This window comes from Notamacropus eugenii, chromosome 5, assembly GCF_028372415.1.
Source record: "Notamacropus eugenii isolate mMacEug1 chromosome 5, mMacEug1.pri_v2, whole genome shotgun sequence".
NCBI classification, from domain to species: Eukaryota; Metazoa; Chordata; class Mammalia; order Diprotodontia; family Macropodidae; genus Notamacropus; species Notamacropus eugenii.
In genome coordinates, this window is record NC_092876.1 from 415,066,088 (window position 1) to 415,180,869 (window position 114,782).

At 39.2% G+C, this 114,782-nt stretch overlaps 2 protein-coding genes and 1 pseudogene across 2 annotated transcripts; 2 read left to right on the forward strand and 1 right to left on the reverse strand.

The window, feature by feature from the left end:
• The first annotated feature begins 3,007 nt into the window (after positions 1-3,007).
• CSTB (cystatin B) lies at positions 3,008-8,601 on the forward strand. Its single transcript, XM_072614828.1, has 3 exons — positions 3,008-3,238; positions 7,552-7,653; positions 8,380-8,601. Exons 1-3 carry the CDS (start codon positions 3,173-3,175, stop codon positions 8,506-8,508), a joined length of 297 nt encoding a protein of 98 aa, XP_072470929.1. The 5' UTR covers positions 3,008-3,172; the 3' UTR covers positions 8,509-8,601.
• A 6,279-nt stretch (positions 8,602-14,880) lies between these two features.
• On the reverse strand, positions 14,881-91,255 carry PDXK (pyridoxal kinase). Its single transcript, XM_072614826.1, has 11 exons — positions 90,904-91,255; positions 54,200-54,254; positions 47,991-48,095; positions 41,176-41,259; positions 38,850-38,896; positions 33,800-33,885; positions 32,351-32,396; positions 26,950-27,061; positions 25,739-25,875; positions 19,639-19,705; positions 14,881-15,652 (listed from the first exon to the last, which is right to left on the reverse strand). Exons 1-11 carry the CDS (start codon positions 90,988-90,990, stop codon positions 15,540-15,542), a joined length of 939 nt encoding a protein of 312 aa, XP_072470927.1. The 5' UTR covers positions 90,991-91,255; the 3' UTR covers positions 14,881-15,539.
• Positions 84,046-85,177, forward strand: LOC140503858 (phosphatidylinositol-3,5-bisphosphate 3-phosphatase MTMR14 pseudogene; annotated as a pseudogene).
• Positions 91,256-114,782: the final 23,527 nt, after the last annotated feature.

Sequence of the window (114,782 nt, forward strand, 5' to 3'; positions counted from 1 at the left end):
AGTTTGGACTTAGAAGGTGGCAGAGTGTTAAAACCTATGTCAGCTTGACTAAGTCTTTAAAATGGAATTAAAATCAATTTTTAGTTTTACAGATTTAAGGTCCTTGATTATCCTGGCTACTTTGGAAGAACTGTAGCTTTGGGGAGAATTGTAGCTTCTCAGTGTAATTCAATGTCCCCAGAATTAAACATATGTCAGAAGTGGTCTTGATGAGGGCTGGAGAAATAGGCTGGAGTTCCCTGTGTGGGCTGTCTGGAGAAGAATTCAAGGAATTAAGCATCCCTGAGGTCAAGGTAAAGATTTATTTCACTTTTCAGCATATAAGAGTTCCTGGGGAATCTGCAACCTTAGAAGGGTACAGGTAAAGTTTATATAGGATATTCGATAGTAAAACATGTGCCAAATATGTTAAGTAGGTGATTCAGGGCAGGATTAGGGAGTAATTAAGGAGTAGTTAGTTCTTAAAGGAACATGCACTTTGTAGGTATTTTACCCACAGTTCATTGGGAAATAGCCCAAGGAGGGCTACATGGAAGTGTGGTTTTAGGCTTGAAACGTCACTGAGTCAACTAGCAGTCAGGACTGACTAAGGAATACCAGACTGCTCTCATCAATGTCTTGTTAGACAAGACAAATGTAAGAGATTATAAGTATGTCTAAGTCTAGGCTACATATGACTGGTCAGTGAATAGCAAATGTTGTTGTGACACAGTACACAGCCCATTCAGCCAATACACAACTGACTCAGACTAATAAATTCTATAGGTACAGCTGGCTACTGTAGCAGGAAGGGAGATAAAAGTTTTTGATGGGGCAGGCTGGGGAGAAACTGCCTGGGATAGTGCTTTGAGGCTAGGGAGAAATGTGATTTTTAAAGAGAAATGTGATTTTTAGAATTGGGGTCCAAGTACATGCACCCCAACACCCCATCAGTCTGACCAGTGTTCACACAACCTTGGTTCTGGCCTCCCACATCTATAAGGCAAACAGGAAATCAGGCAAATATAGTTTATTAGCACATCAAGGTATAAGTAATTGGTGTTTGGCTTATACTGATTTCAAACTTCCTACAGTTTTTATAGACTGGAGTAAATACCTTGGATATAAGGGCAAAGAAATGTTGATTGGCACACTATCACAGAGCAGCAAGGCAGAACTAGAACTGTGCTTGGAGTCAGGAAGATCTGAGTTCAAATTTGACCTCAAGACACTTTCTACCTGTGTGACTCTGGGCAAGTCACTTACCCCTAATTTGCCTCAGTTCCTCATCTGTAAAACAAGGATACACTGCAGAAGGAAATGGCTAATCATTCCAGTGTCTTTGCTAAGAAAAACTCCAGGGACAAGTTCACTGAGTCATGAGTAGTCAGTTACACATGACTGAAATACAAAAACACTATTAAGAAGAAATAGTTTTATGCCATCTCAGCTTTTCCACTTTGTACACTTGCACAATAGTATTTCCCGTCTGCCATTTCCTGTGGATGGGTTAGGCACATACCTAACGATCAAGTGAGGTTTAAACATGGATCCCCTTAGGGCTAACTTTGCACACCCGGATACAGCAGGATTATAAATGAATCATTCAACATTTAATTAGCCACCTTCTATGAGGTTCCAGATGGGACAGCTAGGTGGCACAGTAAGTAGATTGATCACTGGGTTTGGAACCAGAAGGACTCATGTTACTGAGTTCAATTAAGACTGTCTTCAGACACTTTACTAGCTGTTGTGACCTTGGGCAAGTCACTTAACCCGATCTGCCTTAGTTCCTCATCTATAAAATAAAATGGAGAAGGAAAATAGCAAACCACTCTAGTATCTCTGCCCAAAAAAATCCAAAATAGGGTCCAGGAGAGTTGGATACCACTAGAAAAAACAACACAACAACAAATGTTACAGACACTGAGGTGTAAGGGAATCACATGGTAACACATGCACTTAAATAAAATTACTTTGGAACAGAGGAGGCGGTGGTGAGAGACTTGAGGCAGGAAGACCAATTAAGAGGTTAATGGGATAATCTAGGTGAGAAGGGTTAAGGCCTGGAACTAAACGGGTAGCTCTGAGTGACAGTAAAGGGTCCAAAACAAGAAATGCTGTGAAGATACAAAGGGAAATATTTGGTTTGGTTATTTGAGGTGAAGTAGAGTCCATGAAAATAGTAGCTCAGATTAGGTGTTTAGGACATTTGGAATGGGGGAGAGTGAGGGGTGGAGTCCACCATAATGTTTTTAGGAACTTGAAAGATGGTGGAGCCACGGCACAGAGAGGGAAGCTGGTAATTCTGGGCAGCTTGGGAGAATTATCAATTCTTTATGCCTGTGACGTTATTAGTTTTCAAAGGTATTGTCACCTATGTTCCACTGCATTAATGAGGTTCCCCCAGCATGGGGGGGGGGGGCGGGATCGTGTTTGACACCTCCCCAGAACCAAGCAGCGGAGCAGGGCAGCCAGCCTGGGGCTTTGGGGGGGGCAGAGCGAGGGCTTCGTTCTTTCACTGTCCCCCCAAGAAAGCCTGACCACGGCGGGCTGCAAGGGAGGGAGACTGAGAGGAAGCAGGGGCCCCCACCACCCCAGGAGCTCCAGCGGGCGCTGGGGGGCCCCTCCGGCGCAAAGCACACGCCACGTAATTAACTTGGGAGTGGGGGGCGGGAGGGGGCGCGGGGTCCCGGAGGGATGGCGGGAGGGGGCGCGAGGTCCCGGAGGGATGGCGGGAGGGGGCGCGGGGCGGGGGGGCCCCGCCCCCCCCAGGCTCCTCACAACCTCAGTTTCCCTCGCAGCTAAGTGTACCCTCAGGGAGGCCGGAAGCGCTTCGTAAACCTGCGCGTGCCTCCGCAGGAACGTACGCCGTCCAGGGAAGCCAGCTTCCCGGTGTTTTCCAAAGGCCCCAAACTGAGCCCACACCTGAGCCAGCGGGACCACGGATTGCCTAACTCTTCCTCGTGACTGCTGGGGAGCGGGCGAGACCAACGGCAGCAGTCGGGGGGGGGGGGGGACGGGGTGGGCCGCGCCTCCGCTTCGGGGGAGCTTCCGGCCTCGCCTGCTCCGCTCCCCCTCTCCGAGGCGATGGACGCCGCGGGTCACGTGGCGGGCGGGGCTCGTGACGGCGGCAGCTCGCAGATGCTGTGGCTCCATCCCTCAGTGCGCCCCTGCCTCCGAAGCTGCGAGGATGATGTGCGGAGGAGTGACGGCCGCCCAGCCGGCCACGGCGGAAACGCAGCGGATGGCGGACGAGGTAGGAGGGGCGGCGGCGCCCCCGCGGCCGGCCCCCCGCGGCTGGGGGAGGGAGGGAGGGGCGGGGCCCTGGCTGCGCCCCCCAGGTCCGCGGCTGCGCCCCCCAGCCCCGCACCGCCGTCCGCCCCAGGAGGCCTTCGGTGGGGAAGACTCTGCCCTGGTCCCTTCTCTGTCGGAATCGGAGACCCCTCCCGTAGTAGGGGCCAGAAAGGGCTCGGCTCGGTCCTGATTAGGCGCCTACTGTGTGCGAGAAATGAAAGGTCTGCGCGGTCCGCGGCCGCAGCCAGGGCTCGGATTCCGAGCCGGAATGAGCCCGGAATGAGCGCCTTCTGCCCGGGGGTCTCCGAAAAGTCTTGGGGCGGTTGCAGCTTTAATGACTCAGGTGATCATCCGATGTGTCCCTGTTAGGATTTTTCTTGTATTTTCGAATCAAAACTTCTTTGGGAGGAGCTCTTTTCAAGACCACGACGACCAATGGCAATCCTCAATGAGAATTAGTGATCCGCAGATGATTAAAGTTTTTATAAAATTCAAAAATCCAGGGTGATGGGGTGTGTATGTGTATGCGCACGTATATATCACAGTGTATGAGATCGTCGCTGTGTTGAATTTTGATAAGAACTCAAGTTAACCTGTCAAAAGTTTTTGTAAGTTTGAGGGTGAAGTTGTTAAAACGTAAAACTGCACCAAGTTTTGGGACGTGCTGTCCTTGTGCCTTGCATGATAGGGTTTTGTTGGGGAAGAAGGAATCAATGTGAACTTATGGCATTTAGTCATGGAGTGAAAAGGGAAGCTGCTCCTCTTGTCTTTTTTTTTCCTGAACTAAAAATTTCCAAGCTGTTTTATAGGAAGTATTAGTAATGACTAGGTCTTATGATAACTACATCGTAGGGAATAACCACACAACCTCTGTAAAATAAAACAATTCAAAATCTTTTCCAGTTTTCTCACCAGTAGAGAACAGGAGAAAAAGGGTGTTTTCTTTTTTAAGATATATTTTATGGATTTGTTTGGTTTTTACATCACAGCCATTTTTACACTTCCACTCTCATGTAGCAAAGAAAAACAGTGTAACAAAAGTATGGTGACTGTACCTAATAATGTACACAAAACTCTGGTTCTGGTAGGAAAAAGCTGTGTTCTCTGGGACCTTTTTTTCTTTAGTTTTTCTATTCCTTTGAGTTCAGCTTCTTTGTAAAGATGTTTTAATTTAATTGATGCAGTCATCGTATATATTGTTCTGTTAGTTCGGCTTATTTCACTCTGCATTAGATCATATATGTCTTGCTGTGTTTCTCTGGATTCATTGTCATTTCTTATTCTGTAATTCACATACCATCATTTTTTCTGTCATACCCCAGTGGATGGGCTTCCGCTTGGTTTCTAGCTCTTTGAAAAGAATGCTGTTTGTAATATTGTCAGCTGGACTGAACCTGCCTCTCACCTGTGGGTGGCCTGAACTGAACAGAGCAGGCTAGAGACCTGAGATCCTGCAATCAAACAGACCCCACCCCTAGTAGGGGAACCCAAGGCAGTGGGGCTGAACCTTGATTTATTTACTTGTCGCTAGACAAAGGATCCAACGGTATAGTGTAGCAATACTGGTGAGCCCCAACAGCCACAATGAAGCAAGGTTGTCTGGTAACAAAGAGTGTATTTATAGCAGGGCTTCATGTCTGGGCCTGTTGGTGCATGCTCAGACTATCAGTTCTGGAAGGTAAGTACAAAGAATTGTTGGTATGCCACGCTCAAGGCACAGCTTGCTTGCTGAGCTTTAGCTTTGGAAAATAGGGTGTCTCCTAATAGTATCTTGACGATGTTTTGGCATTTATTGGAGCCAAAGGAAGTCTTCGACTTCTCTGGAATATATCCTGGGTCAGAGGGAAGTTTTGTCCCGTTTCTTGCATGATTACAAATTAGTACCCAAAACATATAAACCACTTCATATCTATGAGTGTGTCTCTCTAACCAAGACCATTAGATATTTTCTAATACACTAATTCATTGTTGGTGGAGCTTCGAGCGCATCCAACCATTCTGGAGAGCAATTTGGAACTATGCCCAAAGGGCTACAAAAATGTGCATACCCTTTGACCCAGCAATATCGCTACTAGGACTATATCCCCAAGAGATCATAAAAATGGGAAAGGGTCCCACATGTACAAAAATATTTATAGCAGCACTCTATGTAGTTGCCAAAAACTGGAAGTCAAGGGGATGTCCATCAATTGGGGAATGGCTGAATAAATTATGGTATATGAATGTAATGGAGTACTATTGTGCCATAAGAAATGATGAACAAGAAGACTTCAGAGAGGCCTGGAAGGACTTATATGACCTGATGCTGAGTGAAAGGAGCAGAACCAGGAGAACTTTATGCACAGCAACAACCACAGTGTGTGAGAGTTTTTTCTGGTAGACTTAGATTTTTGTAACAACACAAGAACTTCTTACCAAAAAAAAAAAAATCCCAATGGAGGATCTCAAGGCAAAATGCCTGCCACACTCAGAGAGAGAAATATGGAAGTCACTCACATATTGTAGCAGATCATGTTTGTGTATGTGTATGTGTTTGTGTATCATGTTCTGATTTGTTATACGATTTCTTTCATTTATCTTAGTCTGACTACATAGCATGACTATAGTGAAAATATACTCAATAGGAAAGTATATGTAGAATCTATACAGAATTGTATGCAGTCGTGGGGAGGGAGGGGGGGAGTGGGGGGTAGGTAGGGGGGATAAAATCACAATTGTATGGCAGTGATTGTTAAACATTACAAAATAAAAAAAAAATGTTAAAAATAAATAAATAAATAAATATTATGATTTTGTCTAATGCAAAAAAAAAAGATATTTTCTAATACCTGTTAGATATTGGATAATTCATAAAAATTTATGAAATAAGATAATTTCTAATTTGCATGGTGCAAGTGAAACCTTAGAGCTGTTTTGATTTGCATTTCTCTTGTATTTAGAACATAGTGTCAAACTCAAATAGAAACAGGCCACTAAAAGGTGCATGGCAAGGCAGTTGGGGTTGTGTGGGTTAAAAGACCCTTACTCAAAATTTTAAATAAATGATAAGAACAGAAAGTGATTTATTCACTTCTTGGGAGAAAGGGGCGTCCCTCCACCAGGACAGGGCTGATGGAAGGAGACAACTTACAGAGATTGGAGCACAATCTTATACCCTAACTCAGAGAATCCCACCTCCCCACTATCCCACCTCTCCATTGGCTGGGAGGCAGGCTTACAGTCTAAGCATGAAAAACTAGACAAGACCCAGGAAATATTCACCTATCCCAACACTTCCTCATTTATTACCTGATTAACTGCTGATGTGGCCATTCTACAACTAAAGTGAAAAGGAGGGGAGGGGGAGAAGGGGGAGCTGGTAGTGTTGATGTGGCAAGAGTATAACAAACAAAGGGGAAATTTGAGTAACTTCCAAGTTTCGGCTACAGTCTACTGCATGATCACAAAGAAAGAAGGGAAGGGGATGGGGTCCCAACTGACTGCCCACAGGCCCTGGATTCCTGAAACTCAGGTATCTAGGAAGAAGCCTTATGAAAAAGAAATTTTATGTAGAAAATACAATATTCCCCATGTATTTTTATTATGAAAAGTTTTCACAACGTCCTTATTTTCACTCAGGGTTAAGTGACTTGCTCACAGTCAAACAGCTAGTGTCAAGTGTCTGAGGCCAAATTTGAACTCAGGTCCTCCTGACTCCAGGGCTGGTGCCCTATTCACTGCACCACCTCTCTGCCCCCATATTGTATTTGTAAAAAATCTGTTAACTACTCCCTAATTACATTTTAGTAATTTATTATTGCCTGCTATAATACCTCTGATGTAGTGGATCAGCCTCCAAGCCTTATTTTGAAAATATTTTGTTAATATGCTTTGACCCCTTATGTATTGAGGAATGACTCTTAGTGTAATAAATGTTTTTTATCCATTTTCTATTTTTTCTGGATATCAGACCTTTATTGGTGTTAATTGTGTAAAAGCTTTTTAAATTGTATCTACTTAAAATTGTCCGTTTTCTCTTTTATGGTCTCTGTCCCTTGTTTGGTTAGGAATTCTCCCCCACTAATCGTAATTATAAAAAATTCTGTGCTGTTTTCTAGAGTTAATTGTTTTATTTTTAAGATATGTGACTATTCCACCTAAAGGTTAAGATGATTACCATAATTGGCTCCAACTCTCATCATCAAAATAATCACTATATGTTTTTATCACTTGGATTCAGGTTGTATTTCTTCTGTTCTAATTCAATTATTTTTTGGTTTATTCTTTATTCCTCAGGTAAAGGCACAGCTTGAAGAGAAAGAAAATAGGAAGTTTCCAGTCTTTAAGACTGTGGAATTTAAAAGTCAGGTGGTTGCTGGGATGAACTACTTCATTAAGGTACAAAGAATAAGTACAGTGGATCTCTAATGTGAAACTGTGTTCTTTTAGGTGTCTTCATGAATACTTTCTAGTTAATTGTGGAAAACAAACTAGTAAACTAGCTAGTAAAACTTTAAGGAGCTAGCAGAAGTGACAGTGTTTTTTGTTTCTTTAACTCAATTAAATAACTCCATAAATACTAGACACCAAAATTAGTTACAAAGCAACAAAAGCATTGATGGGTGTGGGGAGAGATAACAGAGATATAAACTAGTTCCACTCCCCTCAAAAAACCTGGGGGATGGAGAAGAATTTTGAGGCAGGGTGTGAGGCTCAATCCTTGCCTTTGAAGTAAAGAAATGAAAGAAAGAGGGGTGGGAATGATCCCTTCCCTTCAAACTTCCCCTGTCCCCCCCCCCTCCAAAAAAAAAAAAAAAAAAAAGAAAACAAAAAGATGGAAAAGATCTTGGAACTCTGTAATTATACGTTGGGTAATTTGTGATGCTGTTGTACCAGTACAGTAACTAAGCTGTATCTGTGTTGTTCAGCCAGTTCAGTTGTGTCCAATTTTTCATTACCCCATTAGGGTCCTCTTGGCAAAGATAATGGAGAATGTTTGCCATCTCCTTCATCACTTGTCTCTATACAAATCATATAAAGTGAACCCTTTCTTGATATTCAGTCTAAATAGAACAAAATATATTATTTAAGCTACAACTTATTTATTGTACTTTTGTTTCTTAGGTTCATGTTGGTGAAGAGGAATTTATACATATGCGAGTGTTCAAAAGTCTCCCTCATGAAAACAAGCCATTGGTTCTTTCCAGTTATCAAACCAACAAAGCCAAGAATGATGAATTGGTCTATTTTTAATCTACCATTCTGAATTGTGACCCTTATACGGGGACTTTACATACATCAGTTATTAAATTTGGGACAATAAAAGAAATCTGATATATGACCACAGATCATTTCATTGTTCATCAGTGATCTTTGAGTGTATTTCAAGCAGTACAGTTAGGCCTTCTCTGGGCCTCAGTTGCTATAGTTTAACCTCTCAGTTTGTAAAAGATCTATAACATTCCTTAGAAGAATGTGCTAGAGAACTAATCTGTACCTCTTGGTGGGGGTGGTCATGAAGTTCCTAGATTTAGAGATAATCTAGTCAATCCCTTTATTTTATAATTTCATACAGATAAGTAGCAGTACTAGAACTCATCTGACTCTAAATCCAATTTTAATCTAGCAGGTGGGCATTCTTTTGGCATTTATTATATCCACACCTAATTGGTTTTTTTTTTTAGTCACCCACATTGAAGGCATTTGGGGCTTATTTATGAACGACCACTTATTTTGCCATCTCTTTCCTGCTTGCTGAAATGGTGTGAAAAGACATTACTCCTTTCCTTTTACCCCACAACATGGCCTAGGCCCCTTCCCTTCTTCTGCACCATGGACTAGCAAAGTTGCGGCCGCCTAAGAGCATAAAAAGTTCTAACTGCATAGGCTCTTTGGACATGGTGAATTTCTGAAAACCATGCAAGTCACTACAGTCTGACCTGATGACCAAACTTACTTGTATATGGTCATGTATCCACAAGAATTAAGTGCTCCAGTATCTTTGTTGTATGACCCTGCTGTGTTAGAACAAAGTTGACCTCCTTTTTCAAATTGTCCAGTGACTTAAGTACCTTATTTTGTCTCAGTATTAAACCCTAAACTAAGAGTGCTGGCATAAAAGCCATATCCTGAGACACCGTTTTCCAGAGCCAAGGCCCAGCAAGCAAGCTGTGTCCCAAGTTTGGCATGACAACACTCCTTTGTGCTCACCCTCTGGTAAATGCTTATGATTATTTTATTGCTTTGACCAGCACCAGGTGTTCTACAGACACCTACTGTATCCTGGTTTTCATCATGAAGCCCTTCTGTGAATCAGATTTGTTTCGGAGCTGCTGTTACCCCTCATTGTCAGGGCTCCAGCTCACTTTTTAGCCATTGGTATAAGTATCAAAGTTTAGCCACACTAACGTGTGTCCCCCCTCTACAAGCGGGACCCTGGCATGTATGTCTTCCTTGCTTATTTCCTTCACTTTAAAATTAAGCTTGTTTGATTCCTGACTTTCTTGGCTTCAGTTACCCACAGGTTAGAGGCCTGTTTGGTCCAACTGACAGGGTTTTGGTATTATCTCATTGGGTCTACCACAGTACTGTCACATCTTATGCCCTTTGTGAACATGGACCAAGACACAAATTAAGGCTTAAAATGTCATGGAATTGCAACACTTCTACAGTACGACACCATCCCTGACAGGCTGTCATACTTTGTATATTTGAAACTTCATATGAGGTCTTACTGCCTTCCCAGGGAGCTCACTTATTAAGTCTTTCCTTATGCAAGGGAACATTTACTGTCTGTAATTTCCACCCATTGATAGAATGTAAGCTCTTCTAAGGGAAAGGGTTGTCTCACTTCAGTATTTGTCTCTCTAACATTTAGCATAAAGTAGAGGCTTAATAAATCATTGATTGATCCCAGTTATGCCTTCTAGGTTCAAACAAAATTAGGTGGTCTTCTACATGGCAGCTCTTCAAGTATGTGAAGCCCCTAGGTTGCCTGATGGATAGAAAACTAGAGTTGGAATCAGGAAGACTTAAGTCTTTCTTCTCTTACTAGCTCTGTAATTCTGGGAAAGTCACTTAACCTGCTTGTCTCATTTATAATAACAAAAGTATTTTATTTCCCACCTTCCATTGAAAATAGGAAAACAAAAGCAAAAACTTGTTAGAAATTCTTGCATTAGCTAAGCTATGTCTGATTTTATGTCTGTCTCACTCACTCACTCCATTGCTTCTATTAGGAGGTGGGTGTCTTGCTTCATCATCTCAGGAACCATGGCTGCTCTTCAAATTTTTCAAAGTTATTTATCATTTTCTATTTCTGTCATCTTTGCTAATATAATAGATATGAGGTAAAACATCAGTTGTTTTAATTTGCATTTCTCTTAACTGATTTGGAGGTTTTTTATATGGCTGTTGATGATGTAGTACTTTGAAAACCACCTGTCCATATCTTTTGACCATTTATGAACTGGATATTGGATTTTATTCTTATAAATTTGTTCATTACCTTATGTATTTTGGAAATGAGACTTCTATCAGAGAAACTTGGCTAAAAAGACTTTTCCCCAGTTAACAGTTTCCCTTTTAATTTTAGCTGGATTGGTGTATTTTTATACAAAAGCTTAATTTTATATAATTAAAATTGTATATAATCTGCCCTCCACTTATTTGGTTATGAACTTTTCCTTTATCTTCAGTCTTAATTTTCTTTCTCTTCTGAATTATGTCACCATGTCTAAAGCTTATCTTGATATGCAGTATGAAATATTGGTCTCTTTTTCTGCCATATTTTCCAGTTTCCCTAGTGGTTTCTGTCAGAGAAGCTGTTTTGGTTTTTGTTTTTTAACACAAAAGTTTGCGTCCATGACCGAGTTCCTTAAAATTCTGAGTTTCAGTGTCCTTTGCAGTCCACCAGAATCCCTAGAAGTTTTTCATGTGAAATATTGTCTAGGTTGGATATTCTTTAAATGCCTAAGTGTAGGATTTTAGTAAGATGAAATTAAAAATTATTATTCTAGCTGTGTATCAATTTAAGCATTCATTAAGCACCTACTATTGGGAATATAAAAAGGTCAAGGAGATCATATTCTAATCATGGTATATAACATTACGTTAAATGATTAAATAGAATTGGGAACCAGTTGTGGGGAGAAAACAGCCAAAAGGGACTTGAGTTGATGGCATTAGAGGAGAGAAATCCCACATCTCTCTAAAGGTACTCCCTAGAATCCTGAGGAGGAGATACAGACAGGCAGGCTCTAACAGAATGACCCAGAACTGAGACTCACGACATGAGGACTGCTCCAATTACTGGAGAAAATGTGAACAAAACATATATATTATTTCAGTTAGGATGGCTTGTACAATTCTAAATGGATAAAACTCTCATCTTACATTCTTTGTATTTGATTTAACATTTAAGTTTTCTGAGGTTAAAAAAAAAAGATATGCAGGCTGAGGTCCTATTCTGTCAAAAATCAAGAAAAAAAAAACTTCCCAATCACCAGAGCCTAGAAACTTGTACTCAGTTTCTTTAGCCAAGAGCATCAAATGACTTCATTTGAGGTGAAACTTTTTCTTGAATAATCTCATAAAACAAACCTAAACACACAAGTAAATATATATATTTATTATAATCATGTGTTATTAATTATTATTATTATTATTTTACATCAGGGCACTTCAGGAATCACAATGTAGGCTTTCCCTCTGCCTATTTCACCCAACATTAAGAGAACCTTAATTAAAACTGACATGTATCAGTGCAATTAAACCAGTACTGGTTTAGTCTGCTGAAATTGCCAACAATGTATTTAAAAATAGGCTCTACAATTTTGTTATGAGGAGTATAATAAACAATCATTTTATAAAAATCTAGGGACATAAATTTCAAATTAAAGTAGATCATTACAATCACCAGAGTAGTACCAGGTAATGAATTAAAACAAGCTAATAAAAATGGACCACAGTTTTGCATCCTTCTACAAAGCCATACTTGAGTAACATCTGAGAAATGACTGAAAAATGCAATCAATAATAGCTGACTGTTAAAAAACATTTTGAAGTTTACAATGCTCTGAGAAACACTTAGAAAGATACTCTAACATTAACAAGTAATTCTGTTCCAACCAATCTCTCATAGCTTGTAATTACTTATTAGATCTCTTTGCAAGTACAAATCTGAGGCTGTTTCTGACATTGCTAATAAATCATACCAGGGATATTTATATTTCCACTGATAGATCTTTGAATTTGAAACTATAAGTGACATCTTTCCTTATGTCAAAGGTTGACTTGGGGAGGTGTTCCACACATAAATGATGCAAAAATCATTTTATGATTTTTGTTGTACTTACGATGAAAAATAAATTTTCTTTAAAATAAGTAAGGGTAGTAAATGAAGTGATGAAGATTCATCAATAAACTTGTTTTCTTATGGAACTAAAATGATTTCTATGTAGTGACCTCATGTTAAAACACAGATCTCTGCTATCAAACCAGACTTTTAAAGTATACATATATGTATATATAGAATTAAAAAACCATGTATATGTATATGTGTATGGCACAGGGACTACTTTGGGCACAAAGTCCTTGCCCTTGAAAACTGTTTAGGGTCATGCTTCCAAGGACAAATGAATCATAAAGGGATAACATTTCACATTATTTCAGAAAACACCATAATTTCAAAGCCAGAAGAATTTACAGGAGGCTCTTAATAGTAAAATGTTTCTAGTTGTTTTGAGACAAGGTACTAAATAAGCAAAACCTAACACAATACACAATTTTACCACTTAAATGATATTTAAAACAATTTTAAAATTGGTGTTTGTCAAACCAAAATGTGCATTTTTTAAAAGTCAAAGCAGTACATACCATAATTTGAAATCACAGATCAGGAAAATATTCCCACCCCATCAAATTTTAATTTGTTCATTGCATTTTCAGTTTTGTATTTCTATATCCTCCTTTCTTCTGCCTCAAAATACATACAACCTTTATAAAAACAATGCCTTGGATTTTCTGATATATTGCTATCTTGCTTTGATTGAAATTTACATCCTAAGATTTTGTAAAGCCTCAAGGTTACTGATTTTATCTTCTGTTCTAATTTCTCTGGGAGATCTACGTCAGAATGCTGGAATCTTTTCACCTTGAAGTGACATCAAGTAAGTCTCTTCCGTAGCTCTTTAGTTCTGATTTGCCAAAACATTCTAAGTCTCAAGAAGCACTATTACCTATATATCTGTGAACTTGATGTAAAAAAACTGAACTGTCAACGTATATAGGAAGTGATATTAATGACTTCATTGGCCAAGAGGAGTTAAAGCAGAAAGAAATGTTCTACAATTGTTTATGTCTAATTCTGACATTCGCCAGCAGATTTAACCTTTAAAGAACTAATAGATTTTTTGAAATAAACATAAAATTATAAAGTAAAATATGACTAGCTTAACAGAGAGCAAAGATTACTCTGTTATTGTGAGAAAAAGGTTAATAAATTTGCATTTTTGGAAGACAAAAGATTAGAAATGTAGTTTGATAACCATTATTAGCTAGTAAGATCTGTTTTGCTAATATAACTTAACTGGTATTTTTATTTGTGGGAGGGGAGGTGATATGAAAACATTTGGTTCTCCTTTCACCAGCAGCCATATCCTGAAATATCACTCATCAAGATATACCCAAATATGGCACTGACATTAGCTAGCTTGGCTTCAAGTCTTTATTGTAGACTATACAGCTTCTCTAGAAGACAAGTGATGAGATTCAGCCAACAAATTCTACAAGGATTACTCCACAGACAAATGGAGTGGTGAGTGATTTGCAAGAAGTGGTCGCAGCTAAGCAGGGGTACAGCTTAAAAGTGTTCAGAATAAATAATTCACTATCCTATTCACTGTAACTCTAATACTACCTTCTAAACCTAGGCAAGACAATGGGATCATTCTTCTCAGGCTCTTGAGAGGAGTAGGGAGGGCAGAGCTTCCTAGGTTATGACCCTAATCAAGAAGGAAGGAGATCTACAGATGGCTTTTCTGGAGCCACCCAGTGACATCAGTACAGGGGAAGAACAAGATGCTGAAGTTCTGCTGGCTTTGAGAAGAGACCCTTTGCCTAAGGGAAGATATGAGGGTTGGCCTTAGGGCCTCCTGGTTTTGAGTTCTTTTGATAGGAATGTGGAAAGTAGAACAAAGACTTTCAACTATCTGGCAGTAGTGCTACACTGCGTAATTACAGCATGTTTGACATCATACTACGAAATGTTCATATAAGTTAACTAAGAAAAAGTTTTCCAGGAAAAGAAAACTACAAAGGAAATATTTCAATACTTTGTGTTCCTTGTTATTGCCCTGCAGTGCCCTATATTCCCCCATCTTATGTTATATTATCCCACTATGTTCTTAGATAGATGCTCATGATTAGGAAGTTCAAACACCACCAATTCTCTTTTCCTTAGGTAAAGAGGATTTGCTTTCATGTACTGACAAGGAAACACCAACAAATCTGGCATCAGCAAGGGAACTGTAATTGTGGGTCAGCGGCTACGTAACAGGCCCTGGCCTAAGAGTTGGCTGGCTTCTTTTCTTTTAGTCTCTGAAAACTATCTGCGATCACCAGAAATTTCAGAGACAGAAGATTTGCTTTTATTCCTAGGTCAAAAACAAAGGAAAGGGTAAGGGGCAGTTATTACAGAAGTACAAAATTGCCACCTCAATGCTTTGGCTTCTGTGAAGTCCAAGATAAATCACAGAAGGAAAAAAAGTAATATATTATTAGAACTGAATCAAATAAAAACTTGATATTGATATCAAATATCAAAAATTGAATGTATCCAAGGACCTTAAATTGTTCAGGTCAAGAAACAGTAGGTAGTCAACTCCACTGGCGCTGCAAATGACTAAGTGATTAATATTGTATATGCTACCTTCCTTTCCCCAAGGAGTTCCGATCTCTCAGTACTCACCCTCCAGACTAATTTCAGGAACAAATCTGGATGCTGAGGATTTTGAAAGAGACATCCTTGTGATATTGTCCAGGGCAGTATACGTACTGGATGAATTGAGGGGAGAGGCCTCTCCTTCTCTGAACAAGGGGAAAAAATCCAAACATAGCCACCACATATTTTTACAACAAAAGATCTGCTGATACTTGACGCTATTTTGTGAGGGAAAAAATATCAAGTTTAAGTCACATCTCTCAGGCAGACGTTACATTTTTCACAGGAAGGGAAACAAAGACATCAATACATTGTGCGTTATTGGGTGACGTGGTCACATTCTCTACAACACAGTGGCTTCCACTATTATCTCTGGATTCTCTATATCCTTTTTGCTTTGGACCATTTTCAGTTCCAGTTGGGCTGGACTGGGTTTGTTTCCTTTTCCAGCGTGTGCTGAAAGAATAAATCAGAATGTCAACTGAAAGAAAATGAAGGATTGAAGAAAAATAGTTTCTTATTGCTTCCATTAGGAAGGAAGGAAACCTCTGCCTTGGTGAGAAGGGGAGGGTGCCAAGATTCAGATTACTCTTATACCAAAGGCTAAGGTGGAAGAAGGGGCAACCGTTTTATGCAGATGACAGCTTCCCTTTAAAAAAGGCTAGGAAAACACTCTTGGGATTTGATTAGCAAGGGAAATCAGGATTTGAATGACTGATTTGGCTTCCTCGTTCTCCCGAGGTATAAAAAGCCCAGTCAATGTAGAAGTGGTGGCCTGGAGGTTTCAGCAGAATTTCCAGTATATTTCAGGTGAAATAATCAGATTGATTCTCTATCTTTTTCCAGCTGATCCTACTTACAGTTAATTGATTTTGTCCTGTAACTGCCTAAATCATGATTCTTTAGTTAGTTAAAAAATTCAGCTGCCCTGTAATGAGATAAGTTTAGAAATCCAGTTCTCTTGTTAATTACTGTCACTCTTGTGTGGAGGAAATCTGTTACTCTTGAAGGAGGCAGGTGGACATCAGGGAGTCTGGTCTAGTATCTTTACACCACCAAGCTATCCTTCAAGGATGTCTGGGTTGTTATCCAAAGAAGTCTAGACATAAACAATGAATATTTCTTATTCACAGGAGGGAAGAAGGGGACTGTTGCCAGCACTTATTCCCAATCTCCATCCCCCAAACTATAAAAGATAGCCATCCCCCTCATTCAAAGGTCTTAGCTTTGCTGGGAAAGCTGAGACCCTATTTATTGGTAAATTTGTACTCTATTAATAAACTGCTCATGCTCAGAACTTTGTGCATCAGCGTACCTTAATTTTAACTGTTACACAGGGATGATTTCCTGACTAAACGTTGCCCAAATGCTGTGGTGAACACGGGACCCTGGAGAGTTACATATTATTTAAATTTATTTACAAATTTGTTTTTATTGCATCTTATGATCTGTAGGTGCCTCCCCATCTTCTGATCCAGAGCCTTAATCTCTGGACTGGCCGTAAGCCATGATATTTGGCGTGGCTGGCGTGGATTGTTTGCAAAGACTACAAAGTTAAATTAATTGCCAAAGTAAGGAAGGGTGATTTGGAAAGCCAGATACAGAACCCAGGTATCTTGTGTTATTAGGGGTAGATGGGAAGCAATGTTAAAAAGGAAGCTCCCATTTATCCCATTAGTTTAGTATGATGAACGCTTAAGGAACTTGATGAGGAACATAGGAAAATGGAAGTCTCCTTGGATCTTATTAACCATTTTAGAAAAGCTAGATTACCAGTAAGGATAATGAAGAAAAATGACCCTTTAATATCCAGTCTAAGAGCAGAGGTGAATGAGCTTTTGATCTTTAAGAATCTGTCTTCCAAATGACAGAGAGGCAAGTTATTGATCTAAAACATAGGTGAAAAAGACAATTGCTACAGCTGGTGAGTCTTTTTGATTTAGAGGTGTCCTTTCAAAATATGTTAAACCCCAGCATGATTATGACTATAAGAAGAAAATACAGAGTGAATAATAAAAACTGGCAATTATGCCCTCCTTGTTCTATTTCTGTATAATACCTGGCTTGCCCTGGGGTAGGTGAGAAGATCCTGTTACTTCATCTTGCTGCCATCCAGGGCAACTGACCTCTTATGAGTAAGTTCCCCAAATTAACCTAATTAATCCTAATAAAACCTATCAATAACCACGCAGGCAGGAGCACTTTTTTCTTCAGTATTTCATATTCTCTTGGAGGCCATGCTATCCTACAATTGACATACTTAGGGCAGAACAGATCTGCCCCCTTACAGAGATATAAGTAAGAAAGTCTTGGATCTATCCCATTCCTTCTACTATTTCAAAGGGAGTGACTTTCTTAAGAGGGAAGTCCAAGGATGGAGACAGGCTTTTACCACCTTCGAACTTAGCAGTCTGAGGGGAAATGTAAGCAGCAAGGTATTGAATTATTAGAATAATGGCTAATAATTGAATAATGTGGTCTAATTAAGAGTTTTTGTCAGTTTGAGACTCGTATCATCAGCTTGAAGAGTGTGATAGGGAACCATGTCTAAACCCCTGCTCCCACAAAGGCTGGGCTAGTTTTTGTCAGTACTTTAATGCATTCCACCAATCTTGGCTACTTCAGGGGACTAAGGCCTCAGCCAGCTGATGGCATTTCCTCATGGCCTGAGTGGCATCATGATGGGTAAAAATTAAGATGAGGGGGCTTCACTCAGCTGAATCAATTTAAAATGTCCTCAATGCCTATCCTTGTTAAATAACCTTTTCTGGCCATGACTAAGTAAATCTCCCTTTAACTTGAATGCTAGTAAGTCATTTTATTCCAATATCAAATTTAAACTACTAGGGGACTGGCCAGAGTCAGGCCCAGGACAAAATAGATGGATCACTGAGGATTCATTCTGCCAAAGAAAGTCAGCTAAACCACTGCTTCTGTGTTTTGTTTTTTTTTTTAAGGTGGCTAAAATGAGAAGTTCTGTATCCTTGGCTTGACAAAAACGCATTTGCTCTACAGTAGGTCTTCGTGGGAAACAGCAAAGAGATGGGTTTGGTGGAATGGATTCCTGTCCTCACTTTAGAAGCACTTCCCTCACTATGTCCAGCCCATCTTAATGGTGTCACACTTTGGGGATAGGCCTTTTTTACCATCACCACATAAGCCTGGGAAAACCTACTTGGAAAAGTGGGAAACTGGGCAGCCCCTACAACAATGTGGGCTATAATGTATTGCTGTCCACAAAATTGGGAATGATGGCAGGAAGCGATGTGCCTCATGAGGTGAGCAGAGGCGACAATACTGCCAAGGTAGGACTCTTTGGGTGTGGCCTTTAAACAAGAGGTTGAGGAAATGATTGTCAGTCTCTGCAGGTGTGTTAGTAAAACTGCTTTACAATATCCCAGATTGTGCGAGGAAGTGTCCTTCTGAGCCACCCAAGTTTTTGAATCCTGACTTTTGGTGTGTTGAATTTTTCATTTTGGGGGATGTCAATATGGTCATTTTTGTGTTTAAGGAAAAACATATAACCCAGCTGAGATTTCTTTATGGTATACTAAATTACATGAGACTCCCAATTATTTCAACCAAGATAAGAAACTAGACAGGGATAAACATTTTTGTAACAGCCAGCTGGTGGTTGTAAATACCAGAGGACCCCTCTAGGTAATTTCACAACTTGATCTGGTGTGATTTTTCTTCTTCAGTTCTCTAGTGATAAATCTCATTTCTCTTCATTAGCATGCTATAAATTTTACAAATTTATCCTTTTAATGTAAATCTTTACTTTTCCTTTTTTGGCAGGGAAGGTCAAATGTAAATCTTAATTGTATCTTTTCTTTTCTCTGAGGTAACTTGAAACTATATAAGCCTTAGGAAAAACTTTGTCTAATATTCAAGAATTAATTTAGAATTCTAAGTCTATGCTCTAAGCATAATAAAATCTGGCTTTAAAATGTCTCTACACATTGATAAGTATGGTTGGCAACAATATCTATTAATGAATTATTTAATGTTTCCCTAACAGTCCTCTTAGGGTGAGAGCTAAGGTTCTTTTGAGGCTAGTCTGTTCTATCTGCCTGAGCTACTGTGACTTGGAAAAGAAGTTCCAAAAGTTAGGTTACTGTTATACTAAGAGACCCACCACAGGGCCTTGGGACAGCCTAGTTTCTACTGAGGGTTTCGGTGGGCAAGCCCATTAAGGGAAGGAATGCACTTGCTCAGCTAGAGTTGGATGGAAGACCTTGTGTTGGGGTCTCAGTTGTGCTGCCTCATCAGAGACAGTGTACTGAAGGCATGGGAGAAGTACTTACACAGGAACTTAGAGGACCTTCTATAATGGTTAGTGTAGATAAGGCTAAATGGAAGCCTTTGAGTTGCTTGAACTCCACAAAGACAATATTAATCACCTTTAAAGAAATGAAAATTGTTAGTCTAGAAGAGACTACCTTTAGCGCTTTCAATTGTCCTCTGAAGAACATGATGCATGGCTGACACTGTCTTTTCACATGCCACCTGTAAGAAAGGGAGTGAGAACAATTGATAACACAACTCCTTCTAGTGACCCACAGTTTATGTAATATTTAAAGATAAACATGGAAGGTTTTTGTTAATGAGAATTTAATTTTCCTTTTATAAGACACCCAGGAGTTGGCAGCTGGGTCCAACATAGCGTATAATATTACACTTCTCTCATATTGTAATTAAGGATAAAGGACAAAATTAAGGACAGTATGCCTAAAAACAAAAGAGGTCATAGGTTACTTATCCCTAAATTTTCTATAAAAAGTTTTGCTTCCTTGGGAGGAAATTAATTCCCTACAACTCCCTTTCTACACATTCCTGTCAAATGGGATCCCCTTTCAAATTCTTTGTGGGGAGATGTCAAATTTGTCTGCTACAAAGGGACAAAACCATTGGATGTAATTTCTGAAGTTTCTCTAATCCACAGAGACTGAGTGGGCAGCAAGTGCTCTAAGGGAAAGAACTCTGCCAAGCAAAACCCCTGGTGTGGCGGGCTGGATCACACTGCAGGCTCCTCTTTAACATCCTCTCTCTTCCCTGTCAGCCAGTCTCAAATTCAGCCTACTAGCACATTTTAGTAGATTTTTTTTAAAGTTTGTTTTTTTTTTTACTAAACATGAAGAAAAAATTAGTACTTCCCTATACACAGAGAACACAAAAAAGATAATTTTAAAAATATAGGCATATGAATTCCGAATACCTATCATGCAATTTTCCTTTTTAAAAAAGCTATATAAATCCAACATGCCACTTTCAAAGCTTTCCTGCTTGTCTGTTTCCCTCTAAACTTGCTTCTGTTCTCTTCTGTGCATTTTTCCTTTATCCAGAATTTCAGTTCCCAAAAAGTAACATTTTCATATTCAAATCAAAATGCAAAAAATAGAATTGTACTGAGAATCTCTGTTTTAGATTTAAAAAACCCTTTAATTTCCACATGGCTTTCACAATTGTCCTATTCATCTGTGGTTACCTTCTACTGTTTTCCGTACATTTAAGATTGTTTCAATGTCCCTCTTTTTATGGCATTACTGTTTATCCTTATCACCTTCCCCTCCCATTAAAAGCAACTGAAAAAAAAATCCTCAAAAAATAAGCATAGTCAAGGAAAACAAATCCACACAATGGCCCATTTCTTCTTTGGTGTATTTCTCCTTATGAGGAGAGTTCATCATTTCTCTGTTAGGAGGAGGGGAATGTAATGGGAATTAAAAATCTTTCCTGCCCACTGATAGGCCTCAAGTAGGGCTATTGAGGGAGGCTTGATTAGGGGAGGCTTGTTTCCTATGAAGGCCCACATCTTTTGCTGCTTGCTAATGAGGCACTGGGTCATGAGGGGTTGTGCCCTCTGGCTCTGAAAAAAGTATATATACTCTGAGGTTTTGCTTTGGGCTTAGTTTTGGAAGAAGGTTTGTGTGCCCAATGAGACTCTAGGCAGCCACTAAGCAGCCCCTCCCCCACTCTGAAAAGATGTTAGTGCTTCCCTCTCTGGTAACTATGTGTGTGAGAATGCTATAAGACCTAGGCCTGAAAAGGCCAGGATCTCCCATTTTATCCTGGGCCATCTCCAGCCATCCTGATGAATAGCAGGCCACTGGACCTAGATGGCTCAGGAGAAGAAGGCGAGGTTGGTGACCTTGAGCAGCCCTCCCTCCCTCAAATCAAAGTCAGCTGCAAGTTGGGTCATCACCTTGATGTCATGGGCCTCTTAGAGGAGAAAGGACAAATGCAACCACAACAACTATGTATGTATGTAATGGTCAGAAAACTGGAAGCTTGTCTGTTGGTTTTTATTTCTCTGCATTTTCTGTTGAATAAATAGGAGGCTTGGTTGCTTTGGAAATGTAAAAGAGAAAAAGGTGTGTCTGGAAGCATTGGGTTGAACTAATTAAAGTAATTGCTGGCCCCTCAAAAGTTGCCTTTCCTTTTATAAATGCAGGTCTAAGAACCTGTGATCGCAGGCCCCCTGTGTGTGCCGGAGTGTCGGGGTGCTTACTGTTACAGGAACATGCTCCATCACAAGTCCTCTGGAGGCATCGCTGATGCCTTTACTGACTGAAGTGCTTAAGGTTTTCAAAGTGGTTTTTCTTTACAACTGCTGTACAAAGTTTGAAGGTTACACTCACTTCCCTTTGCAACATTTATTAAGTATCTGCTCTACGTCAGGGATTGTGCCAGGGATGAGGGATGACAAAAATGAACCAGTCCCTACCTTTAAGGAACTTCTATTTTATTAGGAGAAAGATGTTCACACGTAAGGAAATACAAATACAGGAAATATGAACACACACATGTAGAAATATAATGTAATTGTGGAAAGGGGATCAGGAAAGGCATCATGACAGAGATGCCCCTTGAGAGACATTCTAAGAGGCAGAAACGAGGAGGGAATACAGAACTTTGTAAGGGAAGGAGAGTCCAATTTGACTGGAATGGGGAGTGTATGAAGGGGAATAGGTTGGAGCCAGATTGTGAAGTGATTTAAATATAAAACAGGGGAGTTTATATTTTTATAGAATTAACAACTGAACAGATAAGAGCTGAAAACTTCACTACGTGACTGTAGAGAGAAAAGAAGAGGGCCAGGATACAGCTTTGAGGAACAACCACAGTTAGAGAGGCTGATATGGATGAGGATCCATGAAAGGAAACTGAGGATAGACAAGATAGGAAGGAGACTCAAAAGGCTGTGTCACAAAAATGGAGGAAGGAGAGGAGTTAGGGTCAAATGTCAGGGACAGATTAAGAAGCAGGAGAACTGAAGAAGTCCTTGTTTTGTAATGATCCAGGGGTGGAGAACCTGTGGCCTTAGGGCCACATGGGGTCTTCTAAATCTTTAGGTGCAGCCTTCGGACTGGATCCAATTTTTTTTGGAATTTATTCATGTACAATTTATTGTAATCCAGTTTTACTGACTGCAGGTTAAGAGATCGCTGGGAACCCTGGGAAGAGTAGTTTTAAATGAGTAAGAAGGTTAGAATAAATTACAAGGATACCAGAAGTGAGAAGAGAGTTTTAAGTGGAAGAAGTGAGCACAGATAGCTTTTTCTAGGAGTCTGGCTGTGAAAGTGAAGACATGTACTTCAATAGCTTGAGGGGATGTGAATAGTAAAGAATTATTTAAATTTTAAAAGAATTTTTCAGGATGAGGGAAACCTTGGAATAGGAGGCCACACTGAACGTGGCAACAAAGATTAGAGGGAGGGGGTGGGGGATGACTGCAGGGGAAATCTGCTAAAGAGACAGGAAGGATAAGGGTGTGGAATGGAGCACCTGAGGAAAGGCAGTAAGTACTTATTCAGTGCCTATGTGTCAGGTACTGTGCTAAATGCTTTACAAATTTTATCTCATTTGACCATCTCAGCATCCTGTGAGGTAGGTGGTATTATTATCAATATCTGAAATTGAAGTGCGAGCCTTGGAACATGGGACTAGTCCCCATTAGAGCCTGGAGCAAAGGAACAGAAAATGGGAGTTGATGTCCAAGGGTTCTGAGAAACAGAATTTGAGAGAAGAGACAGCTCACAGAAATGGCATCTATTTTTTTAGTAAAGTAAGGTCATCTCTTGAAGGGGAGAGAGGGATGTGATTGTGTGAGTGCCTTGAGGAAAGAAGAGGAGTAAGTCTGAAACACAACAGAATAAAATGATTGATTTATGGTAGAGAGGACCCAGCTGAAATGAGAAAACACATGTAATTCACCTACTCAGCATAGCTACACAGCTGCCTCCAACACTGCTGAGTGTCAGGCAGGCAATATCAATCTGTCATAACCTCATCATCATCTTGTCCCTGCTCTCCTTTCATCATATTTGAGGATTGGTTAAACCTCCTGTAGAAGGTTTATGGAAAGATTTGAACAAGAACTGTACAAGATGAGAAGGCAAGGATAAGTTTTAATCTGTACTGGTGGAAGGAGTATAGCCAGCCTGAGATCACAATTAACTGACTGTCAAATTTAAGTACTGTTGATGTAAATTTCCAAGCAAATCACACAGGCATAGCTTAAAATTCTTTGTGTAGAACTAATAGTTCTGGCTGAAATTTTCATGCCATCTACTTGACTATTCTTGGCATTTTATCCTTTTTTTTTCTTTTTTCTTTTTGCAAAGGATTGCTTTCAAATAGCCTGGTTTTCTTCCACCTTTCTTTTCTTTTGAAGGAAGATTGTCAGGTAATTTCTGTGATTTTAATTTAGAACTTTGACTGGTATTCAAAGCCGCAAAAGCTGTTCTAGGTTGCCTAGGATACAGTGAGATCATATATCGTGCCTCTACTGGCTCTTCAACTAAAATTATATACTGGTTTGTTTTTGTTGTGTAGTATATTCTTTAGTTTCATCCATTCAGCTGGAGAAGGCAGGGGAGGGGAAACAAAGAACATTCAATCAATCAATGAAGAAGCATTCAAGTGCTTACTACACAATCAGTATTGTACTAATTGCTAGGGATACAAGGGTTCTAATGGGGGCAGAGAAAGGAAAAGACACAATATGTGTATTTTGTATAAATATAACATTTACAAAATAAATCCAAGAGAATTTTGTGGAGGGATAGAGGCACTTATAGCTGTGAGGATCAGGAAAGGCCTGAAGTGCCAGCTCTGGAGCTGAAGGCTTGAAGGAGACAGGGGGAAAGGTGCAAAGAGGTGCGTCAGGCATGGGGGACAATCTGTGCAGAAACTGGAGGAACAGGAAAGAAACTGGATTAAGGTAGAACAGCATGGAAAGGTAGGTGGGAGCCAGGTTGTGAAAGGTTTTAAAGGACAAACAGAAATTTGCATTTGACCCCAGAGGGAACAGGAAACCACTGAAGTCTATGGGATAGGGGAATGACATAGTAAGAATTGTCTTTAGGAGCATTAATGGTAGCAGTGTGGAGGACAGACTGAAGAGGGGAGGGACTTGAGACAGGAAAACCAATCAGGAGGTGAAAAGTGCTGATGATCTAAACTGAGATAGCAGTCCTGAGAATTAGAGAGGAAGGGGCAAACAGGAAAAGCATAATGCAGCTAAATTCAAGGCTTGGCAACTGAATGGTGCAACTGGAAGGTGAGGTGGGAGAACAGTGAGAAACTGAAAATGTCTCCAAGGTTGTGAATCTAGGTGACTGGAAGGATGTTGATGTCTTCAAAAGAAACAAGCAAATTTGTAAGAAAGGTGAGTTTGATGGGACACAAGGGAGGTGTGATGATGATCAGTTCTGTTTGGGACATTCATTTCAAACAGTGAGGTGGTGATAAAGACCTGGAGATCTGCATGGAGAAGTGCACCTATGTGAATTAATGAGGTCCCCGAGAAAGTGCAGAAAGTGTCCAGAACAGAGGCTTGTGGTGTACTCACAGTTAGGGCAGATAATACAGCAAAGGAAGCTGGGAAAGAAAGGTTAGCTAGAGAACAAGAGAAAGCAGTAAAAATTCAGAGAGGAGAGATTATACAGAAGAAGAAGCTGGTAAACAGTATAAAAAATTGCTGAGGGCAGAAAGGATAAGAACTGAGAAGAGGTCTCTGGATTTTGACAAGTTGACATCCTTGGTAATTTTGGATAGCACAGTTTCATTTAAGTGATGAAGACTAAAGCCAGAATACAAAAAGTTCAAAAATGAATGAGACATAGATAATCAAGGAATACTCCAAAGAAATGAATCTAGGTGCTAAAAGGACCATCCTGGTGGTCAAAAGAAAACACTTTCAGAGGTTGGACATAATGAGTTTGACATGCTTATGGAACATCTAGGAGGCCAAAGATGATTTGGGCCTAGAGTTCAACAGAATGGAGCTTTATATGTAGAAAAGGGAGCCAACTGCACATAACACCAGGGGCAGGGAGTGGTTGTTGATCTAGCAAAGGAGATTGAGGAGAGGCCTAGCAGAAAGAACTGGGAAAGTACAGGTCATGGAAGTCAAGAGATGAGAGCATTGTTGGTGGTGTTATGAACTGTAGTGAGTCAAGATGCATGAGAATGGAAGCAAATTTATTCCTGTCATTTCTTGACTGAAAGAAAAGACAAATTTTCTCATAAGCTCACCTTGAAATTATTTGGGTGCTTGCGTGTCCAAGCTAGGAGCATGGCAGCAAACAAGTCTCCTGTTCCCACAAAGACAGCATCCACTTTCTGAATTTCCATTTTGATTCTTTCTGTCACTTTGGTGCCATCTGGTTTTTCTGTACAAAGGGAACAATGAGACTAGGATGGTAGTACCTTTGTGAAAAAATTCTCAAATAATGAGATGTAAGGGGATAATTAAGTATAGCTCACTGCATGCATTAACAGCACCCTCATTCATCAGATTCTGAATCTATCAAATGTAGTAAAGCAAAAAGACTCAGAATGTTGGCTCCCCAGAACATGGAATGAGGATTTCCTTTAGGTAGCACTGTAACTTACATCAGGAATCAGAGATTTAGTCGCTAGAAACTCCCAGGCAGGGGAACTTCCTCTGCTAACCCATCTTTAATTTAAAGTCTTGCTCCTGCTTATTACCCACAGGTTCATCAGCAAGTTATGAACCTCACTAAAGCTTCAGTCTCCTCATCAATAAAAGGAGGGAGTTGGGTTACATGATCTCTATAGTCCTTTCTAGTTGTGGATCCTGTGATCCAACTCTATGGGAAAGAATGGTTCCCCTCACATCTGTAACTTCTCTTAGTAATTTTGGAAATTTGTTTAAATCTTTCTTGAGCTTATTTTCAGCCTACATTTCTTCTTGGAATAGTAAGTTCCATAAAATTAATATTTTCTGTATTAAATGCTCTGTACTTTTTAACCTGTCCTAAAATTCTTGGCCATTTGATGATCGCTATAGCCATACTCCTAATGACTATACAGAATAAATCATATATCCTTCCCTCAACCTGCTTTTCCTTTTCAAACTAAAGCCTGAAGTTTATAAATCAATCTTTATAAACTATATAAGTCCATTCATCTGCTTTATAATTTTTTATAATTTTCCACATTTTCAACATTCCTTCTTCAAGATACTCATAATTTTGTTGGCCTTTTCGGCCACAGTTGCATCTTATACTTTAAATAAAGGAAAGAAGGAAGCAAGCTTTGTAGAGTGCCTAGTGTATGCCGGTTCCTATGTGCTAAATACTTTACAAATTTGGGACAGCTTGTACAGTTGGGATCATGCTTTAATCATTCACTTTAGACATATCCACATTGACATTTTCTGAGAGTGAGCAAGCTAGAAGAGCTTATATTAGGTTAGAGGGTAGGTTAAAAATATGACTTACTTTTCCTCTGGCTTCCCAGAGCAATCAGGTAGTTGTTGCCTGAAGAAGCAGGTAAGTCAGAACTGGTGATAACTACAGTCTCTGGTCCCATAGAATGAAGTATATCCATTACCTACCAAAGAAGGGAGAAACAGGATCTTAGTAACAATCATTACATCTTATTATGACCAATTACATTAAATATTATTCCAGAATGGTAAATTAGAGTTCTCTACCATTTTCAACAACATCTTAACCATATTCTTTCATGTACCACAAATCAAATTTCATCATGATGACGTAAGTTCCCTTAAAACAGGAACTGTAATTTTAAATTAAAATTTTTTATTGATACCTTGTTAATTTTCAAATATATTCTTCCACCACCCAGATGGTCATTCCTTTTTTTTTTTTTTTTGTTAGAGAACAAAAGGTAATTCAGTAAAACAAACCAATCTATCAACTAGGTCCAACATTTTATGCAATGATCCATTCCCCGAGTCTCCTATCTTTTTAAAGAGGGCAAATACCTATATTCTCATCTGTTCTTCAGAGCCAAGTCTGGATGAGATTCAATCGCTTAGTTTCCATTTTTTGCTTTTCTTTCCATTTATGTTGTTGCAATCACTATATTTATTGTTTTCCTGATTCTGCCTACTTCATTTTGCATCAATCCAGATGTTTCACCATGCTTCTTTGTATCATTGTTCATACTGATACTTTCTTAGTACGGTAACATTCCTTTACATTCATGTTTGTTTAGTCATTCTCTCCAGCTGATGGCCACCTACTTTGTTTCCACTTCTATGCTTTCATAACAAAGGCTACTATAAATATTTTGGAGCATATGGATGTTTCTAACTGTCCTTGACTTTCTTAGGGGTACATGCCTCGCAGTATGAGCTTTGTACCAAAGGATATAGATATTTTAGTCACTTTCTCAGTATCACTTCAAATTTATTTTTCATTTCCCCACTCCACCCTACCTCAGATCACATATACAATCTCTGTTTGTAACAGCTCTGGACAAGGCAAGAAGGCAAGTTAAGTTATTATCCAAAGAATAATGACACATTTAGCTTCCAACAAGAGAAAAGAAAAAAAAAAACATTTGAAACTTCTAACTCAATCCTTTTTTAGGACTATCAATACTGTAGTGGGCAAAGGGAAGGGTTTTTGTTTTTCTTTAAAAGATTTCCTTTTGGTTTTTCTCATAGTTTCTCCTATTTGTTGTAATTCTTCTATGCAATATGACTAATGGGAAAATGTGTTTAATAAGAATGTTTGTGCAGAACCCATATAAGATTGCATGCTGTCTTGGGGAGGGAGGGGAGAGAAAGGGAGAAGAGGGAGAAAATTTACAACTTATGGAAGTAATTGTTGAAAACTGAAAACAAATTAAATAAAAAATGTAACATAATAAATTTACAGTTTCATATGCAAAGAAAAGATTTCCACAGGCTAGCCAATCTAATCAGGGGAGAAGGTGGACCAATGCTAAACCTCTCACTTCCTTACTAGGCTTCCAAACGTGCAACAATACTACTGAACTTTTTGGCATTATCCAAATGGTAATGAAATTGCTGATGATAAGCAGCTGTCTGCTTTCTCATCCCATCTACCTCTATCCTACACCAACAAAATTCTAATCCAGATCTGTCCTGCAACTAACATTGAGCTCTCTGGAACTCCTATTCTTTAATTAACCTTCTTTTTTCATTTTATATTATTTTTCTTATTGTACCATCCATTTTCTAGCATGCACATCTCCTTCCCAGTGACACTGCCAACTTCTCAACTGCACTGCCTGTCCAACAGAGGCACTAGGCCTGGAGTCGGGAAGACCTAAGTTCAAATACAACCTCAGACACTCTTCTAGTTGTGTGAACCCGAGCAAGTCAACTTCTATCTGCCTCAGTTTCTTTACTAGCACCTACCATACAGGGCTGTTGTAGGATCAAAGAGATGATATTTGTAAAAAGCATTTATCACGGTGCCTGGCAATAGTAGCCACTATATAAATGCTTATTCCTTTTCCCTTTCCTGTCTCCCATGACTAGAATGTCATGGGAATGTCCTCCCAATGCCTCCTCAAATCCCTAGCTTCTTTCAAAACTCAGCTGAGCTGGCTTCCATACCAGCATTAGGATTAATACAGAACATTCATTTTTTTTAAAAAATATACACTATTCTATTTCACTCCAAATGTTTCTATAATGTATGTAATTAGTTAAGACAACACTTCTGGAAAGTCATACACATCCATGGCCAAGAACTTTTTCTCCTCTTTGTAAACTTCCATCAATAAATGAAAGAATCCAGGGGGAAACATCATTTTCTACTATCTATATACAACACTTGAGATTTAATATCTAAATAACTATTGCAAGTTTGGCTTAGTAAGGTTTGTTCCAATAATTTGCCTTATACATACTATATAGGCTATTTCATATTTCTGTATTATAGGCTGCTTTTCACAGCTTGAGCCCAAAACCAATGCAAGTAAGATTTCCTTCATCTCGTCCCATGAGATTGATCGTTCTAATCTTCAGCGTATTCATTAGACTGTGGGGAAGATCATATCTCCATTTTCATGTTTTCCATTTCCTTGGATAACTGACTGGCTAATGGTAACTGAGAGGAATGGTTACCTAACTTGCTGGTTACTGATGCACAAAGGCTGTTGATTCCTGGTGACTCTGATGGCATTGCTAGAGCCTCTGTCATACCAAACCACCCCATTCCCAAACCCCTTCAGCCACTCTGATTCTTTCAAAGTACCTTAAATTGCTTTGGATCAATTTTGGATCAACTGAATTTAAAAAAAAAAAAAAAAAAAAGGAAAAGCAGACATATGTATAGCTCTTTCTGTGATGACACAGAATTGGAAATTAAGGGGACAGCTCTCAACTGGGAAACGGCTGAACAAGCTGTGATATATGATTTTGACAGAATACTACAAGAAATGCTCTAAGAAATGATAAGTAGGATGCTTTCAGCAAAACCTGGAAAGACTTGGACGAACTGGTGTGAAGTGAAGTGAGCAGAACTGGGAGAACATTGTACGCAGTAATAGCAGTACTGTATAATGATCAACAGTGAATGACTTCGCTATTCTCAACAATATGATGATCCAAAACACCTCTGAAGGACTTATGATGAAAAATGCTATTGAAAGAACTGAGAGACTGTGAATGCAGACTGAAGCATACTTTTTTAACTTGCTTTTTCTTTTCTTTCTTTTTCATCTGTGTTTTCTTCTGCAACATCATTAATATGGAAATGTTTTACATGACTGCACATGTATTATATATAAAAAATTGTTTGCCTTCTCAAAGAGGGGAGGAGAGGGAGGAAGGGAAAAAATTTGGAACTCAAAATTTTAAAAAAGAAATAATTTTTAAATATAACTGAAAAAATATAAAAAATTCCACATACACACAAAAAACAAACTCCAAGAATATCCCTTTTGATTTATATTAAAAAAACCTTTGGTTTACCAAATAATCCCCAAATTTAGAGTTTTATGTCCTTTCCCATGAAGGAAGGTACTGCCTTTAGGAATACTGGTATGAAACTAATCTCCTATCAGACAGAGCTCTCTAAGATTATTGTCATCCCTCCCTTTTTTAAAGCAATACATACATCAAACAGAAGTCCTAGAGAATCACTTAATATAAAGATAACCTGATTAGTCCTTGGTTGGAGGGAAACATTGTTAACATGTACAAAGCTATGCTAACACATCTCAGATTAGAATTCTCAATAAATTCTAGTAACCCTCCTCCTTTTCTATTCTAATAATCCTACTCCTTTTAACTTGCTGATCTACCGGAAAGGTCCAAGATTACCAGAATCTGCTTCTACAGGAACTAGTTTCACCATGAGTGAAGACTCCTTTTTACTGTTGGGATACTAGCTGCATCATATGTATTACATTAAATGTATAAATTCATGTGCTCTAACTCTTGTGCCTGCAGAGGACACCATTTGTCACATGGGGGAGATATGAGGTAGAACCCACCTTCAGAGGGATCCATGGGACCCAGGGTATTTTGTCCTTTCTGATCTCCAATGGAGCCACGAGGTTAAAGAAGACTAGGGCGCTGGTTACAATAACCAAGTACGTTACAGTAACAATTTACAGTAACAAGTAACAGTCTCTATTATCTTTCTCTTCCCGCTGTATTTCCCAGAAGCATGGCTTTAGCAGAAGGAGTACTAGACTTGGAATCAGGACTTCTGAGTGTTCAGATCCCTCAGAACAGTTGCGTGGTCATGGACAAATCACTTCACCTCTCAGTCTCAGTTTCCCCATATGCAAAACAGAGAATGTGCACTATTATTATTGTCCAGAGAGATGCTGGATGTAGGTGACATAATGGACATACAGGAAGGTTTGGAGTCAGGAAGACCTGATTTTATCTAGCTGTGTTTTATCGAGGCACTCAAGTTTCCTCATCTTAAATTGAAGAAAATACTGGTACCTACCTCACAGGATTGTTGTGAGGTTCAAACGAGATTTATGTACTGTATTGTGCTTTGCAAACGTATGTAAAAGTTAGCTACTATTATTGTTATGTTAGAAACATATTTCCAAAAAGCTTATACAAATTAAACAAACTTGCGTTCACATAAATTTCAACATGGACTCCAGTATTTTAACTGGGCACCCAGGTCTTTGGGAGCCTAAACATCCCTACAGCACAGGTCAGAATTGAACAGGTCTCCCAGCTTGCCTAGGATTTGTCCTGAGATATCTGGTAAAGCCAGCAGAGATGATAATGTGCAGTTCTGTCCTTCAAATTGTCCCACTGTAGTTAACAGAGGTTAAGATAACTGGACAGGCTGGAGGCAGTGCTGACGTTTCCTTCCACGCATCCCTATTTTTTTCAACTAACTTTGTAATTATGTTGTTCTAGTCATGTTTGACAAAGGCAGGAAGAAAAAGTGAACATTTATATCTAGTGACTTATGAAGGGGACGCTACATTAGCGTTCAACAGACTGCAGGGAGGGGGCAGAGGTGAGGACTAAAGGGTCAGAGATGGAGATCTCTAAGGGACTTAGAGGCCATGTAATTCAATTCTCTCACTTTACAGATGACAGAATTGTGTAATGAAATCTGTCTTTATCCTGGGTAACATTCTCCTAAGATCTAGGAGACCTTTTACAATGCATTATGTGAAAATAAATAATAAATTAAATATGCCACGGGCAGACTATGTCTCTATGTCATTGTTTGAAATTCATTTGTCTTGAAGAGAATTTCCTTTTCCCCACCCTCCCATTGATTAAAGACAGTCTTGAATGTAAAAGGTGCTGAAATCATTACAAGTGAGACAGGATATAACAAAGCTTAAATTATTTTGAGGTAGTATGCAGTTAAAATGAATTATAAATTCAAAGGTAGCTGTGCCTACCTCTAATGCTTCTTCCTGAGTAGAAATGTTTTTTCCAGTGAGTAACCTAAAGGATAAATTAAAAAAATAAGGGAGGAGAACAGGAAGAAGAAAAACTAATAAGGTTTATCACGTTTTTAGTTTTATAGATCAGGTGCTCAGAGACATGTTCAGGTATGCCTTAAGCCCTAATCTACAATAATGAATGTCAATCTAAAAAACACAAAGGCAATACAGTAGAATATAGAAAAGCATGACAATATAATGTTATCTGTTACATACTGTCAGGAAGGATTTACCTTCGAAAATGAAAATATTACAAGTTTTTAAACTAAAGAGTTTATATATTCTGTTCAAAAGTCTGATTAAGGTTTATATATAGAAAAGCAGAGATCATTATACTATACCAAACTACCATCCAGGTATCTTTCAGTTATCTAAATAAATAGGGAAACACTATAGTCACAATTTAGTTAATTAAAAATCTTATTCCCCCTTGTCTTTCTTATCTCAAATTAATGATGTATTGCCAAACAATTTTTAGGGGGGGGGGGAACATTTTACAGTCATGGCTTGTCACTGATAAAAAAAAAATCATCCCCTAATAGCAATGAGACTTCTCTTAGTTAAGTTAATCTTGGAGAGCTGGTACTTTCCTACTTAGTTGCCAGGGCAAGTCTAATCTGTTAGCATAGCCTTAGAAAACCCAGAGTCACCTATACCATAAAGAGGCAGGCATTAATGTATTAATATGTATGTAATTTTCTTAAAAATGAAAGTATTTTAAAAACCAATAAGCTAAAATCTCTTCTCTAATATGGGTACCCTGAAGATACACACTTTCACTGAAATCTTACAAGTCTGGTTAAGTTTCTCTAAGGTGCACTACATACATACATACACATGTCTTTTGGGGTTGACATCCATGAGTCTTCAGGTGCTTAGGTTGCTGGAGCATAGTTTTTCAGAGAGTAATCATGATTTTATGACATCCAGTTTCATCTACTACCCAAATTTCTACAAGGAGTAAGATGGCTAAAAAGAAAATATTTTTTTTTTGGCTTCCCAAAGATAATATACGTCAAGGAAGCCCTCAAAGAAAGGAAAACACCTTCTGTTTCCCTTTGCGCACACACAGGTAAAAAATTCAAACAAAATAAACTTGTGATTAAATAGTTACTATTAAAAAGTATAGTTTTGTCACCTTAGCTAAATCCTGCTGGTGAATGGCAAGTAAATTGTTTACCTTCTAGCAATGAACTAGCTCTTTCAGACACCTAGGACCCTGGCTCAATGTACCGTAGGCAGAAAATTTTCTAAAATGGTACCTCAGTGATCTGAAAGAACTCCTATTGCCAGCATCAAGCTCATCAGAGAAGATTCCTACATGATCTCAGTGCTGCCCTCAGTAAACTCATATTTACAACTGTGTACTTAACAAGAAGTCTTTAAAAAAAAAAGGTGATTTACTCAGCCTCAAACTGATTTGGAGTTATTATGTCTGCCACAGGCACGACTTTTTCTTTGTAAACTGGAAGGAGATCTGCTGGAACATACTAAAAAAAGAAAAAGAGAGAAAATTTATACATTAAACAAGAGAAATGATTAGGTATTCAGGACAGTGCTTAGCATATTTAATACAAAGCCATGTAACACATAGTATTACCCTCAAAACATTTATGTACTATCTGGATGTAAGACACACATATGGAAAGATATCAAACAAATGATGACAGTGTTTGCTAAGCGCCAAGTGAGTGGTTCAGATGATAAGGGCTAAGAGGAGAGACCCCAGTGGGCTCTGAGGGTTTTCTTCTGGACTTCATGAATAGGTAGGGTTCCAAATGTCAGACTGCAGGACGGTCATTTTAGACAAGAAAACTGCATGTTATAAGGGATAGTGAGCACATTAATCCTTTTTAAATCAGAGTTCTTGTAAGGAAATAATACAAAGAAGGGAAAAATCATAGGATGAGAAAAAATAGGAGATGTATCAAACTTTCGAGTTTTAATTATAAAATACACAGTATAGAGAAAATTTGCTTTAATTTTGGCTAGAGTGATTAAAAGGTACTCCCAGGTCTATCAGAATATTCTTTTCTTTTAGGCTAGCTGATTAATAATTCAATATGACAATTCATTAGATTTTAGATCTCATCAGACTTCTCTAAAAAAAAAAATCACACTGAAACATACAGTATGTGAGGATCTGAACTTTACAATACACTTCAGATTACCAAATAACTTTAGATGGCTATTAATTAACCAAAATTTCCTAGAGCTGGTTTACTATAAGGTTACTTTTCTGAAATATAGATACTGTAACATATTTACCACTAAGCCAATTTTTCCTAAGTAAGCTAGTTGCATACCATTTAGCAGACACTCATACTCTGAATAAAGGTAACCTCTAGACACATTAATCATAACGTGGTGACTGAACAAAATTTAAGTCCTGAATGATCATTTTATTTGGGTTAAGCCTGATACCTTTACTTATATTGATTTGTCTTAAGACTTTTTTAAACAATAAAACACAAATCAGAATAACATCTTAAAGACTGCTCCCACCTAGCCAACAGTCCCAACTACTTAGAAACTAAATAAAAATATCTTTGAAAAATGATACTTCACTATTGACTTCATATACTTTAGTTAGGTCTTTAAAATTAGAGAGATTTACTGGCTGACTTTTTTAATGATGGCATAAATGAAAGCAAGGGAATAGCAAATTAGAGCCATGAGTTTATGGAAATTAAAATGAAAAGATAAACTAGAAGACTATTAAATTAAAAAACCCAGAAGAATAGATTTATATGGAAAAAATGAGGTCTTCCAACAGAAGATCGTATGGGTGACAGAAAGACTTGCATGAATTGATGCTGAGTGAAGTGAGCAGAACCTGGAGAACACTGTACACAGTAAGAGCCACGCTGTTTGATGACCAACTGACAGACTTAGCTCTTCTGATCAGTGCAATGATCTAAGACAATTACAAAAGACTCATGATGGAAAATTCAGTCTACATTCAGAGAACGAACTATGGAGGCTAAATGCAGAGTGAAGCAAACTATTTTCACTTTTTTTGTGTTTTCTTTCTCAGGGTTTTTCCCTTTTGTTCTAACTCTTCTTTCAGAACAGGACTAATGTGGAAACATGTTTAACATGATCATACATGTAAAGCCCATATCAGATTGCATGACTTTTGGGGGGAGGGGAAGAGTGGAGAGAAGAGGGAAAATTTGGGATTCAAAATCTTATAAAGCAAATGCTTAAAACTAAAAATAATAAATATTTTTAAAAAGAACATGAGTAGGGCAAATCTGTGAATTGCTTCTAATGTCACTTTGTGGCAATTAATGTCTAAGCTAGGGAAGAAGATGGAAAATTTAATGATCCCAACTTTGTTCTCAACATTAGAGGACCACTCAAAAGAAGATGCTTCAGCCAAGCATCCAGGTACCTACCGGAGCATAAAGTTTTGAGAAATAGTATAAAGTTAAGTAGAGAAATAAATGCCTTCTCTAATAGTACAGACTCCCTAACCCTCCTAGGGACAGAGACCCAGGACCCTTTGGGGCGTTAAGGGGAAAGCAGCTAGAAACTAGCAGGCTCTGTTTTTCAGAGAGTGACTTATTTCTCACTGAGTTTAAATGGAAAGAAAAGGGGAAAATGGGTCAGAAGCCTGCTTTCCAACGCTTTTGCAAACAAAAATGGAACAAATCAAGCCAAACATATCCTCACTGTATTTGCTAACAAAATAGAAACTGAATGAAAAGCATAAGATGTTAGAAGTCATGAGACCTGGGTAACAAATCCTGGCTCTGCTAGTAGGTAACCATGGCCAAGTTATCTGACCTCTCTGGCCTCAGTTTCTTCTTTTATAACTCGATAGGCCTAGAGGGATGATTTCCAGGGTGTAAATGCCATAATCCCATGATCCTAAATCAACAAGAAGCTGTAAGGCTACGTAGTGACCTGAGTAGGAACATGGTTACTGTAGCTTTCAGTAGCAGAGCCACAAAATCATCTATTGAGCTCCTCAAGGAGATGGAAGAAGGCAGGAAAGGAGAAGCACAGGAGCAGAGGACCAAAGATTTAAGGCTAGAAGGGGCCTCAGAAATAATTTAGTGCAACTCCTTTATTTTATAGATGATGATACCGGGATCACAGACCTCTTTGCCCTGGGCAACGATCCCAGAAGACCTAAGAGACCTTTTATAATGCACTGCATAAATACAAATAATAATATAAAATACTCTCTGGGCAAAATACTTCTCTCCACATTACAGTCTGAAATTCATGTTGCTACATGTTCATATCTCTGCAGGTATCTTTTGGTAATTTGTCTTTAGGAATCTAAGGACAGCAGCTGGCCTCAACTAATTTACATATATGCATAATCATATATATTTAATATGTTAATACATTTGGATTTTACAGCTAATAACAAATCATAAAGTTTACCTTTTACCTGCCATTATACTGAATAAAACTGATAAAGTTTTCTTTCAAGAAAGATAATTAAGCATTGTATACAATCCTCTGCACTTGACTTTTGGTAAGAAAATTCTGGATGAAAGAGTATGAGCGAGGGAGAGGGAAAGAAATAGGGAGGAGGAAAAAAGGGGAAGAAGAGAGGAGACAGAACGAATAGTAACAACAAGCTAATTAAAAATAGCTTCTTCTAACACCAAACATCAAATCAGCAAAGCCTGCAGCTCTGGTTCCCACCAACTCAGGAATCTGTCCACCACCCACTTCCTTCACCCTGTTTAAAAGGTGTGAAGTATGAGCTGAGGAGAAGCAAATACAGTTTGGGGACTCCTGCTTCAGAGTGTGACATAATATTGCTTGAAGCTGAGTAAGTCTCTGGGCAATTTTAGTAAGTCAGAATATCAACAATGACACAAACAAGCAAGAAGCAGGAAGGGAATTATGAGCCACCATAAAAGCTGATGAGACTGAATAAAGCCCTGCAGAAAAAGAATAGGAAATGAGACTCCACTGGTGAGTAGGGAGAGGTGACAGACAACTTCTCTCTCAGGTTCAGAAATCACTTACAAGGTGATGGAAATTGTGAAGGAAATATAATGTAGAAATCTACGGAAACTAGAAACTTGTCTAAGAGAGAAGAGAAATGGGCCAGAGTAAGGTGAACAGAAAGGAAAAAGAAACTTGGAACAGGTCACTCAGGGCTTCCACAAGTTAGCTCAAGCAAAAAGAAGGAAAGGTAGAGTGACAATATTTTGTAGGCTGAAAGTTGGGACACATGGTCTGTTATATGTAAACTGATTTCCTTTTCTTTAAAGTGGGATTGTCCCAGGAAATCCAGGATGCATGGTTGGTGTAGGTCCAGGGAACCCTTAGGCTGTTCAGTCCACAGCAGAAAAGAAATAGGGTAATAGAAATCACACAATTAGCACAAGCCAACTGTGAGATGATCATTGGGAAATGAAGCACTACAGACAGGAGACTAGAGAGAAGAAAGAAGAAAAAAAAGACACCAAGAGACTCCATTTTTTTTTTTTTTACTTCTAGCACAATATCCTCTGCTGGGAAGAATCTGTACACACTGAATGTTTTAGTTGGCTTCACTCTATGGGTTTGGAGTTTATATAGTTGGTTTTAAGTAAGAAGAGCTGTTTCTGATGAATTCTTTGTGAGTTCAAAATCTGACCTGTTTTAAGATCAGTGGTTATATGTGACAGACATTTTACTTTGCAAATATTATACTTACCACATAATATATCCTGTATAAGTAAAATTTAAATTAAATAAAATTATTTATAAATTTGTATCTGCATTAATTTTGAGCTATAGATCTTCAGGTGACAGCTAAATAGTACAGTAGATAGACCTCCAGGCCTGGAGTCAGAAAGATCTGAGTTCAAATGTGATCTCAGACACTACTAGCTGTGTGACCCTGAGCAAGTTACTTAACTCTCTTTGCTTCGGTCTCCTCATCTGGAAAATGAGCTGGCGAAGGAATTGGCATAACACTCCAGTATCTTTGCTAAGAAAACCCCAAAAGGGGTCACAAGGAATTGGACACAACTGAAATGACTGAACAAATAGCTCCTCAAATTGCTAGTGTCAGGGCTCGTCCTTTTATACTGTTACATAATCTTACTCAGACTAGGATTGTGAGAGTTGTGTAGCAATTTATGGGAATTTCTCCAGATACTTCCAAGCTCTTATCTGCTCCTTAAGCTCAATGATTTCAAGTTCCTCAGCCATGTTTCATGGCGGAGAGTGTTTATATCCTGTTTCTGGTGTTTTCTGTTCATATGACCACGGGTCTGAAGCTCAGTTTTCTCTTCTGTAAAATGAGGATAAAACCTGCAGTAGTGCCCCTCACAGAACTGCTGTGAGTCTCCGACTCCACAACGTATTTAAGTTGGCCTCAATTAGCATGGCACATTATCATTACCAAATACTGAGCGATACACAGGTGCCCTTTCAGTTAGTTTTAGATGTGGACCAACATCACCATTCAAGTAGTCAGGGAATTACTAACCATGGAGCCTTCTCCATTCCACTTGTCACCCATCACCGGATCACACACTGCAAAAGAAAAAAAGTACTTTAGGAGCAGACCCTTTTTATGTCATGACAGAGAGAAATAGGACATATAACATATTCTTCAATGTTATAAAAAAGCCATAAAGACCCTAGGTTCAAGTACAGCCTCTGACACATACTGGATGTTCGGTGAGTACAGGCGAGTCAGTTAATGTCTCTGTGCTCCTCCAGGTAACTGCAGCAGAAAAGATGCTGACGTACATTGGCAGCAAGACTTTCTTCACCCAAGAGTGCTAATGACATCACAGGTCCAGGCCCTATTCCTACATCTTCATTTTCTTTGTAAGCAGAAATATTATTATTATGAAATAACAGTGACAATTTTAAATTTTATTAAGCCCCAGATTAATAGCTCATGAACAGCATTTAAATGTTTACAAAGAACTTTCTTCAAAACAACTTTTATGAGATAGGATTACAGATGAGGAGAAAGGGTCAGGAAAGGAAAGTGATGTTCAAGTGAGTGCTAGCTGGAGAGTTGGGTTTGAATCTGGGTGCAAAATCAGCTTTTTTTTTTTCTTTTTTCTTATAATTAACAATTATCTACACATAAAAAGCATTTCAATATAGCCCCATAAAAAGGATTGTGCAAGGTATCCCAAAAATCTAGTGCAATTTTTAAGGCTTAAACAAAATAGTGGTTTTAAGGTTTAATAACTTCAGAAGTACTACAAACTTACAAAGAAAAACATCTGAAACATTTGAAATTTTAAATATTTGTGATTCAACATAACCCCATCTTTTGCCACCCTTATTGCTCAACAGTTTTTGAACTTTGTAAAAACTTATCTCAGCTGCTGATCAGTGAATCAATGGAATGCATTTGTAATCATAGCCTTAGGATCATCCAAAGAACAATTCATATATGATGGATTTGATACAGCCCCAAGAGAAAAAAAGGCAAATGGGCATAGATCAAGAGACCAAGGCAGCCAAGTAAGAAGACCTCCTCCATTTATCCACTGGCTTAAAAGTGTCATCCAGAATGTTACGCACACAATACATAATGACAATATGCCCCATCTTATTAAGATTAAAAATGTTATTATTCAAAATTCATAAGACTAAACATAAAAAATAAATAAACTTTCAAATAATGTTTTTGTAGGTTTGTAGTATTTATATTTCTGAAATCTTTAAAGGTTAAAACTGTACCAAGACTTTTGGGACATATGGTATATGAAACTAAAATTGTTGTGTATTTTGAAAAAAGTGAAAATAAAATTTTCTAAGGTAGTAAAACTTGCCAAATTTTTGTCTCCTAAAATTATTTTTTATTTCTCCTGTGTGTTTAAAATATTTTGTTGATATTCAGTTTTTTCCTTTTAATTTTTTTGTTTCCACCACTACTCACTAACTCTCCCCACTCTCAGCCTACAAAAGAACTCTAACAAGTATTATAGAGGAAAACAAATCAACATATTAGCTATATCAATTTTCCTACCACACCTAAGATATGTCTCTCATGATGCCCTCCTTTTCTCTCCCTGCTCTCTATCTCTTTCTTTCTATTTGATTTCTATTTCTCTCTCTATTTGATTCTATCATATGAATCAAAACTCCAAGTTTTATCTGTTCTTAAGTTCTTTTGATTTTTTTGTGTTTTGGTCTTTTTCTTCTATTCCCCAGCACTTATCTTTTGGACTCTTCCCTCCTTACTAGTACTTATTAGACCCCGTGCCTGGGCTGAATATGAATAGTCCTCCACAGTTCCAGGATATAGATTTCATCAGCCAAGGTCCCTGACTTGTATAACCTCTTGGATACAACTGATTCCAGCTCATTCTAAGTCACTTTTCCCTCAGTGATGAAGCAGCCACCTGAATGGGTTTTTCTCTTGCGTTCTTTTCCTTGGCAGATTGGCAGAGTTGGGGGGAGACTGTATTGGAGTGTTTGAATAGAATTGTTGAAGCTATCTATAGCTGCCCACACAAGCTTTCCACTCAAGATTATGCTTGCCTTCCTGGGCACGTGGTGATGGTTGGGAATAGCACTGAGTATTCTAGGGATAAAATTGCTCCTATTAACAACACCATGCTCTTGGGAGCATCCAATATCTTGCATGCCCTAAGACAAGGCAGCCAGCTTGCTTTCTTCTCTATCATTCGAAAAATTTTTATCATTTTAAACACTTTGCAAACCTATACTCTTATTCTCTCAAGACCAATTTGAAAACCCCACTGAAAGAAAAGCACTGGCTTGTCATCTAACGTGGTCTCACCTGGAGTCTGGCAAGAGAAATAAGAAAAATAACTTCCTACCGTATACCAAGTTGGAGTTCTGCTGCTTCAGTTCTTGGATTATGTCGACTACCATTGCAAGGAATGATTTATCTCTTGTGTAACCTTTAGGAAGAAACACAACAAAATGCATATGAACTGGTTTGACTAAAAGACAAAGCTCCTCATGACCTTAATGGAGGACAGATGGCAGCTGCTCTGATCTTTCGGAGCTGAAGTGCTCTGTGACTACTCAATTCAGCAGACCTGAGAGGCAGCAAGAACTCATGGAGCCAACTCACTAAAAAAACAAACAAAAAAACCCCACTCTGCATCACACCTATCAGACTGGCTAACATAACAAAACAGGAAGATGATAAATGTTGGAGAAGATGTGGGAGAGCTGGAACACTAATTCATTGTTGGTGGAGCTATGAGTTGATGCAACCATTCTGATGAGCAATTTGGAACTACACCAAAAGGGCTACAAAATGTGCATAGTCTTTGACCCAGCAATATCACTTCTGGGACTGTATCCCAAAGAGATCACAGAAATGGGAAAGAGTCCCACATGTACAAAAATATTTATAGCAGCTCTCTTTGTGGTGGCTAAAACCTGGAAATCAAGGAGATGCCCATCAATTGGGGAATGGCTGAATAAATTGTGGTATATGAATGTAATGGAGTACTATTGTGCTGTAAGAAATGAAGAATAGGAAGACTTCAGAGAGACCTGGAAAGACTTATATGAACTGATGTTGAGTGAAAGGAGCAGAGCCAGGAGAACTTTATATACAGCAACAACCACAGTGTGTAAGGATTTTTTCTGGTAGACTTAGAACTTCATTGCAATGCAAGGACTTAAAAAATTCCCAGTGGTCTCTTAAGACAAAATGCCATCTACATCCAGAGAAAGAACTATGGAATTTGACTGCAGAATGGAGCAGATCATTTTCCTTTGTATTACGTTTTGGTTTGTTTTATGATTTCTCCCATTCATTTTAATTCTTCTATGCAACATGACTAAGGTGAAAATGTATTTAATAGAAATGTATGTGTAGAACCTATATAAAACTGTATGCCATCTCAGGGAGGGAAGGGGGAAGTAGAAGGGAAGGAGAGGGAGGGAGGGAAAAAAAATCTAAGTTATATGGAAGTGATTTTAGAACACTGAAAACAAATAAAATAATAATAATAAAAAAACCTACTGTGGAGGGAATGCTGAGAAGAAACAGCACCCTTGAATAGTAGATTTCTAGCATTCTGTATTAAGTATTAACAATTTTTTTTGTTAGTTTGGTTTAAAAAAACTTCTAGCCTCATTAGAAGTTAATGCATAAGCAGGAAGCCAAATTCTCAAAAGTACTTGTAAGATGACTAGAACAGTATAAGGTACTGCTTAATCCAAAGGAAAAAATTTGGATTTGACTGATTGAGAGGTCTCCATATTGAAGAAAATCTCCAGTTTCAAAACTGGAATGTCCTACATGCTAATTTTGGATGTTTAAACTACCATTAATGAAGGATGAATTCTACTAGTCAAAATAAAGCTATCTAAGGATAATCCTGCGAAGTAAGGAAACAGTGAAATCTCAGAATAAAGTCATACCAAAATATGAGAACAGCACTGAAATTTATTAGAGGTAATATCATCATACTAAGTACAAGATTCTTAGAGTACAGGGATCTGTTCATTCCCCCAAAATTTACATAGGGTGAGGATCAGGCTAGGCGAAAGGAGTCACAGATAGGAAAAGGCAAGTGAAGTACAGTATAGATTACTAGAATTAGGAGAGCTGAGCTCTGTGAGGCTGTCTGGCAGGTTCACCATACTATGTCAGATAAGCCATTTCCTATCACTGTGTCATAGATATCCCCCAGTGCGCACATAAGAGTTGTTTTAGCTTTAATAAATACTGAACGCATAGAATTTAACTTCAAACAACTAACTCATCAGCATCTGAACTTAATACAACAAACCCATTAGCATGAAAGACAGGGAGACAAGACTACAGATTCATAGAAAATCCCCCAATCTCATTTTAACTAATAGTTTAAAACTCTTTTTACCAGCCTTTAAGAAAGAAAACCAACCACTAGCACTCCTGTTAATAAAATGGATGATTTTCTTCTCTCCATTCCTTAAGTACTGAAACTCAAATGACATTCTTCACATGGATTTAATAAAGACAGCTGGTAACAAACATGGCCTGCATGAGTCTGTATACAAGCTAAAATGAGTAAGATAACGATCACACACTGCCTTGTATTATTAGTTAACTTTTCTGCAGTAGACTTGAAGCTTCTTACTAGAGCCAGAGTTGTATCCTTTCGGATCCATTATAACACCTGGCGGTGGTCTTTATGTACAATTTTTGATTATTTATGATTTAATTTAATTGAAGGTAACAATGAAATTACTCTGAAGACAGGCAGCAGAAGCAAAGGGGGAAAAGCAGGTGTAATATATAAAAGCTATTATAAGAGAAATCAGTCAATGAATAATAAGAATAAAAACTCATTTATTCCATAAGTGCTACAAGGATATTGTTGGTAAAGGGAAAAATACCATTCAGTGCTCCTGTAACTCCTGCTCAACAAGTAAAATACTCAAAACACTCCTGGGGCTTCTTACTGGTTTTAACAAGAATTTACAGATGTATTTTTTGTGAGATGGCAGTCCTTACTGGGATTATTTTTCCGAAAAATCACTCCTGTGCTTCATAATAAATGCTAATATTTTGCTGAGCCAAAAACCCATTGTTAAGTGTAGTTTTAGAGGTCATGCTATAAATATATGGCATTTTCATTGTAGTATTAAGACAATTCAAGGATCCTAGGGGAATGCAATGATACACAAAAAGCTTGGTACCAAAGAAAACCTTCAGATAATTTTTTTTAAGTACTTGAAAAAATTCTTCAATGAAACAGATTAGGTACACAAGACACTGTAGTAAATGACCATGGTAATCTAGTTTGATAAACCCAAAGACCCCAACTTTCAGGACAAGAACTCACTCAATGAGAAAAACTGGTCAGCTTACCTCTCCTAAATCTATTCTTGTATTCTCATTTAGATCTCCAATACTTCCACCTCCTCAGTACTTTCTCAAGTTCTTTTTCCCTGCTTGGATTTCAGTATCTTCTGTTTGCAATCATGATCTCTTTCTCCTCAATCCCTCAACCCCCCATGTGGTGCAGGGTTGTTGATCTCAATAATGTTCTTTTCCCTATTCTTGTGGCCAAGAATAGTAAGGAACAGTTTGCTTTCAACTGGAAAAGACCCCAGTATATCTTTACCATCCTTTCCTTAGGCAACCTGAACTCTCTAATACAACAATCCAGCAGAGAGTCCCCATTTTCTAAGGACACTGATGCCCAGTACTACAATGATGATCCAATAAGACTAGGCTAGAGAAGGTCACAATGACAAAGACTTTGGCTTGCGTGATAGTCTATATAATGGACATGGGGGTGTGAAGTCAACCCTAAGAAAATCTAGGATCCAACTCACTCTGTCAAGTTTTGAGTAATACAGTAGATAGGAAGAACTCAAACACTTCTGGACATAGTCCACAATGAACTATTGACACTCACTTTCCTACAATTCAAAAGGGAAATCCAAAAGATCCACTGGATGCTTTGAGTTATGATAAATTCACATTCCCTACTTGGGTATCTTAATAAGCCGTAATTGCCAAGCATATGCCAGCTGCCTCTTTTGAATGAGAACCTAGAACAGCTATAGCCTGGGATGACCAAAAGTGAGCCATTCAGCATTCTCTTCCCCTAGGTATTTACGACCCACCCCATGGAGACCAAGTTTTGGTGTCAAGCCTGAGCTGAGCTCAGTAGAACCCTAGCTGCTACTGAATGAATGATGCAAGATCATATAATTATCTTTCATAGAGAACTATTATAAGTTGGGCAATGCAAGATGTTCCCTCTAATAAGACACACAAGGAATAGGAGACCTCTATTGCTAAATGGAAATCATATATTCACTTACCTAGGTCTTTTAGTTGTTAGTATCCTTCACAAACAGGTTGTTGAGGCCTTCAGTTCCAACCCTGCCTCCTTGACTAGTCCAGCAGGCCCTGACCTATGAGGACTTGGCTCCCTAGGAATGATGTTTTGCCTGGTTCACCAAGTTATGTGCACTACAAGAGAGTCACAAGCTCCTAGACTTTGTTGCCCATTAAGTTGTTAATAGGATACAAGAGACAGAGGTTGTGGCAAGTCCTATCAGTGTGTAGAGCTAAGGAATTACATTTCTGGTATGTGAGAGGGCCTTGAGGGATAAGCTAGATAAGATCTTTATTTCCATGTAATGGACATGACACGGTTCTGGTAGGCTAATCAGGGGTCTGGAGGGAATGAAACTAAGCAATCAAAGGCTCTGCCATCTATGGTTAGGACCAGCAGAAGAATTATGCCAAAGAACCCTTCCATATACAGTGGCTGGCAGGGTATATCCGCAAACATCAGAGACATCATATCACTTCTGTTCTCATCAGCAATGTTGTGAGGCCAAGTTGTAATAGGGTCGCACGAGCCCTTAAGGATAATATAGCTACTTCTCTCCAACAGGACTCTTCACAACAATCAGAAAACCCACTTGTCCTATGGGATCTTCGGCCTACTTTCACATGGCAAACTGAGCCTTTCTGGAACTGCCCAATTCAGGGCAAAAAGTTTACACCTACTAAAGAAAAACTTAATCAATATGCCTTAATTATCAAGGTAAGGTGTTCTACCTCAGCAACATCTAATTGATGCCATCTTAAAAAGAAGGAGGTCTAGGAATACAGTTTTCCAACAAGCAAAAGATGATAGGCTTACAACCAAGAATAACTTATTCTACAAAGTTAACTATATCCTACAGGGGAAAAAACAACTTTTAATGGAAAAGAGGACTTTCATGTATTCTTTATGAAAAGACCAGAACTTTGAAAAATAAATACAAGAATCCAGAGAAACCTAAAAAGGTAAATTTATCTGAGCAACTGGACAGAGTGATATGTTGATGTCTCTCTAACTGTCTAGAACAGGAGAAGAAATAAGAAACAACCTTCAGAAACTTAATATCTTCAGAGTGTATTGAAGAAGGTAAATGGGAAAAACAGGCAGTGGGGGTCTGATTGCTTATAATTCGGGCTTTTAAGATGCAAAAAGAAAGGGTAAAAGGAAGACTACGTTAGTGGGGAAATCTTACTCATATGGAAGTTAAAGACTGAGAAAAAATACACACACACACACACACACACACACACACACACACACACACACATGCACACATACATACTCACATGCCCAGGGCAATAGTACTCACATGGAAGAGAAACCCCCTGATGCTGAAGGAGGATTAAAGAAGGGGAAGGGGATTATGTACGCAGCAGGGAAAAAAACTAGAATCTAAGGGGGTACTTTAGGTCACCTTCAACAACTGGGGAATAGCTGAACTGTGGTATATGAATATAACGGGATAGTCTTGTGTCATAAGCAATGGCAAATGATGATGTCAGAGAATCTTAAATAATATGAACTGACATCTAATGAAGTTAGCAGAACCAAGAGAATAATTTATACAAGAACAACTATGCCATAAAGAAAAACAACTTTGAAACACTTCACTTCGAAAGATCTCTGAGATGAAATGTGACACTCGCACCTCCTGACAGAGAGGTGACATAGGTGCATGTGTGTTCGTCCTTTGTTGCTGAAGAAGACCACGCCATCAGAGAAATGATGACATGACTTGTACTTGACTTTGTTTTGAGTGAGGGAGGGCTGTGCAGGTCACCAGCCTCACTTCTCCCCCAGAGCCATCTGAATCCAGTGACCAGATATACATCAGGATGACTGGAGATGACCCAGGATGAGGCAGTTGGGGTTAAGTGACTTGCCCAAGGTCACATAGCTATTGAGTGTCAAGTGTCTGAGGTGAGCTATGAACTCAGGTCCTCTGGATTCCTGCACTGGTGCTCTATCCACTGCACCACCTAGCTGCCCAAAGAGAGGTGATACACACAAAGTGCAGACACACATTTTTACACATGGTCATTTTGTGGATTCATTTTGCTTGACTTTACTTTTTTCCCATTTATTTTTCTTTTGGGGATGGGAGTATGGGGTGCAGAGATAATAATAATGATGCCAAAAGAAGAGGGACACTGTAGCACTTTTTAAAATGCACAAAGAAGTTGCTGCTGGTGGGTTGTGTGAGCTTGGGAGCTACAGAACGACTAAAGTCAGCTGAATAACCATACTAAGTCAGAGGCACTCCTGGGAGCAGAGGGCCACCAGGCCCTAAAAACAGGTAAACTCAACCAGGTTGGAAAAACATAGCAGATACTTCCAGCCTGGGAAAGATAGGGAGACTGAGTCTTAAAAAAAACAAAACATAACAGAAGCGAATAGTACCGAATGAAGATGATTTTGACAGCATGTGCTGAACTGAGATACTTTTTTTAATGCAAGTGATATCAAATGGAGATTCACAAATTCATAAAGAATTGTAATTTTGTTTTCTGCCGTATGTATGGAAATGTTTTTTTAGTTGTTTTATAGAGGATAGGGTTAAGCTACAGTAAGGATAAGGTTGAGGGATCTGACACAACTATAGTAAAAAGGCAAAATGGCAATGCCCAGGGGGTCCAGAAGGTGGGTAGGAAGGCAGATGGTAATGCCCAGGGGACTGTGAGCTCATCTCTTTGCCTATCAGGAAGTATGAAAACGATATAAACAGTTACAAGGTGAAAACCACCAGGTAAACTTACTTCTTCTCATAGTCACACATACTAACAGTCTATTAAGTTGGTCCTTTTGAGGGCAAGAGAAAGGTTCTATTTTCTTACCTGTGAGAACATAGTCATACTTATTTACGTTGTTCAGCTTAAGACCTTCATACAGCTCATGGAGTTCATTTGAATTTAACACCTGACCTTTCCAGTATGGATAACCTAAAAAAAAAATAATAAAAGTACTGAAGCCTTTACTTACAGTTATAGACATGACTAATATCAATATTAAAACAATATTTGTTTCCCTAAAGTGACATTCTGGTTACAAATCACCATCTTTTTATCATATTTTTAAAATTTTATTACTTTATTCTAAACTGAAATAACATACAAAACCCATAATGCACACGAGTTAAACTGTTGATTCAGATATTTTCCTGAAGAATGGTCAGTGTCTCTAAGTAAAAGCCTAAAATCACGAAACTGGTGACTTTAGCTTGGGGTTGTTCTAGGGTAATTAATTCCTTTTTAGTGTATCAGTAACCATTTTCATCTCCAAGTGAAGAAGTTTCAGATAATTTCCTCCGAGCATGTTTGGATAAGGAGAAGATGGAAACACCTAAGGGCAAAATTGGAAGGTAGTAGGGGATCTTTTTAGAAATCTCAGAGATAAGAGGAAGGAGCCATTTACAAAGCATTATTAGCTCACTGGATGCTGGAGGCTGCCAGGGAAAGTAAAAAAAAACATGCAGTACAACATTCCTTAGTTGTTGATGGCATTCTGCAAAAGTCTGCTTACCAGAATAATAATAAGAAGGAAAGTAAACTGAGCCAGTATATTCAGTATAAAAGACACCACTCTTGGCTTTTTAGTTCCATTTTATGAAGGCTGACAGGTAACTAAGGGAGCTTGATGTGACTGGTTTAAGTGAAGAGAGCTCTGAAGGTGGTGGGGGCAAGACAGGTCACAACTAGGATCCCAAAAGTCTGGGAATGAAAGGAGTCTCCAACCCAGAAGTTTATTGCATTCCAAGAGATCCGAGACAGGGAGACAGGAGAAAGAGAGAAGTCAGAAAGAGATATGATATCCTTCCCAAAGAACAAGAAAGCCCCAAGTTTATACTTTTACTGATCCCCAAAGGAAAGCGATTCCCTCCACTGAAGGAACAAAGTTTGGGTGGGCTTTCCCCTGGGGGTAGTTTCAAGAGAAGTTCAAAGGGAAACCTGATGAGACACTAGTGCAATAATTGCTCCTGAGGGTGTCACTTAATGCAGCCAGTGCTAAGACAGTCTCCTCAGTAGTAAGGACTTAATGCTATAGATTCAGCTACAGATAGGGACTGCCCTTTGTCCCTTTTTCTGTGGCTGAGATGGGGAGCTATTTCCACCAGAACACAAAAAATTCCTTTGCAGCAAGTTCCCCTTAGGGATCTTCAAGGGAGAAAGAAAAAGAAAATTATTTTCATAGATGAGATCTATTCTACTTCATCGCATTTCCTCCCACAGATCACCATGTACCCTCTTGACCAGTCAGCCTCAGGGGAATCAAATCTCATCTTCTGCGTGGAGTTCCACCATAATGATAATATCTTCAGAATTTAGCTATGCATCTCTCTGTCAGGGGAAACTATATAGGTATGGGCTGATAAAGTGGGAAAGTCTAAGAAAGACACAAAGAGAACTGCAGCTATGCCTTGGACAGATAACTGTCAGTATGAATAGGTACTCTGGGAGAGAAAGGGGGTGGAGAGGAAGCACCAAGCCCACTACCTTAGTATCAGAGGGTGAAGACACCAGGTTGATGTAAGAAAGCACCTGATGACTAGTCTAGGAGTACAGGGAAATTCAGAATTCAATCCTTCAGCCCCACCTAAACCCTACCCCATTTAGATCATTCCAAAATGGTTACAGAAGATACACCACAGATGGAAGAGATAGGCATCTTTTGTATTTGTTCAAGTTCTTTTGCAACCTCTAAGCAGATTAATGGGAGTAGGGTCACATGGAAACCCTTGAAATTGCAAGGCAGATGAAACCTGGCAGCTTACACTGGACTATAGGAACCTACAGTCTTCATTTTGCTATAGCTGATCTGACTTCATTAATGTTAAAGACCAAGCAGCCCAGGCCCAGATGAGTAGCATAAGCCTACTGATCTCAGCAATACATTTTTTCACTTTCCCTTTGTCTATGACAGAAGCTTGCTTGTGCTTGGGAATGAGTTTAGTATACTCTCACTGTCCTTTCCCATGATTACCTGAACTCTCCCTCATGTTGCCACATTATAATGGGCCTGGAAACCTGAAAGAGTCATCCCTTCCTGGGGACACTGATGTACATCCCTACACTGACAAAATTTTGACCAAGCCAGGTGAGCCATGGTGTCAGAATCCTTGGATCAGATGGAAGCCCTGATGAGGCAGAAGGAGTAAGAAATCACCTATGAAAATCCATGGTCCAGTCCACTCAATCAAGTTTGGGTGAATTCAATAAGTGGGGCAATTCTAGGATTCAGAGGATTCTAGGAACACTCTGGAATAAGCCCACAATCTTAAGAAAAAAACCCAGAGACATTCAAGTTTTGGAGAACCCTCTTTCCCCACCTGAGTAATCTAGTTTCTTTCCATTTACTGAGTCACCCATAAGTACACCTCTTAGAAATGGGGTCCATTGGAAATTTTTTAAGGCCAATGAACCCTTGAGGCAAAATGCCTTCCACATCCAGAAAAAGAACTATGGAATTGCATCACAGACAGAAACAGATCATTTTCATTTGTATTATGTTTTGTTGTTTTGTTTGATGGTCTCTCCCATTCATTTTAATTCTTCTATGCAACATGCATTTAATAGGAATGTACATGTAGAACCTATATAAGATTGTACACCATCTCAGAAGGAGGTAGGGAGGGAGAGGGGAATGGGGGGGGGAATGAGAGGAGGGAATGGAAAAAAATCTAAGATATATGGAAGTGATTGTCAAATACTGAAAACAAAATAATTCAATTAAAAAAAAAAAAAGAAAGAAATGGGGTCCAGAACATGCTACAACCATGGGAGATGTCAAAGCAGGCTATTCAGCAATCTCTCCCCTTGGGCCTTTATGGGGTCCAGGTTGCTGAAAGTCTCTGTCTAGAAAAAATACGCTGACAGGAACGTTTGGCAGGTGGTAACCAGAAAGAAACCGTTGGACTTCTAGAGATACATGTTTCCTATAGGGGAAACTCACTATTATCTCTTTTAAAATGCAGTTGTTCCCCTGTTTTTTGGCCCTAGTGGCTAATAGATAACATGGGGTCACACTCATCCTTTCTGTCTAGAGCTGCCTTTCAGCATTGGCAGGACACGGGGAGCTTCTATTGCTGAATGGAAATGCTTCAGTCAAAACCTTGCTTTGCCTGGGTCTCAGCAGATCAGTGCCTTTCAATGCATGGATCTACCACTGAGACCTGAGCTTTAGTCCTTTCAAGTGGAGGTGGACAGAGGGGGAAGGGAAGAAACCTAGAGTTTTTAGCTTTTGTTTTGCACTTTTTTCTTTGCCTTTAGTGGTGACTCCTTCAGAGAGGACAGAGAGTGGGCTGTAAATTTTTCTTCTTATTTTTCTTTTTCCCTTTAGTACTGCCTATATCTAATAAAAGTCCCCAAAGCATCTATATGTTAGAAGGTCCTCTAGAATATCCTTAAAATTTTGCCATTATGGGATGGTAAGTAATAGGACCAATATCTACCAGGATTCCCTATTACTTTCCCACATGGATAAAGCTAGTTTTTGCACAAAAAGTCAACAAAGCTGGGTCATAATTGGCCCAGGGAATGAGCCAAGGCTCAAGCTGTTCCTCTTGGACATAACTTTTCCTGGTAGCATCTGGCCATGTGATCATGGCTTCCTGGTCATCTAACATAAGAAGGCCCATCTCAATGGGGCTAGGGTCCTTCAGACTTCATGAATGCCGTGACCACTGGAGTCACTATATCCAACCCTGCTGATCAGATACATTTCTCTATGGAGAAAAGGGGCAGGGGATAAGTCTATCCAACCTAAGTTCTGGAGCATCCTCACTTTCTGTGTCAGGACTAAGTAAATTTCATTTTCTTAACTGCTCAATGACCTATGAGTACTTCATTTTGTTCCAATATTAAGCCTGAACTGACAGTGACAACTGAAAGCAGGTCTGCCCTTAATAAATGGTCAGAAATGAGGGAACCATGAGAGTCTACTGTCACAGAAAACAATGGACATTACTCCAGTTATTACTGAAATAAAAGAAGATCCATTCATCTTCTGAAGGGAGGGTCTAATTGGAAAAACATTCAGTGCTCATGGAAAGATCATTTAATGTAAGAGAGTGACAATACACCCTCACTTAATTAATATATTTAATGTTAGTACTAATCAAAATGCTGAGGGGTTTCTTCATAAAGCTGGATAAAATCGTACTGAAATTTATACGGAAAAAACAAACAGGAAAGAATGTAAAGGGGTGATGAAGGAAGTCTTGTACTATCAAGCTTTAAATCATATTGTAAACTGCATTATCATCAAAATGATCTAGCACTAACAAAAAAGAGAAAAAGCATTGTGGTACTCAACAGAAGATGTCAGAGATATAACCACGTAAAAGATTAGGGGAAGGGAGAAGAATTGAGCCTGTAACTTCAGAGATTTCCTTACAAATGAGGAAACCCCAGCTCCCTACCAGTGAAGGTGGAGTCCTGTCTACAAACTGCACATCGTCAGTATGTGCCAATCATAAGATATGATCCTTATACTTACTCCCTGGCTCTAAGGCCAGCCCTTCACTTAACAAGCCACAATGCTGCTACAAAGATTAGTGTTTCCCAGAACTACAGAAAATAAATTGAGGAAATGTGGAGTGATGATTCCAGAGGCAGAGGACCTGCTCCTAATGCTTATTCCCTCATCCTGTCTATCTAATCAATTGCCAGACATTACCATTTTTACATACACAGAAACTGTCATATGATACTTCTCTCTACTCAACCATTTCTTGTTAGGTCCTTATCACTTCTCACCTAGAATTCTACAACAGCCTTGGCACTGGATATGCCCCAAGTCTGAAATGCCTCCTTACCCATCCCTCAAAGAGTCCCTCAAGAACTACCTACAAGAAAGATGCCTTTCCAATTATTCCCTACAACTGCCCGTGCCCTCCCTCCCAAACGACCTCATCTTCAGCTGCTTTGTATATATGTTTATTTATTCAGCATGTACTGATGAATGTCTTTGTTGTCTCTCCCATTAGAAAGCTCTTTGAGAGCAGAGATTTTTAAAAATTTTTTTGTATTTATATCTCTAACGCCTACAGAGTAACCAGCACATAATAAATGCTTAAAAAAAAAAAGTTTGTTGATTTCCTAACTAATCTTTATGGTCCTTTCCATTTACAAAATGTGTTAGCTCTAGGTGAAATTCTAAAAGTCAAGGAAGGGCAAAAAGGAAAGATATGTAAAAATTATTGGACATATTATTAAACAAATCAAGTTTTCTCCTGTTATATTCTTATTCTAGATAAATAATAAACCAACTATACAAATAACAATGACCTTTATACAGGTAACTATTTTTAAGTCAATTATTATCACACTCCTTCCTAAGTCGTCCAATAAAAAGCATCACACCAGGATTTAACTACACCAGGCTGAAAAAAACCTTTTTATCCTGCCTCCATGGGCGTTCACTTATCTTTGATCTCAGGAACAGTCTGTACTTTTCTGTGTCACTTTGCTCTTGGTTCAAAGTGATGCCTAAATATGTAATTTGGACTCATAAAAATACCTGATTATGTCTTTCTCAATTTTACATATTCATCGTATTACAAATCTACAAATTACTGCCAGCTTTAGTTCATCTATAACCAAAGTTATTTGGAGAAGAAATCTCAACATGTATTGTTTCAACTTGGTACGGCCTCACCAGGAATGATGATTATGGGACCTCCCACAATCAAAATCCAAAATCTGGTCCTTTAGGAGTAATCCCTTCAAAACAATCTAAGAGTTTGTAAGTATTGGTGATTCTGATGTCAACATTGTTCCTCCTTCCATACAACAAAACATTACAATTTAAATGAAAATAAAAAGAGTGGCAATGTAGTATGATGGGCAAAAAGATGGATGCAAATTCAAGAAGACCTAATCCATGTCTGGTCTGCGACACTTTATGTCAGTGTGACTCTGGGCAAGTCACTTAACTTCTCAATGCCCCAGGTACTTGTCACTTAATAAAAGTTACTACAGATGTAGCAGAAGTGGGATATTTTTTGAAGCCTGTAATTTGAAGCCTATTTTTAAATAAAATAAATTACCTGTATGATTTGAAAACTGGACGGAATTCACTGTGTCGATTTCAAATCCCAAAACCTGTAATAGAGACGGAACAAAATTTAGAGACTTTAAATGAAGTCCTAAAGTTTGGGACATGCCTAAAAATAAAGGAAATGATAAAAATTAGGATATACATACCTACCTCAAAGCTTAGGATTTTGTTTTAATATACACAAACTCCATAAACAGATGCCATGGAAATCTGGCTTAGAATTTATAATCAGATGATAGAACAGGGCATAATATAAAAGACCCACAATAGAAACACAGGTTCAGGGTACAACTGCTGCCATGATACGTAAGGGCTAGACCTAATTTAATACTTAGATTTTCAGTGTCCCTCATGCCTAGTAAAAGGTTCTTCTGCTTCACTGTCACAATAATGTTTGTGAGAATACTACACATTCCAAGGCCTATAGGATTTAATGAGCCATATTAAACTACTTACATGAGAACTCCAATGAAAAACGATTGATAAATAATAAATAAGTAACAATAAAATAAATAACAGAAAACATAATAAATAAAAATAATTTAATTGATAAACTGATATAAAAAATTGGCGCCTACTTTATATACCATGTTCCTGAGAAGGACAGTTACTATTCAAACACACAGACAGGAGAGAGAGAAAGAGAGAAACTACAACATAAATACAAGGTAGCTATGGAGATGAAACACCAGTGACTACGGGAACAATAAATGCTTTGGGTAGACGCTGGCGTTTGAGCTGCTTCTTAAAGGAAAAGAGGGTCTCTATAAGGCTGAGAAAGGAAAGATTACATTAGGAGGAAAAGGGATGGCCCACTGCAAAGGTAAGGAGGGATGTGAGAATCAGAGATGGCCAATTTTGGTTGGATCATAGAGTACAGAAAATGGTAAGCTAGAAAGGTAGAAGGTTATGAACGGCTTGAAATGACAAAAAGAATTTATACATACAAATCCTAGGGGACAGGGAGAGTTCACTGAGCTGGAATGACACAGTCAGGTTTGTGTTTTTACTTTGGCAGCACTGAGCAGAATGGAGGGACAGATGAAGCAGGTACATCAATTTAGCAGGCTACCGCAGTTGTCTAGATGAAAAGTGATTAAGGACAAAACTAGGTGGAAGTAGCTATTTTAAGATAATAGAAGTCAGATGCTAGAGATGTGATGGAATTGAATGAAATGAAAAGCCTGAAAGACTGAGTTTCTGGGTTATTAATAATTACCTGTCAGCTGATAATCAACCCTGACTGGTGAACAATTAATAAGAGGCTGACATATTAATGAGGAGGTAGGCTAAAAGCCTTCCACTCCTCCTACTGAGGACATGGAATAAGGAGACTCAACTGCCTCCAGCAATCTGGACAAAGGAATCCATTTCTACTCAGACCACTCTGGTTGGTTCTCGCCTTCATAAACCGAGTTATTTCCTAAGAGCAAGAATTTACCTAGATCAGATTCTATTTACACTTTTAACTGAAGTGAGGTCTTCTAGTTGGGTGGGGTCTACCTAAGATTACAGAGCATGTACCTGGAGGATTTGGGCAATATCCTTCAGGCTGAACCGGCGTTGCCTCAGTTAAACTGAAACTTGTTAAAAGACCTTAGCTTGAAAAGGCCAAGGTCCCCCACTGCATCCAGGGCCATCTCTAGTTGTCTTGATCTATATCTCAACACTGGACTCAGATGGCTCTGGAGGAGAAAGTGAGTCAGGTGACTTTACACAGCCCTCCCTCACTTAAATCCAATTCACTTGCATGTCATGGCATCACCTCCCTGATGTCATGGTTGTCTTCAGAAGGAAGGACAAACAGCAGAATCAGAGATTGACTGGCCTACAGGGATTGGTTCCTGAATGAGGAAACAAAGGAGAAAAGCCTTAGACCATATAATATGAAATAATAATCCCAACTCTCAGGAAGCAGAAATGGAAAGATCTGGCTGCTGATTGGACATATGTGGTGGGGAAGAGTTAGGATAATGCTGAGGTTATGAAACTCAGAATCTGGAAGAATAGAGGTGCCTTTGACAGAAATAGGGAAGTTTGGAAGAGGAATAGATTTGAGAAATAAAAAAAATAAATTTAGTTTTGGACACACTGTATTTGAGCTATCCAGACGTTCAATTTGAAATGTCAATAGGCAGCTGGTGACACAGGACTAAAGCTCAGGGGAATGATGGGTTAGATATATAGCTCTATGAATTATCACCATAGAATTGACAACTAGCTAGGATGACCAAATAAGAGTGTAGAGAGGAAAATAGAAGAGGGCTCAGGACCGTTTGGGGGAACACCTAGTTGGGGAGGAGGCAGGATATGGATGACTAGCCACAAAAAAGTCTGAGAACAGAAAGACAGCTAAGAAAAGAGCCAAGAGAGAATCCAGAAAAGAGAAAACATCCAGGAGGAGAGGGTGGTCACTAGTGTCAAATGCAACAGATAGGTTGAGAAGGATAAGGACTGAGAAAGGACGATCAGATTTAGCAATTATGAGATCCCTAGTAATTTTGGAGAAATCAGTTTCATTTAAGTGAAAAGGCTGCCAGGCTGCAAAAGGTTGGGGAGTGAGAAGAGAAAGAAGAGACTGGTAGTTTAACTGTCATGGCTAAAAAGGAAGCAAATGAAGCACAAGAGTGAAAAAGGGAGAAGATTAAAAATTGTTTTTACACGTAACTGGTGAGTGAGATGAGGAGATTGTGAAGACTTTTCATAATAAAAATGAGGAATATTGTATTTTCTAAATAAAATTTCTTTTCCATAAGGCATCTCTCTCTGGATGCCTGAGTTTCAGGTAACCAGGGCCAGTGGACAGTCAGTTGGCCACCCCCTTTTTACCCCTCCCGTCTTTCTTTGCGAAAGTGCTGTGGGCTGTAGCAAAAACTTGGAAGTTACTCAGATCTCCCCTTTTTTTCGTTGTACTGTTGCCACATCAACACTACCAGTTCCCCCTTCTCACCCTCCCCTCCTTTCTAAAGCCACATCAGCAGTTGTTAGGTATTAAATGAGGTAATTGTGTTGGGACAGGTGCAGATTTCCTGGGGTTTGTCTAGTTTTTCCGTGCTTAGATTGTAAGCCAGTCTCCCAGCCAATGGAGAGGTGGGATAGTGGGAAGGTGAGATTCTCTGCATTAGGGTATAAAATTGTGCTTCGATTTCTGTAAATTGCCTCCTTCCATCAGCCCTGTCCTGGTAGGGGGACGCTCCTTTCTTGCGAGAACTGTAATAAATCATTTTCTGTTCTTATCAAGAAGCCTCTTTGTTTATTTAAAATTTTGAGTAAGGGTCTTTTATCCCATACACTGGGGAAAAATAAATATTTTTTTTAAAAGAGGGAGAAGATAACTTCTTTTCTGAGAACTGTCTAAACTCTAATCTTGCAAAGAAACATTATAAAAAGAATTCTTGAGATATTTTGGCCGCTCTCTTGAGGGAGCTAAATGGTGGGACTGTATATACCAACCTGAAGAAAAGTCAGTGGTTGCGGTGATGGTTAAAAATATCTTTGGATGCACAGTCAATGTCTGATAAAAACAAAATTCAAACTTCTGTTATGATGAATTAAGTCCAACATTCTATCTATTGTACCACCCACCCTCCTTCAGTCATACCTCTGTAAAGAAGGGAGAGATGAATTCCCTCAAGTTCTCTCTAGGATTAGATAGAGGCATTACGATTATATATTGTCCAGTTTTTGTTTTATTTTGCACTGTTTTACATTTCAGCTTTCTGTGTATATTTTCAAAGTGATTGTGAATATTGTTTTTTTCTCATTGTCTTTGCTTCATCCATAAATGTTCCCATGATTAAAAAAAATATCTTTGGATGGCATCTTTCTTACACTGTTAATAATTGTATATCCAGTAACTCTGATGTTTATTTAATACCAAAAGATGGAGGGGGAGGGGGGAACCTGACAAAGAGAAATGAACAAAAGTTTACGTGAAAAGAAATTTTTCCCTCTACAATTAACAAAAATGCTTTTCTACCATGTTTTCTAGAAAACGTTTGTCTCTCACCCAGCTAGAATTCACCAAGGCATCTTGTATAAGGAATAGGTTCAAATTTCTACCAAATATCCAACCAATTTTCCTAAGCATATTTTTCAATACTGATCCTTTCTCCAGATTTTATCTTCCATATATTTGTCAATGTTTTCTTAACAATGGGTTGATTATCTGGTGTATTCATTCTATTCCATTGATCTAGTTCTTTTGTTTTCACCCAATACCAGAGAGTCTTCCATTTCTCCCTGTGCCTTACACTGAAACATTCTCTGTCATCACCATAAACTCTAGTTCCTCCATCTATCCCTACAACTTCTCAGCAGAGAATACTGACTCATACTTAAAAAATTGAAACTACCTTTTGTGAGTTCCCCTTTTAGCAAGGTGGATCCCTGCTCTGGCTTTGATTTTTCCTATTTTCAAAATCTTGACTTTATACTTAACTATTTTAACTTAATACAGTTATCAGCCCTTCAATTTCCTTGTCCCCTTGTCTTGTCACTACTCATGGTTTTCCAAACTCCAGTTCTGGATTACTCTCTCCATCCTCACTAAAGATTTGAAATAAACACTGTAATAATTTTATCAATGACTTGAATAAAGGTATATATAATAAATTCATCAAATTTGCAGATGATATAAAGCTGGGAGAGATCGCTAACATATTGGATGACAGTCAGATTCTAAGGCAATCTTGCTAGAGCACTGGACTTAATCTAAGATATAATTCAATTTTCTGTGGAATTCTAATTTCTGCACATTGCTGCCAAAAATGTGAAATGTTACATTTAGGTACAAAAAAAATCAACTTCACAAATAATAAGATGGGCATAGGGGAGAGGTATGTACAGACAGCAGTTCTAAAAAAAAAAATAAAAAAAGTAAAAAGATTTGGGGGTTTTAGTGGCCTACAGGTTCAATATGAATTGGTAGTGTGGCAACCTTGATTCTATATCTAGTTTCCTCAGTGACAAATTGTGGATATAGGGTCTTAATATTAAAGATCAAATCATATCATAAAAAATTAGAAGAGAAATAGATCACACAATACTTTTGATAGCTACAGGCAGGAGATGTATTTTTAAATAAACAAGGTATAGAGACAACTGAAAAAATAATTACAAAAAAGATAACTTTTGTAAAATGCAACTGAAAAGCTTTTGCACAAACAAAATTAATGTATATTAGATAAAAAGGAAAAATCAAATGAGAAAAAAAATCCTTGATATAGAAACAACAAATACATATATGAATGCATGTGTGCATACAAAATTCTTGAATACATGTATGTGTGTATACAAGAAAAGCCATTCTCCAAAGAATGAGCAAACCTCAAAAAAAATTACAAACTATTAACAAGGGATATGAAAAAATGTTCCAAGCCAAAGTGAAATTATAGTCATATTTGAAACCTGGTTATTGGAACTTGCTATTTTAAGATGCTCTGGGACTATTAAGTGACTGTTCTGAGTCTGACTCCAGGTCTGGATAACAAGAAAGGCAGTCTGAGCCTCCAATCCATGACGTCAGTAAGCCTGTGAGAAGCTGGTTTGAACTGAAAAAGGTGATCTCATGAGAAAGGTGGGAGAGCAGCTGTGCAGCCTGGACTGAGGTAGGATTCTCCTGACTCAATTTCCCCACTGACACCTGGCAGACTTTAAGACTGACTGAATGCAAATTGACAATCTACTCCTACCTGGAATTGACATGAAGTTGGGGAGATATTGTTTCCCTGCAACGTCCCTACTCGTAGTGGCAATTTCCTATAGTCTAAAGGTTTGTAAGCTTAATACCAGATCTATTAAATTATATATTGTTGGTAGGGGAACATCTGAGGTTAAGTCTAAAATTAAGCTATTAGGCTTAGGACTTTAGACCAATAACAATAAGTGAGGGTCCTTTAATTCTTAGTAATACTGTGGAGACAATTAGGTCAAGGGCTTATGAAGTTAGCATACATAAATATTGAGTCTCAGTTGGTTAATGTTTAAAAAAAAATTCTTTTGTGGTCTATATTGTAAATGCTTTAAAAAGAAGTATCACTTGACCAAAAGTTGGAATTGTTTTATGTAATATGAACTGTGTTAAAAATGAAAAATAAAATTTAAAAAATTAATAAATCCCTAATAATAAAAGGAATACAAATAAAAACAACTCCAAGGTTTCACTTCACACCCAGTAAACTGGCAGAAGTGACCAAAACATGGCAACAGTTCATGTTGGAGGGGCTGTCGGAAGATAAGTACAGGAGTTCACTGTTGGTAGAACTATGGATCAGTAAATGAGTTTTGGAAAGGAACCTGGAATTACAAATTTCAAATAAAACAACTAAAATCTCCATACACTTTGACACAGAGATTTGATTTCTAGGCATATACGTTTAGCAGGAAATTGACAAGAAAGTCCCCAAATACCAAAATTATTTCTAGCAACTTTTTGTGGTAGCAAAGAACTGGAAACAAGTAGATATCCACTGAAATTGTGGTATGTGAATGAAATGGACTAGTACGGTGCTGTAAGAAACAGCAACTATTAGATAAGATAAAGAGAAGTAGGAAAGATTTATGTGATTTGGTGCAGCGACCAAGAAGACAAATAACAGTCACTACAACAATAAAAGAACAACTGTTCATAGCGGTACCCTAGGGTTCTCTCTCTCTCTCTCTCTCTCTCTCAAATATCCTGGGGTTTCTTCTCTACAGTCTCAATGATCTCATCAACTTTGATGCATTTAATTATTATCTCTCTAGAGACAACTCCCTTGTCTGTACATCTAGTCCTAGTCTCCCCTCAATTCCTTATCGCCAGTCGCCTACTTCAAATTTGACATATCTATAGGAACAGAGACCTAACGCTGGAAAAGAAATCAGAAGCCATTTAGCTCAAACTTCTAGTTTTGCAGAGGAAGAAATCCAGACCTAAAAGCTTAAAGGGCTTGTCCTGAACTCACAATGTTAGTAAATCTGCAGGTGTCACTTGAACTCCCATCTTTTGACTCCAGAATGAGTGCTCTTTCCACTACACCATGCAGAACTCCCATGGCACCTCCTTCCCTTGTGCAAGCAGCTTTTTCATGACACTAGCAACATCTAGATTTCCCTGTATGATTTCTTCGTCCCTTAAAAGCATAAAAACATACACCCACACATACTCGAGTTCCTCAGACTTGGCAATGCACCAAGACCACGGTCATCACATCCTGCCCAGCTGACGAGATGCATTTTCATTGGAAGAAGGGAAGGTTAGGGTAGAGGAAGTTTTAGTGCTAGAATGTCCTCCTTGAATAAACTTTTTATGCTATGATTAATTAAACCACTTTTTGTTCATTCTGAATGGCTATGAGTCCCTTATTTCATTAAGACATCAAACAGGGTGCTGGCCTGAGACAGGTCTACTTCTAACATCATCCTCCCCATTGATTCCTTCTTCTAACTTACTCCTGTCTGTTGAAGGTACTACTGATGGGGTACAAGCCCAAGCCAAGACCTTTTCCCCCTGGATCAGGAGGACTTTTGTCACATTTGTCTGCAAGGTCCCAGAAAGTCTGGTCTTGCGGGGGGGGGGGGGGGGGGGGGGGGGGGGGCGGGCGCCTTGGATTTCCCTTCCCTCTCTCTCGGCCCTGATACTCCCTATTTTCTATTTAGCATTCTTTGGATATCTCTATCTCTCCCTTTGTTCCTATTACCGGTCATTACCATACTACCCCTATCAAGACCTATGGATTGCCCCACCTGCTTCTGACCCAAGCCCTCCACCCTCTGATATCTCCTGATTGCCTCCAGGTGTTTCCAACCCTTGACCAGTCATCCCCTCCTTGGACTTCTCCTCAAGACCCTCCCCAAACCCTTCCTCCCATTACCCTAGACTACCAGACCACCCCCATATCCCTCCTATAGTCTTTTCTGTATTTAAGTTCCATCTTGCCTCTATGAAGGCACTCAGATTCAATTCCAGTTCAGACTCTTGTCTAGCTGAGATTCTATCTGGCCCGCTTTCCAATACAAGCGTTATAAATGCTTAGGCTCCTTAAGAGTCAACCCAAGGTGGCAAATCTTTAATAAACTTTGTTTTCTTTGACTTTAAGAAGACTTGAGTCGAATTCATTCAAGCAGGACCTGGTGTGTCGGTATTTTGGGGTCCCCAGCACCCCTAAACCTCGTTACTACCTTTCATTGTCCCAGGTTCAAAACCTAAAACTCATCCTCAACTCATCTTTCTTAACCTTCATATCCAGATATCGTACTTCACTGCAGAATTGTCACACATATTATGACAAGTTTTTTGCAGAAAAGTGGGGTGTGACTATTATGTGAAACTACCATTTAAAAAAACTGTACTTGTATTAGGATGCATGGGATACTCATGACTAAACATTAAAATTAAATACTGACAATGCACTGAGAATTCTGCGCTCCCAGCTCCCAATGCACAAGAGATAAATACATCCATATGCCAGCAGCGAATATGTTGCTGCTCTGCTTACCTTTCAAGTGGCCTGATGAACCTTCTACCATGTGATGATTACACAATGAAAGGCCATAAACCAATTTTTGGAATGGGAAAAAGACAAAAAAAACCCCAAAAACAAAAACCCAGGGTGCAACGATTATGTGGTAAAATATAGTGGCTGCCAATTCTTGTCAACCTTAGCTACACATCTTTCCCATTTATCCTCTTCGGTCTACTCTAATGCACACCACACCACCCTAATTTAGCCATATATACACACACACACACACACCACACAAACGACAGAGAAAGAGACACAGAGTGATAGAGAGAGCACTTAGTATATTAAGCACTAGAGATAAGTAAATAAGCAAAATAGTCTTTGCCCTCAAGCAGGGGGAAAGACAACAACTAAAGGGAAGCTGAAAGGGGAGGGGTATATATACTCAGCAGAATAGTGTAGAAATGAGCAGGAAGTGGCTCTGAGTCCAGACAAGCTAGGGTAAAAGCTCATTTATCAGACTCTACTTTGGTGGAGTCCAAAGTTCTTATAAGGAAGTAGAAACAACAGCCAAAATGGAGGCAGCCAAAATGGAGGCAGCCAAAATGGAGGAATTGAAGTCAAACTTACTGGTCTATAGTTTGAAGAATCAATTTTGTTCTCTTTTTGAAAACAGGGATAATATCAAGGAAGTTATTGAAAAAAAATGCAAAAGAAATGGCCTAGCCATACTACATCTCAAATTATATTATAAAGTGGAAATCATCAAAATGATCTAGTCCTGGATAAGAAATAGAGTGGTATATCAGTGGAACAGATTAGGTACACAAGACACTAGTACATGACTATAGTAATTTAGTGTCTGATAAACCCAAAGACATCAGCTTGTGGGAAAAAAAAACCTCATTATTTGACAAAAACTACTGGGAAAACTGGAAAACAGTATGGCATAGACCACACATACTGTATACCAAGGGAAGGTCAAAATGGGTACATGACTTAGACATAAAGGGTGATACCATAGGCAAATTAGAAGAGCAAGGAATAGTTTGCCTGTCAGAACTGTGGGGAAAGGGAAGGGAAAGGGGAAGAGTTTATCACCAAACAAGAAACAGAGAGCATCACGAGATGTAAAATGGATAATTTTGATTATGTTAAATTTAAAAGAATTTGCATGAACAAATCTAATTCAAGCAAGGTTAAAGAAAAACAAAAGGCTGGGAAATAATTTTTACAGCTGGTATTTCTGATAAAGGCCTCATTTCTCAAATATATAGAGAACTGAGTCAAATGTATACAAATGTAAGTCATCCCCCAATTGATTGTCGTTGTTGTGTTCGTTCTTCATTCTCCAAGAGGACCATGACATCAAGATGATGACATGACTTGCAGTTGACTTTGATTTGAGTGAGGGAGGGATGTGCAAGGTCACCAACCTCACTTTCTTCTCCTAAGTCATCTGGGTCCAGGGACCTGATATTCATCAGGATGGCTAGAGATGGCCCAGGATACAATGGGTGACCTTGGCCCTTTTAGGTTAAGGTCTTATCACATTCTCACTTTGAGTGAGATACACTCATTCAATAAATAGGCTTCTTTAAGTTACTCAAGGGATGGTCCATTTAATAAAAAAAAAAAAATCAAACTGGGAGGGGAAGACCCTTAGTGTTCCGGTGTAAAAAAGAAACAAAGGATATGAACAGGAAGTTTTCAAATGAAGAAATCAAAGCTATTTATAGTCAAATGGAAAAAAATGCTCTAAATCACTGTTGATTAGAGAAACACAAGTTAACTGAGCTTTCACTTCACACCTATCTGATTGGCCAATAAGACAAAAAAGGCAAATGATGAATGCTAGCCAGGATGTGGGAAGATTAGGACACTAATGCATTGATGGTGAAGTTGTGAAATGATCTAACCATTCTGGAGAGCAATTTGGAACTATGCTCAAAGGGAAATCAAACTATGCATATTCTTTGACCCAGCTACTTTGATACCACTACTAGGTCTATATTCCAAAGAGACTAAGCAGTCACATTCAACAGTTTTTCGATTCCTCAGGACATATATATGTCTGGATCAAATGACTAGAAATCACCAAGAGGAGGTAGGTATTATTTTATTTCTCTTGGGTATGACACCCCCATAAGGAAGGCCATTGGTTTCAATTTATTGATTACTAGCAAGTATAATTAATAATTATGTAGTTTATACTCAAGGGATTATCTAGAAACTGAGTCTCAGGGGTTTTATTTTCTACAATATAAAACAATATAAAATAAAACATCTACTGCTTGTAACAGTAATACTGGAAAATGGAGGAAAACTATGGAGAAAGTGCAAAAAATGACTGCCATGTAAGTTCCCATGTCTAGCAGTGGTATGGGGGGTGTCATGTTCACACGTTGCTCCTGAAGCCAGAAAAGTACAGAGCAAAAATGGCCCATATTATGCCCAGGTAGATGACTTGGGGCTAGGAGAAAACTACCTGTTAACACCCTTCTAAAACTGTCCAACCTTTTCAGGAATTGAATCGTAACAGAAATAGGAGGAAAAGGGGGGATTACATATTAATGATTAGTTATTAATACTAGTATATTAATTTCCTTCAATATCATTCAATTTTCCTTTGACGCTGAGCTTCAAATTGTTTCTAGGTTCAACTTTCCTGCTATTTTAGCAAAAATTATGGATTGTTGAACTGTATAATTTTGATAAGCAATTTAAAGACTTTGCTCCCTTCTCACTGAAATTTTACACGTAGCCAAATTTTTAAAAATCTTGTTTCCATTATAGGTTTCCTTTTATTTTTGCTCTGTATTAATTTTTCTAGTTTCCATGGATATTTTTCTCTATTGTACTAAATCTACTGCATGCCTATGCTGAATTTACATATGAAAGACTACTACTGAATAACCCTTATTATAGAGTTAAGAATGATTCAGCGCCACTGATGGTGTATACATAGAATGCAATTACTGTCATACTGCTCCTCATGTGCACATTTGCTTCCATTTTTATCTGTTATGTCACTTGCTCACAGTTTTGCTTTACTCTATAACTTTGATAAAATATTTCCACATCTATATTGTAGTTTGTTTTCTGCCACCATGGATCAATCCATGACTAGCCAGACAAGTTAAAAGCTGATTGAAAAGTTTTTCTTCTTATTTTGACCCCAAAATATAGGGGTTTCATGATTTTTGGGAGTATACAGAGTGAAAATAAGGATGTTTTTTAAAATGTCAAAAAAAATTACAAGGTTTTTCTAATAAGATCTAGAGTAGAGAGGTCAAGCCACTGGCTGGGGAGAATGCCCAGAAAAGGGAAAAGAAATAAAACTATTGAAGGGTACTTTCTCGGAGAAAAGACACCTCCTCCCTTCCTTTCTGACGAGGAAGAACAATGCTTACCATCAGGTAAAGACACAGAAATCAAGGATTCTGCGTCCCAGCCCACCCAATGGGCTCAGGCCATGGAAGAACTCAAAAAGAATTTTGAAAGTCAAGTTGGAGAGGTGGAGGAAAAACTGGGGAAGAGAAATGAGAGGGATGAAAGAGAAGCATGAAAGGCAGATCAGCTCCCTGCTAAAGGAGAACCAAAAAAATGTTGAAGAAATTAACACCTTGAAAACTAGCCTAACTCAATTGGCAAAAGAGGTTCAAAAGGCCAATGAGGAGAAGAATGCTTTCAAAAGCAGAATTAGCCAAATGGAAAAGGAGATTCAAAAGCTCACTGAAGAAAATAGATCTTTCAAAACTGGAATGGTACAGATGGACGCTAAGGACTTTATGAGAAAGACAGATATCACAGAACATAGCGTGAAGATTCGAAAAATGGAAGATAATGTGAAATATCTTATTGGAAAAGCAACTGACCTGGAAAATAGATTCAGGAGAGACAATGTAAAAATTCTGGGACTACCTGAAAACCATGATCAAGAGAAGAGCCTAGACATCATCTTCCATGAAATTATCAAAGAAAACTGCCCTGAGATTCTAGAACCAGAGGGCAAAATAAATATTCAAGGAATCCACAGAACACTGCTTGAAAGAGATCCAAAAAGAGAAACTCCTAGGAACATTGTGGCCAAATTCCATAACTCCCAGGTGAAAGAGAAAATATTGCAAGCAGCTAGAAAGAAACAATTCAAGTATTGTGGAAATACAATCAGGATAACACAAGATCTAGCACCCTCTACATTAAGGGATCAAAGGGAATGGAATAGGATATTCCAGAAGTCAAAGGAACTAGGACTAAAACCAAGAATCACCTACCCAGCAAAACTGAGTATAATACTTCAGGAGAAAAAATGGTCTTTCAATGAAATAGAGGATTTTCAATTTTTCTTGATGAAAAGACCAGAGCTGAAAAGAAAATTTGACTTTCTAACACAAGAATGAAGAGAACCATGAAAAGGTGAACAGCAAAGAGAAGTCATAAGGGACTTACTAAAGTTGAACTGTTTACATTCCTACATGGAAAGACAATATTTGTAACTCTTGAAACATTTCAGTATCTGGGTACTGGGTGGGATTACACACACACACACACACATAGAGACAGAGTGAATTGAAGAGGATGGGATCATATCTTAAAAAAAAAAATGAAATCAAGCAGTGAGAGAGAAATATTGGGAGGAGAAAGGGAGAAATTGAATGGGGCAAATTATCTCTCATAAAAGAGGCAAGCAAAAGACTTATTAGTGGAGGGATAAAGAGGGGAGGCGAGAGAAAAACATGAGGTCTACTCTCATCACATTCCACTATAGGAAAGAATAAAATGCACACTCATTTTGATAGGAAAACCCATCTCATAATACAGGAGAGTGGGGGACAGGGGCACAAGCAGGGTGGGGGGGAGGATGGAGGGGAGGGCATGGGGAGGAGAATGCAATCCGAGGTCAACACTCATGGGGAGGGAAAGGATCATAAGAGAATAGAAGTAATGGGGGTCAGGATAGGATGGAGGGAAATATAATTAGTCCTATACAACACAACTAGTATGGAAATCTTTTGCAAAACTACACAGATTTGGCCTATATTGAAATGCTTGCCTTCCAAAGGGAAGGGGTGGGGAGGGAGGGAGCTAAAGCAGTTGGAACTCAAAGTGTTAGGATCAAATGTAATGTTCTTACCACTGGGAAATAAGAAATACAGGTTAAGGGGTCAAGAAAGCTATCTGGCCCTACAAGACAAAAGAGAAGATGGAGACAAGCGCAGAGAGGGAGGATAGAAGAGAGAGCAGATTGGTCACAGGGGCAATTAGAATGCTTGGGTGTGGGGAGGGGGGGGGAGGGGATAAAAGGGCAGAAAATCTGTAACCCAAAATGTTGTGAAAATAAATGTTAAAAGTTAAATAAAAAAAAAAAAGATCTAGAGTAAAGCAAGGATGGTCATTTTCACTACTACTACTATTTGAAGGATACTAGAAATACATTATAGCCATAAGTCAAGAAAAAGAAATTAAGGGAGTAAGTATAGGCAAAGAAAAGAATTACGACTTTTTACAAATGATATGATATGAAGAACCTTTACAAATTAATTGAAATAATAGCAAAGTTGAACAGAAAATGAATTCATATAAATCATTAGCATTCCTGGATGTAACCAATGAAACCCAAAAGGAAAAGACAGAGAAATTCCATTTAAAATAACTACAGAATGTATAAAATACTTGGGAGTCTACCTGTCAAGACAAACATAGTAAATACAGGAACATAACTACAAAACATTTTATACTAATAAGAAACACTTCAATAATTTTAGAAACAGTCATTGTTCTTGGGTAGGCTAAGAAATAAAAAATTGACAATACTATCTAAAGTACTTTGTTTATTCATTGCCATACTAAACAAACTACCAAAGGATTACTTTATTGAGCTAGAAAATCTAAAAACAAAATTCTCCTGGAAGAAGAAAAAGGTCAAGAATCTCTAAGGGAAATGATGAAAAAAAATAAAGTGGGAAGGTTTAGTTATACCAGATTTCAAATTATGCTATAAATCAGTAATCATCAAATCAATTTCATACTGTTTAAGAAATTAAGAGGTTGATCAGTGGAACAATTTAGGTACATAATTGACAAACAAGTATAGTAGCCTAATACTTGCTCAAACTAAAAACTCCAGCTACTGTGGTTATGAACTCACTCAGTTTTTCACAAAAACTGAAAAGCCCCTCTGGCAGAAATTAGATATAGACCAACAACATCTCACACTACATACTAAGATAAATTCCAAATGGGTACAATAGCACAAAAATCTACATAGGAAAAGAGTTGATGATCAAATTAACTGAAGCAGAGGCTAAAATGCACATTTTGATCATATAAAATTCAAATTTTTACACAAAACAGTTAACATGTAGCTGAAATTAGAAGGAAAAGAGGTAATTGGGAAGAAAAATCTTTGTAGCAAGTTTCTCTAAATTTTCATTTCAAATTGATTCAAATTTGTAGGAATAAAAGCTATTCCCCAACTGTTAAGTGGTAAACAGGTAATTTTCAAAAGAAAATAACTGGTTCATCAAGGGGTCAAGTTGGGAAAAGGAGGAGTGATTCAGTGGCATGGGGGGATGCAGTAATACATTTGGAAAGTTTAAGTCATTTTTCAGTTATCTGATTCTCTATGACTGCATGTGGGGTCTCTTGGAAGAGATACTGGGATGGCTTGCCATTTCCTTCTCCAGCTTCTTTTAAGGATAAGAAAACTGAGGTCAACGGGATTAAATGCCTTACCAGAGTCACACAATTACCAAGTATCTTAGGCTGGATTTGAACTCACAGTTTCCTGACTCCAGGTCTGATGATCTATCCACTGTGCCACCTAGCTGCCCATAAGTGGTTTATACCAGTTTGCAAATTTTTCTCTCTGAGGCAGAAGGCTAAGATTTAGAGAGGAAGGGAATAAGTATTTTATGTGGCACCTACTATGTGCTAGTATTTTACACTTACTGTCTTTATTGAGCTTCACAACAACTGTGGGAAGTAGGTGCTGTTGTTGTCAATCACACTGTACTGTTGAACACACTGAGGCAAATGGGTTAAGTGCCTTGTCCAGGTTCCCACAGCTAGTATGTGTGTAAGACTAGATTTGAACTCAGTTCTTCCAACTTCAGGCTCAGTTCCCACTGGGGTGCTACTCTGGTTTCTCTTTCCTTCCTCTTATGATTCTTAGTGAACCAGTTCCATTTTATACCAAATCCCTTGCGTTCCCTTGCTCTGCAGCCACTCAGACCTTGCCAAACCCCAACCCTAGATTACTCCCACTACCCACATCCTCCACTTCTGTTTATATACTACTGAACTGAGCTGGAAATCATGCAGCCATGCTGCCTAGGTCCACTACAAATGAATGTTTTCTAACAACAACTGAAGCCTATTGCAGCCAAAGAAATTTTTTTATTTTTCACTAACTGATTTACAATATTCAACAAAATGTTGTCCCAAAACTTCCTTTTCAATAGCATCTTGTCAAAGAGGGTATTGTGCCTCCATGGGCAGCAAGAGAAGGGATATGTGTTCTTAGAGACAACTGGCAACTGGCATCCATTCTTCTGAACGGGCTGAGGATGCAAAGATAAAGCAGTAGCATAACATTCAAAAAAGAGACCCATTTCTTGAGGGCAGGGCCTGGGTTTTGGTCTTAAATTGTATCCCCACAGTGTATGGGTCCTAGTATGTGCTAGAAAAATGAGATGACTTGACAGTTTGGGATACAGATAACTTTTAGGATTGCATAAAACTGATGTATGATGATGCTTTCCTCACCAACAGAGATTTCCAAGAATAAGCATAGCAGAAAGGAGAGGGAGAATGGGACAAAATCCAAAAAGGCAATAACAGAAAAAATGATTCACGGAGGGACCTCAAACCTGTTACTTTAGAGATTCAGTAAGGGAGGAATAAAAGGAGTGCCTTGCTATACACAGTAAAGGCCCAGTTAATATTAGATAATATGGAATGAACTCAGCATGATTCAATTTCATCAATTATACCTTCACAATACTGTTCATATCTATTTCCATCTCTTCTCAGATAAGAATGATAATTTTCAAGTTAAATTAAATCATATAATTTTCAAGCTCTTATCGCCTCTTAGCTTTTTAATTCATGTTCCATACAGCTGCCAAAGTTATATTCCTATAGTATAAGTCTAATGATGTCATTCTTCTGATCAAAAAACTTTAATGCTTCCCTACTGCCTATGGGATAAAATGCAAACTTCTCAGGGTGTTTTTGGGGCTTAGAAGTCTTCATATCCAGTTCCCAACCCACTTTCTAGATTCATTTCCTAATACTCCCCCACATGTATTCTTTGTTCCAAACAAACTGGTCTACTAGCTATTCTCTTGCCTCCTAGTGATGGCAATCAAATTAGGATCTTTTGCTATTTTTGTTTATACCAAGAAGTATAATGCCTCTGTTTGAATGTGACTAAAGAAGATCTTCCCCATCCACTGATGGACTTGCCCATTTGTAGGAAGCTTGATTAGGGGAATTGTTTTGTGGGAGGGCCCCAAATACCTTTTGTTTTTTTCTATTGAGGCACTGAGTCGCAGGGTTATGCCCTCTGGTTCTGAAAAGTGTATAAATACTCTGAGGATGAGGTTTTACTTTAGGGCTTAGTTTTTGGAAAAAAGTTTGTGTGCCAGATGAGAGACTCTGGGAAGTCGCTAAGCAGCATCCAGGCTTTGAAAACCCAGAAGTCAGTGCTTCCCTCTCAGGTAACTATAGTCAGACAGTTGGACCTGTCTGTTGAATTGTGATGTATGTATTGATTATGGTCAGAGAGAGAAAGCCACGTCTGCTGATCTTTGATTTCTCTGTATTTTCTCTGAAGTACACAGTGCTGACTTTCCCCCTGAACTAACTGAATGATACATGTGCTTGATTAAACTGGTTGTTAATCCCTCAAAAGTTGCTTTTCTTTTTATGAATGCAGATCTAAGAACCTGTGATAGCAGGTCTCCCTCCCCACCCTGGAAGTTGGGGTGCTTAGTGACACACTCCTTGCCTTCATACAGCCTGTCTCACCAGAATCCTTAATCCTCCTCAATTGAAAACAAGCAACTATTAAATACTTAAGCACTGTATTAGGTGCTTTGGATATAAAAACAAGAAAGTTTCTGCCCTTAAGGATCTTACATTTTATCACAGGAGAAAACATGTATACAAATATGCATATACAAAGTAAATATAAGACAAATTTTAAGTGAGAAAGCACTAGTAGCTGCTAGGGAGGAGTGGTGGTGGACCAGAAATGGCTTGCATGTAAAAGTTGTGCTTTGAGCAGTTTTAAAAAGAACATGGAATTCAAGGAGGTGGGAACACATTCCTAGCATGAGGAACAGACAACACAAAGGCACCAGACACCAAGAATGGAGGTCCATGTATGAGAAACAGCAAGAAAGTCAGTGTGGTGGACTGTACAGTAGAGGAAGAAGAGTGATACATAATAAGGTAGAAAAGACAGGTTAGGTCCAAGTTGTGAACGGTTTTTATGTACAAAAAATTTTATAGCAGCTCTTTGTATGGTGGTAAAAAACAAACAAACTGGAAAATAAAATAATGCTCATCATTTGAGGATGAATTGAGCTGAATAAGTTGTGATACATAAAAGTGATGGATTTCTTAGGTTTTAATCACTTGTCCTTTGTCTCTTCCAAAACTGACTGAGATGCAGTTCTACAAACAGTCAACAGTCACCAACTACGTATAACTGGCCCTACCAGTACAGCTACAGTAACAGTATCCAAGATACCCAATTTGTATGGGGAATATACATGTAAACAAAAGCAGATTCTTGAAATGCTAGAGCAGATGTAAATATCAACTTTTAAAATATTTTTCTTTTAAAAAATATTCACACATGCCTTTTTATTCTATTACATTTATTTCCATGGTCTCCTTACTTGGTAAGCCATCCTTTGCAACAAAGGTGAAAAAAATATAACAGGAAAAAGAAATTCAGCAAAATCAATATATTAACCATGTCTGAGAGTAAAACAAGCATTTATTATGCAATTATAACCAGGGACTGTGCTAAGAGCTCAAGACACAAACAGAGGCAAAACCAAAAATGTCCCTGCTCTCAAGGAGTCTAACTGGGGAAACATCCAAACAATTATGTACAGAACACATACACAGAATAAATTAGAGATAACCAATAGATCTAAGGCACTAGAATTAAAGGGGGATTAGGAAAAGCTTCTAATAGATCAGATTTTATCTGAGACTTGAAGGAAGCCAGGGAAGGTCAGGAGGCAAAAGTGAGGAGGGAAAACAATCCTAGCCATGAGAGTGAAAATGCCCAGAACTTTTAAACAGAATATCTTGTGCTAGGAATAGCAAGGAGGTCACTGGATCATAGAGAACATCAGAAGTAAGGTATAAGAAGACTTGAAAGGTAGGAGGGAACCAGGTTAGGAAAGGCTTTGAAAACCAGAGGATTTTATATTTGACCCTAGAGGTGCTTGATGCTGGGACCTCTTCTCTTCTCCCTAGACTATACTTAATATTTTGCTTGCTGAAGTCATCAGAGAAGAGGTCCCAGCATCAAGCACTGTGTGAAGACATGGTTAGTAAGCATGACTTGGATAAGGTTCCAACTACACAGTTTGAGAAGAAGCAATCAGACAAGTAGAAGGAGAACTAGGATAGAGTAATGTCATGGAAATCTGCAGGGAGGAATACCAAGAAGAGGGTGAGCAAGTGGCAAGATGCTGAGAGAACAGGAAGGATGAGGACTGAGAAAAGACCACTAGATATGACAATTAGGAGAGTGTCCTCGGGAACCTTAAGACTGAACAGTTTCCGTTGAATGATGAGTGCAGAAGCCAGACTGCAGAAGATAAGAAGAGAATGAAAAGAAGCAGAGGTACCAGTCATAGAGGACCTTCTCAAGGAGCTTCACCATAAAAGGCAGGATTAATCAACAGCTAACATTTGTATAGTGCTGCTACATGTTAGTCACTGTGCTAAGCACTTTACAAATATCACATTCAATCCTCCCAACAATCCTGGGAGGTATTTTACAGGTCTGACAGAGGTTAAGGCACTTACCCAGGGTCACACAGTTAACGTCTGAGGTTGGATTTGAATTCAAGTCTTCTCAAGAAGACTCCACTTACTTGTGCCACCTAGCTGGAATAATAACTAGTGGGGAGAGCAGGAACAAGTGAGGAGCTTGGGAGGCTAGAGGAAACAGAGGCATGTTTGTGGGCAACAGGAAGATCAAAAGTATCTCACCTCTACAATGAAGGCAGAGACGGACATCTTTTCACCTGTATTCAAGTGGGTCAAGATGGGTCATTATAATTATAATCATTTTATTCCTCTTTCCACGTACACTGATATAGTCACATCTGTTGCTTTCCAGGGTTTGCTTTCTCCACACAATTTTCATTTCTCATGACACAACGATATTCCATTGTATCCATGAACTTTGGATAAACACTTTGTTGAGCCATTTCCCAGTGGATTAGCATCTATTTCAAATGGTTATTCCTATCTTTCTACAACTCCTCTACCATTAGCTATTCCCAGTTTCCTGAATATGAAATTAAATCTGAGTTATTTTGATCTGCATTTCTCCTATTAGTACTCTGAGCAATTTTAAATATAGTTGTTGGTAGTTCGGAGAACATGGCTCCTGGCCTTGTATTTTTATATCAAATTTCTAGACATCTTCTATATGACCTACAATCTTAAATTATTTTTGTGCATTTTGTCTTCAAGGCCTCTCCCTCTTGCTCTTTCTTCTCCCTCACACCCATCTTCAACCTCTCCTTATCTACTTGTTCCAACATGGCTAAGTCTCTCCCAACTTACCGTTGACTCAAGCAACTGCTCAAGATCTGTTCTGCGTTTTTCAATCAAATTCCTTTAAAAACTCCCTACATTCATTGCACCTGCTTCTTCTCTAACACAATCTTAGGCCCACCTCTACTGGCTTCTGACCTCATCATTCAAGTGACACTGCTTTCCCAGGGGTACAATCTCTTACCTAACACATTTGATGGTCTTTGTTCAACCCTCATTCTTTGGAACCTATCTGTTGTACTTGATACTACTAACCATCTTCTCTTCCTGGATGCCTTCTAAGAATTTTGTGACTACTCTCCTAGTTCTCTTTCTGCCTGTCTGACTGTCCCCTTTCCAACCCATATCATCATCCATAACTGAGTGTTCCCTGAGTTTCTGGCCTAGGCCTTCTCCTCTTTTCCTGCTACACACTTTCATAGTCAATTCATGATCTCACATTGGTTCAAGTATCTCTATGCAAAAGACTCACAAATCCATATATCTAGACCTACTCTGAGTTTTAGTCCTGCATTACTAATTGCCTTGCCTATCAGATATTTGAAAATGAATACATTTGAGGTTGGATTTGAATTAGAGTCTTCTCAAGAAGACTCCACTTACTTGTGCCACCTAGCTGGAATAATAACTAGTGGGGAGAGCAGGAACAAGTGAGGGGCTTGGGAGGCTAGAGGAAACAGAGGCATGTTTGTGGGCAACAGGAAGATCAAAAGTATCTCACCTCTACAATGAAGGCAGAGAGGGCCAAACTCAACATTTCAAAACTGAACTCATTTCACCCAGCCCGCTACCACCACCCTTATTCCAAGCTTCCCTATGCCAAAGGGGCTACAACCTTTCCAGGCTCCAAGGTTTATAACACTCATATTTTCCTGTATTTCTCACTCTCCCTCATGCCAAATAACCAATCAGTTGTCAAATTTCTACCTCCATATTTCCTGCATCTGACCCTTCTCATTCCTCATAAAGATGGCTATTTTCCTAGTTCAGTTGCTGTCTAACCAAGAGCAAGGCAACAGCTATTCAAGTTATTGGAGTTTCAACTAACTGGCATCCCTCTAGCAATTCCCTCACCACTCTAGTAGATTCTATACACTGTTGCCAAAGCAGTTTCCTTAAGACTAGATAGGACTACGACACTTTCTACTTAAATTTCAGTGTATATTATCATTTTAAGATCAAACAGAATGTCCTCTGTTTAGTTTTTAAGGCCTTCACAACCTGGTCCTTTCCAAATAAATTGAATTTTCTTTCAATTAAAAAAAGATATACTCTCCCTTCTACCTCCCTACCTACTGGTGAAAAAAGAAAAATGAAAATTAAAACCCTGTTTTGAGTATACAGACTAAAGCAAAACAAATGACTGAATTGGATATGTCCAAAAATATAAACCTCAAATTACACTTTATGCCAGTCACTTCTCTGTCAGAAGATTGGGTAGCATGTTTACTTCATTGGGATTTCTTTGGAATTAGGTGGAGTCATTACATTGATCAGAGTAATTAAATCTTTTGAAGTTCTTTACAGTTTTGCTCTTATTTAATTTCTCTTTGCATCTCCTCACTTCATTCTGCATCAGTTTATACAAGCCATCCTAGGTTTTTCTGAAACCACCCTTTCATCATTCTCTATGACATAAGAGTATTCCATTACATTTATATGCCACAATTTGTTCAGCCATTGCCCAAAGACGGCTATCCCCTTGGTTTCCAGTTCTTCGGTACCACAAAAAGAGTCCTATAAATGTTTTTGTACATATGGGTCCTTTCCCTCTTGCTTATCTCTCTGGGTACAGGTCAAGCAGTAAGCATGCCAGGTGAATAACTTTTTGGATATAATAATAATAAAATCATTTATTCACTAAATGCTAAAATCCCATCTTTTACTGGAAATCTTCCCAATCCCGCTAAATTCTACTACCTGCCTTCTAGTGATTGTGTCTTACTTGTTTTGTACATAGCTTGCTTTTATATATTTATTTTATTAGTGAACCCTCTTTTGGGGTTAGGAACTGTCTTTTGCTTCTTTTTGTATGCCCAGAACTCAGCACAGTGCCTGGCACATAGGTGCTTTATAAATGTTTCTGACTTATTGATTCACATATCACACTTTTTATGTTCTAGGCACTGGGCTCTGCAAATACTATCTCATTTAATCCTCATAACAACCATTAGGTAGGTACTGTTAGCATTCTCATTTTAAAGAGAGAGTAAATTACTTACTTAAGGTCACATAGCTAGTGAATGTCTAAGGCCAGTTGTGAACTCAGGCCCAGCTACACCACCTATCTGCTTTAAATATGTAATATTTTATATATATGCATATATATGCATATTTATATAGTTCAAAATTGCTTTACATAATGACTAGAATAATTCACAGCTTCAACAAAAATACATTAATATGCCTCTTTTTCCCACTGACCCTCCAACATTTGTCATTATCCCTTTTGTTATCTTTGCCAATCTGATCTGTGTGATGTGGAACCTCAAAGATGTTTTTGTTGTCACTTCTCCACTATAGGGTATTAAAGAACAATTCGGGCACCACAAATAGTGCATTAATGCATCCCTTTTCAGATAATCCATCAAACATTTGTCATTTTCCTGTTATATCATCTGAATTTTGCTATTTTTCTAGCCCTATAATTTTTTGGCAATTTGATTTATCTGGCACTAAAGAAGTATATCCATTTAGGCAGAACTGTCATTCTTATTATATTGGCTCAATCTACTCATTAGCAATTAATATTTCTCCAACTGCTTAGATCTGACTTTGTGTGAAATGTTCTGTAATTGTTTTCATATCATTCTTGGATTTGTCTTGGCAGGTAAGACTCATTTCAGTCTACTCATACTCTCTATAGTCATTTTAAATGGAATTTCTCTTCCTGACTCTTGCTACCGAACTTTGCTGGTAATATGTAGAAATGCTGATGATTTATTTGGGTTTATTTTATGTCCTGACACTTTATTGAAGTTGTTAATTATTTCAACTAGTTTTTTAGTTGATTCTCTAAGTATACCATCATATCATCTGCAAAGGGTGATCATTTTGTTTCCTTATTGCCTATTCGAATTCCTTCAATTTCTTTTTCTTGTCTTACTGGTATAGCGAGCAGTTCTACAACAATACTGAATAATAGTGGTGATGATGGGCATCCTTGCTTCACCTCTGACCTTACAGGAAAGGCTTCTGGCTTATCATTGTCACAGATGCTTTAGATAGATAATACTTGTCATTTTAAGGAAAGCTCCATTTACTCTATGCTTTCCAGTGTTTTTAATGTAAGTATTGCATTTTGTCAAAAAGCCTTTTGTGCATCTAATGAGATAATCATGTGATTGTACTGGTTTTATTATTGATATGGTCAATTATGATGACAGTTTCCTAATATTGAAGCAGTCCTGCATTCCTGGTATAAATCCCACCTGGTCGTAGTGTATGATCTTTATGATATATTGCTACAATCTCCTTGCTAGTATTTTATTTAATATTTTTGCATTAATATTCATTAGGGAAATTGGTCTATAATTTTCTTTCTCTGTTTTTTCTCTTTGTGGTTTAGGTATCAGCACCATATCTGTGTTGTAAAAGGAATATGGTAGGATTATTTTCCCAAATATATAGTATTGTACAACTATATATATAATGTATAATATGCATAAATTGTATAATACTGGAATTAATTGTTCTTTAAATGTTTGGTAGAATTTACATGTGAATCTATCTAGTCCTGGGGATTTTTTCTTACAGAACTCAATGCCAGCTTATTCAATTTCTTTTTCTAAGGTGGGATAATTTAAGTACTCTATTTTCTCTTCTATTAATCTGGACAATTTATATTTTTGTAATCATCCATTTCACATGGATTGCCAGATTTAATGGCATATAGTTAGAAAAAATATTTCCTAATTGCTTTAATTACATCTTTACTTGCCTTTTCATTTTTGATACTGATAATCTGGTTTTTTTTAAATCAAATTAATCAATGGTTTGTCTATTTTATTTTATTTTGCATAAGACCAGCTCCTAGCTTTAAGTATTAGTTCAATGGTTATCTAACTTCGAATTTTATAAATCACTCCTTTGATTTTTCAGGATTTCCAATTTGGTATTTAATTGGGAATTTTTAAATTGTTCTTTTTCTAGTTTTTTCAGTTGTGTGCCTAATTTATTGTTCTGTTCTTTATTTTATTTATGTTAACACTGAGAAATATAAATTTTTTTCCTAAGCACTACATTGGTTGCATTTCATAAATTTTGGTATATTGTCCTCTTGTCATTCTCTTTAATAAAATTTATTGTTTCTATGATTTGTTCTTTGACCCACTCATTCTTTAGGATTAGGTTAGTTTCCAATTAATTTATAATTTGTTTTCTCAACTCCTTATTGAATGTGATTTTTATTGCACTGTGTCCTGTGCAAAGGATGCATTTGATATTTTGGCTTTCTTGCATTTGATTGTGAAGGTTTTATGTTCTAATACATAATCAACTTTTGTGTGGGTGCTATTTCCTGCTGAGAAAAAGATAGATTTCTTTTTATTCTCATTCAATTTTCTCCAGAGGTCTATCACATCTAGTGTCTCTAAAATTCTATTTATCTCCTTAACTTCTTTCTTGTTTATTTTTTTGGTTAGATTTATCTATTTCTGAGAGTGAAAAGTTATAGTCCCCCACTAGTACAGTTTTATTTCCTCCTACAAGTCATTTTAACTTTTAAGAATTTGGATGCTACATATATAACCTATATCAAGTTGCTTACTCTTTTAGGAAGAGGGAGGGGAGAAAGAAGGGAGAAAAATTTAGAACAGAAAAATTTGTAAAAAAAAGAATGCTAAAATTGTCTTTACATAAAATTGGAGGGGGAGAAATAACATGCTATGAAAGAAAAAAATTAGAAAATAATTTGGATGCTATTACATTTTTATGTTTAATATTGCTATTGCTTTATTGTCTATGCCTATTATCATTTAGCAAAATCTGTTTATCTCTTTTAATTAGAGCTATTTTTTGCTTTTGCTTTGTCTGAGATCATGATTGTATGAAGGAAATTATGATTTTCATATTAATTGATGATATATGTAATGATTATACTAATAATTTAGATTTTTCAGAGCTGCCTCTCCTGGCTTGTGAGTCAGAAGCTTACAATGCAGTTTGAAATGACCAATCAAACCTTGACAATGCTCTCACTGCATTCTTGTGCCTATCTACCTTATGTGAAGCAAATCAAAGATAGCAAAATTGTTCCCATCGAAGAACTCTGGTCTTGTGACTCATTAAGTAACAACCCCCAAGATATGAAACAATACTGTTTCTACAGAACACCTACCTGTCTTGTGGGAAACCATTCAGATCCTGGGAAATTTTTATTTATAATCCACTTTCCCTCTACCTCCCCACTTGTGATTTATATATATAATCTCTGCCTTAACTATATCAAGGTGGAATTCTGATCAGGAGAATTCTCAATTTGCAATCTGTTTTCTCCTATTGAAGCTAATTAAACCTCTACCTGATTTCTGGCACTTTGTCTTTGGCTTGCTGTTTCATCATTCCCGAGTTAGAGACTGGGTCAGTAAAAATCCTGTTAACAATTGCTACTTCTTTTTTCCTTCAGCCGTAAGATAACAGATTCAGATCCAGCCCCTTATTTTAACTCTGTGTGACTCTCTACTTCAAGTGCTTTTCTTGTAAACAACATATTACTGGATTCTGGTTTTTAATACATTCTGCTATCCACTTCTGTTTCATGGGTGACTCTACTCTATTCACATTCACAGTTAAGATTATTGTGTATTTCCCTCCACCCTATTTTCCCCCATTTATCCTTCTCTCTCCTTTCACTCTGTCCCTCCTCAAAAGTGTTTTGCTTTTGATGATTCTCTCCCCAAATCTGCCCTCTCTTTTATCAGTCCCTTACCCCTCCTACTTCTCTGTAGAGTAAGATAGATTTCTCCCCAACTTAGTGTATATATTATTCTCTCTTTGAACCAATTCTGATGAGAGTATGGTTCAAGCATTCCCCACCCACCCCCATTCCCCTCCATTGTAAAAGCTCTTTCTTTTTTTCATCCTCTTTATGTGAACTAATTTACCTCATTCAACCTCTCCCTTTACCCTTTTCCCAGTCCATCCTTCTTTCTCACCCTTAATTTAATTTTTTTGAAATCATCCTATCATAGCCAAGTCATACTCATGCTTTCTGTCTATGTATACTTCTTCTAACTGCCCTAATAATGAAAAAGTTCTTAGGAGTTATAAGTATCATGTTCCCATATAGAGAATGTAAACAGTAACTATACTGAATCCCTTATGATTTTTCTTTCCTGATTATGTCTATTTTAGTTTTTCTTGAGTCTTATATTTGAAGGTCAAGTTTTCTATTCAGCTTTAGTCTTTTAATTAGGAATGTTTGAAAGTCCTCTATCTCCTTAAATGTTTCTTTTTTTCCTAAAGGATTATACTCAGTTTTGTAGAGTAGGTTATCCTTGGTTGTGATCGTCACTCTTTTGCTCACCAAAATATCACATTCTAAGCCCTCCGATCCTTTAATGTAGAAGCTCCTAAATCTTGTGTTATCTTGACTATGGCTTCATGATATTTTTACTGTTTCTTTCTGGCTGCTTGTATTATTTTCTCCTTGACCTGAGAGCTATGGAATACAACTATAATATTCTTGGGAGTTTTCATTTTGAGATCTCTTTCAATAAGGGATCAGTGGATTCTTTCAGTTTCTATTTTACCTTTATTCAAGGCTATCATGGCAGTTTTCTTTGGTAGTCCAATAATTCTTAAATTATCTTTCCTGGATCTATTTTCCAGGTCAACTGTTTTTCCAATGAGATAGTTAATATTTTTTCTTTTTTTATCCTTTTGATTTCAATTGTTTCTTGATTTTTTTACATAGTCATTAGCTTCCATTTGCCCACTTTTATTTTTAAGGAATTATTTTCTTCAATGAGCTTTTGTACCACCTTTCCATTTAGGCAATTCTACTTTTTAAGGAGTTCTTTTCTTCACTGAATTTTTGTACATCTTTTTCCATTTAGCCAATCTGATTTTTAAAACATTCTTCTCTTCAATGGATTTTTATGCCTCTTTTAACATTTAGTCAATTCTGTTTAAGGAATTTTCAGTTTTTTTTCTGCCTCTTTACCAAGTTGCTTTCTTTTTATAATTTCCTTTTATCACTCATTTCTTTTCTCAATTTTTCCTCTACCTCTTTTACTTGATTCACAAAATCCTTTTTGAGCTCTTCTAGGAATTTTTTTTTTGGTGGCTTAGGTGAGATCCCTGCCTTAACTCTGCCATCTTAGCTCTGCCCCCAGAGAATTTTTTCAAAGGGTTATTGATAGTTTGGTTTTTCTTCCTTAGAAAACTGCCTATTCTGGGTAGGAGTTATGATTTCAGATACTACAGTAAATATAGACACGATAAAAAAGAACTAAGAATGGAAATTATACTATATTTAAAGGCACCAATATCAAAAACAAATATATAAGTGTCAAGTAGTACAGTATTACTCAAAGGAACCTCAAAATCTGAAAATTTTATAAAGAAATTTACTAGGTTATTTGGTATAGGAGAGTGAGCAGGAAAGGAGGTATGGCTTCTACTCCTCCAGGCTCTGGAAGGTTTACAAGGGTGCCTACACTATGCAGTTGAACAATTTTTAGTATAGATAACTTCTGGTGGGGAAACTTCCTCTCCAGAGAGGAATTAGAAATATATCTGTAATTTAAAGTCTTCCTCAATGATCAACTCTCAACAACTCATCTTGTCCTGTGACTCTGTGCTACCCCCCCTTACCATTGTTCAAATTCAATTCTCCATTCATTACCAACCATTCCATCATTCCCATTCGCATCCTTCTCAACCCAACCTCCAACCCCTCTAAATCTACCCACTCCTTCCATTGTTCTTTCTAGATGGACTGTTCAAGAGAAAAAACAAACTAGTTCTCATTTTAACCTTTTTCCTTTCTTGCTCCCTTCATCTTTTTGCACCCACTGAGGCTTGGCTCAATCCTAAGCCAAGCTTCCTTGCCATGCTTCATTCATATTCCCAACTCACTGGTCAAGCTGGGGGGACTAGCAATACTCTCTGCTCCCCACCACCACTTCCAGGCACTCCCATTACCACCATCACTCAGCAATCTCTCCTCCTTTGAGGAGTATTTAATCCTTATTTATTATCCAATAAAGATTCTGGTAACTCTTGTCCATTAGGCACTTTTCTTCCTCCCTCAAAGAGTTCAGTGCCTGGCTAACAATCTAACACTCTCTCCCACCCAAACTGCTATGAGCACTTGCCCTCATACAAGGGAACTTCAATATACATATTGATACTCCTCCAAACTCCTCCCTTCCCAATTTCTCAACTTACTCATTTCTCCATGTTCCCTGCTCCTTCACACTAATTCAGCTATCTTGCCATCACCATAAGTATTCCAATTCTATGCTCATGAACTCTGAAATTGCTTTATATGATCATAATTTTTATTATTCCATATTTCCCTCTGCCTTGCATTTCCTAATGCAGGAGCCAGAACTGGGGTAGCTGCTGGAGGAGTTCTCCCAGACCCAGAATCAAGAATGATGGTAGCAGTATAAGCAGTGCCAAAGTTAAATGAATTGAGAAGAGGTGTCTAGAATTGCTTGGCAGAGATTACTGTGATCCAGGATATGAATGGAGAAATTCGTAGTCACTATCCCTAGTACACTGTGTTCTTAGAGTATGAGAATTCTGAGAAAGAGAAAGACACCTTCGAAAGCAAAATGCAGATGAGGAGACTGGCCTAGGGCTGAGGGACCCGCCCAGACATCCTCTACAAGGTCAAGCACATTTGCAGATCAGCAATGCTGGTTGGATTGGGGGAATTGTATGGAAGTATTGGGTACAATTCTATCTTCTCAAGGGGCTCAGAAAATGCTTGAGCAGATTCAGAGGATATTACAGAGGATGGATGTATACTTATAAAAGCAAGCACCCTGACATACACAGGATGGCCTGCTATCACAGGTTCTCTGATCTGCTTTTCTAAAAGGAAAAGTAACTTTTGAGGAGTCAACAATCACTTTAATCAAGCACAAGCATCATTCACTTAGTTCAGGGGAAAAAGTCAGCACCCTGAACTTCAGGGAAAATACAGAGCAACAGATGGGGCTTCCAGCTGCCTGACCATAAGGAATACATACATCACAGATGAACAGACAGATAACTGTCTGACCATACACGTGGTCACCAGAGAGAGAAGCACCAACATCTGGGTTTTCAAAGCTGGGGGGCTGTTTAGCAGCTTCCCAGAGTCTCATCTGGCACACAACCCTTCCTCTAAAAACTAAGCCCCAAAGTAAAACCTCACCTCCATTATACATTTTTCAGAGCCAAAGGGCATCACAACCCTCGAAAACCAGTGCCTTATTAGCAAAAGGTGTGGGTCTTCCTACAAATCTCCCCTAATCAAACTCCTCTAAAGGGGCAGGCCCATTAAAGGGTGGGGAAGATCTTTAATCTCTTTAGCACTGAAAGACTTCAAAGGGCTAACAATTAACTTTTTGACAAGCTTAAAGAATATGACATCAAATTGCTACAGAATGTATCAGTCAGATAAATCTGTGACCTGACTGTGGAGAACAAAAAAGTTAAGTTTGGCCTAAAGGTTAACTTTTCTGAGAAGGTGGACAAGGTCCAGTGAAATGCTGATTTAACAATTCTGTCCATCCTATATCCTGGCTATGAGTTTTTCAAGGAGTTTACGTATAAGGATCAGGATTACATAGCTGAAAGGCTTATTTTTAACTGAAAAAAAAGATTATGTTGATGCACCATTAAGTATCGATCTCACCCTGACTGGCTCTGTGAACTCTGATTGCAGTGACTGCCAGAACTAGGACCTGGTGCAACAAATACAGAACTACTTGAAACTGTTGCTTTAGGTTGTCAAAAGTGAGAATGACAGCAGGTTGTTGGCGCACTGTATTTCAGGCTGGGATCAGACACCTCTCTTCATCTCCCTCTTATACCTTTTCTTGTGGGCAGATGGGCTGATCCATATGACCCTGAAGCCTGCTGAGATCCTTTGACTATGGTCTATGACTGGTTTCTCTTTGGACATGGTTAATCGACTCAGCAAAGGAGAGGAGATTTTCTTGCTCTGCTTCAGTTTTTTGAAACACGTCACCTAAGAGGAGTTCTCTGCTCTGAAATCACAGAGAAGGAAGAGCCTTCCAAACAGGGACATGGCCTCACTGTAGATGACCTCTGTATCCCGAAAAGGGACAGGGTAGCACAACCAACCTAAGTAGTGACTTCTCCCTCATCAATGAGTTGCCCTGGAGCAATTGGGAGCTTCCCGTACAAATATGGGGACCCAAGTGTGACAGCAGCACAGATATAGGCAACTTAGAGGAAGAATCATATATCTCCTTCCCAGATTGTGCCCTGTAGGCATCCCAGTGATCAGGTCAATTCCCTTCCTATCAAGGGATTGGGGAAGCCAAGTTTTGCATTCTGACAACTTTTTCCTAACAGGAAGCAATCCCCTGGAGGTCCCCAAAACCAGATCAAAGGAGCACTCCTTGCCTAGTTCTTCTATCTCTAAAGGTTCTGACAACTGGCAGGGTAATGAGCTGTGGCAGTTCAGGAGTGGGCAGTCCTGACCAGAGAGACTCCTCTCTCTCTCTTTCAGCTTCTCAGATGAGCTTCCTAATTTACAGCACAGACTGAATAGGAAATCCAAGCTGGAAGAAGTCAGATCAACTCAAGTCTATGACACCCAGTCCCTTGGGAGCCATTGGGGAAGTCTCCTTGAACAGTCTGAACAGGGAGTAGGACTCAATACCCAGCAGCACTCTGTGAACCACCGTTCCACACCCTCCCTGTCCCCAGCTAAGCCACCAGAGGAATCCAAGCCACAAGAGTGCTGAAATAGTGGGATTTCCCCCAGACCTTCCCTTAGGGAGTCTCCACTTGACAGCTGACAGGAATGTGCCTGTAGGGCTGCCCCTGCAAAACTGTAAACCTCAGTGACAACTAGCCTCTATGCCCTTTCTGGGTCTTCTTGCCCCCCGCCCCCCACAACACACACTTGCAATTTTGTCCAGCTTTAGCCTGGTCCATTCCTTCGCCAAAGGAAACTGAGAGCTCTGAGAAGCCCTGTGCAGGCAGCATTTCGGAAAGGAGAGGGGAAAACTGACTGTGACACAAAAAACTAAAAATGTTGGGAAGTAAAGACGAACAAGCAAAAAACCAGGACTCCCTGAACCCTCTACCCCTCAACTCTCTCCCAGACGCATTACCCTAAACTTTCCCGCAGTAGCTCTTCCTCCTCCACCCTCAACTGAGAACTTTGCATCATATTTCGCTGAGAAAACAGACCATTTGCCTCTTTTTCCTCCTTCTTCATTTCACCTTACTCAGATGACTTCTGCTGCAATTTCCTGCTACACCCACCTAACATGAAGAAGTCGTCCTTCTTGGCTAAGGCAAACCCAGGGGATCCATCCCATGATCGACAGATTTCTCCTGTATCATTGTTGTGCACTCACTAACCTTCGATCTCTCCTGGTCTCTTGCCTGTTTCTCTAGTGCCTAAAACAAGTCTATCTCCTCCTTTCTCACTCGTTACATAATTACCATCCTTTATCTTTTCTCTTTCCTGGCTAAACACCTTCAGAAGACAATCGGTGCCTCCACTAGCTTTCCTCATTTCTCTTCATCACACTCCGGTCTGGCTTCTGATCATTCAACTGAAAACTGCTTTCTCCAAAGCTATCAATGATCTCTTTATTGTCAAATCTGATGGCTTCTCACTTTTCACCCTCTTTTTAAATTTTGAGTTTTTTTTTCCCAATTGCATGAGGAGATAATTTTTCACATTAATTTTTTATAAAATTAATTATATAATATAAAATAATAATTAATAATTATAAAATTAATATTTTCTCCTTCCATCTTCTCTTCCCTCTCCTCCCTAAGAAAATAAACAATTTGATATAGGTTATATACGTGCAATCATGTAAGACATATTTCCACATTAGTAGAACAATCAGTTTGCCAAGTCCTGCCATTTCTACCTTTGTAAAAACTCTCAGACCTTGCCATCAACTGCCTGGTTCAGTAGTCAGGTGTTCAAGTAATTTCCGCCTAATTCATCAAACCTTTTTTTTTATCAATACTCTGTGTCTGATACAGTTACTAACATAAAGCACTATATCTAGCATGGGACCATGAGGCTTTTATCCCAGGACTTTGCATACGGAGTTGGGTGTTTTTTTTCCTACAGCAGATGGCACAAGGCCAATGGAAGATCATGAGACACAGAGGATCACTTCAGAGAACAAATACAGTCTCCCTCAACTCACCTGATTTAGCACCCTGAGGGAAGGAAATGTACTGCCAAGACCCACACCATCCTCTCCCCAAGGTGCTTTCTCCTACCACCGCAAATGGCACAATTGCACTTAGCCTCCGCACTGTATGACTTGAGGATCCATGATACATGGAATCACTGACAATGACAGTGGGGTACATATTGGTTTAGAGCGTCCTAGGATCTTTCTCCCTCCTGTTCCCCTCCCTAACTAAAGCTGCCCCAGGTGCCAGAATTCCCAGTTAAAACATTGCTAACAAAAAAATGAAGCACCCTTACGGTGGGCTATTGAAAAAATGAGGAAAAACACAAGGTTAGTTATTACAAATGAAAAATTTGCCTTTGAACAAAGTTGTAGTACGGTGGATAGGGTCAGGCCTGGAGTCAACACCTGAGTTTAAATCCAGTCTGAGACACTTATTAGCTATTCGACCCTGGGCAAGTCACTTAACCCTGTTTGCCTCTGTTTCCTCATCTATCTAAAGAGCTGGAGAAGGAAATGGCAAACAGTTCCAGTATCTCTGCCAAGAAAATCCCAAATGGGGTCACAGAGTCAGAGATCTGAAAAATGAAGGAACAGAATTTCCAAATATATCCACCCCTACTGAATCCTCTCTTGTAACAAAGAATAAAGCAGAGAAAAAAAGGAACAATTCAACAAAAGTACCCTAACATTTGAATCTGATAGCACATTCAATATGCCACATCTGTAAGAACCTCTCTCCCTCCCACCTTCACATTTTCTCATCTTCAAGAATAAGCCTGGTCATTAAAATTATGCAATTCAACATTTATTAAGTTCCTACTATATACACAGAATCATTAAAGTGGTATTGTGAAGGATTTCAACGCCTGGTGAAGGATCCTCAACTTGGTAGGCAAGAGGAACAGGACCAGATCTATGCACAAGGAAGGTTATTCTGACAGTATATGAAGGATAGACTGGGGAGGGAGTGCGAAAGACACTACTGAAATACCTTCTCACTGGTAGATTATGCCACATCAAGCTGATTTATCTCTGCGTCTGGTCCTTGTCCTGCATGGACCACACCACTAAACCCTAGAATCTCTTTTACGTCTTTCTTTTTTCTTTCTTTTCTTGTTGTTATCATCATGAAGAAGAACATGGTTTTCAAATACCTCCTGAATACAAACCTTTAGTTATCCATAGCTATGGAGTGCTCCCCCAACCTCTAAGATATGCCCTAGCAATTTGGCAATTTAAAAGTATACTAAAAGATTGAAAACAATTAGCAAACTTACAAGTTATAAAAATAACAAAAGAAAGAAAATATTTTGAAATCAGCAACAGAATCAAAATTAAGATCCCAGGAAACATGTGTACTCAATATGTTGACTTTGGCACCATCTATGAAATGAAATTCATAAAAACAAACCACATACAGCTCTAGAACTGCTCTGATCTTTTATTCGAAAGGCTAAAAAAAAAAAAGCATGCATTTGGTTTTGGATGAAACCAAAAGGAATAAGGTATGCCCTTCATTTCATTCTATTGTTTAATCTGTACAAGGAGATCATCAGTAAAATCTTAGAATTTTATTTTTTTGCATAGCCCACTGGAGTAAATCAATAACCACCACCAAGATCAGTGTTCAAGCTATCTGCACTATCTCATCCTCTATCTATCCCTCACTTCATGCTGCCTTCTTTCGCTCCCTTGTGAAAAGACAGAAACAAAAACCGAATCTTAGAGACTTTGATGTTTATACCAAATACATAATTTGGACTTTCCTCTTGTCCATTGTTTTATTTTCTTCAAAATTCCTAGATTATACAGCAGCTTCACAGAGAGACCAAGTCTCTAGACAGAATATGGTAAAGTAAAGCCTACATACCCATTTTCTTTTCACTTTTTAATATTTCTTTCTTATTTATTCTATGGAAAATTCAAACAATCCAGGGCACTTTTTGTTTTGTTTTAATTTGTATTTTTTTTAATAAAAAAGTCTTTTTTGTATTTCATCTAAGGAAGAACAACATTTGATCTACTATAAAATCAGTAAAGAAAATCTCCATCTAAACCGGTTTAGACTCTCTAAATAGCTATGGCAAATGATGATTGCTAATTTAAGAAAAGGAACCTTCTCACAAAGGTAAAAAGAATAGGTAACAATCTCTATTTATGAAGGTTTTCACTCTGTAGGAACCTTGGAAATATCTCCTAATTTGGGGGCAGCCAGGGGCTGCAGTGGATAAAGAACTGCCTCTCCGTCAGGAATACCTGAGGTCAAATATGACCCTAAGATACGTAGTAGCTGTTCGAACCTGGGAAAGTCACTTTGACTGCCTCAAAAAAAAAAAAAAAAAAGACAAGAAACATCTTAATTCAATCAACACCTAGTGGGTTTTTACTTTAAAAAAAATACTTAAATTTTATCTTGTTCCCCCTCCATCAGAAAAAGTGCTTATAATAAGTTGCTTAGCAGAGCATTTTTACTATAGTAAAAATATAAAATACAGCTCTCCCAACAAAATAAAAAAGTAAAAAAAAAAAAACCAGTTCTAATATCCTATTTCCCAAACATCTCATCCTTTTCGGCACAACTCTGGTCTGCAAGCGTGATCCCATAAAGTGCTTATCAAACACAGACATTATACACATATATTACAATGTATAATTTACATTGTTTGTGCAATGACTAGCTTTTTTTTCCGTCACAGCTAGTACCTTTCTGATCATTAATCTGTTTTGGTGAGTGCTCCTTGACAACTAAAGAAAGTCTTGGCCTGCCCCAACCTCCTAGATATGTGTGTATGTATGTTTGTGTGTGTGTATGTGTTTATACACGCCTTCTAAGTGTCTGCTTGGGGCAACTAGGTGGTTAAGTGGACACTCAGACACTTATTAGCTATGTGACCCTGGGCAAGTCACTTAACCCTGTTTGCCTCTGTTTCCTCATCTATGGAATGAGCTGGGAAAACAAATGGCAAACCACTCCAGTATCTTTGCTAATAAAACCCCAAATGGGGTCATAAGAAGACAGACACAACAGAAAAGTGACTAAACAACAACAAGGTGTCTGCTTAAGAACTAAGTCCTGCCTAGGAACTAAGGACAGAAAAGATAAGATCCTTGCCCTGCCCCAACCTCCTATACATCTACACATAATGAATATATCCACACATGTATAAGTATGTATTTGGGTGTATGTACACACATATGTTGATGTATAGATGTGTATGTGCATATATAAAAATATAAAATTATGTATTTTATATATATTTATAAATTATCTGTATCTCTTGATTGTCAAGCCTAGCCCTGCCCCAAACTCCTATAGGTGTGTGAATTTATAATGCAGATGTACTTATATTTGTATATATAAATATATATATATAATGAGTCTTGTAAGTGTCAAGCTTTGCCTTTTCCTGATCCAACTTCTTATAGGTTACATATATGACGTGTATTTGTAATGTATGGTTGATTCATTTTTTTTTGACATTTGATCTTTTGACTGGTGAGTAAACTGGTGTGGATAGACATATATATAAAAATATACACACATATAGAGTCTTGTAAGGGTTAATCCTTGCCCTGCCATGCTCCAACCTCCCATATATACATATGATGTGTATTTATAATGTAGATAGACATGTATGTATATATGTGTATATATACACATACTTACACATATGTACCTATATACACATGCATGCATACATACATACATACGTATCTACACATACACACACACAAATGAGTCTTCTAAGTGTCAAGCCTTGCCCTGCCACAACCTCCCCTCCAAAGCCAGACCACTTAACAGATTATTAACAATCCTGACAGTGGAACCTAGACAAAATAGTTACATAAACTCCCACGAAAAGAGGAGGAGGATGGCGGGAGGGATCCCGATCGCGTCTCCAGAGTCGCCCACCAGCAGCCTCCCAAACCTTCTGCAAAAACCAATGAATTCTCCCGAACGTCCCCGCGGCTTTCGGGAGAACGAACCCCGAGCCTCGTCTTCCCATTTCCCCGAAGACTCTCCCCAGCCCCGCGCCCTTCCACCCACGCCTTACTTGCAGGGGGAAAGTGGCTGCTCGGTTGCCCACATAGCCTCGGACGACGTGACTCTGGATGGACAGGACTCTGCACTCTTCCTCCATGCTGGTCTCCTTCGCCGGGCAGCGGGAGCGAGGGCAGCGGCGAACCCGAGGCGTAGGGTCGGCTGAAGGGGCAATGAGGCGAAGCAGACACGGCGTCCGGGGCAAGAACGCGGGCAGCCCACCCGAACAGCGCCCCGGCCGGCTCGGAAGCGGATCGGACCGGGGTACCGGACCAAGGCGATGCGCGCTGACCAGCCGCGGAGCACGGAGCGCAGCGGCCGTAACCGAGGCAGAAGAGGCGGGGTCCTGGCGGGCGGGGGGCGGAGGAACGGGGGGGCGGGGCCCACAGGCCGGAAATAAGGAGCCGAGGTCCAGCCGGGCCGAGCAGGAGCGCGCGGCGGGCGGGCCGTTCTGACAGGCGTGACGTAGGCCGGAGCCAAGGTCACGGTGTCGCCGCCGGCTCCTGCCGCCGGGGTCGGCCTGGCCTCCGTGCGGAGCTCGGCTCAGGCGATCGGCGCGGACACCTAAGTCCTCGTGGTTACATCATTCACTCCGAGCCCGCTTCGGCACCTTGGGGAGCCGGCGGGGAGGGAGCTGGGCCGGCCGAAGGGTTGCACCACGTCCCGCACCCACGCTACGCAGCTGGTTACCCCTGTGTGTTCTCTCCCCCCACAGGAATAAACACGCCACGCGTGTTTCTATTCTGAAAACTCAAAACCACCCTCTTCCACTAAGCCTGCGTTTTTGCAACATCATTACATCCGAGCCCGCAGTCCCCACGCACACGCACGCACGCACACGCACGTGGATGCCGCACAAGGCAATCTAAGGACAGGTAGGGGCGGGGGTGGGGGGCATCGCCAACGTCTCACTGAAATGGCTGGTCCTCCTCCCACTCTGCGGATGCCAGTATCCACACACACTCTGGTGGCTTCCTCCCGGACCAGACACATTCATAATTAGGTGTATGCAGTTTATGAATGGGCAAAGAAAAAGAACGGATACAATGTTGCTCTATATGGGTTACTTTAGTGTTGTGCTGTTTTCTAGCAACAGTTACCTAGCATCGCTTTGCCTGGTTTCCACCTCCTCAGACAAAATTATTTGTGGTCTTTTAGCTTCTTTTATTATTTCCTTTTCTTCCCCCGACTCTGTTCCATGTCCTACTATAGACATTGTTCTCTACCTCAGTCCTGGGAAATCAATGTGATCTATATGTGATATGTGATCTAGACCTACATGTCTGTAAAAATTAAAATAAGGTCCACCAGATTTCAAAGAATACAAAAAATTGTTGGTGAACTGTTGTTAAAGCACAATTCTACTTTTCTTTGTCCTTGGTTTTCACGTGGACTAAAATGTTTTATACATACATACATCGTGCATGCACACATATGTATATAAACATGTATTTGTGTATATGTGCATGCATACATGCCTGTAGTATAGGTTATAAAAATTAAGCTTGTAAACTTGTAAATCTCCTTTGCTTGTATTTGTCCTTGTGTTTCACCTTGACCTTGGTTTTTCACTTGGTTCCAAGTAGAATCCATTGCTTAGCTACCCTATCTGGGAATGACTCCATAATCGGTACTGGATGAGTCTACCACATTATCCAGATTTCATGGCTCTCAATTTCTATCACCCACGTAACACACAAACAAATGTTAGCAAACATTATTATATTTTATGTGATACTAGAATAAAGTGGCAAAAGAATGGGGGGAAAAAGAGTCACCGTGGGTGTATACTGACTGGGTACAGCCAGCTGCCACAGGAATGAGGATTTCCCTGGATTGACTCTGCTTACGAGGAATACGTAAAACACAAACTCCAGAGGAGTATTGCAGTTAAGGGGAGCTGCCTTTTCCCCTGCTAAGAGCCATGATAGAAGGAATTTAGGGAAACAAGGGTCAGGGTCATCTCATCCAATTTAGTGCATTAGGGTCAGCACTCACTGGTCACCTTTGCCTTAGGGACAAAGTTAATTGTGATGGCTTCTGCTGCCCTAGCCACAGCTACTTCTTTTGGTCTTTAAAGGAGAGAGCAAAGAAGCACAAATCCCATGCAAAATGCTTTATTTTACAGTCAATATTAGCCCCAATATGCAACTTTTGGTTTCAGTTTCCTCTTTTTGGGATTCTCTGCTAGAAATCTCTGTGAACAATCCCAGCCATCTTCATGACCTCACAGCCAATTACATCCTAGGAAAATCTGAATCTCTATGCTCACACTAATGTAGAGCCAGATTCTGACACAACATTACACAAGATTTCAAGAAATGAGTTGTGATGAGTTTGATTTGGGTAGCAATGGATTTATCATTCATGTTAAGATTTATGATACCACCAGGTTTAAAGCCTTTAAATTCAAATCAGTGAAAAAATAAGTACTAATTTGAGAAGAGGCCTTTAACTGAATCAATGAATCTATACAAGCTGGTCCATAACATCTGTTCAATAGATTGCCAAGGAAGAAAACCAGTAAGATGCATTGGACAGATTTAAGAATCACAGAATCACTGAATCTTGGAGTTAGCAGGAATTTCATAGATCATCTAATCTAACCTATATCTAAAAATTAGTTCTCTATTCTCCGCTTTAAGATCTTCAGGAAGAGGGAAAACCACTATCTCCCAAGGCAGCTCATTCCATTTTTGGATAGCTCTAATTACTAGTATAACGCCCTGTTATAACAATTAGTTCATTTTGAGTCTATGGGCAATACAACACCTCCTAAGTTCCATATTGTTCCCTCCTCTGCAGCTTTAGGGAGTTTATTTTATTTTGTTTTGTTTTTATTCATCCTTTCTTTTCTTTCCTTATTTTTAATTTAGTATTTATTTTTCCTCAATTACATGTAAAAACAATTTTTTAACATTTATTTTTAAAACTTTGAGTTCCAAATGCTCTCCCTCCCTCCCTCTCTACCCCCTCATTGAGAAGGCAAGCAATTCCATATAGGTTATACATGTAAAGTCATGCAGATTTTATTTCCATATTGGTCATATTGTGAAAGAAAACATAGACCTTCCCCCCAAAAAAAGGTCAAGAAAAATAAAGAAAGCTAAAAAAGTATGCTTCAACCTGTATTCAGACACCATCAGTTCTTTGTCTGGGGATGGATAGAATTTTTCATCATCATATGGGTTTTCAAAGCTGGGAGGCTCCTTAGTGGCTTCCCAGAGTGTGGTCTGGCACACAAAGCTTCTTTCTAAAACTAAGGCCCAAAGTACTTATACACTTTTTAGAGCCAGAGGGCATCCCAACCTTTGAGAACCAGTGCCTCATTAACAAAAGATGCTACAAATCTTCCCTAATCAAATTAATCTAATCAGCAAGCTGGTATGCCTGCCAAAAGGAGTAAATGACAGGCTCATGACAATGCAATTGCCACTCACAGGAAAACGCCATGTTAGCATCATTAGTGCCTATGCTCCCACCATGGCAAACCCTGATGAAGTCAAAGAAAAATTTTATGAAGACCTAGAGACCCTTATCATCAATGTGCCGAAACAGGACAAGCTGTTGTGGGTGACTTTAATGTTAGAGAAGGCTCAGATGACCAGACTTGGCAGGGAGTCCTAGGGAGGAATGGAGTTGGAAACAGCAACAGCAATGGTCATTTACTGCTGAAGACTGCTGCATCTCATGACCTTCTCATCACCAACACTGTTTTCTGTTTACCTGAATGCAATAAGACTTCACCCTCGCAGCAAACATTGGCATCTAATAGACTAAGGAGAAGAGACAGCGAAGATGTGAGAGTAACAAAGGCAATGTGTGGTGCAGAGTGCTGGACTGATCATAGACTTATCCTTTTCAAGCTAAATATTTGCATTCAGCAAAAGTGCCACCCCCCAAGGCAAAATGACTGCCAAAAGAATTTAATGTCAACAAATTAGAGCTCTTCTCTGAGTGTAAACAGTTTGTTGCTAACTTGGAGGGAAAGTTGAACCAACACACAGTTGGCAACAGTGGAACAGAAAAGGAGTGGGCAGCTTTCAGAGATTTGGTGTACAGAACTGCATTTGCTCATCTGGGTCAGAACACTTGCAAACACCAGGGCTAGTCTGATGAAAATAATGGAGAAATTCAGAAGCTGCTAAATGAAAAATGAGAACTCCACAGAATATACCAGCAGGATAGTTCATCCACCTCTAAGAAGGCAGCATTTAATTCCATCAAAAGCAAAGTATAAGCAAAGCTTAGAGAGATGCAAGATTCCTGGCTCAGTAAGAAGGCAGATGAAATTCAGTTTTATGCTGATACTAACAGTCCAAAGCACTTTTATGATTCCCTGAAAGCTATTTATGGATCAAAAACCTATGATGCATCACAACTACTCAATGTTGTTGGAGCCACATTGATTAGTGAAAAGGACATGATCCTAGAGAGATGGGATGAACACTTCCATAGTGTTCTCAACAGACCATCATCAATCAATGCTGAGGCCACTGACCATTTACCTAAGGTTGAAGTCAATCCTTTCTTAGCTGAACTTCCAACTGAAGAGGAGGTTTTGAGTGCCATTAGGCTCCTTTCATGTGGCAAAGCACCTGGTGCTGATTCAATTCCAGCTGAGATTTGCAAGGTAGGGGGACCATTGCTCATATAAAAGCTGACTGAAATTTTCCTGGCTATATGGCAAAAGGAGGTTATCCCCCAGGAGTTCAAGGATGACTCCATTGTTCATCTCTATAAAGCAAAGGGAATAGATTGTCCTGCAACAATCACAGGGGAGTCTCTCTCTTAGTCATTGCTGGCAAAATTCTTGCTAGAGTCCTCCTTAACAGGCTTATCCTTCACCTGGAAGATGGTCATATACCTGAGAGCCAGTGCAGCTTCAGAAAGGACCAAGGAACAGTTGATACCATGTTTGCTGCCTGACAACTCCAGGAGAAATGCCAAGAGCAGAACAGAGGTCTGTACACAACATTTGTAGACTTGACCAAGGCCTTTGACACCATTAGTTGTGAGGGCTTATGGAAAATTATGTCAAATCTGGTTACCTGGAGAAGTTCATCAATATTGTATGTCAATTTCATGATGGCATGTTTGCCTGGATTCTGGATAGTGTACCATGCTCTCATGCCTTCCCAGTCACCAGTGGAGTGAAACAGGGCTGCGTGCTTGTTCCCATGCTTTTTAGCATGATGTTTTCAGCCATCTTGTCAAATGTTTTCAATGAGGATGAATACGGCATCAAGGTCAACTACCATTCTGATGGCAAGTTCTTCAATTTGAAAAGGCTACAAGTCAAGACCAAAGTGGAGGGAGTGCTGGTGCATGATTTTCTGTTTGCAGATGATTGTGCACTCAATGCAGTCTCTGAAACTGAGATGCAACAAAGTGTGGATCAATTCTCTGCTGCCTGTGCTAATTTTGGCCTAATAATTAACACCAAGAAAACACAGGTGCTCCATCAGCCACCACCACACCATCCATATATAGAACCATTGGTTACAACAAATAGAGAAGTTTTGAATGCTGTGGATAAGTTCACTTACCTTGGTAGTATACTTTCCAGGGATGTACACATTGACAATGAAGTTGATGCAGGCTTGCCAGAGCTAACTCAGTGTTTGGGAGGCTCTGAAGAAAAGTCTGGGAAAGAAGAGGTATTAGATTGACTAATAAACTGAAGGTGGAAAGAGCCCTTGTGCTGATCTCATTGTTGTATGCTGGTGAAACATGGACAGTCTACAGTGCCATGCCAGGAAAGTGAATTGCTTCCATTTGAACTGTCTTAGGAAGATTCTGAGGATCACCTGGCAGAATAAGGTACCAGACACTGAAGTCCTTGCTTGAGCTGAATTGCCAAGCATTCAAACTATGCTTCAGAGAGTACAACTCCAATGAGCCGGCTACATTGTTCAAATGCAAAATGTACACTTGCCAAAAAGACTGTTTTATGGAGAACTCACATGGGGCAGGTGATCACATGGTGGTCAGAAGAAACCATACAAGGATACTCTCAAGGTCTCTCTCAAGAACTTTGGATTTAGCTGTGCAACATGGGAGAAATAGACACAAGGACCACTCAGCATGGCATACCCACACCAGCAAGGGTGCTGTGCTCTATGAGCAAAGCAGAACTGAGACAGCATAAAGTAAACGTAGGATGTGCAGATTTGAAGTATCCACCCCAAATATTCACATGGACTATCTGTGCCCAACCTGTGGTAGAGCATTCCGAACTCATATTGGTGTGATAAGCCACAGCTGGACATACTGTAGTTTCACTTTATCATGGTAGTGTCATTTTGTTCCTCTTCCAAAACAACCAAACAATCCTGATCAAACTCCCCTAATGGGCAGGTCCTTTAGTGGGTGGGGAAGATCTTTAATCATATTAACAATACAAATACCTCCATAGTTTCTTTAAGAAAATCTTGTTTCTGTACTTTACTCCTAGTAAAGACTCTTGATTGATAAAGGCAAGATTCAATCAGAAGCATTTGATCATACCAAAACAAAAACAGTAAAAGATCCCACTTTGCTTGCCATGGCACTCTCTCTGCCAGTGCTGATGGGCATCTTCTCTGCAATTGATAGTCTTAGAGTCTCTTGGGGCACCAAGAAATTTTAGTGATTTGCCTAGGATTGTATAGCCAGTATATGTCCTTTCCCTCTAAGGTTACTTCCCATTTGAATTGCATAATCTTTATATAATTTTTCTTTTGCTTATTGTCATTCCCTTTAGAATGTGAGGTCCTTGTGGTTGGGTCTTTGTGTAGTTTTGACTCTTTTTGTGTCTGCGGTATTTAAAACACAGTGCCTGGAACAGAGTAGATACCTAAAAATGTTGTCATCATTATCATTTTCATCCTTCTTCTCTTCTTCCTTTCCTCTTCCTTCTTTTCCTCCTCCTCCTCCTTCTCCTTCTCCTCCTCCTCCTCCTCGCCTCTGGTCTCTCCCTTCACTAATCTCTTCACACAGCTGCCAATGAGATCTTTCTGTAGCATAAGTATGATGATGCCATTCCCCTGCTCAGAAGGCCTAGTAGCTTACTTATATTTTCTGTAGAATTAAATACAAATTCCATTGCTTGCCATTTAAAGCCCTTCATAATCTATCTCTGGCCTACCTTTCTGGACTTATTGCTCATTAATCACCTTCACACAGGGCAGCTATGTGACACAGTGGATAGAGTGCTGGGCTTAGAATCAAGAAGATGAGTCTTCTTGAGCAAGTCTGGCCTCAGAGACACTTATTAGCTGTGTGACCCTGGGCTAATCATTTCACCCTGTTTGCCTCAGTTTCCTTATCTGTAAAATGTCCTGGAGAGGGAAATGGCAAGTCACTCCAGCATCTTTGCTAAGAAAACCCCAAATAGGGTTGTGAAGAGTTGGACATGACTGAAAAACTATTGAACAGTTTCTTCACATACTCCGCGATCCAGGCAGACTGACGTGCTTGCTGTCTTTCAGATGTGATACTTCATCTCTCTTCACAAATATAAACATCCTTTTCGTTGTATTTAAGCATTTTTTTCAAGCCTTTGCTCATTCTGGGATTTAGCCTTTATGACTCTAGTTTTACAATTTTGTTCTCCTTTTGTGTTTGTCTTCATGTTAGATTCCTTGCCCTTGAGAGTCTTCCAGTGGAAAAGCCAATGTCAAATAATACTGGAAGGATACAAACCCACCTTAAAAGCTCAAGGTACAAAATGTCTTAAGATTACGGAGTAGGCAGTTAAGCTTAACTGAGTAAGGGTAGACAGGGAAGAAAACCTTTAATTTATCAAGTAGAGATAAGAAAGCAATTGAATCAGGATTAGCTTTGAGCTAACATCTTAATAAATCCCTCACAGTATTATCCCAGGCTGTTTGTGAGAGGATGAGAATTCATCTAAAGTTCATAATTAGTAGAGCTTCAAGGAAATATGAATGGACTTACCATAGTAAATAACTTTAAATGTACATGTTTTCCTCATTATGTTGAATATACTTCTCAGTCATTAATTGATGAGTGAGAATGAATTTGTTATTTATTCTTGCTTACCTAACAAACACTCTGGCTCTTTACATGCTAAATATTTTACTCCTCTAAGTGCTCTGGGATCATTTGGTTCATCACAGTATCATTGCAGGCGATCAATGTAACCTCTGTTTCCCTCTCCTTTTCTATATAGTAATGTTGTGCCTTGTGGTATAAGTGGTGTCAAACTCAAATAGAAATAGATCCCTACTGGGAACATACTGACTTAGATCATCACAAAAAATAACCCTGTTTCTGTTGCATTGTATTTTTATTTAAATTGCTAAACATTTCTCCGTTATATTTTAACCTGGTTTGTGGCCTGTTCAGGCAAAGAGTTTGACAGCTCTGGTGTAACCCCCAAAAGAGGGTTTAAGTCCTGATTAAGATATATGCTAGCTGTGTGATCTTAGACAAGTTACTTAACTTCTCAGGGCTCAGAGAATTCAATCAGGCTCTAAGTTACAAAGAAGGTAGCAACAACCTACATTGGTAGAGGATGTTCCTCACCAGGAACTCCTTACATCAGATGAAATCACAGGTCCCGTTCCTATCCAAAATATTAAGAACTTGAAACTCAAGAGGGCATACAGCCCTAGGTATAATCATACCCCCTTTTCCTCTACATTCCTTTGGTGTTGGCAGTGATGCAACATCCTGCCTCTGTGTTAAGTTTGATCTAATCAGGTTTTTGTCAAGTTGTTCTGTAGTTGGAAGGGCAGCAGAAGAAGGCAATCAGACATCTCTGATCTGAATGAGATGGTGGCTATGGAAACAATGGACTGGAAATTCTATTGTCCTAGTAAGGGCCACTAAATCATTAATGGGGGAGGAGTCAGGAAGGGAAAGAGTTGAAGAATTTCTCAAATAAAAAGCTTTAAACAGATGAAGACATAGTGTTAGTTGGCAGAGTTCTTCAATGCATCTATGATCTCATCATGGTGGGTATTTGCAGCCCATCTCTATGTTCACCCCAAGATATCCCCCATCAAGGTGATGCTGGGAGCCTTCCTTCCTTCCTTTTGATGTCCTGAGGCTTCCAGTGGAGCACATGAACTATTTGGTCATTCTTAACTAGCCCATGCTCTTTATACTCCATATATCCTTTACACTGCTTCTTACTAATTCTTGTTTATAATATTTTAGACTTTTCACACTTATTATGAAACACATCATTGTCAATTATTAGGAGATGGAGTTATTCCATGGCTTATAACCATACTGCTCTGGCAGAATATTTACATTCAAAAAATTGAAAACGCAGTATAGGGGATACAAAACTGGATCTCAATGCAGGAAGACGTTTATTAATTGTATAACTCTTAGGTAAGTCCCTTAATCTCTCTGAGGCCCAGTTTTCTTGTCTGTAAAACAGAGCTAATCAGAGCATCCATCTCACAAGACTGTTTGGGGGAATCAAATGAGAGAATGGATGTGAAAGCACTTTGAAGCAAGAGTGAGCTATTATTTCCAGAAGTTTGGGTTTGGTATTTGGGGAAAATCACTGCAAGTTTTCAGGAAGAAACACAAAGATTTCTTTCTTTTTTTTCTTTTTTTGTAAATTTCTCCTTTTTGCTTTTTCACGATGAAAGAATTTAAGGGAGACAAAGGGAATATGGAAGGTACTTTTGATGAGGAATTCTAGAAAGGCCACCTGAGATTGTCCCTCTCATTAGATCAAACTGCTTAAGTTGTATGATGACCATTTATGTGGGTATAGAGAGAAGCCGACTGGTCACTGAGTCAAGTGTCTGGAAGGGCTTTTGATATCTAACTGGCTTGAAGTTCAGGAGTCTCACATAAGTCCCCAGAAGTATATCTCTAAGAAAGATTCTGGGTTCTATTTGAGCCTAGTTAGGGTTAGAGGAATAGGAAAAGGAAAAGGCAGGTTAGATTGAACATTGATTGAAGGAAAGGTTAAGGATTAGTGATAAAAGCCTCATTTTCTAGTTTGTTTATATTTTTTAAGTTTTGTTTTCACTCCATAGCCTATTTAAATTGTTGTTTTGTAAGTGTGATTGTTTTGTGCATAACTACTATATAAGGAGTTCTGTTTTTATTTTAAAAAACAAAGTGAAACATTGAATGGGAATATATACTAATTTCTAACCATCATCACATCCCCCTCCCCCGCCCATATCACAAAATTGTAACTCAGAGATCATTGCCCATCTGGTAGTTTTCTCTGATTGTAAATGAAGTATAAGGGATGAAAAAAGTTGGTTTTGCAGATGTAGACTTAATAAGTCAAAGTATATGTCACCATAACCCTGATGATCAGTGTTCTTACTTCAGGACTCTATCTGGCCCACCACTGCCCCACGCTAAGAACCTTTTATAACTATTTCTCTGCCTGGGTCTCTTTCCCACTCTTTTCAAATGTATGCATCTTCTGTCTTTTTTTTTATCAGTATACTTTTCTGTTGTATGGCAGTGAAGGTCAATGTCTTAATTTGATATATGAATTTCTCCTTATATGATAATTAATTAGTGTGTTGCACCATTTAGCAAGATTATAAATACACTTGGGCATTGGGGAACATTACCTCTCTTCTCTGTCTCTGTCTGCATCTGTCTGTCTCTCTGTCTCTCTGTGTTTCCGTTTCTGTTTCTCTGTCTCTCACATACATGCCACCCAATGAATGGCCAAGCTGTCCATATAACATGATAGCTCATTCCAATGAAAATCTAGATTTATCTTCAGAGGTCTCTTAAAGAATTTTGCTAATATAGCAAGCTGGGAGGGGAGAAGATATTAGGTAGACCATTTGGCATCCTTCATATCATTCCATGTAGGCAGGTGACAACACCAAATGTGCATTGGAGAATTGGTCTGCTTAATGGTTGTAATGCCAATGAAATATCCATAGCAGCTGCTATGAATATGCATACTTATTCCTAGGATTTGTTTGCAAAATATAATAAACTCTTCTCCTCCAAGATAAAACCAAAATGTTTATTTGAAATATCCCTATTGGGATATCAGAAGGCAAGATTTGGTAAGGTACTCATCACTAATCCAGGGAGTGTAGACATTAAACCTCCCCACTAGCAAGTTCCACTAGGTAAGTTCTTTCCTCTGTCTGCTTCTCTCTCCACCCACTCCTTTCCCTCCAAGCAATACAATACATACTGTTTCCAATCAAAGACTCTTGATTGGCTTAGTGTTGAGAAGCTTGGAAATCCCACAGAAAGGTGTAGGAATCCCTGTAGCCCAGAGCCTAATTGACTCTGTACCAGGGCTCCATGTGAGGCCTATTAAAGGGCAAAGAAGATCTTATATCCCATTAATCTTACAATGGTGGAGCTCAAGCTAATGCCCATAGCTTTCTTTCGATCTTGAGGAATATTTCCTTGATAATATGGCTTTCTTGGAAAACTTTTGACCTGAAATAAACATTAAGTAAAAGAAAAATCTTCTAGAACATAATGTAGGGCTCAGTGAATCCTCTGTTGGTCTTAAGGTAGACCACCATGTCCACATATGGTCTTTTATACCAGGGCAGGGCTTAAATATACCATTAACTAAGGAAACCCTTGGGCAAAAGGTTACTCTCATTTGGAGCAGGTAAAATTCAAAAGCTAGGCAAGGTCAGTTACTGATTATTTATAGGACACTGAAATAGAGCAGGCTAGAGACAAAGAGCCAGTAATCAAATAGCAGTTTAATTAATTGATTTCAGAATACAAAATGCTCTCCAAGCTGGAATAAAAAACACAACTTATATACACAAATATATGGGGAAGAAGCAGGGGAAGGTAGATTACAAACAGTCCTTTCTCAGGGCCTAAGTGGTTTTCCATGATAAGCCCACAAAATAGAGGAGAATACAACAATTCTTTTATTATTTCCAATATGGAAGTCATGACCACCACTTAAGGCACAGAACCAGAGTTCTGTGATAAGAATAGGTTCTAGTCTTTGATTTGCTTCACTTAAGGTACACAGACACAAGAATGTAGTGATTGTGAGAGTGTTGTCAGTGGTTTGATTGATCATTTCAAGCTGCATTGTAAAACTGACTTCCAAGTCAGTCTCCTGAGAAATCTAAATTATTAGTATATTTACTACATATTCCATATTAATTATAATGAAAATCACAATTCCCTTCACAATATTAACCATTTAACATGTAACTTTCAAAACCATCTCCCTTTTCATTCTGTCAGAGATTTTTGAAATATTGTGGCAGATGAGATAGGTGTCATAGGAAAGGAGGAAGGCAAAGAGTATATTGATTTTCAAAAATAGGAAAGTGGAATGTTTTGTCTCTAGGCCAGTGAGTTTGATTTAGTTTCCTGAAAAAATTCTATTTTGTGTTATTAAAGAAAACATCTGGAAATGCAGAATGGTGGCCCCAGACTGGAATTTAAGAATACTTCAAAGGATTCAGTTGTGTTGATACAGTACAATTGGCACATACTAGAGATAGTAGGATGAAAATGTTTATTTTATTTTAAAATTTTATATCAGTGCTGGTTACACTGGGAGGTGGCAGTCATGGCGAGTTGACCCTAACACAGACACACTCCTGGACATCAAGAACCAACACCTGGTAGATGGGCTGGCAGCCAAGAACATGTGCCTCAAAGTCTTGGTCTTGGAAGTGGACCAGGACTTGGAGAAGTAGAACCGCTAGCTGGAAGGCATAGACCAGGACTTCTCCAGGGTAATCAGCTTGCTGAGTGGGAGCATGAAGCGATTCTCCAGCATGACTTGCTAGGGGTGGGACAATCAGCAATTGCTTGTCGGTGGGGCTCATCATCTTCTTCTTCTTCCTTTCATACTTGGTGTTATAAGAACGGACATAAGTGGGCCCCACTCCCTAGTAACTTGGGTGCCAGCATGGGCTGGGGTGCTACCTGATGGAAAGATGACTAAGGAGCAGGGAGGCCCCATTCCCTGGGAGCTATCCCCAGATCTTTTCATATTACCTTCATTTCTGAGTGTCTCTCTCCCTTCCCTTGTTGACGAGAATAAGAAAGGAAAAAGCCAAAAAAAAAATTTATTTAGTATTTTATTTTCCCCCTGTTATATGTAAAAACGATTTTTGACATTTTTAAAATTTTGAGTTCCAAATTCTCTTCCTTCCTTCCTCCTCTCCTCCCACATTGAGAAGGCAAGCAATTTGATATAGGTTATATGTATGTAGTCATGCAAAACATTTCCATATTAGTCATGCTGTGAAAGAAAATATAGACAAAAAACCTTCAAGAAAAATAAAATAAAAAAATATGCTTCAAAGACACGGTCAGTTTTTTCTCTGGGGATGGATGACATTCCTCATCATAAGTCCTTCAGAATTGCCTTGGGAATAGCTAAGTCTGATCATCTTACAATATTGCTGTTACTTTGTACACGGTACATTTCACTTTGCATCAGCTCTTGTCCTTCCAGGTTTTTCTGAGAGTATCTTGCTCAGTATTTCTTATAATATAATAGTATTCCATCATAATCAAATACTATAATTTGCTCAGCCATTCCCTAATTGATGGGCATCTCCTCAATTTTCAATTCTTTGCCACCAGAAAAGAGCTGCTATAAATATTTTTGTACATACAGGTCCTTTTCCTTTTTGTTTTGTTTTTTATCTCTTTTTGGATACAGACCTAGTAGTAGGTAAGTCACAGGGTATGTATGGTTTTATAGCCCTTTGGGTATAGTTCCAAACTGCTCTACAGAATGGTTGAATCAGTTCACAACTCCACTAACAGTGCTTTAATGTCTCATTTTTTCCACATTCCCTCCCACATTTATCATTTTCTTCTTTTGTTCTAATAAGCATGAGGTAGCACCCCAGAATTGTTTTAATTTGCATTTCTCCAATCAATAGTGAATTAGGGCAGACCTTCATTTGGCTATATATACCTTTAATTCATTTGAAAATTGTTCATATCTTTTGATCATTTATCTATTGGAGAATGGCTCTTGTTTTTATAAATTTGACTCAGTTCTCTATGTTTGAGAAATGAGGCCATTATCAGAGAAGCTTGCTTCAAATTTTTTTTCAGTTGCTATTGCTAACTATATTTCCTTCCATCCTATTCCCTGCCCCTTTTATTCTATTCTGTCTTTCCTTTCACCCTGTCCCTCTTCAAAAGTGTTTTGCTTCTGACTATCACCTCCCCCAATCTGCCCTCTCTTCTTTCACTCCCCCTTTCATTTATCTTCTCTCCCTCCTACTTTCCTATAGGGTAAGATAGATTTCTATTCCCAAATGAATGTATATGCTATTCCTTCTTTAAGCCAGTTCTGATGAGAATAAGATTCACTCCTCCTTTCTTACCTCCCCCCTTTCACTTACACTGTAAAAGCTTTTTCTTGCCTCTTTTATGTCAGAAAATTTACCCCATTTTACCTCTCCCTTTCCCTTTCTACTGATATATTCCTCTCTCACCCCTTAATTTCATTTTTTTAGGTATTATCCCTTCATATTCAACTCACACGTGTGCCCTCTGTCTATATAACTACTCCTACCTGCCCAAATGATGAGAAATTTCCTATGATTTCCAAGTATCATCTTCCCATGCAGGAATGTAAACAGTTTAACTTTCTGAAGTCCCTTCTGATTTCCCTTTTCTGTTTACATTTTTATGCTTCTCTTGAATCTTGTATTTGAAAATCAACATTTCTATTCAGCTCTGATTTTTTCATCAAGAATGCTTGAAAGTGGGGGCGGAGCCAAGATGGCGTAGTAGAAAGACGCACATACACATAGCTCCAAACCCACAACCCATAGAACAACTACAAAGAAGTAACTCACGGCGAATTCTGCACCCAGAGGCCACAGAACATTGGAGCGAGGGAGATTTCTGTTCCGGAGAGACCTGCAAACCTCTCGTAAAAGGTCCTTCGTGCTGCGGACTGGGCGCCGGGACTGGGAGCTGAGTACAGCCCTGCCGTGGCCGCGGCACCGAGAGGAACAGATCCGAGCGGGCTTCAGGGACTGGATCTCCAGCGGCCGCACAAGTACCTCCACCCACAGGTGACGGGGGTCGGTGAGAGAGTCCCTTTGGCGGGTCGAGGGGGAGTGGGGTGCCCCCATGGCTCGGGCCCCCTCGGGAGACAGAAGCTGAGGGGCAGTGGCAGACCAGGGCTCCCCAAGCAGGCAGGAGCCTGGATCCATTGTTGAAGGTCTGTGCATAAACTCCCTGAGGGAACTGAGCCTGAGAGGCAGCCCTGCCCTCACCTGAGCATCTGAATTTAATCTCACACTGAATAGCAGCCCTGCCCCCACCCAAAGCCCTGAGGCTGGAAGCAGCATTTGAATCTCAGACCCCAAACACTGGCTGGGAGGATCAGGAGGTGAGGTGGGTGTGAGGAAAATATTCAGAGGTCAAGTCACTGGCTGGGAAAATGCCCAGAAAAGGGAAAAGAAATAAGACTATAGAAGGTTACTTTCTTGGTGAACAGGCATTTCCTCCCTTCCTTTCTGATGAGGAAGAACAATGCTTACCATCAGGCAAAGACACAGAAATCAAGGCTTCTGTGTCTCAGCCCACTCAATGGGCTCAGGCCATGGAAGAGCTCAAAAAGAATTTTGAAAATCAAGTTAGAGAGGTGGAGGAAAAGCTGGGAAGAGAAATGAGAGACATGAAGTCAAAGCATGAACAGCAAATCAGCTCCCTGCTAAAGGAGACCCAAAAAAATGTTGAAGAAAATAACACCTTGAAAACTAGCCTAACTCAATTGGCAAAAGAGGTTCAAAAAGCCAATGAGGAGAAGAATGCTTTCAAAAGCAGAATTAGCCAAATGGAAAAGGAGATTCAAAAGCTCACTGAAGAAAATAGTTCTTTCAAAATTAGAATGGCACAGATGGAGGCTAAGGACTGTATGAGAAAGCAAGAAATCACAGAACAAAGCCAGAGGAATGGAAAAATGGAAGATAATGTGAAATATCTCATTGGAAAAACAACTGACCTTGAAAATAGATCCAGGAGAGACAATTTAAAAATTTTGGGACTACCTGAAAGTCATGATCAAAAGAAGAGCCTAGACATCATCTTTCATGAAATTATCAATGAAAACTGCCCTGAGATTCTAGAACCAGAGGGCAAAATAAATATTCAAGGAATCCACAGAACACCGCATGAAAGAGATCCAAAAAGAGAAACTCCTAGGAACATTGTGGCCAAATTCCAGAACTCCCAGGTGAAAGAGAAAATATTGCAAGCAGCTAGAAAGAAACAATTCAAGTATTGTGGAAATACAATCAGGATAACACAAGATCTAGCAGCTTCTACATTAAGGGATCGAAGGGCATGGAATAGGATATTCCAGAAATCAAAGGAACTAGGACTAAAACCAAGAATCACCTACCCAGCAAAACTGAGTATAATACTTCAGGGGAAAAATTGGTCTTTCAATGAAATAGAGGATTTTCAAGCATTCTTGATGAAAAGACCAGAGCTGAAAAGAAAATTTGACTTCCAAACACAAGAATGAAGAGAACCATGAAAAGGTGAACAGCAAAGAGAAGTCATAAGGGACTTACTAAAGTTGAACTGTTTACATTCCTACATGGAAAGACAATATTTGTAACTCTTGAAACATTTCAGTATCTGGGTACTGGGTGGGAGTACACACACACACGCACATGCACACACGCACACACACATAGAGACAGAGTGCACAGAGTGAATTGAAGAGGATGGGACCATATCTTAAAAAAAAAATGAAATCAAGCAGTGAGAGAGAAAGATATTGGGAGGAGAAAGGGAGAATTGAATGGGGCAAATTATCTCTCATAAAAGAGGCAAGCAAAAGACTCATTAGTGGAGGGATAAAGAGGGGAGGTGAGAGAAAAACATGAAGTCTACTCTCATCACATTCCACTAAAGGAAAGAATAAAATGCCTACTCATTTTGGTATGAAAACCTATCTTACAACACAGGAAAGTGGAGGATAAGGGGATAAGCAGAGTGGGGGGGGATGATAGAGGGGAGGGCATGGGGAGGAGAGTGCAATTTGAGGTCAACACTCATGGGGAGGGATAGGATCAAAAGAGAATAGAAGTAATGGGGGACAGGATAGGATGGAGGGAAATATAGTTAGTCCTATACAACACAACTATTATGGAAGTCATTTGCAAAACTACACAGATTTGGCCTAGATTGAATTGCTTGCCTTCCAAAGGGAAGGGTTGGAGAGGGAGGGAGCTAAAGAAGTGGGAACTCAAAGTGTTAGGATCAACTGTAATGTTCTTACCACTAGGAAATAAGAAATACAGGTAAAGGGGTATAGAAAGCTATCTGGCCCTACAGGACAAAAGAGAAGACAGAGACAAGGGCAGAGAGGGATGATAGAAGAGAGAGCAGATTGGTCATAGGGGCAATTAGAATGCTTGGCGTTTGGGGGGGGAGGGGAGAAAAGGGGAGAAAATTTGTAACCCAAAATTTTGTGAAAATGAATGTTAAAAGCTAAATAAAAAAAAAAAAAAAAAAAAAAAAGAATGCTTGAAAGTGGGGGCGGAGCCAAGATGACGGAGTAGAAAGATGCACATACACATAGCTCCGAACCCACAACCCACAGAATGGCTAGAGGGGACCAACTCACGGTGAATTCTGCACCCAGAGGCCACGGAATATTGGAGCAAGGGAGATTTCTGTTCTGGAGAGACCTGCAAACCTCTCGCGGGGGGTCCTTCACGCTGCGGACTGGGCGCCAGGACTGGGAGCAGAGGGCAGCCCTGCAGCGGCCGCGACACCGTGAGGAAAAGATCTGAGCGGGCTACGGGGACGGGATCTCCAGCAGCCACGCGGGTCCCTCCACCCACAGAGGAACCTGCAAACCTCTCGCAAAAGGTCCATCGCGCTGCGGACGCGGAGCCCAGCCCAGACCTGCGGTGGCCCCGGCTCCGAGAGGTACAGATCCAAGCAGGCTTCAGGGACAGGATCTCCAGTGGCGGCACAAGCCCCTCCACCCGCAGGTGACGGGGGTCGGTGAGAGAGTCTCTTTGGCGGGTCAAGAGGGGAGTGGGGTGCCCCCATGGCTCGGGCCCCCCCGGGAGATAGAAGCTGAGAGGCGGCTGCAGACAGGGGGTCCCCAAGCAGGCGGGAGCCTGGATCCATTGTGGAAGGTCTGTACATAAACCCCCTGAGGGAACTGAGCCTGAGAGGTGGCCCTGCCCCGACCTGACCACCTGAACTTAATTCTCACACTGAATAGCAGCCCTGCCCCCGCCAAAAGCCCTAAGGCGGGAAGCAGCATTTGAATCTCAGTCCCCAAACGCTGGACCAGGAGACGAGGTGGGTGTGAGGAGAATATTCAGAGGTCAAGTCACTGGCTGGGGAGAATGCCCAGAAAAGGGAAAAGAAATAAAACTATTGAAGGCTACTTTCTTGGAGAACAGACATTTCCTCCCTTCCTTTCTGATGAGGAAGAACAATGCTTACCATCAGGCAAAGACACAGAAATCAAGGATTCTGTGTCCCAGCCCACCCAATGGGCTCAGGCCATGGAAGAACTCAAAAAGAATTTTGAAAGTCAAGTTGGAGAGGTGGAGGAAAAACTGGGAAGAGAAATGAGAGGGATGAAAGAGAAGCATGAAAGGCAGATCAGCTCCCTGCTAAAGGAGAACCAAAAAAATGTTGAAGAAATTAACACCTTGAAAACTAGCCTAACTCAATTGGCAAAAGAGGTTCAAAAGGCCAATGAGGAGAAGAATGCTTTCAAAAGCAGAATTAGCCAAATGGAAAAGGAGATTCAAAAGCTCATTGAAGAAAATAGTTCTTTCAAAACTAGAATGGCACAGATGGACGCTAAGGACTTTATGAGAAAGACAGATATCACAGAACATAGCGAGAAGATTGGAAAAATGGAAGATAATGTGAAATATCTTATTGGAAAAACAACTGATCTGGAAAATAGATTCAGGAGAGACAATGTAAAAATTCTGGGACTACCTGAAAACCATGATCAAAAGAAGAGCCTAGACATCATCTTCCATGAAATTATCAAGGAAAACTGCCCTGAGATTCTAGAACCAGAGGGCAAAATAAATATTCAAGGAATCCACAGAACACTGCTTGAAAGAGATCCAAAAAGAGAAACTCCTAGGAACATTGTGGCCAAATTCCAGAACTCCCAGGTGAAAGAGAAAATATTGCAAGCAGCTAGAAAGAAACAATTCAAGTATTGTGGAAATACAATCAGGATAACACATGATCTAGCACCCTCTACATTAAGGGATTGAAGGGCATGGAATAGGATATTCCAGAAGTCAAAGGAACTAGGACTAAAACCAAGAATCACCTACCCAGCAAAACTGAGTATAATACTTCAGGAGAAAAAATGGTCTTTCAATGAAATGGAGGATTTTCAAATTTTCTTGATGAAAAGACCAGAGCTGAAAAGAAAATTTGACTTCCAAACACAAGAATGAAGAGAACCATGAAAAGGTGAACAGCAAAGAGAAGTCATAAGGGACTTACTAAAGTTGAACTGTTTACATTCCTACATGGAAAGACAATATTTGTAACTCTTGAAACATTTCAGTATCTGGGTACTGGGTGGGAGTACACACACACACGCACATGCACGCACGCACACATACATAGAGACAGAGTGCACAGAGTGCATTGAAGAGAATGGGATCATATCTTAAAAAAAAAATGAAATCAAGCAGTGAGAGAGAAATATTGGGAGGAGAAAGGGAGAAATTGAATGGGGCAAATTATCTCTCATAAAAGAGGCAAGCAAAAGACTTATTAGTGGAGGGATAAAGAGGGGTGGTGAGAGAAAAACATGAGGTCTACTCTCATCACATTCCACTAAAGGAAAGAATAAAATGCACACTCATTTTGATAGGAAAACCTATCTCACAATACAGGAGAGTGGGGGACAAGGGCACAAGCAGGGTGGGGGGGAGGATAGAGGGGAGGGCATGGGGAGGAGAATGCAATACGAAGTCAACACTCATGGGGAGGGAAAGGATCATAAGAGAATAGAAATAATGGGGGTCAGGATAGGATGGAGGGAAATATAGTTAGTCCTATACAACACAACTAGTATGGAAGTCATTTGCAAAACTACACAGATTTGGCCTAGATTGAATTGCTTGCCTTCCAAAGGGAAGGGTTGGAGAGGGAGGGAGCTAAAGAAGTGGGAACTCAAAGTGTTAGGATCAACTGTAATGTTCTTACCACTAGGAAATAAGAAATACAGGTAAAGGGGTATAGAAAGCTATCTGGCCCTACAGGACAAAAGAGAAGACAGAGACAAGGGCAGAGAGGGATGATAGAAGAGAGAGCAGATTGGTCATAGGGGCAATTAGAATGCTTGGCGTTTGGGGGGGGAGGGGAGAAAAGGGGAGAAAATTTGTAACCCAAAATTTTGTGAAAATGAATGTTAAAAGCTAAATAAAAAAAAAAAAAAAAAAAAAAAAGAATGCTTGAAAGTGGGGGCGGAGCCAAGATGACGGAGTAGAAAGATGCACATACACATAGCTCCGAACCCACAACCCACAGAATGGCTAGAGGGGACCAACTCACGGTGAATTCTGCACCCAGAGGCCACGGAATATTGGAGCAAGGGAGATTTCTGTTCTGGAGAGACCTGCAAACCTCTCGCGGGGGGTCCTTCACGCTGCGGACTGGGCGCCAGGACTGGGAGCAGAGGGCAGCCCTGCAGCGGCCGCGACACCGTGAGGAAAAGATCTGAGCGGGCTACGGGGACGGGATCTCCAGCAGCCACGCGGGTCCCTCCACCCACAGAGGAACCTGCAAACCTCTCGCAAAAGGTCCATCGCGCTGCGGACGCGGAGCCCAGCCCAGACCTGCGGTGGCCCCGGCTCCGAGAGGTACAGATCCAAGCAGGCTTCAGGGACAGGATCTCCAGTGGCGGCACAAGCCCCTCCACCCGCAGGTGACGGGGGTCGGTGAGAGAGTCTCTTTGGCGGGTCAAGAGGGGAGTGGGGTGCCCCCATGGCTCGGGCCCCCCCGGGAGATAGAAGCTGAGAGGCGGCTGCAGACAGGGGGTCCCCAAGCAGGCGGGAGCCTGGATCCATTGTGGAAGGTCTGTACATAAACCCCCTGAGGGAACTGAGCCTGAGAGGTGGCCCTGCCCCGACCTGACCACCTGAACTTAATTCTCACACTGAATAGCAGCCCTGCCCCCGCCAAAAGCCCTAAGGCGGGAAGCAGCATTTGAATCTCAGTCCCCAAACGCTGGACCAGGAGACGAGGTGGGTGTGAGGAGAATATTCAGAGGTCAAGTCACTGGCTGGGGAGAATGCCCAGAAAAGGGAAAAGAAATAAAACTATTGAAGGCTACTTTCTTGGAGAACAGACATTTCCTCCCTTCCTTTCTGATGAGGAAGAACAATGCTTACCATCAGGCAAAGACACAGAAATCAAGGATTCTGTGTCCCAGCCCACCCAATGGGCTCAGGCCATGGAAGAACTCAAAAAGAATTTTGAAAGTCAAGTTGGAGAGGTGGAGGAAAAACTGGGAAGAGAAATGAGAGGGATGAAAGAGAAGCATGAAAGGCAGATCAGCTCCCTGCTAAAGGAGAACCAAAAAAATGTTGAAGAAATTAACACCTTGAAAACTAGCCTAACTCAATTGGCAAAAGAGGTTCAAAAGGCCAATGAGGAGAAGAATGCTTTCAAAAGCAGAATTAGCCAAATGGAAAAGGAGATTCAAAAGCTCATTGAAGAAAATAGTTCTTTCAAAACTAGAATGGCACAGATGGACGCTAAGGACTTTATGAGAAAGACAGATATCACAGAACATAGCGAGAAGATTGGAAAAATGGAAGATAATGTGAAATATCTTATTGGAAAAACAACTGATCTGGAAAATAGATTCAGGAGAGACAATGTAAAAATTCTGGGACTACCTGAAAACCATGATCAAAAGAAGAGCCTAGACATCATCTTCCATGAAATTATCAAGGAAAACTGCCCTGAGATTCTAGAACCAGAGGGCAAAATAAATATTCAAGGAATCCACAGAACACTGCTTGAAAGAGATCCAAAAAGAGAAACTCCTAGGAACATTGTGGCCAAATTCCAGAACTCCCAGGTGAAAGAGAAAATATTGCAAGCAGCTAGAAAGAAACAATTCAAGTATTGTGGAAATACAATCAGGATAACACATGATCTAGCACCCTCTACATTAAGGGATTGAAGGGCATGGAATAGGATATTCCAGAAGTCAAAGGAACTAGGACTAAAACCAAGAATCACCTACCCAGCAAAACTGAGTATAATACTTCAGGAGAAAAAATGGTCTTTCAATGAAATGGAGGATTTTCAAATTTTCTTGATGAAAAGACCAGAGCTGAAAAGAAAATTTGACTTCCAAACACAAGAATGAAGAGAACCATGAAAAGGTGAACAGCAAAGAGAAGTCATAAGGGACTTACTAAAGTTGAACTGTTTACATTCCTACATGGAAAGACAATATTTGTAACTCTTGAAACATTTCAGTATCTGGGTACTGGGTGGGAGTACACACACACACGCACATGCACGCACGCACACATACATAGAGACAGAGTGCACAGAGTGCATTGAAGAGAATGGGATCATATCTTAAAAAAAAAATGAAATCAAGCAGTGAGAGAGAAATATTGGGAGGAGAAAGGGAGAAATTGAATGGGGCAAATTATCTCTCATAAAAGAGGCAAGCAAAAGACTTATTAGTGGAGGGATAAAGAGGGGTGGTGAGAGAAAAACATGAGGTCTACTCTCATCACATTCCACTAAAGGAAAGAATAAAATGCACACTCATTTTGATAGGAAAACCTATCTCACAATACAGGAGAGTGGGGGACAAGGGCACAAGCAGGGTGGGGGGGAGGATAGAGGGGAGGGCATGGGGAGGAGAATGCAATACGAAGTCAACACTCATGGGGAGGGAAAGGATCATAAGAGAATAGAAATAATGGGGGTCAGGATAGGATGGAGGGAAATATAGTTAGTCCTATACAACACAACTAGTATGGAAATCATTTGCAAAACTACACAGATTTGGCCTATATTGAATTGCTTGTCTTCCAAAGGGAAGGGGTGGAGAGGGAGGGAGCTAAAGAAGTTGGAACTCAAAGTGTTAGGATCAACTGTAATGTTCTTACCACTAGGAAATAAGAAATTCAGGTTAAGGGGTAAAGAAAGCTATCTGGCCCTACAGGACAAAAGAGAAGATGGAGACAAGGGCAGAGAGGGAGGATGGAAGAGAGAGCAGATTGGTCACAGGGGCAATTAGAATGCTTGGGGTTGGGGGGGGAGGGGATAAAAGGGGAGAAAATTTGTAACCCAAAATTTTGTGAAAATAAATGTTAAAAGTTAAATAAAAAAAAAAAGAATGCTTGAAAGTTCTTTATTTCATCGAATATCCATTTTTTCCTCTGAAGGATTATACTCAGTTTTGCTGGGTAGGTTGTAATCCTAGCTCCTTTGCCCCCTGGAATTTCAAATATATCCAAGCCATCTGTCTTTTCATATAGAAGCTGCTAAATTTTGTGTTATCTTGACTGTGGCTCCATGATACTTGAATTGTTCCTGGCTGCTTGCAATATTTTCTCCTTGTCCTGGCAGCTCTAGAATTTGGCTATAATATTCCTGGAAGTTTTTATTTTGTGATATCTTTCAGGAAGTAATTGGTGTATTCTTTCCATTTTTATTTTACCCTCTTGTTCTAGAACATCAGGGCAATGTTCCTTGATAATTTCTTTTTTTTTTTTTTTGACAGCTGGCTTGCTTTTATTTTTAAAAAAATAATTGATTTGTTTTCAGTTTTCAACAATCATTTCCATAAGTCTTAAATTTTCTCTCCTTCCCTCCTTTTCCCTCCCTGAGATGGCATACAATCTTATACGGTTCTACATATACTTCCTATTAAATACATTATCACCTTAGTCATGT

Coding starts and splice junctions, on each gene's coding strand:
- PDXK (XM_072614826.1), bottom strand. CDS start 90,990: ATGGAGGAAGAGTGCAGAGTCCTGTCCATCCAGAGTCACGTCGTCCGA. Junction 38,897..41,175: donor GAACTCCAACTTGGTATACG/GTAGGAAGTTAT, acceptor TTTCTTTTGCAG/TGTGTGATCCGGTGATGGGT. Junction 19,706..25,738: donor AGCACCCAAATAATTTCAAG/GTGAGCTTATGA, acceptor CCTTTCTTACAG/GTGGCATGTGAAAAGACAGT.
- CSTB (XM_072614828.1), top strand. CDS start 3,173: ATGATGTGCGGAGGAGTGACGGCCGCCCAGCCGGCCACGGCGGAAACG. Junction 3,239..7,551: donor CGCAGCGGATGGCGGACGAG/GTAGGAGGGGCG, acceptor TTTATTCCTCAG/GTAAAGGCACAGCTTGAAGA. Junction 7,654..8,379: donor GGATGAACTACTTCATTAAG/GTACAAAGAATA, acceptor TTTGTTTCTTAG/GTTCATGTTGGTGAAGAGGA.